Source organism: Pantherophis guttatus, chromosome 3, assembly GCF_059756535.1.
Source record: "Pantherophis guttatus breed Tessera chromosome 3, ASM5975653v1, whole genome shotgun sequence".
NCBI classification, from domain to species: domain Eukaryota; kingdom Metazoa; phylum Chordata; class Lepidosauria; order Squamata; family Colubridae; genus Pantherophis; species Pantherophis guttatus.
The window spans coordinates 168,602,896-168,747,074 of NC_142065.1; the positions used below are offsets into that span (position 1 = coordinate 168,602,896).

The 144,179-nt window shown below is 38.3% G+C and overlaps 1 protein-coding gene across 9 annotated transcripts; it reads right to left on the reverse strand.

The window, feature by feature from the left end:
* Positions 1-4,029: 4,029 nt before the first annotated feature.
* KCTD1 (potassium channel tetramerization domain containing 1) lies at positions 4,030-101,713 on the reverse strand. Of its 9 annotated transcripts, none has more exons than XM_087890508.1 (6): positions 101,056-101,210; positions 33,188-33,286; positions 32,534-32,712; positions 12,419-12,563; positions 8,580-8,885; positions 4,030-7,242 (listed from the first exon to the last, which is right to left on the reverse strand). In XM_087890508.1, exons 2-6 carry the CDS (start codon positions 33,200-33,202, stop codon positions 7,084-7,086), a joined length of 804 nt encoding a protein of 267 aa, XP_087746634.1. In that variant the 5' UTR covers positions 33,203-33,286; positions 101,056-101,210; the 3' UTR covers positions 4,030-7,083. The 9 variants fall into 9 exon arrangements, with proteins under 9 accessions (XP_087746634.1, XP_087746631.1, XP_087746632.1 ...); XM_087890505.1 differs by having other exon boundaries at positions 33,188-33,311; XM_087890506.1 differs by lacking the exon at positions 101,056-101,210 and adding an exon at positions 64,077-66,767.
* Positions 101,714-144,179: the final 42,466 nt, after the last annotated feature.

Genomic DNA, 144,179 nt, shown 5'->3' on the forward strand with positions numbered 1-144,179 from the left:
AAAATACTGAGAATCCACTATTCATGCATAGCTTCAGGCAAATACATGGCAGGAAAAATAGATGCTGAAGTCTTGAATCACAAGTACCCTCAACACCCATACTTTCCCAGTTGAAAGTATGTCAGCAATACAATCTGAATTATATGTTCACTTTCAACCCTCCCCTCTCATACTTACCTTAGGACAAAATTATACTCTTCCAATTACAGGGGCAGTTCAAATCGATACAAAGGTGGGAGAAAACAGATCATTTTTCTTATGGAACTGTTTTCATTAATTTTTCATTAGACCTGCTTCGGTTTTACTATCCATCACTAGCGGAGCTGCTGTGCAGTAGATTACATTTCAGTTATCTTCCATGCTTCCAGGATTTAGTAGATATTGCTTGATAATGCTGCAAGCATTGTGGCTTTAACTTTTAATGATCAATAATGTACCAGGAAAAGTTACAGTACTATTTTTCTAGTAGTACCAGTTGGAATTGTCTCACCTCTCTAAGTCGAAACGGTTTGTCATTTGAGTAGTTCTGGAATAGCCTTTGAACATGGATGATATACTGCATGAAAATTAACTGAGAACTACTGTTAGTTAAGCTTGTTGCTGTATAAACCAATGAGAGAAGTAGGTTTCTTAAGTCAACAAAGCAAGAATGATTGTTTTAAAAAAGGATTAAGATAGTTATTAAACCATATGGATTCTATTACCACAACAAAAGCATTATGCTTTGAACATCTGTAGTACACATAACATTAAGCCAGATAGTTACTACATTGTAACTATGGGGCTTAATAGTTAAATTAGCCAAATTTAACAAGAAAGTTTAATGCAATTGTACATCACATAATTCCATTTAATAAAAAATAATTTCAACCATAACTAAGAATATGTGTATGAAATATATAGGATAAAAGAATTACTTGCTTCGTTTTTATCGATAATATCCAATGAAAATGCAAAATATTTATTGCAACTAATCTTTGCAAACTACTACCAGATGTCCATTCTCATCAAATAAACTAACTAGCCTCACAAACAAATCTTCCTAAAAGATATGGCTCACTCCTGAAGGTACCAATAAGTAGAATAGCTATATCAATAAACAAGGTGGGAAAAACTACCAGGTCAAGTTAGTTTAATGCTAATGCTAAAATACTAAACATATGTGAAGTGTGTTACAGAATTAAATTAACGAAGTGTATAGCTATAAATTGTAGGCTACTGGAACCAAAAACTAGGCCAAGCCAGGGATCTCATAATGAACATTTTCCCCTGGAAAGGCAACGCTGACAATATAAAACCTCATTATGTTTGCATTATGAAGGGATTCATTTGCTGTCATCAACTGCAGCTCAAACTAGAGACAGCAGTACCCTGACTCCCATTCCACTCTCCACCCATGATAAAATCTTAATTGTAGTTATTGATTGGTTGATATTTCCAGCCAATATGGTAATTGGCATTAATACAATGTCAAGATTAATTTTTTATTATTCTATGATTCCCTCACTGGAAACAAATATTATCTCGGTAATTTAATAATAACTCAGAGATCCTAAGCCCACTGAGATTCTTTCGGGATCTGTATGTTGATACAGTTTGTAATCAGACATTGATTTATGATTTTCCCTTTTGAGGGATGCGGTGATGGTCAAATGTCATACAGGATAAATAACTGTATGGAAACCTCAGGAAAACATATAGTAGAATGCAAATTAAAATTATAATCTATATAGTTTTAGTTACTTGTTTCACATTTCTGAACTACCCATGTCTCTCAAGAGAGGGACTCTGTTGCTCTTACCCTTTGTACTTATTTATAACAAAAATTACTGCAGATATAATAATTTTTATATTGAATGTCCATTGTTAAATTGGAAAGTATGATATAAAAGAAAGGGATCAACAGATTTTTAGGGGGGGGAATTCAATTTTTTTCTTGAAGAAATAAATTGGTAAATAAAACAAAAATATCCAACTTTGCAATATAGTTTTGAATTAAAAATACAAGATTGCAAGTCTTGAAGGGAGCAATAGCCTCAGATGGAGAATATGTGATCTAACATGTCATTTTTTTCTTAGGTGTAGGTAATCAAATCAGTGAGGAAATAGCCAAAGATGACAAGAAACTTTAATGTAAAGTATTGATCTTACTCTTGGTGATCTCTTACTCTCACAAGAAATAATAAAGCACTCACATTGAAGTCTGAAATATTTAAGTGGCCCGAGGGGCTTGGAGCTTTCTTGGTTTCATTTCCACTGTAAATAAACCTCAGGCTGCAGGAATGTCTGTATTCAAATGCCACTTGTCCAATGGAAGTAATTCCTAATAGAGAATTTTGAAGGACAGGAATGACAGAATAATTGGTTTTTAGTTTCTAAAGAAATAATAAAAAAGAACAATGGTAAATATTATTGCAGAGTTTTAAAAAATCTATTTCCCTCCCAAATATCAGTTTAGTTTACCCTCTTTGGCAAGCTGGTGATCAAAGTAAGACAAACACGTTGATAAAAAAAAATACAGAATTTAGGTAAGCATGCTCCTTAATATTTAGTCTCCTTGCAAAGTTCAAAATCAGATTCCATAACTTAAAGAAGAGCTGTAATTAGAATCCCTTGAATAGACAGCCACATTTGATACTTCAATCATGCTCAACAGGAAGTTGCAGTATGTATAAAGCAAATACACTTACTCCTAATTGCCATTTGTCCTATCCACTGCACAAAGATCAGGAGGTCTAGCTTACTTCTAGAGCTTTAAAATTAATATTAAAAATTACATCCTTCTCATCTGTCTACTTTCAACTTGAATTCTTTTCTGTTTCTGCATCAAGCACTTGGAGCATTTCTGTGACTCGTCTATGCTATAATACCGTGATGGTGAACCTATGGCACATGTGCCAGAGATGGCACACAGAGGCCTCTCTGCTGGTATGTGCACTGTCGCCCCAGGTCAGATCTCAGTGGTGTTCCTTTCATGAGCTTCTGTTTCCCTGCAAACGACAAAACAGAAGCTCAAGAAAGAAAAAGATTTTACCTCTTGCCATGTTGCCATGCCCCGCCTCCTGCCAGCCAGTCTTCAGGTCTGTGCTGCGTACGTCCGCGCATGTGCACACATCTTTCAGTTTGGGCATGCACGCACGCAGTTTGGCCACTCGGTGTCAAAAAGGTTCGCCATCACTACTATAAGAGCCCTGGTGGCGCAGCAGACTAAAGCACTGTTATTAACATCAGCTGCCTGCAATTACTGCAAGTTCAAATCTCACCAGGCTCAAGGTTGACTCAGCCTTCCATCCTTTCTAAGGTAGGTAAAATGAGGACCCAGATTGTGGGGGCAATAAGCTGACTTTGTATAAAGTATACAAAAGTATGAAGGCTATTGCTTAACACATTGAAGGCCGCCCTGAGTCTTCGGAGAAGGGCGCATATAAATCAAATTAAAAAAAAAAAAAAGCTGTTCTCCCTGGAGGCTGCAGCTATTTTGTATCTCTGATATTATGTGTTCTCTTGCTTTGTACACCAGTTTTAGAAACAGTCTGTTCACCACTGCAGTTATCAAATAAGAAGCAAATCTCTACAAATTTTATTGATTGGACTCATTTTTGAGACATGTCAAAATGTCTATATTAGACAATGAGTGGTCTAAGTATGTTTTAAAGAAATAAGCAGATTAAACATCAGAGAACTAGAAAGATGCATTTGCACTGGTTAAAATGCATTCAAAACCAATATAAACAACAACTATCAATTTGCCTTCAGAAATTTGTTTCATTCGCAACTCCAGCCACGTTATTCTGAGAAAGTCATATTGTTTGCTCTTTCCACATGTGTACCCAGTACCCCTTTGGTACCACTTAAATCATGTTGAAAGAATACATAATCTTGGCAGCTGATGTTCCATTTTTATGAGTTACAGCAATATATAGCATCCATTGGTGAAATAAAATGTAGGTTTTTTTTTTTTTCAAAAAAGCTGAATTATAATCACCATGTGTTTCAGAAATTATTACCTGGTAAAAAGAGAGCTGCTCATTTTTTTTATTTAATATATTTATTGCTCGTATCTACCAATCTGATTTAACAAATGACATTTAACAGACTGTTCAAGATTCTGCTCCCTTTGTATATAGCTAATCAGACTTACCAAGAAGTCTACATTTTGTTACCCCTGCATCATGTTTATTCAGCTCATAACCTCGGATTCTGTGACTGACCTAGAGTACAATGTCATTGACATTCCAGTCCTCCACAATCTGTAATTCAATTCATAACATTCAGTGAAGAAATGTTTATCTGATAAAAGAATTAGAAAGGAACGTGATACAATGTCTATTTCAGACAACTGAACAAGAACAAATTGCCAACGTAGATTCCATATCCCATTGAACACAAAAATCACAGTAATTTGAGTTGCAGCATTTGTAAGTGGGAAGAACAACTTTCAACAACACATATGTGCTGTCTTTTTCTATCAAAATATCCTACCTAGAGTTTTAACCAGATAAAGCCTATTGGTTCTTATGAACAACAGTGTGCTACATATAGAACAAAATAACATTTCCCCATCATCTCATTCTTAAAATTCAGTGTCTAGACCATCTACTTTAAAAATGAAGGGAATGTGTATATTAAATGTACGGTAAGTACAGATAGTGTTGTTTTATTTTTCTATACATTTGTAGATTTTTCTGATTAAAAAGGAATATTTTTCCAACTTTTCTGTTCCTTCTGTTTTACCATAGTGCAAAATAAGATAAAAATGCACATCCATTAAAACTAATTCCCATTAAAAAGTAAGTATATAACAATAATCCAAATACAGCAATGCAGTATTACTGCTATTGTCCAAATTCACAGATTTGGGAACACAAATTCAGTATACCTTCTCAATGAAACTGTGTTAATATTATTGTCATCCGTCATTTTTACCTTAACTGCTAAGGATACATATGACATTGGATAAATGAGATTATATTAATTTTACAAACTTTCACTTCTGGAATATCACAAGATTACTTTTGTCCATCAACATATTTTAGGGATTTATTCTTTCAATTGTGGTATGTAATTAGGTTATTTCACATTAAAAAAAAAACCTCACTGGTAATGCTTTTAGCTTTTATTGATTAGAGCTATCTTGAATGGATGTTAGATTGTATATAGAAAGATTTTTTGTGGGAAAGGACAATGTAATAGCGGGGAGTAGGCAAGGAAAGCATCATTTTCTGAACAGTTTGGGGCTTCTGTAGTATAATTTGCAATCTTTTCCAAACCTACTTAGTTAATATTACTTGGACAAAAAAGGGGGAACTATGTTGGTCCTTGAGAAGAGGATCTTTAAAACATATAACATAAAAGTCTTATTAAGACCAACTTAAGCAATGCACTATTCTTTTATTTTTACAGATTTACTCATGCTCCTTTTTCATTTTTTTTTAAAAAAGACATTCAATTCTTTTTCCAAACTTCACATTAAAAAAATAGGTAAAGAAAAAAAGATAATAAAATGAGAAACCCCAACTGCAATATATTCCATTATAATGCAGTACATATTTGGCCTACTAATAAAAGTTTTCTCAGTAATTTTTCAATTCATATTGGGAAAAAAGAACCAACAGCCAATAATTATTCTTATGGGTCCTGACAATTTGGCATTTCTTATTTTAATAAGTGTAGATTAAACATGGATGACTTCAGATATCGAAGTAACAAAGTAATGCATTTTTCTTTTGAGTTAACTCCCAGTAACTTCATGAATGTGTCCACATAATTTTCTTGGCAATAGTATGGAAGTGGTTTATTAATGGCTTCCTTTATTACTGAATTAGTACCAAATGAATGAAGTCCCAGTAACCTTGGGATCCCTGATGGTGGTGGTGATAGGAACTATCTTTCCTGTTTTGAGAAAGGCAAAACAATGCAGAATGGAAGCATACTTTGTAAAAAAATTGATTATAAGATTTAAGAAGACAAATCTAATAACACTGATGAAGCTATCCCAAGCAGAGGTGTTAGGTGTAATTGAAGTAATTCTGTAAATCTCCAATTAATTGCTGTACCAAGTCTTTAAAAAAATCTATAAAATTCTAGGACTAGGATTTTACCATACAGCCACCTTTTCAAACAATGCTTAAATCAATGAAGAAGAGAAAGTAGCACTATAAAGTGTAACCGATTTTCTTTTGCTACAATGGATTAGAGGATACCACTTTTTTTTTACTGACTTATTCATGCCTTCATATTTTTTCCAAATAGAATTCATCGTTGTTTACAGTGCAATTCTATACATATCTCCTGAGACCAGTAAGACTGATTCTCAGATAAGTGTGTATGGCATTGCAGCCTGTAAATGCATAAAATGCATAACAGTTAATTAAAAGCTATGTTTTAAAAAATTATCTTGTTGTTTAATGCTGATTTTAATAGTTCCTTTTAAATGAATTTATTGTACTTCATATATTATCAAGTTTAAAAAAAACACTTTTGAAATCATTAGATTTAAACCAGGGCCACTCTACTATATAATAATAAATTGTAGATCCTTTTTAGAAAGAAAGAAAAATGTTCACATCTGTCAAGTGGGCAGAAGTGTATGACTTCTGTACAAGCTACATGTTAAATCCTTGTTTATGACCTTTTCGTTTGCAATGGATGAAGAAAACTCTTCTGGAATTCTGTTCAGTCACTTCCAAAGCAGGCATCTGTAAACTTGATTCAAGGTGTATACACTGAAAAGCAGACTGCCATTTAATAATGGAAAACAGGAAAGAGATGTTAGCTTCCAGTAATGGCAATGGCTTCTTCACAGTCAATCAGGCCTTACTAAGGCCTAAGAGACTTAATGGCCATCACAGCACCAACCTCACTTACCCATTTTTATTTTCTTTTGCAAACGTAATGTTTCACATATACATATTTTACACCTTGAAGTTATTATTACTATTCCAAATGCTCTCATCTGAATACAGGCATGGTCTCTATATTTGATATAAACGTATCTTTATTCAACTTTTCATTCTAAAGCTGTTTGATGTCCCAACTGCACCTGAAAAAGGTTCCCCTTGTGTTGCATAAGAAAAAGTGTCCTTAGTCCAGAGGTTCTTGTTTTATTCGAATGACTGAAGATGAACGAGATGTCCTTCTGAGTTCTCGCTTAAGTACGTATTCACTGAATTGGGAAGAGTCCACTCCTCCCCCACATGAGCCAACAATTTCAAATCCTCTTTGTTGCAATCTCTCAAGTACCTACAAAACATAAAAAGTACAAGCAGCTGCCTAAGTGCAAAAATGTCATTCAGAAATCATAAATTAATCCATTCCATTATTATTAAAATGTATCTCTGAAATGCTTCTCTGCAGCTGGTATTCAAAGCATGATACAATAATTATTCATGACTATGATAATTCTGAACGACTCTTCTGAATTTTAACAGAAAATAAGAAACATAAAAGTGATTATGCCGTAGCCTTATTTTTAATCAAAGTATCCACACACATCCCTTTTAATTTTTTTTAAACTAAAAAATAGTTTTTTAGTTTTAAAAAGTAACAGAAAATAAAAACAGAATAAAATTCTGTTTTAGAGATAAATGAAATATACTTTAGAAGAAAGGCTACTCAAATGTACAATATTGAGAATACACGGGCTTGGTAATGTTTCTGTAAAAACATTTTGTTTGGTCAGGCACTACCTTGTACAGTGCTCATTTCTGGGCAACTCACTTTAAGAAAATTCATGACTAAACCAAGTTAAGAGAAAGATGGTAAGGAAATTAGAAAGAAAGGCCTATGGAGAAAGGTTGAAGGTACAGGGTACTTATAGCCTTAAAAAAGGCAAGTGGATATGAATACTTGAAAGAATGCCACACAGCAATCCAGGACTTGTTTTCTCTTGTTCCCGAACGCAAGACATGAAATAATGTATTTAAGTTACATGATTCTGATTTATAGCTAAAAAAACAAGAAAGGCCCTTTAACATGAAATTACTCAGATGATAAGCTCTCCTTCATTGTATATGTTTGAGAGGAACATATATCTATCTATCTATCTTTATATATATCTATCTGTTTGCAGTTTTTCTATTCTAACTCCTGCATTGAGCAGGAGGTTGCATTTCATGGTATAAATGGCCCTTCACAACTTCATTAGACTGTTTCACCCATTTATTTTTAAACTAATGCATTTTAATTATACTGCATAAGATTAATGAGTGCAAAAGAATAAAAAATAAATAAAAATACAAAAGGCAAGATGAAAGTCAAAACTATATGAAGGGAAATTTTAGTAATACATCTGTACTTTTGATTATCTTTGTCTATCACTACCTATATATTTATGCTATATTTTTAATATTTAATGTTAAACATAGAATATTTTGGCTTCTCTCTGTTCAAGTCTTTTCATCTACTGTCTTAAAGTTTCAACTCTTTTCATACAAATGGTATTCCAAATGTCTAAATTTGCCTTACTCTGTAGCATGTGATATAGAAGGGAACTATTCCTGCTTCAATCTAGTTAAACATTATTATAAATATAGATTAAAAGGGAAAAAAGCAAAAAAGCAAATACACTGATTACATACCTGAACTGAATTGAGGTGACAATATCCATTTAATGGAAATCTTATGACATGCGTTGAGTCATGATTCCAACCTGCATTGACTGAATTGCACATCACATCACCAATTTCTGGGAAAACCTCTTCTATTAAAGATTTATCTCCACTCAAAGTAATTCTTTCTCCAAGATCCGGAGCAACACGTACAACCAAGCACTCACAAGATTTCGAAAACCGGCCTGTCTCTCGGTCCTGTTTCCATCTTTCCATTTCTCCTAGCATGGGCTGAAGCTGAAAATACTTTGCTTCTTCATATAACAAACTGTAATCCTGAAAGATACATGATGTTTAGAACCACAGTAAAAAAAAATCTCATTATACAGTATCTGAATAGTTATTACTTCAGTATAGTACGTTAAAGGCTAACAGAAACTTATGGAGAACTCTACATTAACGGAAATCACCCTTTTTTTCAACTAAGAGCTTACGGATATTTTCACATTAAAAGGGACAGGTAGGCTGCTGTACTGTTTTGCATTTTTATTCTCTTCTGTGTGTAAGACACTTACTATTTATTTATTTTTTATTTATTTTTTTAAATTTATTTTTATATGCCGCCCTTCTCCAGAGACTCAGGGCGGCTTACAATGCGTTACAATAGCCTTCATACTTTTGTATATTTTATACAAAGTCAGCTTATTGCCCCCACAAACTGGGTCCTCATTTTACCACCTTAGAAAGGATGGAAGGCTGAGTCGACTTTGAGCCTGGTGAGAATTGAACTCGCAGTAATTACTCGCAGTAATTGCAGGCAGCTGGATGTTAAATGCTGCCTTAGTAGGAGGCATTAGCCTCCTACGCCACTCAGGCTCTGAGTTAATAACTATGTTATTACTCACAATATTGTGTTACATTATACACACATACACATATATACATATACATATTTTATTGTGATTTATCACATGGAGATATATTTTAGCTTTACATTTTATGATATGAAGAGAAAGAAAATATTGGCAATATTAAGAGTGAAGGGTCCAACAGTAGGATGATGCCATTAATTACTATTGGGTTATTTTTACATGACTTCCATACAGTTCTGTTCATAATGCATATATGCAAAAGAGAATCAAGTGTGAGAAAATACATATAATAAATACTATTAAAAATATTAATAAATGTTGACATACAATTATTCTCCAGTTTATATCATTAAGAAATATGTGAAACCTTAGAAATAGATTGTGGACAGCAAGATTGTGAGACTTATTTTGAAAGTATTAAAATGAAGTATATTAATTACTAATAGCTGCCATAAATTGTTTAAAAGTAAGACTATGGTTGGAGAAAATTCCCTTGATGGGTTTTTTTTTTTTTGGGGGGTGGTGGTGTCTTGGTAAATATTTTTCTGTACCTGGTACATAATGTGATGTGAAATTCTAAGCAAGCTAATCACTAACGAACTTATTCAGGCCTACCTGGAAATAAAGTTCAGTGAGTTCAATGAAACCCACAAATAAAAATAAATAGGACTGCATTATCAAATAATTGCAAAATATTTTCACACATTTAATGTATCTTTAAAAAAAGGCTCCCAATACCAATCATTCAACTTGTTTAATGTTTATGGAGGTTCTCAGTCATCCAGGTCTTGGTTGTCCCAAAGGTATTTTTTCAAAAGGCAACTAGACTTTGTTTTTCCTTGAAGACGTTTTGCTTCTTATCCAAGCTGAACACATTCAACTTGCTCTATTTCTACTATTAAAAATTTATTATAATAAATCTTTATTTTTGTAATAAATAAAAATTTACACATTTGTGGTTTCAAATTTTAAGTTTTAATTTTAAGTTTTAGTTTGGCAATAGTCCTGTATTGGTGTGCATATAAATACGCACATTAAACTTTATACATTTAATATGATGAGCTTTTGTATGTCACATCTGGAAAACTAAAAACTTAAGTACAATAGGAAGTGCTCTTCTGAGGCAGATTCAAAGTATGATCTGAGCAATAAAGATTATTGCTCAAGAAAGGTATGCATTGTCTCTATTTAACCAATATACTATCTATTATCTCTTTTTAACAACATATCTCTACATTTCTGATTTCTAAGAATCTGTCAGTATTATTCATAGTAGGTACTTAAATTCACAAAAAGACTAAGAATTGACAAATTTCACTAAGCCATATTTTGTAAATTCAAAATCATCTTTTTCACCACAGTCCAAGAATCTAAAATTCTACACACAAAGATTCTAGATACTTGGATAAAGTATCTAAAATTTAACTGAAATCATTTCTTAGAAATGAATTAAAATTATTCCCACTTAAATATCATGTGTTTTTAAATAATATAAATTAGGATTCAATAAAGTAATTTTTATTTTACTTATCAAAAATTGAGATATTTAAAAGTCCTAACTAGAAATAAAGCTGTTATTTTTTAAAAAAAAAATATGATAAATGGAGATTAACAGTAAATTACTAATTGAGTAGAACCAGTTTGGTGTAGCAGTTAAGGCACCAGGCTAGAAAATAGGAGAATTTGAGTTGTAGTCCCATCCTAGACCCAAAGCCACCTGGGTGATCTTCAGCCAATCATGCTCTCTGAATCCTAGGAAGGGAATTATCCACTTCTGAAAATCTTGCCAAGAAAACTGCAGGGACTAGTCCAGGCTAAAGCCAGGAGTCATTTTTTTCCATCTCTGTGTTTAAGAAGATGCTGGATAGTTCAATTTAATTTAAATTAATTAAATGAAATATTGAGTTTAGGATTGGATTTGATAGCCTAAACAGTCCCTTTTACCACTAGTATTTTTTAAGTCTAAATTTGTGATTTGGACAGTAACAATTTTTTTCTATCTTTGGAAGGACTTGAATTTAGTATGCACTCCGTCATGTAGTTCCTTCAGATTACATTCAAAATCAAAAGAGCCTTCAGATCAGATCATAAGATTGTTGTGACAACAAACTATGGAAGGGAAATGAATCTCATATGCCAATTTCATTATCTGAAGAAAAGTTGGGTAAAAATACATACATTTATGATTTCCTGAATATATTATAATATTAATTCAAATACAGTAAGTCACATTAATAAACAAGCCACATATATGGTTTAAATAAAGCATATCTATTAAAATTGGATTACATGAAATATAAATTGCATAAAAGGTCCACTGGTTCATATCAAGGATTCGTTTTACGCATTTTGTTTCCAATAATAACCCCAAGAAGACTGCAAGGTGATAAATATAAAAAACAGCAGGGTTTTTTCCATTATTGTCCACCAGAAGTTGGTTTTCAGAAGCAAGCTGGTGATAAAATGGTGACTAAGCTTCCAAAGCAAACATGGTTTAGCAAAAGATAATCCAGGCTGCATCTTCTTCAGCCTTTCCTCCTCCGCTGTCAATGTTTCAGTGCTGCAGCACCCCTGCCCCTCAATGCTGTTAGCACCTTGCCTTCCTTTGCTTTTCCTTTCCTCCCCTTAGGTGCCAATATCCTGGATTTTTCTCTACCACCTTCAAGTCAATTTGCCCCAAAAGAACCAATCCCATCTTGTTCTACGTATAAAGAAAAACAGCCCTGTTTCATTAAGGACAGACCAAGATGTCTGAAACAGTGTGGGTTGAGACACAGCTACCCAAAGGCATTATACATTTGGCACAACTATACTTTTAAAATTAGAAGTTGAATATTGCTTTGCTAATTTCAAATATCCATTTTAATTAACTATATTTTGCCAAAACCAATCAAAGCAATTATTCCCCAAGTGTTTTACAATTGTTAACTAGTGTTACTCAAACAATTGTTTCATAATCCTTCTGTTATTATGAAGACGACAATAAATACAATTCACCTTGAAATCATCCGGTATGAGTAGTTTTGAAGTTCGTAGAAAATTCAAAATATATCTGAACATTTGGCCATCTCTGTCAATGAAATAGTGCTGCTTCAGGCTATCCAAAACAATGGGCTCTGTGCCATCAAATAGCCTCCCAATTCTGAAAATAAAAGAGAAATCAAGACCAGCATAAATTTGCCATCAGCTCACATAGCCATTAGTAAGAAATAGTAAATCCTAACGGCTTGATTTCATAGTGTTTCAATGTCTAATCAGCTAGTTACAATGAAAACAGAGCAACAAGGGTATTTATCTCTCTTTCTATGGTTTCTTAAAGCTGATCTGGGAATAAACCAATTCAGCTAAGTGAAGGTTTTGTTTGGGGAAATATACATAGGATTGTACAATAAAACATTTGCTATTACTCGAGGAAGACCTATCAATTTTAAGGACCTTTAATCATTTCCTTTAGTTAAAATATCTTACAACATAAATATCCAGGACAGAGATTACAATAGTCTTCTCTGCATCTAAATAATCCAAGAATTTAACACCTGATTTTTGTTATACTCAAAATATTTACTTGTTCATTCATAAAATTTGACAGAAAACTGCACAAAGGCTCTTAAGTAAACATAAGATGCCATATGGCATAAGTTGCCATAACATAAGAAGATGGTTCCTTTTATGGGTCGCTAACCTCTAACAAAGAACAGGAATAAATAAGGAGAAAATCTACCTATAAGGTTGCTAGGAGCAGCCATGAGCTGTGGTGGTGCAGTGGTCAGAATGCAATACTACAGGCTAACTCTGCTCACATTGCTAGGAATTTGATTCCTTCGATTCTGATCAGCCCAAGGTTGATTCAGCCTTCCATCCTTCCGAGGTGGGTAAAATGAGGACCCACATTGTTGGGGACAAGAGGCTGACTCTGTAAACCGCTTAAGAGAGGGCTGTAAAGCACTGTGAAGCGGTATATAAGTTAAGTGCTATTGCTACGAAGCGTGGCATATAATCAAGCAATCAAATCTCAGTGGAAAGGAATAAAAAGTTGAGTCCCCCAATTTATAACAAATTTAACTTGTTATAAATGTCCTTGACTTGGGGATTAGTCAATTTGGTCAACTTTGTGTGATCTGACACTAATATTCGAGATGCTAAAATACAAAAGCAATTATGAAGGACACCGATATACTGGTGAACGATTTAGCAAATGATAAATATAGTTCAATTTAAGTAAATATAAAGTGATATATCCTGAGGCGAAAGAACTTAATTTCACATATAAACTGCCAAGCTCTGATGTAACTGTAATTAACAAATAGATATTTTGGCTTAGTTTATGATAGCTGGGAAAAAGGCAAAATATCATAATTAGGAAAATTAAATATTTTAATATTTTAAATATAATAAATTAAATATTAAATTATTTTTTTTTAAAAAAATCAGCATTAGGAAAGGGTTTAAAATTTAAATGTCCTCATAGATAGCTATGGCACGTCTGCAATCTTAATACTGTGTACCCTTCTGATTGCCAGATTTGAGAAAGGATGTAACAGAACTGGTAAAAGTAAAGGCTTTCTGGGTTCCATTTTCTATTATGTCTAGCTAATCAGGTATAAAAACATAACTAGTAACTTATAAAGGGGACACATTTTCCTGCACTAAAGGGTTTTTATCCTCCCATGCCCAGAACCACCAATGACATCTGCTTCATAAGAAAATATTTAAAAATACACTAGAACAATTTAGTCTAATATATAATTTTAAGTTTCATTTAAACTTAAATGAAACTTTTTAGTCAGCAAATTTGCTATTTTAAAAGAATGTGGTATTATTCAAAGAAACTGGTTGCCATGAATTATTGCTTATTTACAAAATTAATCAAATACCCAAACTGTTGATGTATGAACACAAACAATCCTCCGTCATTTTTCCCCTCCAATAATGGCTAGGGTGCCTATGTGAAACCTAGGAGAATTCTTGGAAATAAAGATGATTCTCAATCTGGTTTTTTGCAACATGTCATTGTCACATTTAATTTTTTTAATTAAATATTTGAAAAAAGAGTGAAATGTGAAAATGTACAGGCATCTCAAAAAGTATCAGTTCAGTAGCATCCTTTTTTGAAGTCAGAATATAACATTTTGGAAAAAGTAAAATGTATGACTCTATTTGTTTTCCATAAATATAGAACAGTTTTTTGGTTTTTTTAAAAAAAGGATCATAAACCATGTCTCTGTTGCTGCTGCTTCTCTTATTAACCACTGCCCCACCTTCAGAATATAACATGATCCAATGTTCTGACCCGTGTATGTGCTTCTTCAGGCAATTTCTATGTATACTTCTCATTTAGGTCATTTTCAGTAGTAATCAACTAAAGTAAGGAGAAGTAGCGGAAAATGTAAAGTGAGTGACTGTATTTTCAAACCATCTGTCTTTACTTTGTGGAATCACTGACCTTCTATTGAACTTCCTCGACATCTATTTTGATTTTCATGCTAGAAAGGGTGCAACCAGAAAGTACTAAATGGTAAGTAGAATGGATTTTATTTAAAAGGTTCAATTTAATTATTTAAAATACAATATAAAAATTTAGGAACATTTTAATAACCACCGTACTACTAATCTTAGTAAAAGTGCTTTTTTGGTTTGATTATCAAAAATCAATTTTATTTCATTTTGTTTCATTTTAGAAGGCAGTTTACTATACACATAAGAACTCTATGACCATGATAAAGTAATTTTTTATATAATATAAGAAAATGTATTATAGTTTTTAAAATGAATTTGAAGTCAACATTTGATTGAGATTGCTGCGTCATCTGCAAAAGATAAAAGAGAGATGTGTCTTTCAGCAAGTTTTGGAGGATAAAAGTTTGTGTTGAGGAAAAACCAACTGTACTCACTTCTGGATTGGGAGGCCCTAATCGCAGTCAATTTTCTGGCTTACCTCTGCTTCAATTTTAACAATGTACTCAATGTGGACTGTCCTTGAAGAAATTCAACAACTGCAGTTGGTCCACAAAGCGTCAGGATGAGTAGCTACATATGGATATACCTTGTTAAGCCCTTGAAACACTACTGCATAAACTACAGAGGCTTCTAATAATTTTCGAGGTAGAATTCAAAGTTTTGGTTGTCTCCTCTAAACTTGTCTTTCATATTACAAAATTAGTAGTAACAACCTTGGGGTTGTTGGGGCTGCCCTTGAGGACCACTCGGTGGCTTCAGCTGGTACAAAATGCAGCCGCGCGGGTTGTGATGGGAGAATCCCAATACTCCCATGTAACACCTCTCCTGCGTGACTTGCATTGGTTGCCGGTTGCCCTCCGGGTGAGATTCAAGGTGCTGGTGATGATCTATAAAGCCCTACATGGCTTAGGCCCAGGATATTTGGCGGACCACATGCAGCCAGCAACAACTTCCCATCACCCGGTTCACGTCCATAGGGAGGGCCTGCTCAGGGTGCCATCGGCTAGACAATGTCGGCTGGCGGCCCCCAGGGGTAGAGCCTTCTCTGTGGGCGCACCCACCCTCTGGAATCAACTCCCCTTGGGGCTCCAGCTGGCCCCTGACCTTCGCACTTTCCGCTGCGAATTAAAAACTTGGTTATTCAAGTCCCCCAGCCTGGACTGATGGGGTTTTATATGGGTTTTTAACTTTTATCTGGTTTAATTAGGTATTTTAACTTTGTACTGTGGTTATTTTGGGTTTTATTGTTGTGAGCCGCCCTGAGTCCATTGGAGATAGGGCGGCATATAAATTAAATAAAATAAATAAAAAAATAAAACCTTACAATTTTTAAAATAATGCAATTTCATTGGAAATAAAACACCAAATTCCAATGTTGTTTAAATTCATATTTTAAAAGGGGAGATATGAATTTGCTCAATTTTATATGGGTTTCAGCTTGAAAATAGCCATTACCATTAGAGCTCATCTTCTTATTTCTTTCCACTTTGGTGACTGTAATCAATTCAACCCCAAATTCTTAAAATGTTTTTTTTTTTTTCAAATCCTTCTTCCTAGCCATTTTACAATTCCCATTACAGAATGTCAGATGAAAATAGAGCTGCGCCTTTAGACTTCCTTTAGATTGTCTTATGCAAATGTAGTGTAAAAAAAATAAAAAGAACATACAGGTTTCATACAATGCTCTGGAACCATCATGCTGGTATGTATCTAGCATACTTTTATTTACTTTTATTAGTAAGCCTGCTCAAAAATCCTGCTTTAATTCAACAGGATCCCGGGACTATCCCAGAGTCTCTCCCACCACTGAGGAACCTATGATCCTTATGTGGATCGCTTAACATCCCATGCAATTGCTTAATGACCACAATCAGGTGTGCCAGGATTGTGATAATTGAATGAAGATATAGTGATGTTAAGCCCTGATCAATTTTCTTATATATTTTCAGTGCAAGAAGAGGCAGTCCAAATCTATTGTTTTGATAACGTCTGCTTGACTTCTTACCAAGTGATTCTCACATTAATATTCTTTTATTTTTGTAATGAATTATTAAGCATTTCCCAATAAAGCAACACTCTGCCCTCTTTCTATAGAGCACAACTTTTGATGTAAGGGTCTTACATTTGGATTTTCATCTACCATTCACAGAATTCAGTTTAAAGTCCTCATGATCAAGCTTACCATGCTTTAGCCAAATCCATTTTTCTTAGTCCTGAAGAAGTACAACCAACCTGATGCTGGTAATTGATCACTTAGATAATTCACACCATAATTTCAAAAACTAATCTCCCACTGACACCATTTGCACAATCAGCAATTCATTTGTGCCCCCCCCTCACTTTGGAGTATTGAAGAATAGTTTTCACTAGCCATCAGCTTCTTAAGACTCGTTCCTAAACATTGGGAGTCTAAGATGATTTGTCCTCATATATACAGTATTAGCAGGAAGAAATAATTCTTAGTGGGCTTGCTAAATATGGGAGGTTTTGTCACATCCACAATACCTGCTCTGGCAGAGAACATAGTACTGACAGAAGAGAACATTTGTCACTCAGGGTTGAACTTGGTTGTGCTTTCCGAGCTTGGTTGTTTTGTTGCAGACATTTCATTACCGGTCAAGGTAATATCATCAGAACTACTAAGGAGTGGGATTTGCTGTCCTTTTATATAGTGGTGGTTTGCCCTGTCAGTGTTGGTGGGAATGGTCTTGGGGGTTCTTTGACTGGGCTATTGTTTCAGTCTCAGTCACGTTCTATGGTCTGCTGGTATGACAGGCTTTTTACAACTTTCCCAAGATTTCAAATGAACGGAACATGAATTTTAAATTCTATTCCTCAGGTCTGTAAGAAAGTTCTTTACTTACCTCTCTCCCTCCACCAACTTTTTCTTTGTTCCCCTTATGCTAATGCCTGTTCCCTATTCAGATCGATTCTATTTCTCATCAGTAACCGTTAGAGGAGATCCTCAACTTACAACCACAATTGGGACCAGAATTTCCACTGCTAAGCAAGGTAGTGGTTAAGTGAGCCGGGTCTAATTTTATGACCTTTTTTTGGTCACAATTAAGCAAATCGCTACAGTTGCAAATCTGGTTTCCCCAATTGGCTTTGCTTATTGAGTGTTGGCCGGAAAGGTTGTTAATGCAATCATGTGGCCCCAAGAGACTGCAATTGTTGTAAATATATGCCAGTTGGCAAGCAAACAAATTTTGATCATGACTTCCGGTTGGCGTCGCTGGGACACAGACGGGGAAATGGCGAGCTCCGCTGAGCCCTGCCAAATCCTGTCTGCTAAGCTGCCGCCGATAGGTCTGCGGACCTCCCCTGTCTTGTAGGGACAGGGGGACAAGAAGGAACGCCTTGGGCGGCCGAGAGGAACGGGCGGGTTCCTCGGGGCCGGAGGCTTCTCCTTCACGCCGGCGGCAGCGGGACAGCAGCCATGGTGGCTGCCCTGAAACTGCGGCAACCAGGAACAAGGATTGTGCTGGAGGAAGAAGATGAAGAAAGAGCAAAAATCAAGAAGCCGGGTGAGTGACACCAACCCAGGCAATAACGTACCTATTCGGAATTATTGGAAAATAAGACCCCAAAATTAAAAGCGGCTGTTGGACTGCGGGGCTTAAAGATTGAAAAGGAAAAAAAAATGGGTAAAAGACCCAAATTAAATTTTGTTGCAGTAAACTTAAACTGGATGATTTGGTATTAATAAATTTCTGAAATTTGACTGTGCCTTTAACTGGAGTGGAGAGGAGAAATGGATATTCCTGAGAATTAATGCCTCTAAAAGAAAATGAAGCTAATGAAGATAGAGAAATAGCCATGGAGTCTGCAATGATTAAACAGAGAAGTGGATTAAAGAGATTTCCCTTTCTGGGTGGAAAAGAAACATGTTAATTGGCTTAAAAAAATGGTAAAAATGGATTACTTGAAATTAATATTGGATATAAGGATTTTGGAGATTCCTACTCTGTCCCAGATGATTTTAAGAAAGAAGAAAGAAGAAAGAAAGAACATTTTGGATTTTAACAATGGAGACTGACAAAACTAGGTGTGGCATAGTTAACAAAGACAGGAAGCTGATGCACTACACTTGGATCAGACATTTTAAAAGTTTTAAAGGGACATACAGAAATTCTTTACTTTGAACTGATGAACCTTGAAATAGAGAACTTTGGACAGAGAGGAAAAGGAAGAAAAGGAAGAATTAAAGTGGATAAATTTAAATGTGACTAACTGAAATGTAAAGTTTAAAAGCTTACGTATATATGATAAAGTTTAAAAGCCTAGGTATATATGATTTTTGGATAAAAACAGGAAGGGTTGTGAAATAATAAAAATAGAAAATAAGAGGTGGCTATTAAAATAGTGGATGATATCAAGGGAATAAAAATAATAAAGAATATATTTTGAGACAGGAAAATTTTAAGAAAATGTACTGTTTGATGTAATACGTTTTAATTTTAACTTGCAAACAAATGTTAAACTGATGAATAAGGATTGATTGAACAAAATACAAGATACACAGATGCTAGTGATTGAATTAAGGTAATACAAGTGACTATTATGACATATACTGAGATTTAAATTGAAAGAGCAGGATGGAAAAATGATATAAAACAGATAATTATATTACAGTTAAAATGTGTGGGATGGATACCAACTAGATAAGAGTTTGAGACTCGGTGGAAATACGTTGGAAATTAATTCAAAATGCTGGAAACAGCCAAACAAATAGGAGGAGAGTTGGAGGAGACTATGCTGGTAATCAGCTAAACAATGGAGGGAGTCAAGGAGGAGACTATGCTGGAAATCAGCCCATAAAATGCTGAAAACAGCCAAACAAATAGGAGGAGAGTTGGAGGAGACTATGCTGGAAATCAGCTAAACAATGGAGGGAGTTTAAGGAGGAGACTATGCTGGAAATCAGCCCACAAAATGCTGGAAAAGTCAAACAAATAGGAGGAGAGTTGGAGGAGATTGAGGAACTATTCTAAAATCAACTAAATAGTTGGTGTTTTGGAGGGGATCAAGCTGAGAATTAATCAAATAGAACAAGCTGGAAGATAGTTAAATATTAGAGGGAGATATAGTGGAAAATATATTAGAAAATGGATTAAATAAAATATGCCTTTGAGAGAAATCTGTGTAATATGTAAACTGGGAGGAAAAAAAAACCTAAGGTAAACTGATTTGAGGATAAGGGTCAAAGGATTAAAATTAGATAAAATGTTGTTTTATAAAATATAATAAAAATGGAGTGGTATTGAATTGAAACTAAGAATAAATGGTGATAAAATTGTAAGGTAAACACTTAATAAGAGGTTAGAATATTGTAAAAATTATTTTGATATGATTTGTATAAGATATAAGGTAAAGAAGAATAAAGATATGTTTAGAATTGTTATGCAGATGTAAAAATGAGTGAAAGTGAATTTGAAACTAATTTTGGATAGATATAATGGATTTATATAGATGAAAATGTGAAATTTGAGGTAAAATTGTTTTTTTTCTTAAGTTTTGAATTTTCTTTTTTATCTTCTTTTTTTTCTTTTTTTGTTTATTTATAAAAGATGTAATGGAAATTGTGAATTGAGCTTGTGAAAGGAATTTAAGCGTGGTAACCATCTATGACCGGATCGAGATTTTTGCTCTTGAAAGTTATGTTTTTATGTTTAAATTTGAAAAAATAAATAAAAAATATTTACAAAAAAAAAAAATTGATCATGTTACCTTGGGGATGCTGCGATAGCCATTATGTGAAAGGACTATTTGTAAGTCACTTTTTTCAGTGCCACAATAACTTTGAATGGTTACTGAACAAATGGTTGTAAGGCAAGGATTACCTGAATTCACCACAATAAGATAAAGGCTCAACTATGAGCTCACACATCTAGCAAAACGAACTTCTAAGAGCAGACTCTCATTATTCACAGGGTGTCCATTCCATCCAAACTGCATCAGGAAACAGGACTGTGAAAAACATACTGCCATTCTATTTTAACACAACCCCCACACACACAACTTTAGCATGTGGAAACATGCAACATTTTACCGCACATTATAATGTCCAGCCTGCATTATTTATCCAAGTCTATGCTAAACAGTAGAGAATAAAACTATCTGTACTAACGATAGCATTTGTTAATAACAAAGATATTTTATTCAATATTTTCACATATAGAAAACTGTTATCATTATTCAATTATGTTGTCCAACTTTTTTCTACATTCCAGGACAAAGTGAAAGTAGTTCTTTCATTATAAAGTCTCTTCATACTTAAATTATGCTTTAATGCTTCTTCCCCTCTTTGTACCTCATCCTCTTTTCTCAAAAGGTCACTTTCTCACACATGCCTGCATTTGTTTAACATTTGTTTCTGAACTTCTAAGCAGATGCATGATGAAATTGATAATTTCTGTCAGCTTCACTGTGGCTCAAGGCAGAAAATAGCTATACAGTTATAGGAAAATAAACTATTCATAAAATTTACAAGATTGAAGATTAGAAAAGTTGTTTTTATAGCAAGCACATAAACAAATAATGAATTTAAAAATGAAATAAATGAATTGGTCCCCTTGACATTCTTTTGCATCCTAGATATTTCAAAATAAGGACACATTTTGTCCCAAATAATGATTTATATCAAACATGACTGAAAATATGAGTAATAATAGAAAAAATGTTCAATTCCATTATGAATTTCACTCTGAGCACACTAAATGACTGTTTCTACTGAAACTATTCTTACAACTATCAACAAGTCATGGAGAAAGGTTATTAGATCAGCCTAATAGGACCCAGGAATAGGAACTAAAGAGATTATCATGCCTCTTAACCCAGTCTTTTAAAGAAAGGCCTAGGGATAGAACATTTGAGCACTTTCTTCTACTTTTTTAGTATCCTATATCAATATAATGGTTTTCTCTATTATTCTTTTGGTCTACTGCAGTCATTCCAAAAACTTGAAACACACCTTGGAATCATATTTTAATCAATCAATTTTGTTACACTGAATGAAAAACACTCCATACTTCACTATTAAATAATCTGCAAATCTCAGTAGGTCTAACATTCAGAATAATGCAGATCAGACAAGCATATTTCAGTTTTGTATTTAAACATAGTTTTCTGAGTATTATTATTATTATTATTATTATTATTATTATTATTATTATTCTAAAAGTATAATGAAAAATTGGTTCTGTCATTCATTAAGAAGTCTAGTGACAGTTCAAAATCACAATGTAGTGAAAGGAATAACAGCAGCATGATTATCTGAAGATTTTGTGACTGCTGTGCATTAAGATTAAGATTTTCAATGAAAAAGCAGGTGAATGTTTGAAAAAGAAGTTTGAGAGAGATAACGAATATGAGAGAACAACAACAAAACTACAGGGAAAGCACCTGTTGGATTACTGTTATCAGGCCTGCAGAAACAATGTTCTCCCACCATTCTATGCTGCCTGGTCCAATTACCCAAGTAGAGAAAAGGGTTGGTTTTAAGAATTTAAGAACTTAGGTTCTTAAGATTCTTAAGAACTTAAAGATTCTTAAGAACTTAAGAATCCTGATGTCTGTGTTTCATTTTATAAAGCAAATGGACATGAAAATAGAATGCTCATGATTAATGAAAGACTATATCACTAAAACTAAAAAAGCCAATATGATGTAGTGGTTATAACTCTGGATTAAATCTGGAGATACTAGACCTACTATAAATCATGAAACCTGGAAACACAATTCTTGTGAAGTTATAATAAGCCATTATATACATTTCCCTGAACTTTGAAAGAAAGATGGCATGTGTCATAAACGAACTAAATAAATAGCAAAGAAAAATAGTTAATACTAATATAATCATGTTAAAATTAAAACCAAAAAATACTATTTTTTTTTCAAATGTCGTCCTTGGAATATCAAGACATTCCTAATAAAAGGCAAACAATTTAGGAACAGAAAGCATGCCTGCAATTACATATTCCTTCACTTCCTTTTCAGAAAACATCTGCTATATAGCCTTCTTTAACAAAAACCTACTCCTGAAAGAAATAGTTGAAGTTTTCCTTCAAATAACATTTTTGTAAAATGTTTTATATTTTACTCATGAACACTTTATAAAGTTGCAACATAAAACCTTGTTTCTTTCTATTTTAAAATATGATCAATGCTATCACAGTGAGGGCAACAATGAATGCAATCCCAAACATTTTAGTTTAGCACATACTCTGAGCACTCACGTACTCTGGCTAATACTAGTTTACTCCAATGTTTCTAATTTTTTCTTATAAAGCTAAGAATTAGGTGGGAAGTTATCCAATTTTCACCTTGTTTCTTTCTTCTGAAATGAATCATTAAGATAGTGATACTTTTGATGAATTATCTCCCACCAGGGCCTGAAAAAAATAGATTCAATAGATATACTTAAAGGATCATTTGTCAATTTAGTATTGACTATTTGGGGTGCTCTAAGACAGGAAGAGAATTCATTTTTTTAATATAAGTTGTGAAGCCTGAAGCATCATCTTAAGCTATTTAAAAAGAAATCAATTTTCAGATGGGTAAAAAAGCCTAGAAGTCTTGACGAACCTGAGTAAATCTGGATCTCATTCTAACAATATGGCCAGGCATGTTTAGAATCTACTTCTCAAGAGACTTTGTAGGCGGGAAATGTTTGTTGCTACTGTTTAGAATTTGTGGTTATAGCTCCTTAACTGAAGCCATGAATTACTGTCACCCAAAACATAATGTCTACTTGCACAAGAATATAAATTAATTACTACCTCTAACAAGAATAAAAAGAAAAGCAGTAGTGCAAGCTAGCTTGTTATGTTTATGTATGAGGGAGGAAAATATTATATCTTGTGACCATGTATATATTGCCTATATTCGGATAACTTCACAAAACAGCCATAACATTGTTCAGGCTTTTTTCTTTTCAAATAATATTAGAGCTTCTTTTAAATTATACCAGATGTGTACTTTGTGGAAAGGGAAATTTTCCACTGACAGGAAAATCTGCCCAATATAAATGTTTTGAGGAAAACTGTAGCAGAGGAACACAAATAGCTTAATTGCACTCATGGCTCAACTCATATGGTGGATATAAAAGAAGTTGAGGACTTCTGCATCTGGGTTCCTAAATATATTTAAAAGAAGCAACGCTTGGGCCACTTCTGAAGAAATCAAATCTGAACCCACATCATTAGTTATGTTAATTTGCTATTGTTGAGTTTGTTCTTTTACCCTGGGTGTTGTCTTTGTTTTTTTATGTGACTTTTCAAAGTCACATTTGTTAGCCACTTTGAATCATGAATGTGAGACAATAGCCGGATAAATTGAATGAATAAACTAAATAAATAAGCAAACATTCCCTTCTTTGGCAAGGTGCTTCAGTGGGTAGTGGTCATTCAAGTCCATTCTCTGTTGATAAAACTGTTTTTTTTTTTTTTTAAGATACATCTCGGCACAATTTCAGGTTGGCTGTGGAACAGGAACTGCCTTGGTCACGCTGTGAAATGACCAAACATGACCCTGTTTGTCTATCTGGATTTCTTAATGGCTTTCAATATGATCAATCACAGTTTTCATCCTGGACAGGCTGTCAGGAGGGGCACTGTATTACAGAGGTTCATTTCTATTTAGAAGAATAGCCGTTTCCAAAAACTGGTGCTAAGGTTTAAATTCTTCCTTAGGACAGTTAGGTTATGGACTGGTTCAGGGCTCTGTTTATCCTCCATTCTTATATAAAATTACTGGGAGAAGTTATCCAGCAATATAGACTGAGGTGCCATTAATATGCAGATTACACTCAGCTTTACCCTTTTGTTCATCTAACACAATTGAGGCATTTGGTGTTCTGAACTAGTGCCTGGACAGGGAATGGACTAGATCAGGGATGGCTAACCTTTTTGCCATCGCGTGCCAGGAGACGGGGGGCCGGGGGAGGGTCGCGCGTGCACGTGCCCACGCGCATGTGTGCGCAACCCCCTCCCCCCTCCCGCTCCTGGCACATGATGGCCTGGTAGGCCCGTTTTTCTTTCTTACCTGGTTCCAGATCCTCTCTGTGTATCTGGGAACGGCGAAAACAGCCTTTCCCACTCCCTTGGAGGCCCTAAGGAGGCTGAAAAGGCCCATTTCCCAATTCCCGGTGGGACAGGAAGTGACATTTTTTGCTGTCCCCAGCCTCCAGAACCTCTCTAGGAGTCTCTAGGAGCCTCTCTAGGAGTTTCTGGAGGCTGGGGACAGGAAAAAACGTCACTTCCTGTCCCACCAGGAGTGGGGAAATGGGCCCTTTGAGCCTCCGTAGGGCCTCCAAGGGAGTGGGAAAGGCTGTTTTTGCCGTTCCCAGATACACAGAGAGGATCTGGAGCCAGGTAAGAAAGAAAAATGGGCCTTCCCCACCCCCCCAAGCCCTCCAGAGGCAGGAAACAGCCTGTTTCTCTACTTCTGGTAGGCCCAGAAGGCCCGAAAATCAGCTGGCCGGCGCCTGCATGCGCCCCAGAGCTGAGCTGGCGTGCCCACTAATATGGCTCCATGTGCCACCTGTGGCACGCGTGCCATAGGTTCGCCATCACAGGACTAGATGATGGCCAATAAACTGAGACACAATCCAGGCAAGATGAAGTTACTATTTATGAGTGATGCATCTGTACACTTGAGTCAATCCTGAAGTGGTCCACTTTCATCCTAAAGAAGCAGGTTTGCAGTTTGGCAATGTTCCTAGATCTATCACTTGTAACTAGAGATCCAGGTGGCCATAGTGGCATGTACATCCTTTACTAACTATGGTCAACTTACCAACTGCAAGAAAACAGTTTATAGCATAAGCTATTTCTTCACTATTTATAGTGGTTGCTCAAGCCATTCCAGTTTACTATTAATAAACTACAGCCCATACTGGACAACGATGCTGCACATTCTCAGGGACTGGGTGCCAGGTCTTGCATATAGGCAACCACTCAACCTGAAGCAAATTTTAACAAGTAAAAAAAGAATGATATGCTAATATAGGAACCAGACCCTGCCACAAACCCAAATTCCACATCTAATTCAACAACATAATCACATAATCAACAGTACATACAGTACAAATGCTTTTTCTCAAATATGATACATACAATTATCAACAAGCAATGTCCTTCTAGATTCTACATAGGACAAAGGGAGCAAACTTTGCCCACAATGGAGAATAAAAGGACACCATTTCAAACTTCCAGAATACTCTATTACAAATCTCAAAGTGTCAATTTTTTAAAAAAATGAGATTTCAACAGCACCATTAAGCAAAGCATTGCTACAGTTACAAACATCAAAAGGTTTGGGACTATTTCAAAATGTCTCAAGAAGCACAATGTTTTCTTAAGATGTTACAATTATTATAGATATTTATAATCTTTCTCACATGTAATCTGCATATGATCTTTCCTTACCTTTCCCCCCCCAAGTCATCCCAATTTAAATTCTATGTCTATTATGCCACTCTATGCACCTGATGAAGTAAACGGCAATTCATCAAAGCTTATTCTTTCCAATAAAATTACCTTACACCATAGAGTGGTGACCATGACTTAAAATTTATTGCCTGCTTCTCAATTGACTTTGCTTGTCAGAAGCCAGCTGTGAACCTCACAAATACCAATTTTAACAGATTAACAGAGTTGGAAGGGACTTTATAGGTCATCTAGTCCAACCCTCCGCTCAAGCAGGAGACCCTATACCATTTCTAATAAATGGCAGTCCAATCTTTTCTTGAAAGTCTCAAGTGATGAAGCTCCCACAACTTCCAAAGGCAAACTCTTCCATTGATTGATTGTTCTCATTGTCAGAAAGTTCCTCCTCATTTCTAGGTTGAATTTCTCCTTGGTCAGTTTCCATCCGTTGTTCCTTGTCTGGCCTTCAGGTACTTTGGAAAACAGCTTGACCCCCTCCTCACTGTGGCAGCCGGTCAAATATTGGAACACTGCTATCTTGTCTCCCCTGGTCCTCCTTTTCACTAGACTAGCCATGCCCAGTAAATGTAACTGTTCTTCATATGTTTTAATCTCCAGTCCCCTAATCATCCTAGTTGCTCTCTGCACTTTTTCTACAGTCTCAACATCTTTTTTATAGTGTGAGTACAATCTTGTGAGGGCAAGGTTGCTACAATCATAAGTTTGATAACTACTTTTTGAGAGCCATTATAAGTTTGAATGGTTACTAAAATAGGCAGTCAATAAGCAAGAACTAGCTACAATGCCTCCTCAGAAACTAATGGCTGGCTAATGATTCAAATAGCAAGTTCTGCTTGCTGATGGAAATTGCAGTGACTGAGTATTTTCAGATATTAATGAGATGTAAAAGTTCGGAATTGTAACAGGCATATGCTCTTGTTTCTGAATATAGGCATACTGAGATCTGTCCTGGCTACATATTGCATTAGCTTTTATATTCCTAAACCTAGTATCTTGTGTTATCATGTTTCTATCCTGTTCCTGTTCCAAATATGATTTTACTTTATTTTTGCAATGAATTATTTATTCATTCATTATATTTCTTTTGTCTTTTATCTAGAAAAGCTCAGACCAATTTATATAATAATTTTATCTCCAGTTTTGTCCCTACAATTCTTCTACCTCAGATGCTAGTAGAGCTTTTTTAAAACTGAAGAAAAGGCAACTCTCGCTTCTTCATGACTTTTCATTCATTATTCTGCTCCACCCCTTCCTTTGCCATTGATTGTGAGGAAGTCAGCACATATGCCTTTTACTGTATCTCAGACTTTCAATCCCAATATTTTAGAAGATATATCGCATTTTCCGGCATATAAGACGACTGGGCGTATAAGATGACTCCCGACTTTTCCTGTTAAAATATAGGGTTTGGGCTATACTCACCGTATAAGACTACTCCTCTTCCAATGCACACCAAATAAAAATTAAAAAACATCAGACTTGATTTCAATATGGTAATTTTAATTCAAATGCTTATGACATGCAGGTACTTAGTAGGAAAACTGTCACTTATAAACATAAGGCTGTTTGTCATCAAACATGTAAACATAAAACAGTGCAATTGGATTAAACTTTTCCTAATTCACTCTAAAGCTGAAAGGAAGGATAAAACAATAAACCCATGTGAGCTGCCATGCTGTTTGTTTTCTAAGCTGTCAACCAAACTGGAACTGATGATGATAGGAGGAAGATAACAAACAATAGAGAGAGAGCAAGTGCCGGGCAAGTCCCTGGCACTTTACACACAACACAACACAACTGGCTCACCCACAATGTAAAAGCAGCTATGCTAGACCCAAAATGGCCCCTGCAACAAGCAGGAACCTCACACAGCCACAAAAAGCCCCAAAACCCAACTTTCACACTTTACACACACAAAATTCCACATACAGCTTTGTGAAATTTTGTGTGTTTGTGTAGTTAGAGTGAAACACTACAGAAACACACTAAATTTCAGAAAGCTGCACAAATATTATTTTAATTTAATGTATTTTTATTTTTATATGAAAGCAGCTAAATTTAAAACTTCCTAAACTTTAAATGGCTAGGTCTAAAAAAAGAACAACTAGAAAAACCCCAATTAACTATTTTTTTAAAGCTCCCAAAGGGGGAAAAAACTTACCCAATAGAACAGGGGTCTCCAACCTTGGCGACTTTAAGACTTGTAGATTTCTACTCCCAGAATTCCTCAGCCAGCTTTGCTTTGCTGGCTGAGGAATTCTGGGAGTTGAAGTCCACAACTCCCTGCCTGCTTGATTGCAGGCAGGGAGTTGCTTGCTGATGGAATGGATTCAGGCAAGCGAAGCAAGGCAAACGTTGCAACTAGCAGCTAAGGTAAGCAAGCTGGAGGTGGGGGGATTTTAAATGGCTTTTTTAAAAAAATGATTTTTAAATGGCTCTGACGATCCAAGCTGAGTTGCCTGATTAGCAGCCAACTCAGCTGGGATGGTCAGAGCTTGGCTCGTCAGAGCCATTTAAGGCTTGTCAGAGCCTTTTGGGCTGAACTGCCTGGTTACAGGAGAACGACACCCGGCGTATAAGACGACCCCCGACTTTTGAGAAGATTTTCATGTGTTAAAAAGTCATTTTATATGCCGGAAAATATGGTAAGTAAAAGAATTTAAATGTCTGTGGAGATTCTGTGTCATCCAGGTCATTCAGCTTTCTTTGAAGACGTCTCGCTTCTTCAGAAGCTTCTTGGATGAGAAGTGAAACATCTTCAAAGAAAAACCAGAAAGTCCAGTTGCCTCTTGAAAACGCACCTTTGGGACAAGTAAAAGAATTGTGATACTTTTTCTCTTTTCCTGCTTCTTTTAAAATGTAGTTTCTATAAAATATATGACCTCTATAGATACATTGAGTAGCAGATATTTATAGGGCTACTGTCAATAAGCAGGATATCTTCTACTTACAGATTTTGGCCATAATTCTTTAGTATTTTGAAGGATAATAATTAAATATTTGATTCTGAGAAATATTTCTAAACTGCATCGAGTACATTTCCAAATGAAAAATCTTATGCACAGGTATTTCCTAAATTGCTATATAGATGCTAAGTAATTTAATGTACAATGTATATATAATTGCAGTACTAAACAGACTTGGTAGCTTTGCAGCCAACACCCATGGCCACCCACAGGGCATGTTTGAAGCTTGAGGATATAGCTGCCAAGTTCCAGAATGTTTCTGGCTGGCTCTAGTCCACCTTTTTGTTGGCTTTGTGTTTGGAAAGGTTTATCCTTTGGGAGATTTGTTTACAAGTGCTTAGTTAAAGTGGATTGTGAAAAGATGAAGATCTTTTGGGTTGGATGCCATTTTCTTCAAACAGATATTTTAACAATCAAAACTTTATTTAATCATATGTAGCGCTGATTATTACATATCAGTCACCTCATCTTTTTAGTTTTTTAAAAATTGTTATTGCTACTGTTTACTGGCCTACATGGTTTTTATATGCTTGCTGCTGCAGGCTCATATATGTCAGGGGTGGGTTCTACTTACCTTTACTACCGGTTTGCAAAATGTTAAATTTCTCTGAAAAGGGCAGAGTCCAATTTGTGGAAACAGTGTAATACTTTTATTCCCAATTATAATAGTGATATTAAATTTAACAAGACAAAAATAGATATTTCAAAGATCAAACAAGAAATTTAAAACAAAATCACATTATATAGTTTTTTATAAAGTGAAAGCATGTTAAATTGAATAATGCAACTAATGCTAGAAATTAAAATGTATGCTAACTGCCAGAAGACATATTTGATGTACCCAGCTGGACTGTGAAGGTAAGGCTAAATGTAAACAGCTTATATTGTGAAAAACCCTTCCAAGATTTGGATTGTAATAGAGTAGAAAACTAACATAGCAAAATAGCTAATAGAGTTCTCTTAGTGAGTCAAATCATCACACTTACCTTAACATTTATGCATATTTATTAGTTAGAAAAGAGTCAAGTCACTTTACTTACATGTATTATTACATAAGCATTATATATTATGTTATGTAATTATATAATATAATATATATTATGAATTTTTGGTCATATTGGATCACCCAAGAGGAACAAAATAATTCAGCTTGGTAAAATTTGTGTTTTTTTAAATAGAGTATTCCAGTCTGCTGTTACTTTATTATGTCAAATATTTCAGGGACTTTTACTATTTTTTGTTTCTCAATTATATTATGCTCTCCCTAAAAATCCTACAATTTTAACATTTTATAAAAGAAGTGGAAATAGTAAATTCCAATTCCAAATCCTAGAAATCTACAATCCTTCTCCAATGTATCATCAACAGATTTTAGTAATGTTTTCTGAAAATAAAAAATGCAATATTTCTGCAGAAAAGAAAACTGATGCAAGGGAATATATTAATGTATTTGGTTACTTTACAATTTGCTTTTATCTATCAAAGCTAAATAAACACTTCATAAATTAACTACTATCCAAATTAAATCAGCAAAAATATGTAATAAGAAGAACCAGTCATTTCTATACAACAGGCACAGTTGATTGTGATTTGAGCAGAAGTAACATTACGAGCAATCCTTTAAAGATTGCCTCATTTAGTGACTACTTACAGTTATGAAAGTGATGAACATTACAACCAATCCTTGGATTTATGACCTTTGCAGGTCTGTAAAACAAAGGACAGCTGAAGTAAGTTTGTAAGCAGTCATGGTTTCATTTAGCTATCAATTTGTGAACTATTTGAGAATCTGATGAAATAAGCACTATTTAATTAATAATCTCTTTTGAATTATTATCTTTTGATTATCGGAGACTATGAAAGTTTGTGCTGTTACTCTAGAATAAGAGAACTGTTCCTCTTTCTTTTTGCTTTTTTTTCTTTTGCTGCTTGGTTGAATAGTTTAAACACTGTGTGCTGCTGGTATTACAAACTTGCTGCTTCCCAGATGCTTTTGTTTATTAGTTTTATGGAGCCACACAGATAAGTCTAGCAACTATCATAATTATTTTGAGGCAGCTTAGTCTAAGGAGCTTCTGGAATAAAATATAGTAACTTCAAGAAAGTAGCAGCATCTCTTTCTTGTTATAACTAACTCAGTTATAACTTGGTGGGCGTGGCATGGCATGGCTTGGTGGGCGTGGTTTGGTGGGCATGGCAAGGGAAGGATACTGTAAAATCTCCATTCCCACCCCACTCTGGGAGGAGGATACTGCAAAATCCCCATTTCTTCCTAATCAGCTGGGACTTGGGAGGCGGAGAATAGATGGGGGCGGGGCCAGTCAGAATTTTTACTACTGGTTCTCCGAACTACTCAAAATTTCCGCTACCAATTCTCCAGAACTGGTCAGAACCTGCTGAAACCCACCTCTGAACTGACTGGATACTTTGATTTAGACAGCAAGAGGATGTATTAGGGCAGACCTTTTTTAATAAATCTGTTGTCTGAAAAATCCAGACATCCATATGAAAAAAAAAACAATGCAAAAGCCACTTTATTGTAAAGTAGAATAATACAATTATGGCATTGGAAATGACCAGAGGTCATTTAGTCCAACCCATTGTTCAATTAAGGATCCACTAGCGTATCTATAACAGATGATCATCAGCCTTTGTCTGAAAACCTACTGTAAAAGAGAATTCACTATATCTTGTGGCAGTCTGTTCCACTGGCTGATAGCTTGTACAGTTACAAAGTTCCTCCCAATGCCTAGTTGAGCTTATGTCCTTATAATTTTAATCCACTGGTTCTGGCACTGTCCTTTGAGCAATGGAAAGTATGTTCACTCCCTCTTCTGTCACAATCCTTAAGATATCTCAGCTTTTTTCAATACCCTAAAATACCATTTTGTTTTTTTAACAGTTGCATCATTAGTTATGATAAATATTAAGTAGTTCCTGAAGAAAACATAAAGGTGTAGAAATAACACAAGTTGTCAGGAGAAATGTAATATATCAACATGGAGTGATATAATTTAGGCAGATGATTCAAATTAAGTGGCTCTTGAGCAAAAAAAATATTGATTGATTTCCTTTAGTAAAATGTTTTCCAACAACCAGTTTAAGGCGCCCAGAAACTTGGGGCACACTTTTACGTGAAAAGATTTAATACCAGATAAAGATTTAGCATAAAAATTGAAAGAAAAAAAAAGCAATTTAACAAAACTTCTGGAAAAATGCAACATAGTCCTCAGAATTACCTTGATTCAGGATATTTAGTTAGTGTGGCCAAGCTGCTGGTATACATGTGCCCACCCACGTCAATATGAACCGGTGCATTGGATTTTGTGAGTTGTGCTGGTGTGGGGATGCCTTGATTGTTCAAAGGAGATGCAGGGGACCTAGTGATCAGAGGTCTTGACATATTGGGCCGACTGTCCTGTAAAAAGACACAAAGCATGTTAGGGATCTGAGCTATTTTAGGAAACCTAACAGTAAAATAACAGTAATAATAATAACAGCAGCAGCAATGAATAAAAAATAACAGTAATAAAACACTAAACACTCACATTTAGGAGTGAATAAAACAAAAAGATACTATCAATTTTTATATTTAAATATAATTTTAAGAATCATTTAGTTTTAAAAGTTGAAATTTCGGTGCACTACAATTGTAACGTCCAATAGATATTTGTGGCATTTAAACCTACATGATGGTAAGGCAGTATTTTCAGGCTTTTGGCTAAAAACAGAAACCGATCAATGCTTTATTGCAGAGGCTGGTTAAATCATTAAAGTCTACTGATTTAACACCCCAGTTCAAAAATATAATTTCCAGGAAGGGGGAGAGGAAGCTGTTTGTTCTGCCCCAAACCCTTCTATCTCCTAAGCAGTTAGAATAGGTAAATACAAACCCTCAGCTCTTCCATTCTGCCAACTCTTCTCTTGAATTTCCAAGTCACATATCACGCAAAGAGTAGAGGAAACACCTGGACTAGCCAACTGTTCATGTACTGTAAAACATGGGGCACCGAAAGCCTTTGAGAAAGACATTTTCCATGTAAATATTAAACAAGTTGTGACAGATGCCCCTCTCTGCCCAAGTAAGCCACTATTCCCAGCAGCTTCCCCAAGAAATCTCCAAAAAGGAGCACCACAAGCAAAATGCAGATGAAACAAACACCTCAGTCAAACTGGAAATGCAATGTCAGTAAAAAGCAAGCAGTAGACCTGTGCAGTTAGGGTGGGGCAGAGCAAAAGGAAGCATTCTGCTGAAGCCAGCAAGGCAGACCAGTTTCAAAATTATGGAATGTAAACAGATCTAAATCTGGTCACATTTGTAAGACAGTCTTATTAACTCTTAACATCTATACTCAGTGATGAACTTGGGATATACTGACTGAGGATATCAGCTATACCCTAGAATTTTCAGGAAGGAAAAAGCACCATTTTACAGAAGGCATGCTGAAGTACAATATATTTTGTTCATGTTCCGATCCATTCAGTTGTACAAGCACGTTAATAATTTAGTAACATGAGGATTATTCCTGAAAACAACTGAACATTTGTGTTCATTCAGAGATCGGGATTGAAGACTATCTCAAAAAATTTACAGGGATTACAGAATAAGAATTATGAAGCAGGACTTCTAGTTCTGAAAAGTGGAATGCTTAAAATAATTCAAAATCCTAAGATTTTTTTAAAAAAAATTATTTCTCCCTCACAGCTGCAAATATCTTTTTGCTAGAATTATGATGTATTATTTAAGTGTATGATGTAGACCTGCATATCAGCTGAATCATTTGGATCATTTCTGATTAAAATAGGCAAATTCTTCTATTGAACAAGCCATTTATTATAACTGATCACACTATTAAGATATTGCAAATAAGTAAATGCATAAATAGAAAAAATACTTAATTATAACATTTTATATCAAGTTCTTTCAAAACAAAGAAAGAATAACAATTTTATTCCATAATTGAAGGTATGTTTAAGGATCCCAGATAAACAGCAATGTAACACTAGATCCAAGTAATGAATTCCAAAGAGAACAAACAAGCAAATCTGTGTAAACAAAAATATATTCTGTTATTTCTACTTATCTCTATTGGCAGACTACTATGAACATAGGATCTGGAAATGCTGGAAAGACCTATCTGGAAATAAACCAGTTTATTTATCAAGCAATCATTAGTGTGTGGGAAGACTGTTACCAGCATGTAACATATGATTATATGCTTAGTATTAAGTATAGGCGATGACACTGATAAAGTGTAAAGTTTGACAATGTCACAAAGTAAAATTAAATTTATCTGGAGATGAGAGATGACTTCATACAAATGATCACGAGGAAAGAAAAAATTGCCCTATAGAATAAAAACATGATTTCCTTTATAAAACTCCTTTTCTTCTAATAAACAGATCACAATTAAGCTTTGGATAACTACCCTGTTTCCCCCAAAATAAGACCTCCCCAGATAATAAGCCCAGTCGGGCTTTTGAGGGCATGCGCTAAAATAAGCCCTCCCCAAAAATAAGCCTTCACCCAAAATATTTAATTGCATGCGCAGCCGGTTCCCGCCATTTCCTCTGGTTAGGGAGACAGAGCTAGAAATCTCTGCAAGAGGAGTCCCGTCTTGCTCCACACGTCCCAAAATAATAAGACCTCCCACAAAATAAGGCCAAGCGCTTATTTTGGGGTTTTAAAAAAATATTAGACAGGGTCTTATTTTCAGGGAAACACGGTACATCACAAAGTCTTCACTGTCATATTCCGCCATAACATATTTTAAATTTATCAGTAGTATATAAACCATGATATGAATATCAGAGTTAAACTTATTCAGTTAGACAAAACTACCTAATTGTAGTACATTTATGACTTTTAAATAGTCATAAAATATATCATTTTTTATAAACCTTTATAAGAACTGAAAGCAAATTATCACATGACCTGACCAGAGTTTATGACAATTTTAGCAGTCTTTAAGATAATCATGTGGTTAAGTGAATCTTTATTGACAAAGTTGTTAAGCAAATCACTGTTAAGCAAATCATGTGATCATTAAGTAAATCTGGCTTTCCCCATTGATTTTGCCTGCCAAAGGTTTTCTGAGGTTACAAATGGTGATCACATGACCTCAGGATGGCGTGACTATTATAAATACATGCCAGTTGCCAAGTGCTTGAATTCTGATCATGTGGGGATGCTTCCATAGCCTTTGAACTGTCACTAAATGAATGGTTTAAGTCAAGGACTACCTGAACTCCAGTTCTAAATTTCTTAAGACATTGCTCAGGTTTATTTCTGTGATATTTTTAAAGAAATGGTGAAATAAACTGTTTAGTCTTGGTATAAGACTTTGCCAATACATTCAAAACCTCTGGAATTTCAGAGGCCTCAAGAACATTGGTGCCAAGCAACAACATAACAAATGTTTAGTGGCATTTGTTCAGCCATTTAGGTAAACTGAATTGAAAATTTACAGAAGTGGACCAACTCCTAAATATTTTGGAGATTTTTCAATGGATGTGACTGGTGTTCCTGCTGAAGCCTTAATTTTACTGTGCAATACAGGTAGTCTTTGAGATACTTTCAATGACTATTCAAACTTGTGACAGTGCTAGAACAAATGAACTCAGTGCCTGATATTATGGCCCTTCAGTGCCCCCGTGGTCAGGTGATCAAAACTTGGGGGGCATACTTAAAATCTCAGGGGCACTTCCCCCCACCTATCTTCCCCCCACGTCTTCCCTTTTGGATGCCCTGCAGTCCATGACATATCCCTGCTACCCCTTGCTACCCTTCACCATCTTTTTCCTTCTGCTGCTGGTCCAGGATTCAGGCCCTAGGTGAAAAGTGCAGTGCTGGGATTCATGCGGTGAGCATCATAGGGCAGCAGCCCTGTTTATCGCCAGGTGATGCAACCCCAGCAGCAGTGACTACTAAGATGAAGGTGAAGGCTGTGTGGGAGTTGCTGTTTGGGGAGAGGCTTTGCAGGAGATGCTTTCAGTGGTGAAGCTTTGCAAGAGAAAGCATTCCAGGACTGCACCTTTACCAAGCACCTGATGACCTCCAGCCCAGCAGTAGAAGGAAGATGGTGGCAAAAGTCAACTGCAGTTGCAAAGTTGTGGAATTACAGTGTATCAGGGACCTCTAAGTGCAGGGTGGCAAGGGCAACTGTGCCTGGGTTTGGGCTGGGGTTTCCTGGTGTATAGCAGCTTTACAGAAATCCCTTGTTAGGCTGTGCTGGGCTAAGCTTTGCACTGTAGCTCAGAGACTTCTTGAATTTCCAGAACCACAGTGGGCCAGGAAACATGTGAGCCGCAACATATTCTTTTCCTGGCTTTGCTAGTTTGCGCTGCACTGCAGCATCTCCCTTCCCCAAGTCATATGTGACATGCGGTGGCCTCCCAGGACTCCCTCGCCTTCCCATAGCATCCCTTGGACTCCTGCCTTATCTAAACAACTCACCTGTCTTTGGTTACAAAGACAATGGGGAACGGACATTGTCTTACCTGAACATCCATTTTCTGGGCACGGTGGCTGCACTCCATAGCTGGGTTCTTCCTTCAGAGTTTGTCAACAACTGAGTGGAAATTTATGCAGGGAACTCCCTCTCTCCATGCTCCAGACACGCCCATCTGTCCCACAATCCTCAGTCCTGAACGAAGATGCAACAACAACTGTAAGTCGGAGCCCCAAACCACGGCAGACAACCCAAACAAGGAGAAAAAACCAAGGGAGGGAATGGAGTGCAGCCGCCGCGCCCAGAAAATGGACGTTCAGGTAAGACAACGTCCGTTTTCCAGTGCACAGCGGCTGCACTCCATAGCTGGGACACACCCAAGCTTAAACCCCCGGGGTGGGAGGCTGACTGCCCCCCAATGCTGGCTCCGACAGGACACTTTGCAAAACTCGTCACCCAAAGGAGGCTTCTGCTGAGTTGAAAGCATCTATCCGATAATGTGTAATAAAGGGGGGACAAAGATGTCCAGGTGGCAGCTCGACAGATGTCCGACACCGATGCCTGTGTCGCCCAGGCCACGGATGTCTCTGCACTGCAGGTTGAGTGCGGTAGAATCCTTCCTGGAAGTGGCCTAGCGTGTTGTTCATATGCCGAAGCAATACAGGCTTTGATCCATCGGCCCACTGTGGTAGACGACATCTTTTGTCCCATGGACGCCGGATGAAACGAGACCAAAAGGGCCTCCATCTTCCTAAATGATGAGGTACGCCGTATATAATGGTGCAGGGCACAGCGAACACACAGGGTGTGCCAAAGAACTTCGCGGTCATGGTGAGGCGATGGGCAGAAGTCCGGTAGGACAATTTCTTGAGCCCGATGAAAGGCCGAGTTCACCTTTGGAATGAACGCCGGGTCCAGCCTGAGCACCACTGTATGAGCCTGAAAGAGGCACAAATCTTTCCGCACCGATAAAGCTGAGAGTTCCGAAACCCTCCTTGCCGACGTAATGGCTAGGAGGAAAGTCAGTTTGAAAGAGAGAAATTTGAGAGAAACGGATCCTAAGGGCTCAAAGGGCGGCTTGGTAAGTGATTGAAGTACCAGGGGGAGATCCCAAGAGGGATACCAATGGACCGTGGGAGGTCGTAGATTGGTCGCTCTGTGTAGAAGCCCCCACACCCAGGGATGATGAGACAATGACTGGTACGGAGGACAGGAGACCACTGTAGAGAGCGCCACAACCTGCCGTTTCAAGGTAGCAGGGGCCAGGCCCCTGTCAAAGCCCACCTGAAGAAAGTCAAGAATATCTTGAACGACCGCGGAAGTGGGATCCACATGGTGGGCCGCACACTAAACGCAGAACGCCCTCCAGGTAGCCTCATAGATTCGCGTCATCGAAGGCCGTCTCGACACCTGGATGAGCCCAATGACCTTGTCCGACAGCCAACTCCTCTTCAAGATGACCCGCTCAAATGCCAGACGGCCAACTGGAGCCACTGGGGCTCGGGATGACAGATGGCCCCCTGGCACAGAGCAATTCGATGAGGAGGGATCACCCAAGGGCTCTCAACGGAGAACTCGATGAGATTGGTGAACCACTGACGTCTCGGCCAGTTTGGGGCAACAGTAACAGGTCCGCCTGGACAGCGATCATCTTGTGAATCACCTGCTGTATGAGTGGGATCGGTGGAAACGCGTACAACAGGCTGGGCGGCCAGCGATATCTCAACGTGTCCGTGCCTTCCGCGAGGGGACTCAGATACCGGGTGACGTACCGGGGAAGCTGAGCGTTTGCAGGACTTGCGAAAAGATCGATGACCGGGGTCCCAAATCTGGTCGATATCTCTCAAAACAGCTGGGGATGAAGTTGCCACTCGGCCGGGTCGATCATCTTGCGGCTGAGCCAGTCCGCCCGGACGTTGGCCTTCCCAGAGATATGGTCGGCACGTATCAAAAGAAGATGACGCTCCGCCCAGCTGAACAGCCTCTCCGATTCCAGCATCAGTGAGCGGGATCTCGTGCCCCCTTCACGATTCACATGCGCCTTGGCCATCGTGTTGTCCGTAGGGACCAGAACGTGGCTCCCCTGAACCGAGTGATGGAAGTGGAGAAGATCTAGTTGAATTGCCCGAAGCTCCAGGAAGTTGATACTCTTGAGCTTCTCGGACAACGACCACCGGCCCTGAGCCACCTGGTCTGCCAAGTGAGCCCCCCATCCAGGAAGATTTGCATCAGTGGTCAAGATCAGATGGTTAACCTCCAGAAACTGGCAACCCTTCATAACTGCCTCGGAGTGCCACCACCGAAGGGAGAGACGAACCTGCGGGGGTATCATGACCTTCTTTGTCGAGCTGGCGGAGCCCCGCCACTGAAAGGGAAGGAGGAGCCACTGCAATGGCCGTGAGTGCCTCCGTGCCCAAGGAACGACTCCATAACAAGAAACAAGCTTCCCGAGGAGCTGAGATAGAGTCAGGAGGGAAGACGATCTCCAACTCAGAACCTGGTCTACGCAGTCCCTGATGCTTTGGATCCTGTCCGGGGACAAGAAGACCTGACGGAATCTATCACTGTCCCCAAATGCAGTATGGACGTGGAAGGAACGAGGTGACTCTTGTCCCAATTTATCGAGAAGCCGTGGTGTTGGAAGGCCGAGACCACCTGTTCCATGTCCCGCAGGGCCAGATCCTGGGACGATGACAGCACCAGGATATCGTCCAGGTAGCACAACACCCTCACTGGTGCCGACCTGAGGGTGGCTGCAACCACTGCCACCAATTTCGTGAAGGTTCGGGGAGCTGAAGAAAGCCCGAAGGGCATCGCACAGTACTGGTAATGCTTCCCATCATACTCGAACCTCAGGAAACAGCGATGAGAGGGCTGCACCGGCACGTGGAGGTACGCTTCCCATAAATCCACCGACTGCATGAGGTCCCTCCGCTGAACAGCAGCAAGGATCGATCTCAGCGAGTGCATTTTGAACCGGTGGTAGCGGACCGTCCGATTCAAATTTTTTAAGTTGGGGATTCCTCTGTAGCCCCCCGAGCTCTTGGGCACCAAAAACAGCACCGAGTAAAACCCCAATCCCAGTTGGTCCTTGGGAACAGGCTCTATCACGTTGATGCTCAGCAGATGGGCAATCTCGGCCGACATCAGACGACGTAGTTCCGAAGAGAGGGGCACTGGGCACCGGACGAAGCGGCTCGGGGGGGGGCCTGTAAACTCTATGGATAGCCCCTGGGAGACCATGCGGCGCACCCATGCGTCTGTTGTCAACACCTCCCAGTGGTTGTGAAACGCCTGCAGCCTCCCGCCGATCGGCCCCGACGCCGGTAAGTCATTTGCCCCAGCAAAACGGCTTGGATCCGGTGCCACGGAAGGGGCGCTTCGCAGAGTGTTGAGGTCTCCCTCCGTCACGGAATTGCTGTCTCTCTGAATAGCGACTGGTAAGAGTGGCAGTAAGTAGAGGGCCCCCCCGGGCCCGGAATATGCCCGAAAGGGCTGCCGCTGAGTATAAGGTGTAAACTGTCTATCCTGTTTACGGTAAGTAGAAGGAACTTCCATTTGGTCTTGACGTCTGCATTCCAGTGTTTAAGCCAGAAGAGACGCCGGAACGTAATCGACGAGGCGAGAGCCCGGGACGCAAATTTGACCGAATTTAAGGATGCATCAGCGGAATATTTGGTGGCAGCGATAATTTTATTAACGTCCTGATGCAACCTTGTCTCCTCCGGGGGAAGCCTCTCTTGCAGCTGCCGGAGCCAAATCAGCGACGCCCGGTTGAAAAACGACATGGCTGACGCCGTGCGAATCGCCCAGGCCACAGCTTGATGTGATTTGTGGAATGCCAGTTCGACCCGTCTGTCCTCAGATTTCAGACAGTCCAAAGGATCAGGCGAAAGGACCGACGAAGAAGCTAGAGACGCCACAGGCTGGTCCACGGTCGGCAAGTCAAGGAGAGCCTCCAATTCGGGGGCCGAGCAGTAGAGCTTCCTGTCCAGATTGCTGGGGGAGGTTAATGACCTGGGCTGCCCCCATGGTGACTGCAGAACGTCCGCAAACAACTGCGGACACGGAATGAAGTCTTTCTCTTGCTTAGTCTGCTTAAATAAAGCATCGCGTGGTCCGACCTCAGTCTGTTCAACGGAGGTCTGAGCTCCAACCATCCCCAGATTTGTAGTCAAGCATGCTTTATGAAGAAGCGATTTAAACAAGGCTGGGCAAAACAGCCCCGTAAACGCCGGAGAATCAGGAGCCAATCCCTCGTCCTCCAAAAACTCGAGGTCCTCGGGACCCTCTTCCGCAGGTTCAGATTCCGCCGAGGAGTCAGACTCCTGTCGACGCGGAGAACGAGGCGCCTGGGAGCGGAGTCCATGAACCACACCGTGAGCCAGCACTGGCTGAGGAGCCAAAGATGCTTGTTGAAAGCCAGCCGCCAGGAGGGATGACAGGGCTGAAGACAAGACGGACTGAAAATCCAACAGTGTATAGGCGGCTGGTGGGGCCACTGCCCAGAGCCCCGCAGCAGTGGGGGTGAATGTGGCCTCTGGTGGTCGCTGCCTTGGGGGTGGGGCCAGGCTCAGACCCGCAGCCGAGACGTCTGGCATGGATTGCGAGACTCCCTTGACCAACTGCAATGGGACCGGAGAGGAACCCCGTGAAGAGGACGGGCCCGCCTCAGAAGTAGCCGGATGGCGCGGGGCAGATCCCAAGTTCGAACCCCCAGAAGCCGCTTGTCTGGCCTTGTCAAAATGTTTCTCAAGAGCCTTGTGGTGCCGCAAGGCATCCTTGTCAGCAGCCGTAGAGGACTTGGTCTGATGCGAAGTGCGGCTGCTATGCCCAGACCGCTTACTGTCCCCCTTTTTATGTGCCTTGACCCTCGGAGGGCTGGTCTCCTGTTCGAGGTCAGATGAGAGAGGAGAGTCTGCCATGATGGTGCAAACCAATGAATGGCTTTTTTTTAAACAAGTAATTTAAATAGCCAAGGCTCAACAATAGGTGCAACAGTCCAACGGCCAGCCACCCTCACGACAAAGGAAACGAAGTGGGGGGTGTGAGAGCCGGGATACAGACGAGGCACCTCACACATGCAGTTATCATACAGCCACGGGCCCTGTAATAGCCTGCACCAGCAGAGAGTCCACAAAATGGCAGTGTTCAAACAGGCGACCCAAAATGGCGGCCGCAACTGATGAGAAAGGGTCGCCTCACGTCGCCCAGCATGTAGGCAGGCCCGTGGAATGAGGGCCATGGCGCCGACTGTACGACAGTTGGTATTCAAATGGCGCCGCCCGCAGCAACGCTGACGGGACAGCCCCCGCACGCCAGAACCACTTGGGAGTAATTTCCAGGAGCGCGCACAGCAATAGCGCTAATGCTCTGCTGAGCCGCCAACCTACCACAGAGAGATTTAGAAGTGGTGGAGGGGGCAGAAGGCAGAGAACCGCTTCGCCCACACTCTCACCAGCGGCAAATCTCCAAGCCGGATCTGCCCGAGGGTCGGAATCCGGCGGCTGCTTCAGCGCAAAGCGCAGCAGCACGGGACGGCCCGAAATGCCCGGACACGTCGCCGCACCTCACAGCTGACTGGCAGTAGCAGATAAGGACGAGATCTACAGTTCTCCACCGCGGAAGGAAAAATATACTCAAAAATAAATAAAAACGCCTAACGCAGCCTTAAAATTAGTCAATTACTCAGAGCATTTAGAAAAAACCACCTCAGTCTGACAGCAACTGAGTGAAAGACAGAGGATTGTGGGACAGATGGGCGTGTCTGGAGCATGGAGAGAGGGAGTTCCCTGCATAAATTTCCACTCAGTTGTTGACAGACTCTGAAGGAAGAACCCAGCTATGGAGTGCAGCCACTGCGCACTGGAAAATGCAGGAATTGCGGTCATTAAGTAACTTAGTAACTAAGATTGCTTTATGACTGCATCCATTTAGTGATGGAAATTCCAGTCTTAATTATGGTTGTAAGTCAAGGACTACCTGTAAGAAGGCTCAAATGAACTACAGACTACCCCTTCATAATCCCAAAGGTGCTTTTTTCAAGAGGCAATTGGTCTTTCTAGGTTTTTTTTCCTTTTTACTTAAATTTTTAAAAAAGGGGGGAGGAGAAAAAACAAAAGAAAAAGAAAGAAAGAAAGAAAGAAAGAAAGAAAGAAAGAAAGAAAGAAAGAAAGAAAAAGGAAGGAAGGAAGGAAGGAAGGAAGGAAGGAAGGAAGGAAGGAAGGAAGGAAGGAAGGAAGGAAGATGGTAGGTATGGGTTTTGGGGATATTTTGGATGACAAATTATCACTTAAGACACTTGTAACCTCAGTGACCAGAAGCAGTTCTATACTTCTACTTAGTATAGGTCAGTAGTGTATAAAGTAAGGTCACTTATCAAAGGATTACTATATTTATATTGTCAAGACAAATTTAATAGAATTTAATTGTTATAAGCATTTTTCTAATGGTTAGTTATGCCTAAAAATGTTGCCTAATAGCATGACAAATTTCTTTACCTGCATTAAGAAAAAAACCTCTGAATTACTGCAAATTGGTGTAAAAAAAATCAGTAGTAAGAAATCTATGGGAAAGAAGGAAAATTTTGCAATAATCCTTTTTTATTTTGCAAGTTGATTTTTCTTTATAGTCATGCAGGTGAAAAATGACTTAGCAAGTTTATCATTGTCCAGATCATGTAATCAGCTTCCAATCAACAAGTTCATACCATTCACACCAGTATTGGTTTCTAAAGATTAACATCACTGAGGTTTAAAAGTTGATTTAATAAGTCTTCCATTGAGAAAGAATGAAAAACCTATTCTAAGGTCACCTAAAATTGATAAAAAGAGGTTATCATATAACAGGTTTGTGCAGCAATTTGGATTTGATGACAAAGATGCTTCTGAGAGCACATTGGTTCCTCTTTTCTCTGAGAAGCAATCCTGAGAAAGAAGAGTTTAGTTCAAAAGTTGCAGACAGGTAATGTGTAACAGTAATTTTATTAGTAGAAAAGTCACAATTTGACACTTTGACTTAAGTTTATCCTTGGCTTAGTTCCAGATTTACTGAACTAATTTATATTTTATTTGATAATTTACCTTAAAAATATATGAATCATGTTTTTATCTAAAGATATTAAGAAAAATTCTTTTCGAGTAATATAAAACCTATGCCTCTGTAATATTGTCACTTTTTTACACCTTTTTCCTCCCCAGTATTATATTTTAGCATGATTAATAATTTGAAAAGAAAATAAATTGACTTTTTCATTATTTAATTCAACCAATCAATGGCCAATTGTAATGTTTTAGTTAGCCAAAATCTAAAATCAAATTATGTCACTGACAATGAGGTTTATATTTTTCTTTTTTATATATAAAAGCAAATCCAACAGGCATCAAGACAGGTTAATATCAAATTTTACTGACATAAACTGATTTCACTGCCACAATGCAGGAAAGAGCCCAGGTACTTGTATACTGTCTTGAATTGCATTTCCAAAATATTTTAGAGAAGATAAAAAATAGTCATGAAAATTAATTCCAGAATATGGCACAGCTCTCTAAGAAGGTAGAAAAAGAGAGTGTTTTGGTTATTATCCTAGATCAAATAGTTAATCCTGAGAGAGAATCTGGGTGATCAAGCTAAAAGACTTTAACCCAAATACACTTTTCCGGGGCAAGTAAGCTCAGTCATAAAACATTTAGAAGGCTAAGGAATGCTGATAAGCTGAAAAAAAAAATAAGGCGGCTACCTCCCTAGAAATAAAGTATTATGTTCATGAAATATTGCCTCTTTGTTCTTTCAAAAATCTCATTATCTTTGCAGTGTTGCTCCATTACCTCACAATTATATCTTAATTGCCTCTTTGACCTCACTAGACAATCTATTGTATCCAAATACTTGTCTATATCCAAATACTTTGCTGCTGTATAAAATTGCATGCATATTCTAATTTATGTACTTCTATAAAGGGATTGTAGCTCCTCCTCTTCAGGCTTTGTTATCAATAAAACCAATTTGTATTTCAATGTGATGTATCCTTTCAGTTTCCAGATACATTGCCATATATTGTGCTTTAAAATTAAAGGTAAAATTTAATATCACATTTCACAATGTCTTCAAAGATTTATAAATGATGTGTTCTAGTCACTTGCTCTGTGTATATATTAGAAAGTACTGTAAAAGCTAAAAAAATGGGCTAGGTTACTAAATTTGGGGGATTTTATACTTTAGCAATTAGCTTTCCATTTTTCTGTTTTGAGTAATATTAAGCAGAAAATAATCTGTGACTGTATAGAAATAATGAATGATGTTGGCCAGGCAAAGGAGGTTTGTGTAAATGAAAAAATATTGTAACTACCAGAATGAAAAGTTGGTCAAGTGAACTCTATGGTACCTAACAGCAATCAGCAGCTCTGTTCTTTAGCTTGGATTGTAACAGCAGTGGATCTGCTACTGCAAACAAGTGAACACTATAAGAAACACATCTGAAAAAAGATTTTTATTACAGAAGAAAACTTCATTTGGAAACTTCATCATGCTGTTTATCATAAACTATTATGGTTAAAAAATAGTGAAATACTATTCTTAGCACTGAAGTAATATTGCTTCATTCTCAAGGCCATTACAAAGAGCATAAAATTATTGCTGCTTTGTATTTTGCGTCCTGGAAACCATTAGGTTTATACAAGACAGCACAAAATCTGCTATCACTGAGGCTAGGTTTACAACATTTAATTAAATCCAGAATAAACACATTATATTTTAAACAAGTATGTTGCCTAATCTGAGCTATGGTCATTTATAAATTCTGTTTTACAGTTTAGTACCTCTGAACTCTGCCTTATATTAATCATTTTACCAACCATGGTTAAATAAACCATGGATATGTAATATATATTTCTGGGTTTACCTAGCCTCACTGCCAAATACACAATTTGTAATATTACATTGCCTGCTGTATACATTTAAATTTGCCTGAGGAGAAAGAAATTGCTGATGAACCTTACTGTTTTGGAAGGCGAAGTAGTCTGTCTTAGGTAGACTATAGGAATCCTTCCCTCAAGCCAAAACCAACTATCAATGCACCTTTTAACCCAAAAGCAATAGTCTTGGATTGTACCTAATCTATTAAACACAATTAAAAAATAATTCTAAACTACCCCAACCCACCAATCTCCCACCACTTATACCATTTTGGCCTCCTGCATTCTTCCATCTATATCACCCTTACTGACCTTTGACATTTTTGTGCTCCTTCTACTGACCAAGAATGCTTGGCTTGCCCCTTTGTGAAGCGGCTGCTGACCACACAAGGCTTTCTTTGCAAGGCTGTACATGGGAGTTTTCTTCATGAAGAAAATGAAGGGCCAGGGCAGAGCAGGGCAGGCACATCTCACCAGCAGTGGGACCAAGAAGATAGTGAAGGTCAGATAGCATTTGCAGCACAGGCTAGCATGGACTGTGGAGTGCACGATGGAGAGAGTAACTGTGGCTGGGACTGAACTGGGGTGCCTGGAGCTTCCTGGGCATTACTGAGATAGTTGGGTCTTCCTGGGGTGCACAAAAACAACCTGAGCCACAAGCTGCCAACAACTATTGACTGCATTCAGCTCTTAGCTGTCTCTCTCTCCTTCTTAACCTGATCTGATCTGTCAGCAGACTAGCTGATTCCAAACTCTAAACCAATCACTGGGCTCCTCAGACCTTTCTAGTGTTATGGAAAAGCAATAGGATTGCTCATTACAACACATCAAGTATTTAAAATAAGTATATACGTTTATGTTCACTAAATAGTTGAAGATGATTGTGTAAAATAAAGTTATATCTCAAGACCATTTATGTTTCCTGGGAAACTTTCCTGAGTCAGGCAGCCAACATATACATGAACTTCTATTTTGTAACACACCAAACTGAAACTATCTAGTAGCCTTTGAATTATGGCCTATCAAGTACCTGACAACTTCTCTATTTTTTCCAGTCCTACACAAGTAGCAAGAGCATATGATTGCTCCATAATGGCATCCTACATAGCTCATACATTATGCTCATAGATTATGCTCAGTTAAGCAAATAATTTGTGTGGGCCTGAATTTATTGGAATATGTATCAGTAATTGGGTGTCTACAAGTCTATTCAAGGTATTTGGGGAATTACTGCAGTCCTGGAAGACAGTTAAGATAGATACAAAGGCATACCCACACTATATATTGAACCAATTTACAGAGTCTTGAAATTTTCAAAAAAGGTTTCTCTTGCTTCAGTTAACTGTGAATGTAGTTTATCAACAACAACAAAAGTTACTCAGAAGCTATTATTTTTCTCTAAACAACTCAACCAGCTTAATTCATCTTGCCAGATCAACACAATTCTATAAATTATACTGACTACAGGTGAAAGTAGGTGAAACTTCCCTGAAAGCTATTTCTGTGCACTGTCTGTATCTGGAGTTACATTTTTCCCACTCCTGAATATTACCCAAAGATTCTTACACAGTATATATCTATATTGTCATTCATTCATTAGTAGAATTAAGGCAACAAGCTTAATGTAATTTAAGTGGATGTCACCGACTGTGAAATAACTTGGTTAATTTGGTATCTCTTGGGAGAGATAAGTGGTTTGTAAATTCAGGGCCAACAATAACAACCATTGACTTTTCCCAGATTATGGACCTGAACCACAAAGGAGGTACTGTACATATTCGATCTAGGTTTTGCCTTAGATAAGTTGAAACACAGCAAGTGTGTGTGTATGTGGAGGGGGGGATGGGACACTGTTATCTTTGATTATGGTCAGATCACTCTGACCATATCAGATTGAGTAGGAAACGTGGAGGAAATCCTGACCTGATGCCTAGAGACCGTTAGAATGTGGACATGGAAAAACTCATTGAGACTTAATCCCAGAAAATGGAGTGGCAATGTATTTAAAAGGTAACTGATTCCAACTTGCATTTCCTGTTTCCCAGAAGAGATTTTGCAAACTACATGTTGTGCAAACTACAATTGGTACATGTTGTGTTCCAATTGCAGCAATTTCTAAAATAGGATACTTTGCCCATATCACCTTGCATGTGCATTACTGCATTGCGTTTTACGTGGCTTTGAAGGCTACCTGGAAGCTTTTGCTGGTGGAGCATGCAATGACCTGAATAGTTATGGTGTGCCTAGATTTGCTTATGTAAATAACACTACAGAAAGAACTGTACCAGCTGCCAATTAACTGCAATTCAACTTATTGTTTTACACTTTTAAAACCTAACATGACCCAGTGCCTAGATATCTCTGGGATTACTTCTCTGGGTTGATTCTGCCAGTTGAATGGTATCAGGTAGAGAAGACTTACTCAGACATGTGAGATTGAGCCTTCTGATACCTTCCCTCCCATGGACTATCTGGAGCACTCCCTTTTTATCGTTTTCAGAACAGCTGTAAAAATACAGCTGTTCAAGAGGGCTTTGGAGAATAAATGAAGACTTTCCTACCCTTAAAGTGTGATGTACTGTATTGGAGATGTTATGTAACTGATTTTAACTGTAATTTGCTGACTCTTTATATTGTGTACATTTGTTGTTACCAATCAGAGCCATTATTATTGGGGATCAGATAAACCAGAGCACGCAAGAAAAAGAGCAAAGGAATGTATATATGTATGTTACACAATGGCATAAATGTCCAATAATCAATAAGGTATCACTTCATTTGGACCAAATGTTTCAATGAAGTTGGCATCAAATACAAATACTTTGTTAGATAAAATATGCAGAACTAGCTGGATACTCGTGCTCCACTACGAAACTATGTGATCGGGCTTGATAAATCGACACAGCTTGAAAATTAATGAGTAGTTATGATCCCCTTCTCTCCCTCAGGCTTGCCCCACAGAAGGCCCTCCTCTCCCAGTGGTGAAATCCAATTTTTTTTACTACTGGTTCTGTGGTTGTGGCTTGGTGGGCATGGTGTGGCTTGGTGGCATGGCAGGAGAAGGATACTGCAAAATCTCCATTCCCATCCCACTCCAGGGGAAGGATATTGCAAAATCTCCATTCCTACCCCACTCCTGGGGAAAGGATATTGCAAAATCTCCATTCCCACCCCACTCGGGGGCCAGCCAGAGGTGGTATTTGCCGGTTCTCCGAACTACTCAAAATTTCCGCTATCGGTTCTCCAGAACCTGTCAGAATCTGCTGGATTTCAACCCTATCCTCTCCCCTTCTCTCCCTCAGGCTTACCCCACAGAAGCCTCTCCTCTCCTATCCCCCTTCTCTCCCTCAGACTGGCCCCACAGAGGTTTCTCCTATCTTATCCCCTTCTCTCCCTCAAGCTGGCCCCATTGATCATCTCCTATCCCCTTCTCTTCCTCAGGCTTACCCCACAGAAGCTTCTCCTATCTTATCCCGTTCTCTTCCTCAGGCTGCCCCACAGAGGCCGCTCCTATCTTATCTCTTCTCTCCCTTTCAGGTGGGGAGGGGGAGTAGAATGTCTAACTCGTTAGCAACTCCCAGCCCGCAGGCCGGATGAGTCATGTGCTGCCTAGGCCCAAGTGGCAGTTGGAACAGAGTTCTTTTCAGGTGGGAAGGGGGAGTAGAACATCTAACTCTTTAGCATCAGAGCATGTTAATAATAATATAAGAAATACTAATGATCTGATGGTCATTTCAAAAAATCCTTTCTTAGTGAGCACATAGAAGCCAAGAGGAACATACGTGCCAAATTTCAAGTTTGTAGGCTTTACAGTTCTGGAGATTTTGTGATGTTGTGTGAGTGGTATTTCGCTTTTAGATAGATAGATAGATAGATAGATAGATAGATAGATAGATAGATAGATAGATAGATTATATGCAGTGGCAAGAAACCATTGTATGAGTAATAACAATTACATGTTAATTTTTAATAATTAAATCTATAACTTAACCTTTATTTTTTCATATCAATAACTGCAATATTAGCAATGAGAGATGTAACACTGCAATGCCAACTCTTTAATGTTTATACACACACAAGATACACATGCACATACAAATGTATGCAAATGTCATCAATTAAATAATAGATGACATATTTCCTCTACCCAATAACTTCCGTTTGTTTAGAAACTAATAATCAGATGCCAACTTTTTTCACACACATATGCACAAGGACAATGCAAGCATTATCCTGTACAAAGGAAATAAGTTTGGAGCAGTCTAATCACACCTTTAAACATTTTTTGCCACATTAGTATTTGCCAACTGTCCATGAAATCATTATTTTATTTATCATAAAGAACTTTAATATCCAAGCATGCATGAAATCAAGAATGAATTACATAAAATGTGCATCTATTGTACATTTCTACAATATTTGTGCAAATATTGTACAAAATGTACATTTATAAAATGTACATATATTTAAACATTTAACACATTTTAATAATATTACATATGTTTTACTGCATGTGTACATAGCTATCCAAGACACTGGAAAAACTACGGTAATTATGGAAGAGTAGAGACATTCAAGCAATTTCACCTTGCCATATGCACTAGAACAAAGTTCTAGTTATGCCCAGATATTACTGTATACATTACATGGATTCAAAGTTTAGGCTAAGATTTTATTAACTATGATTTGTGGAACAGGTCACAATTACATATACTGGCATTATGCTAAATCCAAACCAGGCAAATTGCATTGTGACACATTGCAATATGAACATTTATTTATAAAATTTCCATAGTGCTTCATTACAGTGGACTCTAATTTAGTTAAGATGTGATCGTCATTCCTCAAAGTCAAAAGAAGTAAACATCATTTTGTGCACATTTTTACATAATATGCCACAAAAACAAAAGCTAAGTATAATGTAGTTAAATCTATATCCATTTTTGTAATAGTTTTGAGTCACTGGTCTTCTTCCATTAGCAGAAACGGAATAAGCAGGATTTTTTTTTTTACTACTAACAATTTAATTTTTCTCTGAATTAAAAAAACTGTTGGGACTGACAAAACAATACATACCATTCACACTTGGCTACTAATATATGCTACGTAATTTATTGCAAACAGTAAATAAAAACATTTCAATTACACTTGCATAATGAAACATAATATGATATAATGAATCACCACAATCTCTCTCTGCTAGCTACTATGATTTGTAATGGAATTTTTAATCGATTAAAGGCTAAAAGCCAGGGGCTTCTCAGAACAGACAAATACATAGAAGCTTGGAGATAAGTAAAAACGTGGCAATTAATTGCCAATTAATACAAAAAAGCTAATTAAATTTTTAATACTTATTTTATATTTATATTTTTTAAATGATTTCTTCTAAATCTCGAGTCACTACTTCTTCATTATATCCAATTTGGGAGAAATTTCAACATGAATGAGTGATAAGATTAGCAAGAAGAACCAAAGGCCTAGGTATAGACTGGGTTAATGTAATATGCTTATTCATGGTTAATTATCTCTACTGAATGTTTTGGGTTCACCCACAGGGAACCATAGATAAAACATTAAGGCCAGTACATTAAGCACATTTTACTGTCATAATATCATCTCTTTTAATTTAGAGCTGATCCTGTTAGAGAACTAGAGCGTAAGATCTCAGCCCTAATATTTGATATTGCTATAAAGTGCAACAAATGCTAATTCTAGAAAATTCCAGTATCCAGGTAATAGGATTCAATCAAAAGTAGAATCACAATCTCATCAATGTTAAAAAAAATTAATCTAAAAACTACTTACATATATCATTAAGTGTTACTTTCTCTTACTTTCCTTCACTACAAAATCTATCTCCCAAGGTATGATCAGTGAAGATGTGCAGGAGCTGTACACGTGTGTTTTGGATGCCAAGTTCTTTTACTGCAGGGGTGGGCCATTTCCCAAGGGGCCACATGAGAAAGTGGGATTGCTGTGGAGGGCTGTTGCTGCCCCTGCCCAGATCTGTTTTACTGGTAAAAGCATCCATGAGCAGAAAATAATGTTGTCAGTGACAAAAAGAAGACAATTTTAGTTGACAGCCTCTGCCCATCTTTGTTGAAAGGCTTGGAGTATTCTTCCAGTTAGGGAATCTGCATGACGAACAGGCAAAAACTGTCTACATCCTTTTCTCAGTTCTAGATCTTCTATTTTACAAAACCAGTATTCAAACATCAGAACTTCCTTCAAGTATACACTTTTTAAGTTCCTTCAAATGACACTGAATCCAAATTGAATTGACATCACATCCACAGAATTAACAACATATGGTCCATTAAACATTAACTGGTATACTAATATTTCAGAGGCATGTTCACTGCCCTCTTCCCTTTTGAAAAAGAATAGAATACACATATTTCTGATATTACAAAAGGCAAGAAAAAAGAATAAAAATGATGGAAAAAACAGGTCTTCCAAAGTGATTGAAAACTGCATAACTAATTACGTACCAACTTCTAACACAATACTTGCTATTCTAAGGGTTTGTTATCAAGTTTATAGCTCAAGGCAAGCAGACAATAACCCTACATTCAATTTAATTACAGCTCATGGCTTTTGCAGCAGTAGGCACATTTCAAAGAGTTTAGCCACTCATTTATTTCTAGACCATACATAAAATAAGGCATCTTACTGTCATAGAAATTCACCAATTAAAACTGAACATTTTCTGACCTCTTGGCCCCTGCGAAAAGAACTGAGCAAAAAAGAATCTTTTTCTACAGCAAAAGCAGAGAATCCTCATTTAATAGGCAAATGCTTTCAGGCACCTAGCATGCTAGTCTGTGAAGTTTTGATATTTGTACACTGGGGTAGTAAATTATTTAACTATTTGAAAAAGTCACTGCATGAGATGTCACTGCAGCACACCTGATAGGTTCCACAGATTGTCTCAATTTAAAACAATACAAAATTAAAAGTTTTATCCATTTTTAAAGAGAAATGTTGATGAATATTGACTGAAGTTGCAAAGAAATTATTTTAAGAGAAATACAATTACGAGTGAAAAGATTCAATAACACACTAGAATGATTCACATGCCCCCATACTCCTGAACTTCATCATCTCAAATACTCTTAAAAGGGAATATAAAAGTGTCACCTCTGCCCCCTTAGATAATATTTTTTTTTTAAATCCACATATATCTAGATTAATTTGGGTTAATTAATTTGGTGGGTTGTATGGGTTCAGGGATTAACCCGCGAGGGACGGGATCTAGTCCATCTGAAGAGCACGGAGGAGGAGATGCAGAATCCGGGGCCAAGGAGAGGGTTAGAGCTTGTGTTGTTGATAGACATTACATCAGTACTGTAGGAGGGAGGGGCAGATATGGCGGGAGTAGGGGGCCACATCAAGTTGCGGGAGTGCGCACTCGCTGTCTTCAAGCGGTGGCACGCTCCGGCCCCCAATGCTCTTCTCGTTCCCCAGGTGGCACAGACCCTCAGGCCCTGGGCCTTCGGCTGATGCTATGCAATGCCAGGTCCGTGGTAAATAAAGCCCCCCTCATTTGTGATCTTGTTCAGGAGGGGGGAGCGGACCTGGTGGGTATTAAGGAGACCTGGTTGGGCCAGGAGGGGGGAGTCCCTCTCGTAGAGATGTGCCCACCCGGTTTCCGGGCATTTCATCAGCCAAGGTCACAGGGAAGGGGTGGGGGGGTGGCAGTTATCATTAAAGAGGGTCTTGGTCTGAGGGAGGCCACTGTTCCTCAGACGGCCGGATGTGAGTCCCTCCTTGTGAAGTGGGGTCATGGGGTGCAGATGGGCCTGCTGGTTACGTACCTGGCTCCCTGCCACGTGGCAGCAGCCTTGCCTGAACTACTCAACGTTATAGCCGCGGTGGCAATTGATACCCCTAGGCTTATGGTCATGGGGGACTTCAACCTGCCATCCGTCGATGAGGCGTCTGGGGTGACTCAGGAGTTCATGGCTTCCATGACGGCCATGGACCTGACCCAATTAGTTCATGGCCATACTCACACGGGGGGAAACACGCTGGACCTGGTTTTTGTCTCTGGTTAGTGGCTGAGTGGTCTCGAGATAGGAGATATAGCGATCGAGCCCTTGTCATGGTCAGATCACTCCCTCCTTCGTTTTGACCTTTGAACCACCACACCCCGCCGCAGGGAGGCGGAACCGATAAGGTGGTTCCGTCCCAGGCGCCTGATGGACCCGGATAGGTTCCAGACGGAGCTTGGGCCATTTCCTGAGGCTCTGGCAAACAGCTTGACTGAAGACCTAGTGGCTGCCTGGGATAGAGCGGCTGCTGGAGCTTTGGACAGGGTCGTGCCTTTGCGGCCTCTAACCCGGCGTCGATCTCACCTGGCTCCCTGGTTCACCGAGGAGCTGAGGGAGATGAAACGCCGGAAAAGACGCCTGGAGAGCAGTTGGAGGGCCAGCCGTTCTGAATCTGACCGAACACTGGTAAGGTCTCATATTAAGACCTACCTGGTGGCAAAAAAAACGGCAAAGTGTAACTATTTTTCCGCTCTTATTGCATCATCAGATAATCGCCTGGCCGCCCTGTTTAGGGTGACCCGCTCCCTGCTCCACCAGGAAGCGCGGGAGGACCCCTTGGAGGGTAGAGCCGAGGACTTTGTACAGTATCTGTATGACAAAATTGCTCAGATTCGGGAAAATTTGGACTCTGACTGGGTAGATTCGGGAGGGAGGATGGAGGCAAGTCTTGAGAATATTACCTGGGAAGAGTTTGATTCTGTGACTCCGGAAAACGTGGACAAGATACTGGGCAGATTGAGCGCAGCCACATGTTTATTGGACCCGTGTCCCTCCTGGCTGGTGCTGGCCTCTCGGGAGGTTACACGAGGCTGGCTCCAGGGGATTATAAATGCTTCCTTGAGAGAGGGTGCCTTCCCCGCTGCCTTGAAAGAGGCGGTGGTGAAGCCTCTCCTCAAGAAGCCTTCCCTGGACCCAGCAGTGTTGGCTAATTACCGTCCAGTCTCCAACCTTCGCTTCGTTGCGAAGGTTGTTGAGAGTGTGGTAGCGCGACAGCTTCCTCAGTACTTGGATGAATCGGCTTATCTAGATCCGTTCCAGTCGGGCTTCAGGCCTGGATACAGCACGGAAACGGCATTGGTCACATTGGTAGATGATCTCTGGAGGGCCCGGGACAGGGGTTGCTCCTCTGTCCTGGTCCTATTAGACCTCTCAGCAGCTTTTGATACCATCGACCATGGTATCATGCTGCACCGGTTGGAAGAGTTAGGGGTGGGGGGCACCGTGTTGCGGTGGTTCTCCTCCTTTCTCTCTGATCGGTCGCAGTCTGTGTTGACAGGGGGGCAGAGGTCGACCCCGAGGCCCCTTGTATGTGGGGTGCCACAGGGGTCGGTTCTCTCACCCCTTCTGTTCAACATTTATGTGAAGCCGCTGGGTGAGATCATCCGTGGTTTTGGGGTGAAGTATCATCAGTATGCTGATGATACTCAGCTATACATCTCCACCCCGGACCACCCCAATGATGCCCTTAAAGTGATGTCCCGGTGCCTGGAGGCTGTATGGATCTGGATGGGGAGGAACAGACTCAGGCTCAACCCATCCAAGACCGAGTGGCTGTGGTTTCCAACGTCCCGATATAGTTAGTTGGTGCCATCACTGACTATTGGGGATGAGTCATTGCCCCCCACGGAGAGGGTTCGCAACTTAGGCGTCCTCTTGGACTCACGGCTGTCTTTAGAAGAACACTTGACGGCTGTGGCCGGGAGGTCTTTTTATCAGGTTCGCCTGATTCGCCAGTTGCGTCCCTTTCTGGATCGGGACTCATTAAATACGGTCACTCATGCCGTCACTTCACGCCTGGACTACTGTAATGCTCTCTACATGGGGCTCCCCTTGAGGAGCACCCGGAGGCTCCAGCTGGTCCAGAATGCGGCTGTGCGGGTAGTTATGGGAGCAGCATGGCGCTCCCATGTGGCTCCCCTCCTGCGCGAGCTGCACTGGCTCCCTGTGGTCTTCCGGGTGCGCTTCAAGGTCTTAGTTACCACCTTTAGAGCGCTCCATGGCTTAGGACAGGGGTACTTACGAGACCGCCTTCTAACACCAATAGCCTCTCACCGCCCAGTACACTCCCATAGAGAGGGGCTTCTCAGGGTGCCGTCAGCCAAACAGTGTCGACTGGCGGCCCCCAGGGGGAGAGTCTTTTCTGTGAGGGCACCCACCATCTGGAACGAGCTCCCCCCAGAGATACAGAAGATTCCGGATCTGCGCACTTTCCGCTGTGCCCTCAAAACATTCCTGTTTCAGCAGGCCAGCCTGGCCTAACTTTCCCTTTATATTGCTTTTGATAATTATTTTAAACTGGGATGTCTTGAATTATCTAGGACCAGAGTGTTTAGTATATTTTAATTGGCTTTTTTAACGTTTGTATTACATGTATTTTTATCGTTCGCTGTTTACCGCTCTGAGTCCCTCAGGAATAGGGCGGTATATAAATTTAATAAATAAATAAATAAATTTACTATAACATATTAAGTGTGTGGTTGCCTTTCATGATCACCTGTAAGTTTCAATTAGTCAAAATACATTTACAGTACTGAAACTTCAGTTATTCATAGATCAAAATACATTAACTCTTAACACTTACTTTACTAGTTCACTACTTCTTTCTAAGATCCATAGAGGTGCTAGCTATAGCCTCGATTCATTAAAAGATTTAGAACAAGTATATCTTTCAGGTAAGAGAATGTTTTCTTGTCCGTCAGGGTTGGTGACCTCCAAATTCCTCCGATTGTGCAATGCGATCTATTGGGACTCTAGAAGTGTACATTCTCTGTCAGTATTTGCTTCTGGTGGAGGTTCTTCCCGAGATATGAATGGCCCTGCCCTGATGGTATTTTGAAGGGGCCTGAAAATCTGAAGAAGGGGCCCAAAGATTAGGACTTTGTGGGGATGACTGAAGCCTATTTTTAATTTAGGTTGTTTTCTTTTGTTTCTACCCTGCCATGTCCACCCTTTTTTTGCTTCTTGCTGCTTTGTCATGTTTTTCATGTTTTAAATTATTTGTAAACCACCAGTGTCACTGGAAGTTGAGCAGCCTATAAATTTAATAACAGTGTCAATTGCAAAAGACAGTTTTACTTGGAAAAGCTTATATTTTGCGACAATATCTTTAATACCATCAAACTACAAAATCTGCCTATCCCAGGTGGGAAGGACTTGATAGGTTGATGGAAGTTCCACATCTTGTCTAAACATCTGGCTGACTGTGTAACAAACAATGACTGTGACAAAAGAAAGTAAATCCTGCAATGATACCTTTAACACCATCAAACATCCACATCTGCCTATCCCAGGTCCTTGTGAAGTACCAGGGAAATAGATAAAAATGTCAAATCTACTCTAAACATCTGTCTGTCTGTGTGATGAACCATAATAATCAGTAAATAAGCAAGAAGACTAGGACCTTTTATATAATGGTACCATGACCCTGGAATAGACCTCCAAATGAAGTTTTTCAAGCTCACATTTAGCATTTCTTTTCACAGAAACTTAAGACAGTTTTTGGCCTTCTAAATAATTATAAAACTATTATAGTGTTATATATGTTACTTAAAATTATTAAAATCTTCTTTTAATACTGATTTTGTCTTCAGCATCCTTCAGGTACATAAAGCTGGACAAATATTGTTAAATGGTTAATCTAAAATATTTATGACCTGGGGCAAACTTGCTTTTCTTAATATGCAGATCCCAATAATGATAAAGCATTATTGAAATACTCTAGCAAAACAACAATTGTCTGCTACTTCCTCAACAGCAAGAAAAACATTTGTGACAAATAAGATGAAATAACATGCTCTCTGATTTCTTTTGCATCCAAATACTGGAGCAATCATTTACAACAATTATAAGAGCACATGGAAAGTATATTATCACTCAGGTAGATTTCTATACCTAGCAATGCTTTTAAGTGGAAGATATTCTTCAGTTTATGATTTCTAATAATTAAAATGTTAGAAAGTTTTTGTGCTTGTTAGCTAAAATTACATAAATATGCCTTTTCAACATTCAACTGCTGCCACGTGGTTTCTATTTCACCCTTCATGTATGAAAGAATAAGGGAAAATGCTCTATTAAGGTCAGAACACATGACTTCTGAACTTTCAGTACTTTCATATTGAGAAGTTTGTAATTATGTTCTGTAATAAAATTACCATTTTAAAAACTATGGTATAACCATCCTTTATGCTAGAGTTACATTCTCTAGAAACTTTGCACAAAGCAGATTTCATAAAGCAAGGAAATGAACCAGAAGGGGGAAAAAAGATTGTGGGGTATGAGATCAATTTTGTAATCCAAATGCATTAATAAATAAGCTAACAAATATGCTTTAAAAAGGCTTATTCTTGAGTATTATGTTACTCAAATATATTTTCTTGTCTACTTACTTATATACAGTGAAAAACATTCTCTCCATCTTTCTACAGTTGATTTTTAATGTGAATGTTTATAATGGCAGATATAGAATGGATCATGGCACTACAACTATTAGCATTATTTGTTATTATATATGGTAAATTCATGGATTAATATTTTGTCTGAATGCTTAAAATTGATACTGCTTATTACATTCAACTTTTAATGTTGTAAGCCACCCAGAGTTGCTTTCAGGCGAGATGGGCAGCAAACAAATTTAATAACAAATAATAATTTTGTTTCTGGTGTTAGAAAGAACCTTTCTTTCTGGGGCATGGGGGTTGGACAAAATGTTCATGGTCACTTTGACTGCATAGCAATAGTACAATAGTGGCTATTACAGGTATAAAAATAAGTCAGAAACAGGACACAATTAGAACAACTCAAACAAAATGGTAGATGTGTGGCTATGGGCACAAAGGGATGTGGAGCCTGGTATTGGAAATTAGTCAAATGTTTTTGGCAGGAAGAAGTCTTGGCACATTTCTAGACCTTTGATACAAATTAACTATGCTGGTGTAAATTGCATAACAATATTTTTTTTTCTGAAATAAAGTGAATGCTTGGGCAAAAATGATCTACTACTACATAATAGCAAATTTGCATAAAGCCAAAAAATCTTGTACATAAATTTTGACCATGCTTCCCTGTGCAGGTATAAATTACACAGTGATTCCTAAATCTAATTGCAAATGGTGACTATTTCACAAATCTACATTACATATGTAGAAAACCCTGTAATGCATGAAACCACTGCATTTCCCCCAGAAACTATACAATTATCTTTACTTAGTGGTAATATCAAAGAATCTAGTAAGCCCACCCACATGCCTTTTCTTCTTCGCTCTGAAATGCCCAGTACAGTTAAATCAGAGAAACTAATGATGGTTTGATTTCCATTCACAAATCAGAGTCATTAATTCTATGTCAAAACTATTGGTATAATGATCAGTGCATAAACATAGTATAAAGTCATCAAATTCAATGTAATGTATTTGATTGTATATATCAGAGCATAGGCACATTAGGATTAAATACCAATATTATAATAAATTAGATAATTATTAAATTCCTTAAGTACTTCTGGATGAAGTTTACCTTTACTGGTTTCAGATGAATTTAATCTTTTAATTCTGTTTTTGATTAAACCTAGGGAGGTTGATTTACCTATAAGTAGCAGTAAGTATATCTTTATCGTATTGTCAGTCAATAAAGCTTTCATTCTATGACCTTCAATATCTCAAAAGCTATCATGAAAGCAGCAATATGTGTCTATCATGGAATTCAGCAGCATGATACTTGATGAAGTCAGTTCAGTTATGACCTGAAACATCTATGTTTACAATTAAGGATAACAATTATGGGCCAGGTCATTTCTTTCAATTAATGACCTGTTGCTGGCCTTTGGCAATGCTTCAAGGCTATTAACCCAAACAGTCATTTATTTCTTTTAATGCTCAATGAAAATACCATTGTCTTGTTTATATTAAAAGGGAGAACATGTATCTATTATTATTGTTTCTATTTTGACATTTGTACTTAAATTAGTAAGGCTATCTATAAATGTGATAGATTTTGCAGTTATTTAGGCAAAATTAATTGTGGATAATTAGCATTTTAAATTAAATCTCATTGCCATGCCCTAAATTAAGTATTTTTTTAATCTTCCCAACAGTTTTCTATAGAAATGGGCAAATAAGCAAATCAGGTTCGTCCAAACGATGATTATTAAGCTATCTATAAATCTCATTAAATGTTCAATTGTTGCAGGTTGGGGCAGGGGACAGGTACTAACAGTACAACGTATGTTTTTATTCTATTTGAAATTACTAATTTAAACTGTCGGCATTAATATTGACTAAACTTCACTTTAAATGTAACTCACTTTAGACAAGTTAGCTATATAGTTATTGAATATAATTATAAATTATTAGATTAAAACCTATATAAATTATCTGGCAAAAATTATTCTAAGTTTAAAGAACCACTTGCTAACATCAGTGGTTTACACTAATGAGCTAATTTTATTCCAGTATACTTGTTCAAAACAGTTTTCCTTTGCATTATTAGCAGATATGCAACACAAGAACAAAAATCTGAGAAAAAATATTTTCAATTGTTCACAACTTCATTAATTGAAATACTTTTATGCAGAAAAACAGAATATTTCATACACCAACTTTACTTACACATCAGTGGATTTCTAATCATTTATGTTGTACAATACTCTACTTAAGTGGCCCCAAACTCTAAACAGAGAGGTCACATGTATTTCACGGAAGACAGATGCTGATGCAGCCATTCACAAAAAGGTTCTTTCTTCAGTCAGCCTTCAGGCTAGCTGATTAGCTGGCAAACTCCTCTGAAAGGGTCAGTTTGTACAAAACTGGTATTTCTACTCTGGAAATTGTTCTAACATGTTATATACCTGTATCCACAGAGCACAGCTCTTTTAAAGCTCAGTTGAATTTGATTAACAGTGAAGCCCAGATCATTGATAATTGGAAGAATCAACGGCAATGATTCTGATTTTTCAAATTTTCTTTATGGATCTACAAAGAACTGTGCAATTTGATGCTACAAAAACCAATTTGAATAAAATCAAATTACTTAATATAATTCTTCAAAGTAATTTGTATGCTCCATTTAAAAAAAACTAAGAATGACTTTTGACAAATCAACTGCTGAGATTTTCAAACTTTTAAATTATATTACCAGCCACTGCAAGCTGAAAACTAACCAGGTTGGCCCAATTTCAGATACATAGTTTGTTAACATGTTGACAAGACTCTGTACAGATCCAGTAAGTCCCTCAAATTTTCTGAAATATTTTCCTTTTCTGAAATTTATTTTAAAATGTCAATTTTCTAATAGCTACCAGTCCCATAACTTTCTCATAATGTACACAAAGTTGTATGACTCTGGGCAAAGATGCCAGACGTCCCAAGTCTCTTCTTCATCATCTGATGGGACATATATAATAAAAAAACCCTCATGAATTAGGTTTCATGATACCTAATGCTAAACGCAGTGAATCAGTACTGCCATCACAAGAGTGAAGGAAACTAGTAAAGTTCCCAAAGTTCCTTTAGCAGATACTCCAAAAAGCCTGCTTGAAATCAAGGGCAAACTCAAGAGCCATCTACTTTGGGGGAGATTTTTTTCGTTAAACCAATTGGTGAACCTAAGAAAAGGAGAAAAAAGAGGTGTGTATGTGGGGAGAGGGGAGGAGGAAGAGGCATTTTCTTTTTGGTTACCTGTGTGGGGGAAACCATTGCAGGTGAAATGACTGTGGGAGAGTTGGTGCTTCTCGGCCCGTTGGCTTCAGGTATGAGGAGAGACAAGGGGTCGTGTTTCACCGAGACCACCACCACGGCGGCGGCGGTGTCGAGGGGCTCCGCAGGCCTGAGACAAAGTCTTTTGGGAGACGAGGAAGGGCCGCAGGCATCTCCCACTACCGCGGCCCCGCCCCCGGCAGCGTACATGGCCTCATGGGAGCGCTTAGTCGGCACCAGAACAGCAGCCGCTTCGGCCTTCACGCTGGGGTGGTTGTCGCCGTCTTTGGGGAGAATGTAAGTGTTGTTGGCGGGAACGGGCGGGAGGCGGGCTCTGCCGTTGAGGCCATAGAGACCTCCTCCACCGGCGGCCCCTGAAGTCAGCTTGGTGCCGATGCCGGCGATACTATTGAGGGTGGCTATGGAGACTGCGCCGATGCAGTGGTTAGTATAAGTCTTGGAAAGCTTGGCCGCCTTGGAGAGCATCTGCATGCGGGTGCCCAACAGATTCTTGCCGATGGCCTTGTTCTCGTACCAGGTGACGTCGCCCTCGCTGCAGTGGTCCCGCGGGCGCTGAAAAAAGGCCTTGCAGAGAGGATTGCGCTTCGCCAAGTATTTCACAAAACTGGCGTAAGGGCAGAACTCCGTGCCGGTTTCGTACATGCGCGGCAAATTCTCCTCGTCGCTGCTCTCGGCGCGCTTTTTGCTCCAAGACGACGAGCGCGACTTATGATACGGCCCCAGGGCCTTAAAGTAGACAAACTTGCGCCCGTCCTCGTCCATGGCCAATCCGAAGGAGTCCTCCTCCAGCTCGCGCTGGTTCTCGCGGCCCCGCGTGCAGAAGTACATGCACGTCTCGAACCAGACCTTGTTGAGGAGCCCGAAGGGGCTCTGCGTGCTGAACACGTTGCAGGTGTAGAGCTTCCGAAGGTCAGCGCGCGTAATGGCTTGCTTTTGTACAACCGGCCCGGCGCCCTGCTCCTCCAGCTTCCGGATGACGGCGGCCAGAGTCAGGTTAGCGGCGCGCAGCTCCGGGTCCTTGGTGAGGTCGAGGGTGCGGCAATAAGGAGGTTCGTTGAGGTAGCGGTTGAGCGAGCTGCGGATGCTGATGAGCGACGACTTGGAGTAGAGCTGCCCGCTCTTGGAGCGCGCCTCGGCGTAGAAGGAGCGTAACACGCGGCACAGCGCCCCCTTGTCCATGGTCTCGAAGTCGGGGCTTTGGGCTTTCTCGCTCAGGTACTCGCGGAAGATGCGCACCGCGTACCGGGTGGCCAAGCGCGTGTTCTCGCTCAGCCGAGCCCGCTCGGGGCGCTGCAGGAGCAACTCCGCCTCCGGGTCTGAGTCCTCGGCGGCAAGTGGTGTCACCGCTTTGCTAACGATCGAAGTGGCCATACCGCGGGCGCTCACCGGCACCGAGGGGGCGCCACCTGCAGCGGCCCCGATGGCCCCTGTGCCCCCTCGCCTGACCCCTCCGAGGCGGCCCCTGACGGTACAAACAGCAGCCGCAGCTTTATCCAGCAGCGCCCTGGAGCCTTGGTCCATACGAATCATATGGCCCGGCTCCTCCTCAGGGTCCCACGCAAGTCCCATCATCACATCGTCCTCCTCTTCCTCGTCGTCGTCCAGCAGCAGGATTCCCCCATCGGCGCCCTCCTCGTCCCCCGTTATCTGCACCTCCTGTATCTCATCCTCGTCCTCCCCGTCCTCGTCCTCTCCCGCGCTGCAATAGTGGAGAGGCCGATGGGGGCCACCTCGGCTGGGCTGCCGGTCCCCCGCATTGTGCTCACCACCTGCACCGCCACCGCCCCCGGTGCTCCAGTCTCCGCCGGCGCCGCCGCTGCCAGGCATTCTCGCCATATTGCCGTCTCCCTGCCAGTCCTCGGGCAGGGCGCATGCGCTATATTGGACCGCAGCGCTGGAGAGCTTTTGTGTTTAATGACCTTCAGCTACCGGGAGGCAAAGCTGGGCTCTTAAAGGGGCCGCGCGCTCCCAGTGGCGGTGGCTGCTGTGCGATGAATGGGGTGGGGAAACAGGAGAGAGCCAGAACTGGGAAGGAAGCGTGGAGTGGTGGTGGGGAGAGAGCTCACCCAAATAGACACAGTTGCTTCATCGAGTGGAAAGCTAGTGTAGTGCATAAGGTTACTTTATATTGGCCCGTGCAAGCACCCGCTTAAAAAAGACTGACATTCACTTACCCAAAGCTCGGTACGGGGCCAGCTGCCGTCCGTTAAGTGATGCCCGAAGAGCAGCACGGCAACCCCGGCACGTTCATTGCTTAGGGAGGCAGGGAAGAAGGGCTCCCCACTCCACTCCCACCGGCGACTGAAGGAAAGGGATGGGTTAGGGAGAGAGGAGCTGTAGTAAAGGCGGCGGCGGCGGCGGCGGCAGCAGCAGGTGAGACCCACCAGGAGAGCGGGAGAAGAAAGGGGGCAGGCAGCTGTACCGAACAAGGCAGCTCCTCCCTTTTGAATTCTGGCAGCCGGGCGCGGAAACACGGCAGATTTCGCAGCCCCCGAATCAGCAATTGGGGGCAGCGGTTCGGAGTTGTCGCCAGCAAAGGAGAAACTTCTCGGATCATCATCATCACTTCGAAACGACTCCCCTACCGCCCCCTCCCTCGGACCATCCCACCAACCCTCCGCCCCAAAAAAAGAGGATTACTCCGACTGCATACCAGGCGCGCCGATCTCGCTCCTCCTCGAGTTCACGGCGAAGGCATCGAGCGGTCTTCGACGAGCAGCCAGACGCGACAGGCTGCAACCGGAGTCGAAGGCGGCAGATCACGCAAGACGGCGGCTGGTTCGTCCGAAAAGAGAAGCCAAAGGGGAAAGTCGAGCAGATCCCCGGAGGTTTGTCCGTCGCTCCCCGAGCGGCCGCCGTTGCTGCAGATCGGGAGGCAACCGAAGCCTGCGAGTAAACCAGGCTCGCTACAAAAGAAGCAAATCTGCTCGTTTCCTGGCTGGCGCTGGTAAGCCGAAGGAAGCCAGCAACGACTAACATAGGAAGCCGTCAGGGCTAGCAAAGCCCACACAGTCCGCAGCCAAAAGGCAAATCTACAGCTATTCCCCAGCCTGCGGGGACAGGCAGCTGCAACACGCGCGCACACACATAGGCTGTCTCTCTCTCTCTCACTCACACACACACACAAACGCGCGCGCACATACACACACACACGTGGCACAGCCTAGCCCTGCAGAACATAGCTATCTACATGTCTCGTTCTCACAGACGCTCATATTTGCCTCTTCTGCCGGTTCCCGCCTCACTTTCCACAGTCCTCAAAACCATTTTTAGCATCTCCCCTCGGGCCAGGCGGGACTCGGCAAGCCCTCGCATTGCCGGCAGCCGCCCTCAAGTTAGTACCTGCTTGAAGCCCTATTACCGAACCCCCTCCCCCCTCCCCCCCGTCAATTCCCCGCCAGCCCCAAGTTCTCTTCGGCGTGCATTTCCAGATGATGCCACCAATCCTTCCTAACCAACTTTCAGCAAGAGGGGCGTGCCGGCCGGCTGGCCTGCTCTCCTTCCATTTGGCTCCTTTCGGTGCTTTACGACAACGGAGGATGGTGCCCTTGGGCGGTGGGCTTCTCGACAAAAGCAACAAAGCAAGCCTGTGTGTACGGGCGTCCTCGATGTTTCCCTACTGCGGGAGCGGGGGAAGCTAGTCTGAATTTGGCCGCTCGCTCTCTTTTCCATACACACAGAAGAGTAGACATTACAGTATTTCCCACCACTCTTAACATAAACACGCACCGCTCACAAACTTGGCGGTATCAAATTGACGCCACACTGTCGTTGCGCTTCCTTGGATGGAGCAAAATCCCTTTCCACACACACACTGACACCCGCCTCCGGACGGTGTGCTTCAGTGAACAAAATTGTGGGGAAATCTTGCTTAGCAGCAGACAAGTCACAACAAGCCAGCACAACACCCCAGATATGATTCACAGATAAGGACCGATATGACAGTTTATTGCTATTCTGAGCCTTAAAATAGGCTGGAGATAATTTTAACAATACTTGAGTACAATTTCCATGTGGGTGTGTGCGTGTGAACGAGCGCGCGTGCGCGCGTGTTTGAAAAAGTGAAATGGAGATGAGTATTTTGGGAAAAGGTAGATGACAACAGTTCCAAGAAGTAATTCAAAACACAAATGCTTGAGTTGATTTTCAAAGTTCAAGCAAAAATGATATTACTTGTATCTATAAGAAATACTCATTTTCTTCCACAAGAAAGAATCCCATTTTTGCAGTAGTTAAATGCTGTGTGAATAAACAGAACTACAAAAGGCAACAGCATTTCCAGCAAAGTGAGAATAGCGTTGGAAGGCTTCTGGTAGGGTGACAAAAGCTGTTTTCAAATTTGGAACAACCGTTTCAAGCTTAGGATAACACATGTTGAGCTCAAAATGTTTTCTACTGGGAATGTTTTTCATATGATTCAATATTTATGTATTTTAACTTGATCACTTTTTTCTCAGCAGAGATTTGAACATGTAGTAGAACATGAGCCTAATTATATTTGGTAACTGCAATGAGCTTAATCAGCCAGCAAACTTCTAATGAAGATATTCCTATCTTAAAAAGATAAAAATAATATAAAATATTTATAGGGAAAGACTTTGTATTACAATGGGATTTTGCTAGTTATAATTATTTTGGTTAAAAAATTCATATAAGAATATTGTATCAATCATTACATATATTTCTTACAATTTATAGCAATATTGTAATGCCAGCAAATTATTTATATAGAGTAGAATGAAGTATATGTATTCATACAGTGATCTTGTTTTATTATGGGTTATTAAACCTGTATTAATATAGGCATAACTACACATGCCATTTATATGTAAACCTGCAATAAAGAACCAAAAGAAGATTGGTTGAGAAATATGTGATATGTGATGCATGAAACTTGGTGGCATGTATAGTTTGCTTTCATGAATATTGGCTAATGGCAATGGAAAGTTCCTGTCAGAAGGAAATCTGTGTCTGAATTACATTTTTACTCCATGGAGTCAAACTGATACTTAAATACAGTAAACAGGATCTTAAGCTTCAGAAAATCACCTTAATAAACCTGCAAGTTTCCAGGATCTGCTAAAATCTTGTATTAAAACAACTGAAAAGACCAAGGGAGAATAGCAGCATTGTGTCAGCATGTTCTTGTCTTTGCTCTCCAAGCAAAGGCAAAATTGATAGAATAAGAGACAGGTTTATTTTCCTACCACTTTTTCTGACAGATTATATTAAGCTTTTTTAAAAAGGCATTAAAAACCTGATGTTTCGAACAGGCCATGTCCTGAAGTATTTTGTAACCCTGCCATGTCATGACTGAAACTGGTTATTTAAAAAAAAAATACTTCCCCAAAGCATCACTTCATTTGCATATCTTGCATTCTGATCATTTTTATTAAGTTTTTAATGTAAACTGGTTTGAGTCATCACCAGCATCATCATCACCCAGCATCACCCCAGAAGGAGCCCTTGGTTGGGTTTCCCTTACTGCTAAGGTCATAAAGGAACAGGGACTGTAAGTACAATTGACAGAATGAGAGCAGGTGAGGCACTGAAGGCATGAAGGAAGCCAATTCACTTAAAAGGAACTCTCTAAACTCAAATCTGGAGGAACTCAAAAGGCAAATACAGATGTTTTGACAGCTTTTGTATTGTTGTCAAACTCCCCCCCCCTTACTCCCCATATAGACGGCTGAAAACATATAGACAACTTTGGGTGCCAGATGATTATCTCTCCATGTCAAAAGATAGAAGTTACTGGGATGAAAAAACTGAACCTTTATAAATAGGTTTGGAAGCAATAGTCCAGATCACAAAAAAGTCTGGTCATTGATACTGTCTATACTAAAATAAGAATTTCTTTGCAGTTGAAGCATGGAATATGAGAAGCACAAACCAAGGGAATTTGAAATTCTTAAAAGTGGAAAAGACGTATATACCTGTAAAACATGGTGCTTTGGGGATGTGAGAGTAAATGTACGGGGTGGGGGAGGCACTTTAAGTATATATTGCAAAAACTAGAATATAAAACTTAAGAATGGAGTGGCAATGATATTTAAAAATGACATCACTAAATATGTGCCTTGCTTATATATCCCAGTAAACAACAGGATAATAGTTATTAGAATTAGTGGATATATAGAGAGAACAATAATCTTTTTGCTAAGCATTTTGAAGTACAATCATCATATTTACTCAATTGGCCAGGCCTGAAGGCCGAAGAGATAATGAGGTGGTGTCTTTAATGTTTTCTGGGATTCATGTGAGTCTATGGATCTTGATGAAGTGAATAGGATCTCTGTGAGGCAAGTTCTCTCCCCTCAGGCTAAATCCTGGTACAGTCCACCAAGGAAGAGATGAGGAGCTGGGTTTTTTGAATGCATCTTTGAATGAGAAGTGAACGTCACCAGGCTTAAAGATGCAATGGCACACCTCTTTCTCATGGATGCTCCTTCATATTAGACACTTATCATTCTACAGAAGTACCACTATTTAAATTATGAATTTGGGGGGGGAGGAATTGTTAAATGGTAGGGCTGCAACCACAGGAGTTCTTGGATGAAGACCCTTTTCAGTCTGGATTGAGGCTTGGGCATGAGATGAAAACTATATTGGTTATTCCTGTTGGTCGCAGTGGGACTTAGATTTCACTTGGTCTTGTTGGACTTTTTTCATTGTCTGTGATATATAGATGCTATGTTGTACTATCTACAAGGATTGAGAATGGGACACCATTTTTCACTGGCTGGTCACTCTTGAGCAAGTGTTGCCAGAATTAGGAGGAAAGAAAAGTTGAGCCCTTGGTGATTCCTTTATTGAATGCCCCATTGCTCTGCCCTTTCTGTCATACCTATACTTCACATCTACCTGAAGCTGCTGGAAGAAGTCGTCCACTAGTATGGGATGAGGTATCAGGATGCTGCTGAAACTCAGTAGTACGGTGAAGGAAGACTGGACCTAATATCTGAAAACAGCAAGCGTTTGGAAGAGAAGAAACAAATTCAGGTCTAATAGTAACAAAATGAAGTGGCTGTTGATTCAGAAGCTTAGAATAATTCCTGATTTGATTTTGGATAGGGTTGCATTCCTCCTGAAAGAATAGGTTTATTCTTTATTCCCTTGGTATGGGAGGGTTAATATTTATTCATGCTTTTCATATTTATTTTGCTTCTAAGGAGCCTTCATAATGAACTAGAAGTTAGTGGAAGCAGAGTGGTTAAGAATAGGAAAGGGTAAGATAAAACTGCATATTATCACATTATCTAATTAATTTAGAAAGTAAATATAAGAATAAGAATATAAGACTGTATCAAGCTTAGACAAATTGTGCAGTATAAGGATATTTCTGACAACCAAAGATCAAAATAGTTAAAGCACTGGGTTTTCCAGTTGTAAAGTATTGTGAAAGTTGAACATTAAGAAAGAAAAAGAAAGCTTGCCTCTTCAAATTACCATATTTTTCAGAGTATGACATACTTTTTCTCTCCTAAAAGAGGCTGAAAATTTGGGTGCGTCTTATACTCCAAATGTAACCCCGCACGGTGCCCAAAATGGCTACCTGGAACAGCTGCTGCCTTCTCTTACCCCTTCCGTGCTTTGCCTGCTTTAGTCACTGGAGTTCCCTCCAAGGATCAGCTGTGCTTTTGAAGCTGTTTTTCAGCCCCAAACGTGTTTTGCCTGTTTTTCTAATTGCTGCTCCCTCCGACAATCAGCCCCAATGAGCCCCAACCTCAAAACCAGCGAGCGAACTAATATGCTGGGACTAGCCAGATGGAATACCTGGTAGGCAGAAATTTTTTCCCCCTATTTTCCCCAAAAACTAAGGTGCGTCTTATACTCTGAAAAATATGGTATCTGGAATATGGAAATCTTTACTAAGACTCTCATAGATTGCAAAAAGAACTATGCTTCCCAGACACAACAGTCTGGTAAGTAGAAACTTTGTATGTACAATGTGGGTTTATGATGGACTAGAAAAAATGAATGCTTGGCAAGATTGACAATAATAGAAGAAAGGAAAGATAATTGCCAAGGTAGATAAGCCAGATGGATGGATCAGAAATGTCCTTGGAACAGAATTATTGTAATTGTTACAGGTAGTCACTGGACAAATTGAAATATTGGGCAATTGTCCATATAGTTGCCAGAGTTTGGTAACTGACCTCATTGCACCTAAATTACAAACTTCCTAAAAAAAATCAAATACACTGGAACTTAGTAATAAGAAAAATAACACTGAAGCCTCAGTAGGGGGTTACTATCATTGATATCAAGAAGTTTTCCTAGATGATTTCCTTGATAATTTTTACAGGAGTCAGTGTGGGGAGGAGGTAAGCCAAAGCTCTCTACAATAAATATTAAAGTTTTAAAATAGAGAACATGGTTTGTGGCCAAAAAAATGAACTCATGTTCTTTACAGTATAGAGTTTCATTCCAAGTTTCTAAGATGAAACATAAAATAAATTATTTCTTCAGGTCTAAAAACTGACTCAATTAATAAATGAAACAGAATGGAATATGAACGCTGTAAATTTTATCTGCCAAAGCAGTGGTGAATAATATTGCAACACATTTTTGTGGGTGAATGGGTGATAATTGGTTGTTTGCTTAACAGTATGCCTGGAACTCATATGAGCTGAAGATTTACAATTGGGCAATTCATTTCACCTTCCGATCTAGAGCAACAAAGCTTATGTTTATTTATATTTGTATTTTGTAAGCAATAAACTAAACTTTATTTTTGTTATTGTTTGCTATTTATTTTATATTCCACACAATCACATTAAAATAATCATACATTCATAATTGCCATAATGTGCAGTTTATAGAACTGAAACAGGAAAAGTACACTTGATCTATCTCAGATCTGAAGCACTATTTTCACTTCAGGTTTGAATCTGAAGGAGAGGATAAAAAGCAAATATATGAAGCCATGATGTGAACTTTAGAACTGAATGTGAAGTGCATATCTTGACTTTGTATGTTAAATATTTGATTTTTCTCTCCTCATACTTCACAATCTATAATTACCGTATTTTTCTCTCTATGATGCACCGGACCATAGGACACACCTTAGCTTTAGAGGAGGAAAACAAGAAAAAAATAATCTGCCTCCCAGTATCCATCTGGCATTAATCTGCAAGCGTCCTTGCAGCAAACAGCAAACAGCCTGGTCAGCTTCAGCACATTATTGCAGGCCTAGCACGTGCTTTGTCAGGGCTTCGCTCCATTGCACCCACCACTGGTCAACTTAGTTGAGCTGCTGGTGCTGCTGCTGGGGAACGCTGGAGCCTTCGCTGCCGAGCAGCTGATTGGTGCTTGGATTGGTCTCCCGGAATACCACCAATCAGCTGTTCTAGGCGGTGGGGATCGCCGTTCACTGCTGCCATTTGGTGGCAAGTTGTGACAATCCATGCCATCTAGAACAGCTAATAGGCATTCGCTACTGCCACAGCAACCTCCCTCCCCTCTGCCACAATATTCACTCTATAAGACACACAGACATTTCCACCCACTTTGGGGAAGGGGGAGGAGTGTGTCTTATAGTGCGAAAAATACAGTAATTCTAAGCTTTTCCCCAGTTTTATTTTTCATTTTGCTCAATGGAAAGGATTCAAGAGATTGAACGTTTGTTTGTTCATTTGTTTGTTCATTTATTCAATATCACCTTTTTATTAATAACTCAAGACAGTGAACATACTTAATTCTCTTTGGTTCTCCTATTTTCTTCACAAAAACAAACCTACGAGATAGATTGGGCTGAGAGAGAGTGATCGGTCTAAAATCAACCAGTTGGATTTAGATTAATCACTAGACCAGCGGCCCACAACCTTTTGGGCACCAGGGACCAGTTCCATGGAGAGAGGTTTCTCCATGGACTGGAGGGGTGTGGTTTTGTGTGCTGCCTGCATCCCACGGATGGGCTTCGCTTATTTGCGTGGCCCAGTTTCTGGCATCCACAGATTGATGGCGGTCTATGAACCGGGGGGATGGGTGGGGACTCCTGCATTAAACCAAACTGGCTTTCTTTTCTTTTCTCTCTTTCTTTCTTTTTTGCTTTTTTTAAATGTTGTCTTTATATTAGCCTAATAAAAGTATTCCTGTCCAATAGTTAAAATTTTAGGGAAGTTACTGTTGAAATTATAAAGAACATAAGGAGGTCTGATAGATTAGGTTAGATCAGATATATTTAGCCCAACACTATATGCCCCATGGTGGTTAACTGGATGCATACTTTCTCAGCAGTATTAGTATTTAAAGTATATTGTCTGTGATGCATTGACAGCCTAAATTTCCATGAATTTAACCAATCTTCTTTATAATTGTATTAATTGATGGCTAGCACCTTATTTGATGCCAGTGAATTCCACATGTTATTATAAATTAGATTTAAAAAGACAAAAGTAATTTATTTGATGTTGGATAGAGAATGAACGTTATGTCAGTTATTATTTTTGTATTTTATGATGTTATATACCTGCTTTGTGAATTGTGTACAGTATCAATAACAGTTAAATATTTTATTCTTTTTGATGATCTGATCTTATAACATTGAACAGTAAGAAGCTGATCTGTTTCATCGCTGTGAGTTGACGACTATGTAGACTGAAATAGTTATTTCATTAGAATAGTTTCATTCTAAGTTCTGAGTTCATAGGAGCTGCTTGTTACAAACAATAATTATTATTCTCAAAGAAAAACACAATGTTGCAATTAAAATTTGCAGCTGTATATTGTATCCAATAACACATCTTGGGAGAAGATGCATTAAATTATGTCAAATTATTTATTTCAGTCTATTGCAGCATTTAAGACATTGTATATTGGGTTATTTCTAAAATTCAGCCAATCATAGAGGAAGTTACCTAATATCAAACCAGACCTCTAGCTTATCTTTATTATTATTAAATATCCAATAACATATATAAGGGCTGTTATTTTAATGTATTTTTATAACATGATCCTTGTTGTTTCTAACTATAACATGTTCTTACTTGCTTCCTATAAAACTCTTAAGGCCTTAAAAGTATTATTTCTCCTTAAAAGTTATTTTCCCATACACTCTTTGGATGTTGGTGCAAGAAGCAAAGGTTAACAGGACTTGCATACCATTTAATAAATGTATAAAAAGGGAATCAGTTTTTTAACTACTGCATGACAAGTAACAAAAAACAAAACTATTCTATTCACAACTATTTAGGTTGCAGAGTTCCACCAATTTACACTGGCAATATTCACAGAATTTCAGTATTTGTCATATTGCTGCACCTAGCATTTTTTCAGTTTAGAACTACTTATTTTAACAGGTCACAATATTAAGAATATGTGATGAATGATGTAGTTTGAAAATAAAACACTGCACAACATAAGAAATAAGCATATTTGTCACAATATTATCATGCTATGATAGATAAAACCTATTCAGCCCATCCTAAAACTTGCCACTATAATGCATTCTTATTAAAGAATGTGTCAAATAGCCAGATGTTTTTCTTTTTAGGGATCACTGTAAATAATGCATCAACACTTGCTGTCATATAGAAAATTTTGCTTAACAAACCAATACTGTATACAAACTGAGTCTTTGAAGATACTGTAGACTCACTCCAAACAAAATAGTGATGTGAAAAACATTTCAAATTAAAAATACTTAAAATTCAGAACAAGAAATAATCAAAACATCTGTTTCAAACTTGGGACAGAGCATTTCAGACTTAAAACATTTAAATTTCAATCGCTTTCTATTGAGAAATAGAAAGCTTTTTAAAGTCTGTTTTTTTAAAAAAAGTTTAAGACAGTTGTTGCAACTATTTAAATGATGTTCCAAGGTTAATGTAACCATGTTTTGAGCTCCGTATAATCAAAACATTTCCAGAATCCTTAAAATGTAGGGCTTTGAACTTGAAACATTTTGAATTTGAAACATTTTGCATACTTCTAAGAAAGGTTTTTTCTTGATCCACGTATCTACAAAGCACAGTTATGTAGTTGATAGTTTATAAAAATATCACAAAGTCCTGGAAAAGTAAATGCAATTGGATTCGTTCCTTGTGGAAAATCCTGAAAAGGAACTAGATTAGTTCATCCACAAACTTCTGACCTTCTTCCTATGTATGGCATTCTAGGCATACATAGTATTCATCAAACCAGATACTGAAAGCCTATAGAAATTATTTAATCTTAAATCCTTTTTTAGTGTGCTATGAAATATATGAACCATTACAAATGTCTTGTAACGTCTGCAGCACGAATTCTCATGGGGAAATAGAATGCACAAAGCACTATTTGGGTAGTCACACCAAGCAGTGGTTTTTTTTACAAGCAGTAAAAAAAAAACTGTTGTAAAAGAAGATGTTAAGCCATTGAAATCAATTATCTAAGACATGCATTTTTCTCTTAAGACCTAAGAGAGCAGGGAGGAGGAGATGACGGGATTTTGTCTTTCAAACTGCTATTGACCTACAAACTGCTTAGGGGAATAGAGGTGAATAACATTTCGGGGCAAGACATTTATGTGGGGGAAGATCTAAATATTTTTATGTCTGAAATAAACGATTCAAATGGATAATCTGAACTGGTCTTTCATCAAATCAACATTGAAAATATATAATTCTTCCATTTGATGATGTACTATGCATAATATTACTTATTTTAATGCTGTGATAAATAAGAGAGATGCTGTTAATTGCTGTTTCACTTCCAGAACTATTGTTTTATTCTAGATTTGGAATTCTATATCCTCTGATATGTTTGGAATAATTCAGATCCATGGTTTAATAACAAAAATTATAAGACCCAAACATTCATAATTGGTGATACTGAGATCTACCAAACACATAATTCACTGCAGCTTCATTGCAATAGTTCCTAAATCTCACATTTCACTTCTGGCTCAAACTGACTATGTGCAAGATCTCCAATAAAAAGGAAATAAACTTACAACATGAAATATATAAGACCCTGTCCTATATTTTTTGAACCCTGAAATAAGCGCTTGGCCATATTTTTGGGGAGCTCTTATTGTTTTGGGGTGCGTGGAGCAAGACGGGGCTCCTCTTGCCATCTTATCTGATTTCCAGCTCTGTCTCCCTAACCCTAACCAGAGGAAATGGCGGGGACAGGCTGCGTATGCATTTAAATATTTTCGGAGAGGGCTTATTTTAGCGCATGCACTCAAAAGCCCGATTGGGCTTATTATCCAGGGAGGTCTTATTTTCAGGGAAACATGGTGTGTATGTATATATATACCGTATTTTTCGGAGTATAAGACACACCGGAGTATAAGACCCACCTAACTTTTTTGGTGTTTTTTTTTTAAGTTTTTTTTAATTTTTTAGACAAACACACATACAAACATACAATGTATTTTCTTTGAACAGAGTATTTGGCTGGTTCACAAATTTAAACAGTGTTTAGTCATTTCAATTAAATTTACAATTTCTATATTTCCTTTTTCTCATATTTATTCCTCATCTATTTTTGTAAAAAACCAATATTACCCTTCATCCTCATCTCTAATCTTAATCAAATTCAATTTTTCCCTTCTATTCTATATTATACCTTCCCATTGTCATCTATTTTTATATCCATCCTCACATTGGTTAATTATGTAATATTACAATTGTTTAATACAAATTCAACATTTTAATATAAATCAATTAGTTCCATAACTATCTTTTTTTGTATATTAATCAATATGAACATGAATATTCCAATTATTTCCATGCAATCCAATTTCTTACAGATCAATTAATTATATTTACCAATAATAATAAACCAAATAATTTCCCCCTCTTATGTTACTCATTTTCACATCTTAAACTCTCCCAATAACCCACATAGTTTTGCCCATATAATCCTCCACAACTTAATCATTTCTACTTTCATCACAATATATAATTTAAAATATTTCAATCATTACAATTTCCCTAATTAAATTTTAAAATGTTCTAGCTGTTATCCAAGCCATAATTTAATGCTTTTTTCTTTCACCACCATATACCATTAAAGGTATTTCAATTGTTACAGTTTATACTTATTCATATTTCTAAAAAAATAAAAACTTATCAGTCTAGATTTCAAAAATACAAAGACAAATATTCCAATTATTCATTTCATTTTTACAATCATGATTTCCCATTTATTTCTTACTACTATTCATATTTCAATTCTAAATATGTATAACATTTTTCTCTTTCATTTCTTTTTCTTTATCTCCTTCCCATTTTTTTTGCCTTTTTCTTTCTTTTTTTCTTTTGTGTTTAAAATCTTGAACTCTCCTCTTTTGCCCTAAATTTCCCATTGTTTGCACCTACCTTTTTTGGTGAGGAAAAAGAAGAAAAAGTAATCTGCCTCTGCCTAATTTTGCCTCCTTGCACCAAACAGCAAACAGCCTGCTTTACTTTCAGTTTCGTTTTCAGCATAACTTGATTAGCACAAGGGGGGGGGGATCTACTCCAGCAATTTTCTTCCTTGAAGCAAGCAAGAGGCCTGCGCAAAACAGCTGAGAGCAAATCAGCTGAGAGTCGGGAGGCCGATCTAATCAACTTGTGCTAATTAGTCTATGTTGAAGCTGAAAGGAACTGTTTTTTCTTGCTGTTTGCTTGCAAGGAGGTAACTGCTGCGAGGCACAGGCCAAAGGGTGGGGGCAGTGGGTGGGGAGGGCTACATTTGGTGTATAAGACGCACCTAAATTTTCATCCCCTTTTAGGGGGGAAAAAGATGTGTCTTATACTCCGAAAAATACGGTATATACAGTCTCCCTTTATTTCTCTATCAGCGAAATATAAATTTGATACACACACACACACATACATTCATATTTAAAAATAAGCACGTATTTCCATAGAGGCAGTCCTCAACTTACAACCATAATCAGAACCAGAACTTCTGTCCCTAAGTAATGGGGTCATTAATGAGTCATCACATGACCTTATATTTGCTGCAAGAAGTATTTTCCTTGACATGTAAAGAGACTGAGATTCTGGATTCATATATCATGCTCAGCTTGGATTGTTTAAATATTCTGTTGACACTGAGCCTGGGTTCAGTGGGTTCTGATATACTCACCTGAAATTTGAAAACAGCCTTTCAAAATAGCTTCTCAAGGTCCTTGTCCATTCATAAAATAGCTCTCATGAGAGATTATAACCAGTTTAGAGCACTATTTTGCCAGAATGCTACCTATTACTCTCACCATATCATATGTGCATTCTTTGTTTTGTCTTTTTTCTACACAACTGAGCACAGTTACAAACAATGTATTGAGCCAAGTTTATGGGGATCATTTTTCAGAAGCATTCCAGGATTAAAACATTTCTAATTTTAAAAAAATTAAAAATCGTGCATTCCAAGAAATTTGAGAGCATCAAGACAGATTGTAGGAGCACCTTCTTACCAGCATGCTGATAAGTGTTAATCCAAAAACAATAGTTTACCAAACCTAGCAACAGGGTTCACACAATACAGAAAACTCCAATTCAAGCAAACCACATTTAGTTTAGCAGTATGCATGAACCCAACCAGAGTATTACTTTACTGCTGCCCCCCTATTTATGTAATCTAGACAGCCACACTGTGGGAAAATGAAGTTGGGGTTGCTGTTTATTTCTGGGAAAAGTAGCTGCCATCGCACAGAAATACTTCCCACTCCCACTTACCCAGATATAGCTCATCTTATCCTTTCTTTATTGCCCAAAGGACGGTAAATGTTTTCAGATCCAGAAACCTGCAAAGAGGTAGCCTCATTCATTTATTCCCCCATTCACAGTTTGCTCACAAGCATTCCTATTAGTATTCCAGGTATCTGGCTAATTGAGCATTTCATGATATCCATAAGTAGCTTCAGCATCCCAGGCCCTTAGCATACAAAAATGCAATGTGTAGCAGAAAAAGAACAAGCAGATAAGGAAGCAGGAAGCGATGTCTCGAATGTATGACTTATTCCAGGCAAACAAGAGACCTCTCATTCAACTACCAGATCCACAGGCTATTTGGTAAGCAGCCAATTGTACGGATATGGAATGTGGTATGATTCCTGCCTGGAACTTAGCTCAGAGCTTGGCCTGGAGCTTTGTAGCAACCAGAAGAGGGACAACCACACTGAAGCTGCACCCAATCCCAACAAGTGCAGAACTTTTGGAAGAAGACAACAGATGCCACTTTACATATTTTAAGACTTGTACTTATATATAAGGACTAACTATCAAATATTTATGTAGCTACAGCAAACTGCAACCAGGGGAGTGGAGTTATCCCAGGGCAATATGTGTGATACAAAAAAGTACTTCAAACAGTAATTTTCTGTCCTATTATGTGACTAGTCCTTGAAAAACAGAAAACACACACACACACACGTTTCAAAGTAAGACATCTTTTACAAACACTGAGCAGCTAAGTTGTAAATGTGTAGACATGCAAAATAAAGGTAATCTTGTAGGCGCCTGACAAATCTGGTAGATTAGACAAAGAGATAGAAGCAAGTATTAAAATAATAAGAAGGCAAAGGAGGGAATAAAAAGCAAACCTTACAGTGACTCCTTCATTTTCCCTTCCTACCTTCCAGTTTCAGAGAGAAAGATCATCTGAACAATTATATGTGGACAAGGAGTCAAATGATTGCATTGTTTCCACCAAGAGAAAATTAGGTTATCTTGGAGCTTGAGGGCAAGAAAACTGAGAGTTTTAAGTATAGCTCACAGACCTGGCATCAGCGCTTCTATTGCCATCTCTTGTCAGAGATCAGAAGACAAACAACACAGGTACTACTTGATCTAAACAGGTCACAAACCATATGTGAAGAAATCAGTAGAATTTCAGCTACAAAGAATAAAAGTCAAATATATGCTCTACATATGTTTTTCCCATAAAAACACAAGAGCTTCTTTTGTAAATGTTGTTAGAACACACATAGAAAAATCAGAGTCTTTATGCCTGGTTCAAAGTGTGTCCACTAAACCAACATACCGGTAAGTTGTAAATTTAATGTAGGAAACAAACCATGAAGCAACAGTATGTGGTCTAAGAGAATTAGAAGGCCATTAAAAAAAAAACCTGCCTTCAATATAAACTGGAGCAGTCATCAATTCCTAATTTTGTTTGCTGCAAGGTCACTTACATATACTTCAGATCAGATTAAGACACCTCTTTTATTTCAACCTACCCTCTACAGATAATCCTCAATTTATGATTGGTTGTTTAACTACCATTCAAAATTACAACACACTTTTAAAAAAGCAGCTTTGATCATCCTTTAAGTTACAACTGCCTTTCCCCCTGCAGTCATGCAATCACATTTGGGGAACTTGGCAACTGGATTTTTTTAAAAACCTGTTCTAATTATATATTTTAAATAAAAAGACTTATCCTTCACTAACACTATTAATACAATTTTGGATTTTGCATTGGATTTCCATTTTTTAATCTAGGATATAAAACAATAAAAAAAAACTCTACCGATATACCTATGGACATGTAGCAGTATAAGTAAATATAGTGTTTTGATATGGCCTATAGGCTATTAATAAATTAAGTAAATAAAGAGATAAGGTGATCAGAAAAAATGGCAGTACCTACATGTTTCTGAATATCCATTGTGTATTCAATGTCTTAGATCAATCACATAATCAACAGCCAAGGAAGCTCCACCTTCTATTTCCTGGATATTACAAGTGGAGCATGATTTTATCTATTATCCAGAAGAATAAGCTGATTAGCTGTCCAAATTACAAATAAACATAGATAAAAACTGGACATGCAACTCTATTTCTCTGATGGATTTCTCTTGGCTGGTGCATTCAAAAGAACCTGTGAATAAATGAACTAGTATTCACCCACTCATATCAATTGTTGTGGTCTCTATGTACATTTCTGCTTATGAGCCACAAAGTACTGCTATATAGTTTGGCAGACAGAATGATCAGAATTAGCCTGCCTGACTTGTTTCAACCTGCCCCAAGTTAAAAATAGCACAATGACTATGTTTCCTTAATACTTGATATTCAGCAATAAGTTTAGTATAAAATCTAAGAGTTGAATGAATATCTGGCTGGTTGATTGGTTATTCATTTATTTGTATTTATGTATTTTCTTTATCATAACTTTCCCCCTTCTCAAGACTGTTGTTAGGTAGTCTGAGGTGAGATAAAGTGATTGTCTCAAAGCTACTCAATGAATGATTGACATGTTCTAAAATAGCTGAACATGTCCTGAAATAACTTTACAAGAATCATGAATGTTCTGGTAATTCCAGTTTCATTGTTACAATGAGTTCTCTATTGTCTTTGAAAACAATCAAAAATGGCAAATGATCCAAGAGAATGTGGTTACATCCAATTTATCTCAAAGTTTTGGCAGTGGTTTTCTTCCTGTTATCACTACAAATTATTTCTGCTATGGTATTCACATCCAGCTTTCTGTTAAGAACATGAGCATGCAAATAAGTTATTATGTATGCAACCAAACCACAGGATTCTTGCCAATGCTTTTATTGTAATGAAATAAACTTTCAGTTAAGATGTTGTTAATATTAACATCATTATAACCCAATCATCTTGGGTAGCTTGGAAAAAATAATTTTCTTCTTTAATATTTAAAAAAATTATTTCAGTGACTTTTAGGCCACTTCAGTCTGACTGCTGTTTGCTACAGCTATTGCAGAAGGCGCCAGGAGCTCTACTGCTTGTTTTTCTTCAGGTTGCTCAACTGTTTCAAAAACCTTATGAAAACCACACTAGCGAAGTCCTGAGTACTCAGATTATATGGCTGACATGTCAGCAGATATTTTAATGCCACTGTATTATTTATCTTTACTATTTAATTTACACCTCAGCTTTCTACTTATCTGACAATCAAGGAAGATTGCAGAAATAAATACAAAAGCCACACATGGTAAAGCCCTATTTTAAACATTCATATGCTTTTTATAACATTCCTAAAATTAAAGAAAAGTTTTTGATTTCAGAAGTACTGTTTCATTAATATGTAAAATGTAAAACATAAGCTATATTAAAATATACAAATGCATGCAGTTTAATCTACTAAATGCTTGAAAAATAAAATATGTTTATTCGTAGTTCCACCTGGATATTTTTAACTATTTTTTAAAGTTTCTGATTTCACTAAGTAGTCTGATCATTTCATGTAAGGAGAAATATGTGCATAAAAGATTTCCATCTTTCTCATAACTAAAATTCAAAACATGCAACATAGTTCAATAAATCATAATTTAATGCTTACTCCCATATAAATGAATATAAAATAAGACCACATATATTTTTCAGTAAATGTCCAATCCAACTGATAGATCACAAAACAAAGCCACAGAATTATAAAACCTCACAACTTGGTATTCTTCAAGGGACTATTTGCATTATTTTCAGAACTGAACTACATTGCTAGAACATTCCTACATTCAGTTCTGATTACTTAACCATTCCCCACAGATGTCCATTACCAACCATAAGGACAGAATACAAAACATTTGTTGCCATATTGCCATAGGCATTGACGGAGTGGGACAAATTATGAAATACCCATTGTGACATCAGAATACAAACTCCAATTCTTTTGTTTTTATATTGCAATGTTGCACACAAGTACTGCAAGTAAATGCCGAATAGGATATTGTACAATCGCATCTTACCATCATCTTAAATTAATCATTTCAGAGGTTTTAGATGATAAAGAGCAGGAGATAAACAAAGTCTTGACTAACTTTAAAGCAACTACCAGAGACAGAAAAATAGGCTCCCATATTACCTTCCTGAATCAGTCATCCCAGAGATACAACCAAGACTTAGTATTGGTGATGTCAACAAACTCCTGAGACAACAAGCAAACCAAACGAGTTGTAATCCCATATCCCTCTTTCAATATATGTCATCCAAGGACTTTGTTTCAAATTGAGGTTCGATTCCAGATTAAAACAGATTCAGAAAATAAATTTTATTCAAGTGAGCCTGCAGTTATTAGTGACTATTTACTTAAGCAGCTTGCCAGGAAGCTGAAGATAGTAATCAATTATAACCGCTTTCCTGATATGGTACAGATTAGGTTGTAAATCTGATCAAGGTTTCTAATCTGACCACTACCTTGTTCAAAGACGTTGACACTGCTTCTTTTTCAAAGGTACACAACTGCCAGGAGATTCAAGGTCAAGACTGCAAATGATTAATCCAATTTAACTAAGTATCTTATCATTATCTGCAGTGTCAGAACTCAGAAACAGAAAGCCAACACATCTGAACAAAATCTTGTAGACTATATACAATCTATAAAATATATACTGATTTAATTATACTAACTATAGGTTTAATGTATGAGAGAAAGAAATAACTATTTCTGGGGCAGACTTCAACAGATCATCATTAACAGAAAACTTTTGCTGGCTAGCAATGTGGAGATACGATGGATTTTCCTCCCCAATATAAATACAGAGAATAGAGGCTCTTATTTGTTTATTTACAAATTCGGCATGAGTTTTCCTTTTCTTGCATCCTACTTGCTTCATCACATTAAAGGAATATGAAGGAGTGACATGAAATTAGAAAACAGAATGATTAGGTACTGTCATATCAACTGCCTGGGATGTTAGGTTTCAGAATGACTTATTTCAAATAGATGAGGGATCCTCAACTCCTGGTCCATGGACCAGCACCAATCTGCGGCATGCCCATTTTGTTCCCCATTACTGTGAGCTTGGTCAAATTTGAACTAATAGTAGGAGTCAAAGTACACTGTTTTATGTACATTATTAAATCAATCCTTGGTTTGACAAAATCTTTAAAATTCCTTTTTCAAGTGTCCGTCTTTGAATATCCTTGTTTCTTGTGTTCTTTAAACTAAATTTATTAAATTGATTTTTCATTCCCAGAAAGATTTTTATTCATTTTTAATTAATCTAGTTACTATGATTTATTAATCATGGCTTACGGAATACCCAATTAATTTTGACTTCAAGAAGTCATGCTTAAACAAAACTTGATTAACGAAAACATTATAAAGCATGGGGAGAAGGCAACATACAAATGTAATAAAACATACATACATACATACATACTTACATACATACATACATGTAGCTTATCTATTGTTAACATTTTGATTACAAAATCTGCCATTTTCTCAAAGCTTACATTGAAGCTGTGTTCATTTTATGTCAGAAACCCTATTATTTTGTACTGACATGTATGTTTTACTTTTATGGATAATGTTGTATAATTTGGGATTACTGGCACAAACAACAAAGAATTTTCATTTACCCTTTGAATAAATTTGATTTTGTGTTTGGGAAGCTATTAAATAGGAATCCCAGTTCAATTTGTCTATGTAATCTTTGTTGCATAAAACTTTGGAGTAAGTTCTGAATATGTTTCACTGAACATTAATTTCAAAAGCCATTGGACTAGCTATCTCTAGTTTTATCTCTAGAAAGTTTTTTTCAGCAAAAGTATTGAAATAGGGATAGTACAGTGGAATCAAAATAAATTAGTATAATAGAAGACTTTGAAGTTTATTATTTTTGCTGGAGTGCTGCTGTTGGCAGTATGTAGTGGTAGTTGTTTTGAAATGTTGTATGGAGTACTAGAGAGTAATTGAGTTACTCTGCTACAGTTAAAAAACTACTACCATCACCAAAACAACAGATAGATATCATAAGCTTCCATGGACTAACCTGAGATAAGTACCCAGCTGTACTCTGTAATTCTGCTACTAAAATTCAGAGGTAAAATGGCCGTACTTTGAGGTTCTTCTCAAAATTAAAGGTGTGAATGTAATCAGCAGACCTCTAACTCTCATAGTCTGAAATCACCAAAGGTTTTGAGAGTGCAAGGCTGTTTTGGCAGTGAATTACCTCCACATTGAAGAAATTAACAAAAACAAACTGGAAAAAAGTAGGTCCATATCACCTATAACTCTGAATAATCTTAATACACTTGGAAGACTGGAAGTCACAACCCCCAATCCCTCTGTTGGGTATGCTGTAGTTATAGATTCCTTCCTTTGGGCAGTTGGATAGGCTAAATGATCTCCAAGATCCTTCACATTTTATTATTCTATTATATGCTTTTCATCCCTGAAAAAAAACAAAGAAGCATAAATGCTTTCCACAGGTTGCTAAATTGAATCTCTTAGCTCGAGCTGCTTGCAATTTAGCAACATCTGGATAATTTTATGTTGTGCACTAATAAACTAGAATATGATAATACCACTCTATAATGCTTTGGTAAGACCACACTTGGAATACTGCATCCAGTTTTGTTCACCACAATGTAAAAAAAAGTTGAGACTCTAGAAAGAGTACAGAAAAGAGAAACAAAGATAATTAGGGGACTGGAGGTTAAAACATATAAAGAACGGTTGCTGGAATTGGGTATGTCTAATTTAATAAAAATAAGGACGAGAGGTGACATTATAGCAGTGTTTCAATATCTAAGGATGTTCTGCCCCAGCTACGGACCCCAAAGAACACAGCACACACAAAGTCTGTACAAACCTTAGTTTACTAAAATAAAATCGGGGGGGGGGATTACAAACAAAGGCTGTTAATTAACTTTCTTAACAGCCTGCAAGAATCCAAAGAATAATCTTACTATGGTTGGCAGAAAGCCCAGAAGCAATTTGCAGAGAACTAAGATCAAAGCACAAAGGAGAGTGAACGGTTATTCCCTGCAAATTGCTTCAGTCGGTGTACCTCCTTAAATAGGCTAAGGGAGTGGCCAATTAGCTCCAAACCTTACTCTTGAGGAGACCTCCTCCTAAAGAGCCACTCCTGCCTTTTGGCAGCTCTGTGCGCCCGTGCATCGAGAAGAGGCTCCTCCTCTTCGTCCTCTTCACTTAAGGGAGCTTCTGGAGGCTCTGAAGGCCCTGGCTGAATCCCTGCCTCTGGCACCACATCTTCTCCAGCCTCATTGCTGACTCGAGTGACAGCTGCACAGGCTGCTGGCACAGCACCACACCAGCCTCCTCGCTGTCTGAATCAGCCACCAGCCACACAGGCCACGTACGGGCCACAACAAAGGGGTCACCACAAATGGGTCAACCAATTCTCCAAAGCACCTGAAGGCAGGAGAAGCAATGGATGGAAACTTACCAAAGAAAGAAGCAATCTAGAACTAAGGAGAAACTTTCTGACAGTTAGAACAATTAATCAGTGGAACGCCTTGCCTCCAGAAGTTGTGGATGCTCCAACACTGTTTGTTGTTGTTTGTTGTTTATTAGATTTGTATACCGCCCTACTCCCGAAGGACTCAGGGCGGTGAACAGCCATGAAATAAAACATATAAATACAAAATTTAAAATAGAAATAAAACAAGTTAGATAAATTTGGCTGGAAGTTTTAAAGAGGAGACTGGACAACCATTTGTCTGAAATGGTATAGGATTTCCTGCCTGAGCAGGCGGTTGGACTACAAGCGCTCCAAGATCCCTTCCAACGCTGATACTCTGTTATTAAAGCACACTAATCATGGGGTGAGCTTAACTACAGTCTTTGCAATTCTACCCTGGCTCTACCTTCTCATATATTTTATGGCCATTGAAATACAGTAAGTTAATCTTTATTGAGGTACATTAAGGAAGACCTATGGTCCTTCCAAATTCAGTTTAAAAGGTTAAAGAGAAGGGTACTGTGTACAAAGAACCTGCTCCTCTGCAAAAGGAGACAAACATTCATTTGCCTGTTTTTTTCTAGTTATGTATATATTGAAACCAGGGATAGGATTCAAAAATTTTAGCAACCAGTTCTCTGCCCAGTTGCTGGGTGGACGTGGCCATGGTAGGCATGGTCTACTCGGCCTTCTGCACCATGGGGGAAGGGGTGTTTTCACCCTCCCCAGGCTCCGGAGGGTTTTCTTGAGCCTCTGGGAGGTCGAAAATGGCTGGACTTTCAGAACTTCCGGGAAGCTTGTCTTTTGCCCTCCCAGAGCCTCCACGCAGGCCCTGCACTTATCTGGCATTCAAAACAGGCCATGTGGAGACTCCTGGGAGGGGTGGGGTGGGCATGGCCAGCCAGTCCTTGCAACTACCTGTTCGGCAAATCAGATATAAAATTAGCATCTAGTTCACCTGAACTGGTCCGAACCGACTGAATCCCACCTGATTGAAACCTTACAGAATACACTCTATCCAAATGCATAAAAACTACCATCACTTCATAGAACTTGTACAGGTAGCTGCTGAGGGGGAAAAGTATAAATAATCAAGTAAAATGGCAACTGAATGTAAAGAGATGTTTTAAAAAATCTGGACCAGTTACATAAATTTGTGAATGGTCATTTAATGGAATTGTAAAGATTATATTCTTTGGATTCCCTTGACTGTATTGTTTACATTTTCTCTTTCTCTACACCCATATGAATTCATGCTTGACAATCCAGGATAATACACATTTGATGGAGTAGATGCCAGTCTGTATAATGTTATTCTATAATGAATGTTTTCATTTTTAGAATGTTACACAATTCTTTGTTGTTTCCATAATTCAGCAATCCATGGAACAACTTTGAAATTTTAAGTATAGGATCATATATTATATTCAATTTAAAGATTGTTTTCTTCAAAAGAGGCAATGCAGCCAGCTATGAGAGGCAATGTTTGCCCAATGCACATAATCAGGGAGAAAAAAATGGGCCTATAGGATTCTATATAATTTATCTAAGACATTTTCTACTCTAGTAGGACAAGGAGATAAATGCCTCTAATAAATCACATCCTAATTTATTTTTCAGTGACTACATACATAAATCAAGTGTTTATAACATGATTTCTTTTTTCGTTATCATGTAATGGAAAAAGATACTTAAATATGCAGGATTTCTAAAAAAAAAATAGCAAAATTATTAACTTAATAATGGAATTAAAAACTGCCAAGTCAGAATCTCTTTATGCATTAACATTCATTCATTCATCCTTTTACACTCAGGGCCCTGCTATCTCATAAGACCATCTGGTACTCTTAACTTTTACTGTCTAGAAATAGCTCTACTATCTCACTGACTCCTTCTAGCCGCAAAGATTGAAGTTTGAACTACTGAGAATATGTGCTGCCCATGAGACAATGCATTACACAGAAAAGCAGCCAAAAAAAGGGTGATTTTCTTTTTGCTTCTCAGGATTGTTTTCCGACCTGCTATATGATACCCTAAAAGTATCTGGATTTCTTTATACACATACATATTTCCTCCCAGATTAAAAAGAAAACATAACAAAAGAAAATTGGATAAAAGTACATACTATTGGTGTGGTTCAATTCACTTGTCCATAGGCAAAACCATTCACCTGAAATTGTTTCAACCAAAAAAAAAGTTTGAATACTGTTCAAGTATAGTTAGTGTATTTCTTTCAAATCTTTAATAAGCAGGTTTCCAAATTTGATTAATAACATTTGGAACTCATTCTGAGTGAGAGGCAATGAGATTTCCAATATGCAAGTGGTGCTCTATAGACACATAGTACAGTGTAGTCTTAATTTTAGGAAATGCACATAATTAAAAAAATTAGGAAAGCACATAACTTGTAGAAGAAATAAGGTTGCCAGCAAGGCCATGTATTTTTGGTAATGCTATTGGTTGCTGCAAAGTGCACTTATTTTTAATAAAATAATCTATTTATGAATGTGTATTAGTCTTCCCGTTTTTCACTTTTCATGTGTTTTTCATACAGCTTTAAAAAATTGCTCCTTTCTGAATCAGCAATTCTTTGAACTGAGACCAGGCTTTCCTTCCCATCTTTCTCTCATCTTAGCTGGTTGCCCAATTTCTAAAAGATTTCAGAAATTTATCTTAATAAAACTCTTTTTAATGTTTAAATTCTTTCTGATCAGCTTCAAAATACTTATAGATATGGCCCATTCACTCTCTGAAGTTGACACCCATATCTTAATTCAAGGATGGATCAAACTCAGACACCCCTCAGCATAAACTGCAGCACCAGAGCATTGTGGTAATGCAACACCAAAAACTTGGGAAGGAAAAATGGATTGACTTGAAGTAGCATTTTTCAAGTTTTATATTTTTTTAAGGGGAAGGAATCAAGAGGGAAAAATAGTTTGATTCTAAATTTCCTACTATGGTTCTTTTTCTTACTCCCTTCCCTCACAAAGCCTGAGAAAATCACACAAACGTTTTGTCTGGACTTTTCCATCTTCTCCTTCTGACACTGGGAGAAATCCTTGCAAGTCACCTCAGGAAAAGGATGCTATTGGCAAAACATTAAAGGACTGGAAGGCTAAACTGTTTAGGCCTATTGGGCAAATGGGTATATCGAGATTCCCTGGGAAGCTGCTATGGTTCTTGAAACTGCTTTGCTTCTGAGCAGAAGGTGCTGTGTTGTGTGTATGCACTTTATACTTGCTCTCGCTTATGATATACTGCAATCTCATATATGAACTGTTCTGTAAAATGCATTGCTTTTCTTCCAACAGGATGTGGTTTGCAGCTTAGTTCCCAAAACAGTACAAAATAGAAACAACATCAAGTAAGAAATTTTCCCATTCGTGTTTATCTTTACTTCATTTATATTTCCTCTTTTAAGGGAGATGCACCCATGATTGGAGTAGAGGAGAGATAATTATCTTTAACAAACAGTTAGATCCATTTTTCCAGATTCATGCTTCTGAAATGAAATGGAGATGGCGAGCAAGAATAATCTCCTGCTGTCTGTAAGGTAGATCAGGCTATTTGCAAATTCTACATCAAATAATTTTATATCCAGATATGCAATTTATGATAAAGAGTATACAGAACAGAACTGCACTTAAACACAGGAAAAAACACCATACTTTTATGAAAATACAATTCAGAATAAACTATGTTTGACTATTTTGAAAGAGTCCTAGTGACCAGATTTACCAAATTGCCAGGACAAATCCAATAAAGAAACTGAAACACATGCGCATAGACACACAAAAAGACAGACACACACACACACACTGATTCAGTTCAAAAAATCAGTCAAATTGTGCTTTCCTAGAGCAACTTCATACTACACATCCTAGATCAGTCATGACACACATGACAAAAGTGATGCACTAAGGGTAATACACAAGTGTTCACCAACACTCAACGACTGTTCTTGAAAGTACACTTTCTTCTTGCATGATTCTTGGAGGCAGCAGAGGCTGTATAAGAATGGAGTGTACTCTTGCATAGCCTCTGGAATCTCCAGAAGTTGCTTCAGAGGACCCTGCTCTCGTATGGCCTCTGAAATTGTGTGAGAACATGTTGTGTTTCCATGCAGTTTTTAGAGGTTGCAGAGCCTGCAGAAAAACATTCTCTGAAACTGCTTCAAGAGCAGTTTCTGCAACTTGGAGCAGCCTCTGGTAGCCACAGGGGTCTGTCAAAAGAAAGAAAACATTGCCCGAAGGTAAGGGACATGCAGAAGATCCTGAGGACCCTGGTCTGCAGAAGATCAGAAGATCCTGATCTGCAGAGGCAATTGCACCATTCCTCAAGGTTTTATTGCCTGAGGGAGTGATTCAAGGTGGCCTTTTTTATTTATTTATTTTATTTATTTGAATTTGTATACCGCCCTACTCCCGAAGGACTCATAAAATAAAACATATAAATACAAAATTTGAAATAGATTAAAACGAATTAAATAATTTGGCTGAACAAATTTAAAACCCCCAATAATTTAAAACCAAATTTTAAATTTCCATTAAAAAGGGGAAAGACTTAGGTCAGGCCGGCTTGATGAAATAGGAAAGTCTTGAGCACGCGACGGAAGGTACGCAGATCCGTGATCCTCCGTATCTCCGGGGGGAGCTCGTTCCAGATAGTAGGTGCCCCCACAGAGAAGGCTCTCCCCCTGGGGGCCGCCAGTCGACATTGTTTGGCCGACGGCACCCGGAGGAGCCCCTCTCTATGGGAGCGTACTGGTCGGTGGGAGGCTATTGGTGGTAGCAGGCGGTCCCGTAAATAACCAGGTCCTAAGCCATGGAGCGCTCTAAAGGTGATAACCAAAACCTTGAAGCGCACTCGGAAGACCACCGGGACCCAGTGCAGCTCGCGCAGGAGAGGTGTTACATGGGAGCGCCACATCGCTCCCATCACTACCTGTGCGGTCGCACTCTGCGCCAGTTGGAGCCTCCGAGTGCTCCTCAAGGGGAGCCCCATGTAGAGAGCGTTACAATAGTCCAGACGGGACTTCCGGTTTGCTGTTTGTTGCTGCCAGACGTTCCTTTGGGATCGTCAGCTTCCATCGCCTGTCAGAGCCGCCTTCACAACGGAATGGTGGCTCGAAAAAACTCCGTTTCCATGAGGAAACGGAGATAGAGCCGGCAGGGGTGGGTAGAACTCTCTGCGGAGTCCCAAAAGTTTTTCCTTTACTTTTGGGACGGAGCGGATGAGATGCCCCGTATCCCCAGCCGCTGCTCCGGGCTTTGGGAGACCTCTGCTGATGCAGAGCCAGGTGTCAAAAGCAAGCCTGCAAATTTAACAGACTACTCAAAGAAAATGTGAGCTGGACCTGTAATACTGAACCGCAAGTATTTTACTGATTTTTTAAAAAATTACTTAAGAGAGAGGAGGAAAAGAAAGAGGAAAAAAAGCCTTTTAAAATGACGTCGGCTGGAGGAGAGGCTGAAAGGGAAAGTCCTTTCGTTTTCTATTACTACAATGTAGCGGAATAAATACCACTGGCTACATTTGTAGACAAAACTTCGCTCCTGTGTCTTTTTCTCTTTTTTTTCCCTTGGAGACCTGATATTGTTGTTGATTGGAAAGAAGTCTTTTTTTTTTCTCTTTCTTGCTTTTTTTTAACAAAGCCTGCCTGGGCGGAAACATGGCACTGAGACTCATAAAGTCAGATAAACAAGAAGGGGGGGGATTCCCCCACCAACAACTTAAAGGAACAAGTCTTAACTCTTCAGTCTCAGAAACCTGATTTTAATATAATAGAATTTTTTATAGAGGAGATTGAAAGAAGGGAGGAGATCAGCAACTTGAAAAATTTAAGCAGGAAATTAAAGAATTGGTGAAATCTAAGTTTGATTTTTTGGAGAAAAAACTCTCAAAAGTGGCTAATGGTTTTACAGAATTTATGATACAGTTGGACACAAATACTAATGTACTAGAGTCTAAAATGGAAGAAATTCAAGATAAATTGGACAATAGAATTCAAAAAATTGAAAATGATTTGACAAACACTCAGGATAATAGCTTAGAAGAAAAACCTAAAATGGATGCTGATCAAAAGTATGGTAATGCAGAAAATCTGCAACAGAAGATTGAAAAAGAGATTTTAATGGTACAATATAATTTCACAGAATATGCGATAAGATTAAGAGGTTTGCAGGAAAATAATAGAGATGATTTAAGGAAAATATCTTCTGAATTTCTAGCTGGGATTCTAAAGGTTCAACCTGACGAAGTGTTTTGTAGGATTGACAGAGTTTATCGAATCAACTCCTGGATTGCCAAGCAAAGGCAATTGCCTAGAGATGTGGTGATTTATTTTACAGATAAAGAAATTAGGAATAATATCGTGCAAAATTCCTTCAATTCTAATTTGCAATTGTATGGAAGAAAGATTTGGATTTACAAGGAACTCCCACCTAAGATATTGATGGAAAGGAAGAAATTTGGTTTTCTGGTGAATGAGTTAAAAAAGAGAAATATCCCATTCAGGTGGGACGCCCCAGTTGGTATTATATTTAGATACCAAGGAGAAAGATATCAGCTAAATACTGTTGAAAGAGCGGAAGAATTTTATCAAAATAGGTTGAAAATGAACTTAACATCTTCAGGTATAATACAGGATAAGCAGAAGGAGCTGGAAATAAAGGTAAAATATCAAATTACAAAGACTGTACCAGATGAATTGCCTTTGGATTTATTGGATACCCCAGCTGGACTATCTACAAATTTGAGAGAAGTGGCATCTAACCTTAATGTGATCACTTATCAAGGCAAGGATAAGTATGGAAACCAATTAGGGGATATACAAGGGATAAAAAAGAAACATGAGATACAAAAACAAAACCAACAAGACCAATCTACAAAGCAGAATAAAAACCGACCAGATGATACACAATTTGTAGAAAGGAAACCAGGATGGAAACCAAACCCACAAAAAGAAAAAAAAAGAAATAGGTGGCATAAAAATAGAAATTTCTAAATCAGGCAACAGTGAAGCCAGTGATTTTAAAATATGAATGATTATGTGTAAACACAGAAGAGGTGACGTATTGGTTAATATCATCCTGAGGATTGTGGCAGATCTCTGCATGGCCGTAATTTGGGGACGTGAAACGAGCCTTAAACTGATGGATTTGAATTATCCATTTTGGAATTTCTTTTTGTGTTGATAAACATATTATATTATCTTGAATCACAAGGCAAGAGAATTATGCTGGGGCATGCAGAAGATCGGGTTGTTACCCACTACGATGATGGGAATTATTAATATTATTAATAATAATTAATAATAATAATTATTACTATATGGAATATAATTATAATGTCACTCGGGTGGTTGTTTTTACTTTTATACATATAAGAAGATATTTACTACTGATGGGGGCAGATATGATTGAAGATCCTGAATAAACTGTTGCACCAGCAAGCTATGTTACCCGATTATGGATGTTGGTTCTACCAATCCAGTGGAAAGACCTCAAAGAAGATACTATATGGATTATAAATTTAAAGTCATTTTCTTTTCTTTTTTTTTTATTTAGATATAATGGAAAATATAGACATATATTTTTAAGTAGTGTGGGCAGTGAATCAAAGATATTAAGAAATGTTGTGTATGGTAATTTTGCATGATAGTGGGTGAATAAGCTAGTTAGTAGATTGATTAGTCTAAGAAAAGGGATTTTTAAGTGACATATTTAGGGGAGTGGAGGAAATGGATAGAGTGGAATAAATGTTAAACTAGATTTTATGGGGAAGGCCGCTTTGAAATGTTATAGTAATATATATAGAAGATTAAATGTTAAAGTAGGACTTATTGTATAGTTTTAAAGTGGAGAAGTTATTCTATAATATCATAGTATAATGTCTTTTTTTTCCCCTTTCTTTTCTCTTTTCTGAAATGTATGGATAAAGGGGGATGTTATAATATTAATAATATTTTTAGTAAGTAAAGGTCAATATCTAGAGGAGGGAGTAAGTAATCTGTTATGAATTAGGTTTTTTTTTTTTGTTATGAAGAAGTCACAGGGGGGATGGGTGGGGAGGGGGGGTTAGGGAGGGGGAGGGAGAGGGGAAAAAAAGGGGGGGAAATTTGTATTTGAAAACTTTTTCAATAATAAAAAAAAAACAATAGTCCAGACGGGAGGTGACGAGGGCATGAGTGACCGTGAGTAAGGAGTCCCGATCTAGAAAGGGATGCAACTGGCGAATCAGGTGAACCTGATGAAAAATCCTCCCGGTCACGGCCGTCAAGTGCTCTTCTAAAGACAGCCGTGAATCCAGGAGGACACCCAAATTGTGAGCCCTTTCCGTGGGGACCAATGATTCGCCCCCAATAGTCAGTGATGGCACCAGCTGACTATATCGGGACGTCGGAAACCACAGCCACTCGGTCTTCTCCCCATCCAGATCCATACGGCCTCCAGGCACCGGGACATTACTTCAAGGGCATCGTTGGGGTGGTCTGGGGTGGAGATGTACAGCTGGGTGTCGTCAGCGTACTGATGGTACTCCACCCCGAAACCACGGATGATCTGCTGCCACTTTTGAGGGCTGCCACTTTTGAGTGGCAGCAGTGGTGTTAAGGCTGAAGTCGAGGAACAGGACTCAATTTCAGGTCCAGTCTTGGCATTGCTGCTCAGTATTACTGTTCAAGTGGGCTAGATAGAGCATTGTTTCTTTTTGTTCAAGGGTGGCAGTGACATGCCAGTAGAATCAAGAAAAAAGCAGGGAGCAAAGGTCATGACTCCCAGTGCATTGCAAGTAAAGGGAAGGCGAAAAAGTAGTTAAAATTACACTAAAATTTGCATTTTAAATGATTTTGTTTGAAGAGAAAAAAATAGATTAGAACGTAGAAAAAGTAGGACAAGGAAATAAAGGATAAGAGAGTAGGACAGAATAATTCTTATGTATTAGCAGCTGTTTACACTAAGGCTGACTGAAGCTCCAAGAAAAAGTAAGATACTATCCAACCTTACATATAAAATTATAATGAAAGCAAGTACTTAAATAACTCTGCTCCTGGGTGCAAAAATAAGGAGTTTCCCCTTCGTCTGGAAAATCCAATGTGCCACTATGTAGCAATGAATGAATGAATGAATGAATGAATGAATGAATGAATTGAAATAGGGATCGGAGAGAGAATTTTTTTCTTGACAGATTTTCTTCCCCTTCAAATGCAGAGCAAACAGTTGAACTACATGAACAGCATTGCTGGCGAAATGTGTGACAATCTGTGTTTCTGATCATATTTGAGATCATGAAGGACAATCTACAAACTTTCAAAAGGGTCCCTCGTTGTTGTCTTTTGCTGAACAGCATGAGTCTGCCAAAGGGTGTAATGGCTAGATTTCACTCTCACCCAACTATAACTCTCAGCATTTTTACTATATGCCATAACAGCTGGAACTTTTTTTAAACGGCATATTTAAGTAAGGTGATAAATCCCTAACCTACTTTATAAATGATTATACCTTCATGAGCATAATTGTTGAAAAAACATTGTTCATCCAATGATACTGGCAGGGGTTTCAGTGCACAAAAGTTTTCATTGCATAAATTCATTTAAGGAGGAAATATGCCATAGTAGTGGTGAAAGTTCAGGAAAAATACAGGACCAACATGCTAGAATTATGAGTTAGCTAGAAGATCATATGGTCCATCATTACAGGATGGTGCACTAGATGGATTTATGGCATTAGCCATCTTTTGCCTTTTCTTTATGCATGCTTTGTAACAGCAGGATAAAAATGCAAATAACCCTGGATAAAAGTATCTGAACATGTGCAAAACACAAATATCTATTGTTGCTATTGATCGGGGGCAGGACAGTATGCTTGCGCCGGTACCTTTAACTAAACTTGGTCTGCAAAAATCAACTATAATTTCCCATGGCATGGATTAGTTATTTTTCATAACACTATTCACAATATACTAAATGTAAGGCCCACGGTTCACTTTACCTTCCCATCACTATTGCACATATAACAGAAAATCAGTGGTGGTGAAGCAGTCTCTAAATATATGCACTGAGTAGCTCTCAGTACCAACAGAAACATAAATTATGCAAGATTCCCACTGATGTAGAGCACCAAAGTATATACAGCAGTACATAAATAGTCATATTGTGGCATCATGAATGTGGAACTGGTAGGTACTATTCTATTTATTCTGCTAAAATATCTGTTAGTAAATGCAAGAAGCACAAGAACTACAATTAAACATTAATATCAGTTGTGATGATATAATTTTGTAACTATGTAATCATTGAATTCAAATCCATTGGTTCTTGAGAAATGGCTGTTTGCATCTTAAAGATGTATTGTCATGGATTTACTTTAATTAACAATTTACCTGCATCTTTTAAATCATCTGCATATATTACTAAGTAACACTAAACATTATTAATAAAGACTAAAACAATCATCCAACCACATGTAAACAGTAAATAATTAAATCTCCCTCTTAGTTTTCTTGAACTTTATTGCAAACAAAATAAATTTTATTTTACAAAAGTATAAATGCTTGTTAGGTAGATTGGATGGAACCTGTTAAGCTTATTTCCATATATTCATGATACAGAACATCCATTTACTAGATTCCCCTAGCATTTTTTAAAATCAAGGCTAATATCTTCATTTTAAAGGTGCAGAATTTCCCAACTACTTTCATGGATATACACTGAATGTATATTTCAGTGAATGTGTATAAACCTTCATGCTATGCAGCACTATGTAAAAAGTATTGAAATAAATTTGTGTTTTAAGATTACAGCTCTAGTTGATATTATTCAAACTCAGATTAGAAATAACTGTAAACAAGACACATCTTAGCTATAAGAGAGACCTCTAGTGTGTGCTAGAACATCTTGTGTCATGCTTCAGGCATAATTAATACACCAATCTCACTGCAGTCATTTTGCATACATGATATTAAATTTCAATAAGTGTCTCTCAGAGTGAATTAGTTTTAAATGTCCTCCTAAGTGTGCAGCTTAACTTAAATGGCATCAGACTAAAACTGAATAAAAACTCAACCCTTCCTTCTGCACTATGTCTGATCAGTTTCAGTGATTGGATTTTTATAGCTGAATGATCAAAAGGTCACCAGCAGTATTCAGTCCTTTGTATCCAGGACCACAAATACTTTGCCTAACAGCGTCTTTATATTCCTACCAGACCAAAATGCAAAAATAAAGCAATTTATAAATCTAGTGTTTATCCCATTGAATGCTATAGGGTGGATTTAAAATAACTGGTCTCTGATTTATTTAATGACCAGTAATAAGTATGCATGTATAAAACTAAAGAAAATAGGATTTGAAATTAATGCCTGCTTTAAATCTGATGTACTTTGGGGGGGGGGGTTTAAATTCAGGAAGTCTTTTAATGTGGAAGCAAAATTGCAGTATCCCAGTGTAATTAGATTTCTACATAATTGGAATAATATCATAAATGTAAATTTGCAAATGATAGGGAACATAATTAAACAGAAAATTTCCAACAAACAAGTTATTAGGTCATAAAAATACTGAAAGAGATTGAGCCTACAGAGGAATGTGGGTCTAAAATAAGGATAGCAATCCTGTAACATATAGGTCATAGCTTATAATCACATCTCTATTTCGTCCACTCTGAAATCTCTGATCATCAGTTTGGCTACTATCAAAGGCACAAAGAGTGGAGATGGTAAAAAGAAAACAAAGACGTTAAAGTGGCCAATCAGAGTTAAGGAAATATGGACAAATATTTAGGAGGCCTGATGGTTCAGTGTTTAGAATGCAGTATTGCAGGCTAACAAACCCTAGTCTGTAGTTCGATCCTGACCGGTTCAGCTTTCTATCTTTCCAAGGCCAGTAAAATGAAAACCCAGATTGTTGTGGAAAATAGGTTGACATTGTAAACCACCCAGAGAATGCTGTAAAGCATTGTGGAGCAATATATAAATCCAAGTGCTGTTGTTATTGCTTGTAGACAAATGAAATCATAAGCTTGGAGAAAGTGTGCAGGAGTCATTAAGGGAAAATAAGAGACACTACATGCTGCAGACCCTACCAGTCAAGGAATTTCAGATGCCAGGGTCTAGAACAGGGGTATCAAACTCGCGTCATCACGTGATGTATCGTGACTTTCCCCCCCTTCGCTAAACTGGGCATGGCCAGCGTGTGACGCATCCAGCCTGAGGACCTTAAATTTGACAGCCCTGGTCTAAAGGAATATGTTCTACCATACCTCCCACCCTCTGGAATCTCTTCCCCCCCCCCACACACACAGGTTGGATCTTTGCACCTTTTGCGCCTTCCAAAAGGCCTTGAAGACATGGCTGTGTTAACTATACTTAACGCATTGTAAGCCACCCTGAGTCTCCGGAAAAGGGCAGCATATAAATCGAACAAATAAATAAATAAACAAACTAGTCTGGGATTCCAATGGGATTGTGACACTTTGGAGGTGCCTAATGGAGTAGATAAAACGCCACCTTCTCACTATGCACAATTTGCTCGCTCCCTCTCCGTCCTGCTTAGTTTTATTTTGATTGAATTTAAATTTAAGATTATTTGTTGTTTTAATGTTTTCTCGTACATTTTATTCAATGTCTATGAGCTGCCTACATTTGGCGAGATTGGCAGCATACAAGTTTGATTAATAAACCTAGTCCTGTAAAATGAAAAGGTGTGAGAAAAAAACTCAAAGAGGTCTGCCTTGATTCTGATTAGTATAAGAGGGGATAAGGAGGCGCTTTGACAAACTTTCAGAATTCTATTATTATATCCTATAACAATAAAGCATTCTTGGAATCTTCATGAATTCTGTTTCCTGACCTGGCCTACCTCAAAAGACTCACTGGAAGCTTATGAGAAGCAGAGAGAAATTTGAATAAGCAGCTCATGGGAAGCTGCCAAAAGGAAACACAGAGCATAGAAGAGAAATAGTCTTTGGCCAAAAGAACATTAGAAGTTGTAAAAGCCTGTGCTCAGTATGCAAAATGGCTGCCATGTGAGGTACCGGTATATGTAATTAGGAAGTGGGTGCTATAACAGCATCTCCAGCCATAAAATATCCACTTACCTAAAGGCAAACTCACTCCCATCCTATGGAAACATTATGGTATTCAAATATTCTTATAAAGAAATAGGATCCCAGAGGCTTTGTAGCAAACCAATGTCCTACTTATTATCTATTCATTCACCCATTGTTCTTTTTCTCTCATTATTTCACTTTATTCATTCAGACTCCCTTTAAGAAATGTGAAAAATAGAGTTAGTGGGTACCAAGGGAAGTCCTGTGGACTCACTCTACATATGACATGGAGTGTCAGTCTCTGAACTCTCTTCTGGAGGACAGAGATGTATTAACATGGAACTGGTTTTTGTGTGTGTCTTGTTCCTGCCATAATTAAACTGGGAAATTACATTAATAGAAAAGAAGGATGGCAAATTAACTATTTCAAGCTGAGGTGTTTTAGTTAATCCCCATTTCCTATATGTACCCCACTTGAACTGTCTAATTTATACTTGAGTGCTGTAATGCTAGTTCTAGTGCCGACTTTTCTTCTTCTTGTGGTTTAATTGCTCTTCACTGAGAAAACAAAAACAAGACACCCTCATCCTTATTCAAAGAAAAGTACAGAATGTCCTGGGGGGGTGGAGATTATGGTAGGAAGCAACAGGAGTTTGCTTTTTTGGTAAAGCCACTCTGATGGCTATTTTGTGAGTGAATCCACAATACACGCTCAAAATTCCAGATGTGTATATTAGTCCATAAAAGGTTTAATTAAATTTTATGATATGTCTTATGGATGCATATACACACCCAACAGACTAGACTTACCATAGTTGTGTGTTATGTAACTCTGCAACAGCTTGTATCTCTGGATGTTTACTCGTCCCGCTAAATTCAAACGGCCTTACTTCAAAGTAAGATGTACAACTACACTCTTTCATTAACTGTGCATTTGAAATACTGATATAAACAAATCTGCCAAATAAATTATTTTAGGTATATTAGGAAATCCCCTTCTTTCCTAATTTTTTTTGTTTGTTTTTCCACTTTCAAAGTAGAAGGACTCTTTAGGAGTCTAACTGCTGAGAAGGTAAAAGCCATTTTCCTTATTTTTAATTTGCTCAAACAATCCAAGCATGCTTGGTGCCCAGAGGGTATGCTCAAATAAACTTGTATGTGTCTGCCAGTTTTGTTGATTGAAACCAGAAGGCGAACATTTCTGAGAGAATTGTGATGTTATAACTGTTTCCTTTATTTCAAGAAAAGAAGGAATTAGAGAGAAGGGGGAAAAAACAAGCAAAGACTTATTTGAAGATAACTGTTTGCATGCCTTCCACAGAACATTAAGGCATTTCATTTGAACTAATTGTGTTTTATCCATTGAGCTGATGCCACCGAGACTGAAGAAAGCTTAAGCCACAGCGATACTGGATGGTATATCCACTTATAGTTACCTTCAAGCAGCAAATTTCATTGCTCCATCCAATCTTAAATATGTAGCTCCTCACTTTGGGCCTGATCTGAAAGGCACTCCCTAAAGTCCTAAAGTTTAAAATATTAAACTTGCCTTCAAATGTATGTTGTTAGAAGTAGTCTTTCCAAGTTGATTAATACTGAACCTCAATTTTTCAACTTTCTTCATCAATACTCAAATCAAGAAACCAACCCACTACCATTTTTGCCTGCTATGCGTGGTTAATTTACAGATCAATATTCTGTGACGGGAATAAAATCACGGTTAACTAAATTATGAATATCCTGCAAACGCAGCCACTAGTACTGAGCAATTAATCTCTTTTGATCATTGTTTTTCATCTGCTTTTAACCCTGTATGCTTCCCGAACTCGTTTTGAATTGGGCAGCCGGACAAATTTAATAAACCAATCAGTCAAATCATCCTCCCACAATTGTTGGGGGGGGTGTTTGGAATTAGCCGAGAAATAGGTTGGGAAACACAAGCCTACGACCAGGAACGCTATGACTGACTTCGCTAGCTCGGCCAGTAGGGTAGCTACGACACGTGTTTGAGCATGTTTACACCATAGGAAATCCCCCACAAGTTATTTCCTTATTCACGTCCATTAAAAACCACTAATTTCTATCTCCAGTGACGCATCGCGAAAGCGTTGCACCCCCGACAGATTACCACCCACCACTTTCAGCGGCTACTTTTTGAATGGGCTTTCTTCCCTCCCATCACAGTACGCAGCGTGCTATGCAACCGAATAAAGCCTTCGCCGGTTCCTTCATCGTTCCTTCCTGAGAGTTTTAAGCAGCCTCTGGTCTTCTCGTACAAGCATAGTTTGCCTCAAGGCAAAGCTCTGGCCCTTTAAGATGCCCGGTATTACAGCTCGGCAGGCAGGAAGACAGGCAGCGATAACCTCGCCGAGGTTCCGCGACTCGCCGAGCCGTTGCAGGAGGCAACGCGCCCGTTCTCCGAGGAAGAACCCGCCAGAAGGGGGCAGCCGCGAGCAGCGCGCTAAAAGGGAGACGAAAGGACGCCGCAGGAGGAGCGGGCTCTCCCAAGAAAGCTCGGGTCGCCTTCGGCCTGCAGAAGGCGAGCCTTACCAACCTGAACAAGAGGGCAAGAGGAAGAATCGTCCGAAGCTGGGGGAAAAGGGGCGGGGTTGGCGGGGGCTACCTTTTTTAGCTGGCTCGCGGGGAAGAGCGCGCCCCCGCCAGCCCGCCTACTGGGGAAGGTGCCTCCTGTTAACACAGAAAGCGAAGGCCCCCCCCCCCCCCGGGGGCAAGAGCTGAACACACGCACGCGCTTTTCGCCCATAATGGCGTCTCTCGTGCAAGCCAGCTGGGGCGCTTGGGGGCGGAGAGAGCCGCCGAACAATACTAGTCTAAGGCTCCGCTTGCGGCCCGTCCTCCCCCCCCCCTCTCCCGCTTGTTACTCCGACGCTCTTCGGAAAGAGAGGCGGCGGTTTGCGTGCGCGGAGAGGAGAAGGGAGAGCGAGCAAAAAGCAAACCCTCCTGAAGCCCCGCCGGGAAAAGCAGTCGAGATAGGCTGGGGCGCGGGCGCGCGCGCGCGCGGTGTAGCCCGGCTAATTGCAAAAAGCAGCCGCTTATGGCGGCGCCACGCAACGGGATGGATTGGCTGCACCCTTTTTGGAAAAGAGGGCGGCGAGGGGGAGACGAGGGTCAGGAGAATCGGGGGGGGGGGAGAGAGAGAGAGAAAGTGATCACTTCCAAATCGGTAGCCGCTCGGACCAGGCGAGCTCGGCAGGCGGAAAAGACTGCGCGAGAAGCCGCTGGGAGAGATGCCAGAAGGAGCGTTCCAGTCGCAGCCCAGCCCGCCCTCGTAAACTCGCAGCGCCCCAGTTCCAGTGAACCGGGAGGCTGGAGATTTGCCAGTCCGGTGTCTCTCCTCGTCTATTTCTAGGAATGTGCGGCGCTCACCCATTGCCTGGCACATGCGTAAAAGCGAGTTGCGCCCAGAGTCCCAAGCAGACCCTTCTTAGCAAATAATAACAAACCCATCCAGATCTTACCTGAAACATTGAAGCCGCGAAGTGTGTATGTCTCTTTTTCCAAGTCCTTTTTTTCCCCCCTCTCTTTTTTCCTTCCTTCCTCCCGATATTTCTCTCTCCCGGCAGCGATCTGCTCTCTTCGCTATACCAGAGAGAAATGCAATAGCTTGGCTAAGGTAGACAGAACAAAATACAAAGAATAGTTGCTCCAGGGGTTTTGAAACCCCTCAAGGCAAGGATCAGGATACAATTAGCTCATGTCTCTACCTCCAGTCTAAATCAATCTCCAAAATAAAAGTTAAATTAAATTAACTGATCACACGGGCATTGAATTGATCTCTTTCAAAATGCACACGCACATGTATGTATTTTTTCCAGATATTTGTTTTTTTTTTTGTTGTTTTTGGTTTGGAAAAAGCAGGCTCATTCCAGCCTCCAACTTGCTTTTTACTTTCCTCTTGCACAGAAAAGCTGATTTTAATCGTTGTGATTAGTTTTGATGTAACGTTTCCGCGGGCGATTTCTGCAAATGGATGGCGTGTTTCTTTGCCAGAAGAGGGAAAAGCAGCAGATGATGATAATTATAAGGATTGTTGGTTGTTTCTTTTTCTTTTTCTAAAAGGGCATTTAGATCGGTCCCTACGCTTTTCCCGGTTGACCTAATGTTACCACTGCATTGAGGTCGCCTAACTTGTTGATTAAGATGCCCTTCTAATTTGAATAAAGGATAGGGGATGATTTGGCAAGGGAGCCAGGCATTTTCTGATCCTTTGGCTGTATGACTTCCCAGATGACGTATATAAAAAAATAAAATAAGCACATGGAGTCTGCTTTGCCCCAATCAAGTCTGAATCAGTGCCTGGGGGTGATACACAAACTCATTTTGAATGTTCAACCATGCAGAATTGCAAAAAGATTGAAGGAGTTCCACTGAATTTTTATTCCAAAACAGCAGAATTAAAACAAAATCCCTTCTCAGGAATTCACCATGAAAGGATCACATGAGCCTGTCATCAATTGTGGCCAACTTTCCCCAATTATCTAATTAAACTGGAAGAGTTTTCCAACTTTTCTGGGCTGGTAACTACTTCCTGAAGAACCTGCGGTTAACTACTTGAGTAGTTTTATTGATTTTAATAAGACTACCCCAATACTGATCGTTTAACTTTTAAAGTTTTTTTCGCCATAGTGAAAGTTAAATTTGTCTAAAATCTACAGTAACTGGAATATTTAATTTTAAAATGACTGAGTTCTACCTGAGTTTATAATATGAAGAGCACAGAGATATGACAAAAATTGCAGGGTAAATGTGACCATGGCCTTGGTCCTGTTTTATAGTCACTACAGGGTGAAATAAATCAAAGAATTTATTTCCCCACACCTTATTGACCAGAATATATATTGCAGTATTCAAAATGTATACAGTGTATAGCATGTATTATGGAAAATTTAGAAGCACTACTTGGTTGCAACACTTAAATGCGCAGTTCCAGCATATTTGCACAATCAGGTAACATGATTAAAAACAAATGCGATGGGATTTTTCCTATTAATTCAATGTCACCTCTCACCTCCTGTATTCTTCAGCAGTGTTATTGTACCTGATTGGTGCAAAGAGTTTTGAGTTTCTTGAAGTAAGACAACTTTTCAAGCTAAAGGTACCTAATAAATAGTCTTGGATAGGATTAGATGATCCAATCTCATGTAAAAATAATTGATGTTAAATTCTGTTGTAATCAAAAGCTCGTAGAAGTGGACATCTAAAGCCACTGTAAGTAATACTTAATATTAGACCCTATTTCCCCCAAAATTTAAATAACATTTTAAATTATGAAAAGGAATAAAAGGGAGTGAAATCAATGGTTTTAAAGTACACTTCAACATGTAAGTCAATGTTATTTACAAGAACAGATTTAATAAATCAGATTATTTTCCATGTAGGTAAGTGAAAATTTAAACACATGCTTTACAGTAGCAGGTTTATCTACAGTATATTAACTTAAATGTAATAAAAGAAAAATTAAAGTATTAAAATGCTGCTTTTATTTTTGTGGCTAGTCAAATAGTTGATACAAAAATCAATTTAAATAATAGTTTATTAATTTCTTCTAGCCATTAAAACACAAATATAATTTAGTTCATATTTTCTAAAGAAACTGTTGAAAAGAATCAAAGTTTGGGAGGATAAAACAAAAGAGTTTGTCTTTCTGATGCAATGTTTTGCATCCAATAATAACAGCATACTTCTAATACAGGGATGTTAAACTCGCAACGACATGTCACATGATATATCACAACTTTTTTCCCCTTTGCTAAACTGGGGGTGGTTGTGGCGCATCTGCCCCACAAGTTTGAGACCCCTGTTCTAATACATCATGTATCTTTTCTGTCCTGAACAAGTGAATCAAACATCAGTAAAACTCCATTAACTGGAATCTTACCAAAGATCTTACATCTGGGGACAATTACATACCTCCCAATTTTGTCCCTGACAACTCATCATTTTTGCCTGGAATTCATCATACACACTATACCAGACCTGGTGTCACCAATCAATACCTTGTACAAAGATATCTGGTCCTTGCTGAGAAATATCTTCTCCAATAAATTTATTTTGTCCTTTCCTTTCTGCAGGTATTTCTTCAGCAGGCATTGTTGGGTATTTTCTGCACTATTTAAAGTAGGGTATCCCACTTTGACATATGTGCTATCCTATATATACATTCCCTCTTGCAGGTTCACTATTAGCTTTCCATATTTCCCGGCATTCACATACATTTCTTTAAGACAGATTTAAAAGAAATTTGCCCTGCATGCCATTTTCTTTGGGATTCTAGTCTGGTGCCTGAGAGATCATCGTATTGCTCCTACTATTTCCATCACAACCTGCCTTTCTTCCAAGGAACCAAAACCTCTATGAGACTATCTCCGTTTACAAAGTTATTTATACAGCAATCAATGTGTATTAATTTAAGAAAAATTAGCACTGGAGCTCAGTGTATACATTTGCATACAGAATATCCACTTATCACTCCTTGGTATCTCTAAAAATGAACCTGAAAGCTAAAAGAGTCATTGCCAATCAATTTCAATAATATTGGGTGAGGGGACCAGTGATCCAATTCTAATTTCTATATGTATTTTGACAGATGTCTCTTTGGTTGAATCCAAACAACCAGAAGCATGTAGCTAACCATTGGTATTCTTCAAAAAGAAATAGGATTGGACTTTGTTAGTACTCATATGGAAAATAGCCTGCAAATCCCAAGGTTTGGGCTAAAGTAGGAGGTTGGATAAACATACTGGGAAAAGGTGATGACAAACAGCTTCTACATGCTGTTAGCAAAATATCCTATCTGGCTGTATTCATATAGTGCTGAGGATCAAGCTTGAGTTAAAGGAGTTCTTATCTCTTTATTCAAGAGTAATGTACTTCTGATTCTGACAGGCTTGCTTTTCTGGAGATTGAAGCATATAGTAGCCTGATGTATCAGAGAAAGCATGGGGATGTTTTTACAGATATGTGAAATTAATAAGATGGCTAGAATGCATTTTGAATAGGCAGAAGTTGTTGAAGAAAAATATTCATTACTAAGGCCAGCATAATTATTCTAGAAGTAATTTGCTCTATTATTCAAGAGTTAATTTATTCTTGACAGCAACTGCCATACCTCTGTGTTTCTATTTTTAGATACTGTTTAGTTATTGAATATTATTTTACTGAAAAACTATGTTCAATTTTATTTTATCTGGCATTAACTTTGAAGGGAAATTCCTCCTGTAAATTTTACATAAATCTGGAACATGTTTGTGAAACAATCTGTGAACTCAAACTGAGAGAGGTATTTGGGTTTTGAGTTTTTACTAAAAAGTCTCATCTGGTTATAATTAGTTCATGGAAAACTAATATCCTCCATCCCTCATGTCATCATCAATATTAACCCTGAACAAAATGGAAACTTTTTCAAAGAGAAAATTTTCTTAGCCGCGTACTAGAACTTAAAACATTCAAATATTAGAAGGTTTGACTAATTCTGGAAGTCATTGCCCTAATGCATTAGGAGGATAAGGATAAGACTGTTGTAAAGGATACATACAATGTGAACCCATGCATTTTTATTTGGCCCTTCTTGTAAAAAACAAATATCAAAACTAACTCTATGAGTATGTCAGTATGGTTTTTATATTACCATGTCAACCTGACTCTAATCTCAGAAATATATGACACTTAAGCAGAAAACATACAAACAAATAAATGCAAACACCTCTATCTAACAATCTATGTCCAAAGTGTACTTTAAAGTTTAAGAGCTGCTTATAAAATAGTTATGTTTCTTTTCAATTTTCTTTCCAAATTTGGCTTCAAATTTTCTTCTTTCTCTTCTCCCAGCTAGCATGAGGTAGTAGATCCTTTTTTACTCTTACCATTTGTTTACCAGTTGCCATTATTCACTTCTAGCCTCTCATGTGTACTCAAGAAGATAAAGTATGAGATCAGACCTTACAGTTGCATGACTTCTCACTATTACACAGAGGCAACTTGAATAATGTCACTTATTTTGGGGAGAAAGAATATCCATATTGAATTGTTCACATTAATACAACATCAGGAGTCAGTACTGACCACCTCCAAGCAGAAAGAAGTATAATACATTGATGGAATAGAAAGTGGCAGACTGTTCACAAATGTGGGATTTAACAGCCTCATTTATTATTAACCTTAACATATAATAGGGAGCTTCTCATGTCATGTTATTATAAAAGCAAAGGAACTGTAACAGACTGTAACCAAACCAATATTTTCCTAGAACTTTTCAATTTTATATAACTTTTCTGGCCATTTCGACCAAGGGCCAAGCAATTGTTATCTTAATGATAACATTCTTAATGATATAATTCTGTTTGAATGTAACTTTTGCCCTCTCCCACACAACTCCATTGTGTGTCTCTTTCTATCATCATATCATACAGGGATGAAATCCAGCAGGTTCTGACAGGTTCTGGAGAACCGGTAGCAAAAATTTTGAGCAGTTCGGAGAACCGGTAGCAGAAATTTTGAGTAGTTCAGAGAACCGGCAAATACCACCTCTGGCTGGCCCCAGAGTAGGGTGGGAATGGAGAGTTTGTAGTATCCTTCCCCTAGAGTGAGGTGGGAATGGAGATTTTGCAGTATCCTTCCCCTGGAGTGGGGTGGGAATGGAGAATTTGTAGTATTCTTCCCCTGGAGTGGGGTGGGAATGAAGATTTTGCATTACCTTCCCTGGAGTGGTGAGGGAATGGAAAATTTGCAGTATCCTTCGCCTGGAGTGGTGAGGGAATGGAGATTTTGCAGTACGCTTCCCCTGGAGTGAGATGGGAATGGAGAGTTGTAAATCTCCACCCCGGATCACCCCAATGATGCCCTTGAAGTGATGTCCCAGTGCCTGGAGGCTGTACGGATCTGGATGGGGTGAAACAGACTCAGGCTCAACCTATCCAAGACCGAGTGGCTGTGGTTTCCGACATCCCGATATAGTCAGTTGGTGCCATCACTGACTATTGGGGGCAAGTCGGCCCCCACGGAGAGGGCTCGCAACTTGGGTGTCCTCCTGGATTCACGGCTGTGGCTGGGAGGACTTTTTATCAGGTTCGCCTGATCCACCACTTTCTGGATTGGGACTCATTACGCACGGTCACTCATGCCCTCATCACTTCCCGCCTGGACTACTGTAATGCTCTCTACATGTGACTCCCCTTGAGGAGCACCCGGAGGCTCCAACTGGTCCAGAATGCGGCCGCGCGGGTGGTTACGGGAGCAACGTGGCGCTCCCATGTGACTCCTCTCTTGCGCGAGCTGCACTGGCTCCCGGTGGTCTTCTGGGTGCGCTTCAAGGTTTTGGTTACCACCTTTAGAGCTCTCCATGGCTTAGGACTGGGATACCTATGAGACCGCCTTCTGCCACCAATAGCCTCTTACCGACCAGTACGCTCCCATAGAGAGGGTCTTCTCAGAGTGCCGTCGGTCAAACAATGTCGACTGGCGGCCCCCAGGGGGAGAGCCTTCTCTGTGGGGGCACCTGCCATCTGGAACGAACTCCCCCCGGAAATACGGAGGATCCCAGATCTGCGCACTTTCCGCCGCGCCCTCAAAACATTCCAGCAGGCTGGTCTGGCCTAACCTCCCTTTTAATTGTTTTTAAATTGGTTTTATAATTGGGGTGTTTTAAATCTGGCCAAAGTATTTAATGTATTTTAAATGGTTTTTAACGTTTGTATTATGTATATTTTACTTTCTGGCTGTTCATCACCCTGAGTCCTTCGGGAGTAGGGTGGTATATAAATTTAATTATATATAAAATAAAAAATAAATAAGAGTTTGCAGTATCCTTCCCCTGCCACGCCCACCAAGCCATGCCCACCAAGCCACAACCACAGAACCAGTAGTAAAAAAATTTGGATTTCACCACTGATATCATATCATATCTCATATCATATTGTATCATGTCTTTATATATGACAAAGAACTATTTTTTCAACTGGTCCTTAATTAAACTGTAATCTCCAAATGTGCAAGAGTTTAGTGTGTGTCTCAGGTTTGGTTCAAACACTTGTACATAGCTTGGATTTATGTGACAGATGGTTCTAATTAGAGACTGCAATCAGGACTGGCCCTCACTAAGTTGGCACTATAGACAACATAAATTTTCCTGCTACCCTCAGGCTTCTCAGGGACCAATATAGAAACTCTATGGCTTTTCCTGGCACTCTGATCTCCAGTATTCAGTGTCTTTACTTAACAAGTTACTTCCCCCAAATAACCATCAACAGATACTGTTCTTGTTTGTTTTTTTTAAAATACTGTACAATGGACAAATCAGAAGAGGAGAATATTCTAATGTAAACTAAGATTTATTTTATGAAGAAAAGTGGGAATTCTGATGGGAGTGTTGAATCATGGGGGTGGGATGGAAATGAGAGTCATCTTAGTCTAAAAAATATGCAATCATGGAAATTACAATGTGTAAAGTAACTACCCTCTTTCCATTCTTAGAACCAGCTATATCTACAGTGATTCACGACTTGGGGGTAGTGTAAATGATATATTTTATCTAGCACTTTAAAGATACTATGGAGTATCTGAAGGCAGTTCTGTTTGTAGCACAATCTGTCTTGTTTGCAGTTCATCTGGTATAGAACCACTTAGCTTTGCTTCATTGTCCTATTGCCTGAACCAGAACTGTTCCTGAGATACCTAATAATGCAACAGAGTTGCCTTGAAGGCACTATATAAATTTATGTAAGTGTATCTCTTTGTGTATCCTTTGGGTGTTAGAAATTCTCAGTTTAGCTAACCATGAAAATAACTGTCATGTAATTCCAATATAGGTGCAAAATTATATTATATATATATATATATACATACACATACACACATATATATACATACTATATATGTAATATATAGCACACACATATATATACTGTATAATATACATACTATATATGTAATATATATATATATACACACACAAACACAAATATATATACTTATACCGTAATACACAAACATACTAAATATCCGTGATGGCGAACCTATGGCACACCTGCCACAGGTGGCATGCTGAGCCATATCAGTGGGCACGTGAGCATTGCCCTAGCTCAGGTATGCCGGCCAGCTGATTTTCAGGCCTTCCCACTGGAAGTCGGGAAACGGGTCGTTTCCTGCCTCCAGAGGGCCTTGGGGAGGTGGGGAAGGCTGTTTTTGCCCTCCCCAGGCTCCAAGAAAGCCTCTGAAGGCTGGGAAGGGCAAAAAACGGGCCTACTGGCCCACCGGTGCCATCACGTGCCAAAAGTGGGGGAGCGCAGGGGGGATCACATGTGCATGCGCAGGGGTGCAGGGTGCATTGAATTATGGGTGTGGGCACACACATGCATGACCCCCCCGCTCCCCCCACTTTTGGCCCGTGACGGCAAAAAGGTTAGCCATCACTGCTATATATATATACTATATAATATAAACTATATACATACATACTGTAATCTATCTATCTATCTATCTATCTATCTATCTATCTATCTATCTATCTATCTATCTATCTCTCTCTCTCTCTATCTATCTATCTATCTATCTATCTATCTATCTATCTATCTATCACCTACCCACTATATATACATTTAACAAGATTAAATATATTAACCCAATTTTCTATGCAGTATTTTGTACTCTTAATTGTACGAAACATCGTAACAGGTAACAGAACAGCAAACATGAAAGTTCTCCTTTATTTTTCAGCTAACATAAAAACATCAGAACAATTAGGGAGTAGAATTACAATACTCAATCCTTTTATTACTGAGATAACAGGTACAGTAGAATAATAAAGAATGAATAAACTTCAAATGTATAAATACTTCAAAAGCCAGACTCTTCCAAAATCAAGTTGATGTTTTTTCTACAGGCATCATACAATGGATGGTGTTTGATACCTTGCATTAAGGAGGAAGCAGTTTGGAAAATATTATTATATATTATCACGTAATAATAGAAGCACATCTTTATTATGGAACAGAAAAGCAGAAGGTACATCATAGTAATGGTCTAATATACTACATGAATGAAAGCTTCTGAAAGAGTCAGCAGAGTAAAGAAGTTATTTAAGACAACACATTTGGAAGTCTCTTTAAAATTGCTGTTTATTTAATGTATTGGTGTGTAATTCTGAAAGAACAAATCTACATGGGAACAAACCCTATTTAACATATCAAAGCAAACAACAATTGTATTTGATAAATAAAATGGACTTTTTTTTCTCTGCCACAAGGGACTGAAAGGGGGGAAATATAACAAATAAAAAGACCAAACAAAAATTTAATCCAATTAACAAGTAAATTATTTCAGAACCACCTTTCCTGTTTTGAATGTTTCACATGTATACTCACCATGCAAACCCTCTAATGTCCTTCAAAGAATTTTTTTTTTTTTTGCATGAAACTGTAATGTGTGCCTTCCAATAAAGCTGAAGGATAGGACATTCACAAAAATGAAAGGAAATACTTTGTCATTCAGTATGTAGTTAAATTGTCAGATTTGGTTCTATAACATAGTGAAATGATTGCCAGTTTGAACAACTTTAGAAAAGAATTTCATCAGTTTATAGAAGATAAGTTTATCAATACCGGTAGCTGCTGGCTATGGTAATTAATTCCTGTATCAGAGCAATTATGCCTTTCAATACTAGCAGCCAAGAAACCTAAGTTGTGCCCTTGTGGACTTCCTATAACAAGTCATTTTCCACTGTATGCAGGATTAGAGAACTTGTCACTATCCAAATATTGCTGAATCATAAATTCCAGCAGCCCTACTGACATGTTGAGTAATGAAAAATGCTGAGAGGTCTAGTTCAGCAACACCATAACTGAAAAACCATGGTATCTCCACCTCTGCACTATAGGAATAGAATACTGCATTATATAGCTCCAGAGTCTAATCCAGTATTTTTTTTGTCAAGGACCATAGTATACAGTATTCATACTGAGTGGGTACATAGTAGATTTGCCCCGTATTGTGCACTTGTGATGCAATAATGCTGGACCCTTTCTTCTCAGTGGTTTCCTCTTATGTATATGTATATATCCCTCCATATATATATATATAACCTCACAGGATTATTGTTGGGGAGAAAATAGGAGGAGGAAGATGTGTTGGATATGTTGGCCAGCATAAGTTATTTGCAAAAATAATAAAAGCAGGATACAAATAAATGAATAAAATAAAATAGAAATAAATTATGATTTTTCTGAATACAAGTCATCCTGACATTTCCTAGTCTACTGTTCAAAATCCTTTAACTGGAGGTGCTACACATCAATCCTTTAAAATAGTGTGTACAAGACATGTTTTCAGTGGTGGGTTTCAAAAATTTTTACTACCGGTTCTGTGGGTGTGGCTTGGTGGGCGTGGCATGGCTTGGTGGGCATGGCAGGGGAAGGATACTGTAAAATCTCCATTCCCACCCTACTCCAGGGGAAAGATAGTGTAAAATCTCCATTTCCTCCCCAATCCAGGGGAAGGTTACTGCAAAATCCACATTTCCTCCCAATCAGCTGGGACTTGGGAGGCAGAGAATAGGTGGCGGTGGGGCCAGTCAGAATTTTTACTACCAGTTCTCCGAACTACTCAAAATTTCCGCTACCAGTTCTCCAGAACTGGTCAGAACCTCTGAAAACCACCTCTGCATGTTTTATCTGCTCTTTTTTGCTAGTGAGTTCCAATCTTTCTTGAATGTTTTTTGTTTAAGACTAAACATTTTCAAAGCCCACTAACCTTATTTTTCATAAGTATGTTTTTCTTGCTTAACAGTCTGGGATTCTTTTTTAGTTATACTTCTGCATAAAATAAAATAAAATATATCAACCATCTGTTTCTTTAATACGGTATTCTAAAACAGCTCAGGGCAGAATTTGTAGATTTAATTCCTTTTAAAAAACGTTGCCCTTGAGATTGTTAATTTCTTTCTATTGCTTGATGTTACTTGATGCATTTGCACAACATGTTTATTTTGGGCAAGTTCAATATCTAGTATACTGTGAGAATTCAAAAAGTGGTCAATTCAGAATTAAAAGAAGAATACTTTTAGGGTATTCTGGGTGACCTTTTAGTCAAAGCTTTTTCTTTGATTATATTTATTGTAAAATAAAAATTTAGTATTTTCTTCAAGAAAATTCAGAAAATGAAATGGAAGTGTGGAAAAACTGAAAACACAACATACTCCATAAAAATTGCTATCATATATACTTTGACTTGTTTAGTTTCTGAACCATATTTTAGCAGCAACTTATATATAAACTCTGAGTGCAAAATTTAAACAGAATTATTGATGTGAAACAATGGAAATAGAAACTATGGAGGAGGAATATCACATTTACAGTGAGTATTACACTAATGTTGTAGTTCATGGTTGAGTTCATGATATGTTTCCTTGGTTGGTATTACTCCAGTCTTAATTGCCAAAATATCTAATATAAAGAAAATTGCTGGAAATGTAATAATAAAGTTGGATCATTCTTTAATATCTGATGGCACTGTCACAAAGCACAGCAATTCTGGAAGACAATTATAGATTGATACAAACTTTAAATACAGAAATTCAATTCTTGTCAGGAGCATTTCTATTCACCAATAATTACAGGATATTACCACAAAGTATGCAAATTGGTATTTCAACAGCTGGTACATCTGCTCCTTAAAAGCTACATTCAATTTTGTCATTGGTGTATTAAAAATTTGCAGTATGTATCAATGTCAAAAATGGGTCTATTTAAAAAAAATAAGCATATGCCTTTTAATAAAATTTGTTAGTCAAACAAGGTGCTGCCAGACTCCTGGTGTTGTCTCCTGATATGAGGTAGTTAGCTATGCATGAGGCTTTATCAGTTCCTATAATGTACTTCTTGTAAATATTTATTTAGAAAAATGTAGAACATTTATTTATTTAGAAAATTTATATGGCCACCCATTTATCATACGAACTCAGGGAGTCCAACAACAATGAACAAAAAAAAATATAATAAAAGCTCTACCCGCCAAGCAGAAAACAAGATTAAAATAACCAATAAAGTAAAACAAGTCCAATAACCAATATCATGAACTCAACCATACAATCATACCTATATTGCCCATTACCTCTTACTCCAACCTGATCTATGAGGGAAAAGCCAGGTCTTCACGGCCTTTCAAGAGGGCTCAAGCCTTCTGGGATTCAGGACCAACACTGTAACACAGAACACACAGCTCCTTGGCACCACAAATTGGCATTGTTAGTAAAGGGGACCTGGAGCATACTCACCTGGTCAGAGCTGCAGACAAGTAATTCTATAAATTACCTAGTCCTGTGCTATACAGGGTTTTAAAGATGACAACAGCCAGGAACTTTTTACAGAGATGCACGAGCCTGAACCTGAACTACGTGAACTTTATTCTTTTTCAAATCATTCTTGCCAGGTCAAAGGAAAAGGAACTGTTTATGTTGAAGAGCTCGATGCATTCATTCCTGATGTTTATTACATACCAACAGCAACCAGTAATTTGCTTAGTCAGTGTCACTTGTCTAGAATGTTAAAATTCCAAGTTCACCACCTTGAAAAAGCAAGTTACATAGTTAAAGATGGAGATATTGTTGCTGAAACCATATTAATTGGTGGTGTTTATTACTTAAAGCCAAAGCCTAAAACACAAACACAGGCAAATATGCAAACTCCAAAAAGGGAATGCACAGGCCCAGAGAGAGATGCTCCAGTGAGAGATCCTGTTGCTACCCCCAAGGCTCCTAAAGCCAACAAAGATAGAATTGGTAAACAGGTTGCTCAGAGCAAGCCTGAGGTTCCGCATAAAAATGTTAATGTTGAGAATTCACTAACTGGTAAACCTTTGCATTCCAGGTGTATCCACAAATGGCATAGAAGATTGGGGCATGCCAGTTTCCATGTTCTTAGGAAGATGCCGGAGTTCACAAAAGGTTTGGATCTAAAGGGGTGTAAGGTGTTTTTGGATTGTGCTGTATGCAAGAAGGCCAAATCCAAAGCAGCAGCCATTCCCAAACGCGCTACACGCCTGTCAACACGCATTTTTGATTTGGTTCACATTGACATAGTTGGTCCATTCCCGCCATCATTTGGTGGTAGAAAATATTTTCTAACAATTGTTGATAATTACTCTAGATATGGATATGTATATCCTATGAAAGAAAAATCAGAGACCTTTCAGATCTTTAAAGACTTTGCAACCCTTGTTTCTACCCAACACCAAGTTCGCATCGCCAGAATCCAGAGTGATCGTGGTGCCGAATTCATGTCTCAGCGTTTCCAGGACTGGATGCGTAAAAATGGAATTATTCATCAGACTTCAGCCCCTGACACATCGGCTCACAACGGAGAGGTACTGCAAACCATGATGCGTTGTCTCCTAGAAGACGCCAACCTTGATATGATATACTGGGGTGAAGCTATCAAGTACGCAAATTACATTGTTAACCGTACTTGGAGCAGTGTAACAAATCAGACTCCTTTCTTCATGTTGTATGGCTACAAGCCCGATCTTAAAAACATCCATATTTTTGGTTCATATGCTATGGTGAACATTCCCTTAGCTCAAAGAAGAAAAGGAGGTCCAACAGCAAAGAGACTGAGATTTATGGGTATTGATGATAACTCAAAGTGGAGCAAATTTATTGACTCTAAACATGTAATTGTGATTTCCCAATCTGCTAATTTTGAAGAAGATATTGACTGGTCCAGGATTCATTCCAATGATCCTGGAGTTTATTTTCCCAGAGATGATACTGCTGATGCTACGCAGATTGATGATCAAGATTCCACTGATTCTTCTCAACCCGATGTTCCGTCTTCGCAAGCCGCGGATGCTGACGCTAGCGACGAAAGTGAGGACGAGGACGAAGCAGAAGAAGACTGGACAGTTGTCCCGAGACGTTCCAAGAGGGCCACAAAAGGAATCCCTCCACAACGATATTCTTGGCAACTGACAAAAGCACCCTTGCCTTTGATTTGCAATTTCACACTTCCACCTGATAATTTCACACAAATCAAGCAGCTCCCTGATTCAGAGCAAGACAAATGGTATGAAGCAATGCAGGTTGAAATGGACAGTCTAAAGAAACTTAAAGTATTTACACCTGCAAAACCTCCAGCAAATAAAAAGGTCATTGGCACTCGATGGGTCTACAGAATCAAAAAGAAACCAAATGGTGAGTCACTGTACAAGGCCAGACTTGTAGCTCAGGGTTTCGCTCAACGTTATCCTGAGGACTACACAAATACTTACTCACCGACAGTCAGAACTGAGAGTGTAAAAATTGCTTTAGCAACTGCAACTATCCTTGGTTTAGAAGTTTTCCAGTTTGATGTTGACACGGCTTATCTACATGCAGACCTAGACGAAGAGATCTACGTGAGAAGTCCTCCAGGATTCCGACAGCAAGAAGGGGATACCTGGTTCCTAAACAAAAGTCTCTATGGTCTGAAACAATCTGGTTTAATGTGGTATTTATGTCTTACTGACAAACTAAATTCAATGGGCTTTATTAAGTCCGAAACTGATGAGTGCGTGTTCACAAAAAGATCTAACAATGCATATGAGATAGTTCTTGTTTATGTTGATGATATTGTTTATATTGGTCCAAATAAGCAAATGAGTGAAATTTTTGCCAAAGCTTTGCAGAGATACTTCACATTGAAATCATTAGGTCATATTAGCACTTATTTAGGTGTTCAGATTGAAAAGACACAGAAGGGGTTTAGTCTTTCACAAGAGGATAAAATTGAACAAGTTTTGCATCATTGCAACATGAAAGATGCTAACACAACAAAGACACCCATGCAAACAGATTTTCACAACTTGACACAAGAAGAAAGTCCTGAGTTCGAGGATCAAACACTTTATCGTTCAGTCATTGGGTCACTGTTGTACATTAGTAGTTGGACCAGACCCGACATTGCACTTAGTGTTAACCTCTTATCTCGACACGTAGGTAAGGCAAAACAGTTTCATTGGACATGTATTAAGAAATTATTGAGATACCTAAAATACACCAAACACATGAAGTTATTGTTAGAACCAACACATACTGATTATGCAGAATTATGTTGTTATGCAGATTCTGATTGGGCAAGTGATAAGAAATCACGTAAAAGTACTTCAGGTTATATGATGTTCTTAAATGGATGTTCTGTTTATTGGCAAGTACGTAAACAGAATTTTGTTTCTTGTTCATCTACCGAAGCTGAATATGCTTGTGTTTCAGATGCATGTAATTCTCTAATTTGGTTTGATGCTTTAGTCACAGATATCTGGACACACCCGATCCGACCGATCACAGTGATGGAAGACAATGAATCGGTGGTTTATATTTCTGAATCTCATTTTACAGGTTCTAGGTCCAGACACATTGACATTCGTTACCAAAACATAAAACATTTAGTTAAAAAAGGTTTTGTCAAAATGCAATATGTATCTACACATGATCAAATTGCTGATATGCTCAACAAACCACTTCCAGCAGCTCAACACGAGTATCTGCGTGAGAAGATGTGCCTTATTTGATGATGAACTGATATTCGCTCAACTGGCAAAGAAGGGGAATGTCACTGCGTTATTTTATTTACCAGCTGAGCTCATTATTTCTGGACTGTCAGACTCTCCGTAGCTTTGCCAACTTCTTATCAGTAAGCTACGTGTTTCCGTATCCACCCACATTTCTTCACACACTTTTTCCTTTGTTCTTTTTCCAGCAAGGCCGGCTGAAAGATAGCCGGCCCGAATTACTTTCAAAAATGTAACAATTAACTTTTCTTAGTTAGTGAGGTGTTTTATTTTCTTTATAACAAATAAATGAGTTTTATTAGAAACCTTTTCTCGCGTTTCTTTTTGGAATATTGCAAACAAGGATAAGCCTCGATTCATCTACTCTAAACCAGGGTAATTAGTCCCAGAGCCAAACATGGGATTAATAAATGCCCTGACAGAGTGCCTGCTTTTTTCTACTTTTAAAATCTTGCTCAGTTTTGATTTTTGCTTTCAGAAATGCTGAAATGGATGTACAGAATAATAATAATAACTTTATTGTCATTGTACGAGTATACACAGTATACCCATACAGCAAAATTCACTTAACACCCAAAGACCAGGTCCAACACACATAACAATCCCCAAACACACTCCCACCCAGCACAATTCCCCACCCCTAAACCACCCAAACATCCACACAACAGACCAAGTAATGCTGTCCAACAGCTCACTGATGGTGGCCCTTTAGTTCATTGTTGAGTGCAATTATAGCTCTGGGATAAAAACTATTCAGAAAATGTGCAGTCCGAGTTTTAATTGTTCTGTATCTTCTGCCAGAAGGCAACAGTCCAAAAAGATTATAAGCAGGATGGGATGAATCTCAGAACGTTATGCAACTTTCTCAAATAGCGAGATTCAAAGATGTCGTCCAGGGTTGGTAGCTGGAGTCCGATGATATTCTGGGCAGTTTTAATGATTCTCTGTAGAGCTTTTTTGTCCACTACAGAGCTGCTCCCATACCATGCAAGAATGCCATATGTCAGGACACTCTCAATGGTGCTGCGATAGTAGGACAGAAGTAGATAGATTTATCTTTCTGAGCATTGTATTGTATTGGAAGGTTTCACTCTTCCAATACATTAAGCATCTATGCTGAAAACTTTACATGGGCATATCTGGTTCCTTATCTGTCAAAGGTATAGCTGTCATCTGAAAGGCAGGGAACATCCTGACTTTGTATCATTGGTTGGCTGCTTTCTCTTCTATGTGTCTTTTTCAAATTTCCCATTGACTAGGCAGTCACCTAATAGTCACGCTGGAGATCCCCTTTTCAGTGCAGCTAATACTCCCTTATCCAATATAGAGACTCAGCTGGAGTCTCTAATAGTTATATCTTTTACTGCTATTTACACTGACTGTAATCTTCTAAGGAAGGTTTGCCCAGTGGTACCATTAGGAATACTGTATTTGGGGTTCATCGTTCTTTGCTTGGTGGGTGATTACTTTCATCAGAGGAGGCAGGATTACCATGTTTCCCTGAAAATAAGACCCTGTCTTATATTTTTTTGAACCCTGAAATAAGCTCTTGGCCTTATTACCATGCGTTCAAAAGCCCGATTGGGCTTATTATCAGGGGATGTCTTATTTTGGGGAAAACAGGGTAGTAAACTGCACCTTATTTGTGTCCTCTACATATGCGACACTCTGATGAGTAAGAATACTTCTAGGAGACATTTTATTCATTACTTTGTGGGGGGTGTTACATTTCATTGGAATAACTCCTGTACTTTTTCCATCTTTTTTCCTTTCATCCTTTTTTTTTTTAACCATAGAAAAGCAGTTAAGGAAAAGGCAAAAAAACCCCAAAACTATACAATCTATTTTGGCAAAGCTAAAAGCTCTCAGCCTGGAAGAACTCCAAAGGAGCTTTATTTACCCAATAAAGTGTTTAAATGTATCTCCTTGGTGTATTTAAATTATCTCCTTGATGTTCTACTTTTCCTTAGATTTTGTTAATCATAGGCATTTAAACTCATACAGTATTTTATTTTTGGCTTTTGATAATTGCTGTGTGCAACCTATGTGTGAAAAGGCAGCCTTTCCATACAGCTACCTTTGCTGATAGTATATTGAGAAGCCTCCCTATAAAAGTCATTTACTGTTGAAAATATTTCAGCATATCTGGGGGTTTATTCTTTGGTTACTAATAGAGTTGCCATGTTCTATCCCAATGTTTTCCCACTTGGAAACTTTAAGATGTGTGGACTTGAGCTCCCAGAATTCCATAAGCCAAATAGACTAGAGAATAGTAATAGAATCGTACGAAAAGCAGAAAATTAATAATAGAAAAGGATGAAAATATATTTAAAAATACAAATACAGTTCCGCTTTGGGAAGTATTAGCTTCCAACTTGAACCTCTTTTAATACAGTTACATGAGAAGTATATAAAGAGCAATTGATAGCTTCAGAAGAGAAAGGTTTATGTTTTCTACCCTTCCTGTCTTGATCTCCTGCATGACTTGCTCTCTAGAAAACACACATACACACACCCTCCAGATCTCTTATGCTTGCCTCCCAGGCTGTCACTGCCATCTCTAATGCTGCTGTCTCTCTTGGCCACACACACGCCTCTCCATGCATTTTTCAACCGGAGGCTGCTTGTCGTCACTCCCCACACTCTTGCAGACCTAGACTGCTCACTTATTTGCTCTCCTCACTCTCCTCCTCCTCCTCCCACCTCTTGCTCACACGCCTATCCTCCTGGCTAGCCACTTTCCTCTGACACCCCCTACCCTTTTTTTCTTGTGCAAAGTACTGTACTGCACTTATGAAAGATAAACACGAGGGCTATGTGAAAAGGGCCAAATTCATGCCCCACCCAAAGGTCCAGGTCATGTGTTTGATTTTGAAAAAATAAAATAAAATTTAATTTAATTCATTTATTTAAATGTTTTGTTTCTAAGCTGCCCCTGTCCCTCAGAGAGGGATCCTTTCTATAGCTTTTCTATTTGCAGGTTGATATCTGTGGTGTGTCCGTGACTTGGTCTTGCCAGGGAATTTACTGTCTTCCTCTGCCGTCTTTCTGGTGTTTGTGTCATATCTTGCCATAAGGGAGGTTTGTATCTTCTCTGCTTTTGGTGGAATTCTGTTGTGATTCAGTTTCTGCATGTGCTTCTTATTCAGGTTTAGTGGCTGGGTTAAGTTTATAATGAATTTCTCTTTATTGTCTCAATTGTTTTCCTATGGATTTGGCAATAATGCCCTTCATTTTTCTCCTCTCTCTAAAGTGATGTTTCTCAGCCTTGGCAACTGTGTTCTTCAACTCTAGAATTGCCCAACCAGCCATGCAGCCAGTCAGCCAGCCTCCCAATTCTGGGACTTGACATCTATGCATCTTAACGTTGCCAAAATTGAGAAGCACTGCTCTAAAGCATCATTAGAAGCAAATCTAAATTGTTCCTCACATTTGGAAGGTGTGTGTTGGGGGGTGGGGAGGAAGCAGAAGTGGTACTTTTTGGTGTGGCCCCGCCCTCCGAGCCTATCTCATCGGAGGAAGAAGGCTCCGAACATGAAGAAGAGGAGTCGGCCAGGCCTCCCTCTCCAGGCCCCTCCCCTCTGGCACTGCCTCAAGTGCCGGCCGAGGAAGATGAGATTAGCCAGGAGCCAGGTGTCTCCGATGAGAGTGAGGGAGGTGATCTGTCATTCCTGGATCCACGCCAATGAAGGCGTGATAAACGGTTGCAGCAGTTAAGGAGGCGTGCCAGGGATTATAACTGAGTCACTGGACCACACCCCAGAGACTATATAAGCGAGTGTGGTGGCCATTTAAGACTCTGTGACAAACAAAAACTAACTCTGGCTAGTCACTTGAACAACGCTTAAAGCTGCCAAAAGGTTTCTTGTTTGGAACTGGACTATTTATAAAATGTGTGTATTTCTGTTTATCTGGTGAAGGGATATTCCGTTTATTGAAGTAAAAGCACTTGGCAGTCGGTGCTCGTATTGCTGCCAAGTTTCTGATAACAACCTGTGTGTGTGCCAAGTGCTTTCTTAACCCTCGGCTGGCTGTGTTTGTGTGTGTGTGGAGACGGGGACAGAACACTTTTACCAAGAATTGATTATGTAAGTAAATGAAAAGGATAGTGGCAACCTGATAATGTTTGCAGAATATTTTTTGTAGGACTAACATTCCTCTAATGATGAGTAACAGGAAGAATCGATTCTGCCCATTAAATGCTATAAATCATCATTTTCTGAAATTGAAGTGTTGAGCAAGAAACAAAATATTTTGGAATTCAGGTCTGTGCAGAGTTTGGATATGAAGGGCAAAATGGTATTTTGGATCATGCATCTGCTGGTGAGGGCAGCTGGCTGCTTGAATGTGTTCCCAACAGGTGCAACATGCCTGCCTAGATACACTGTGAATCACATTTTGCAATCTGATCTCTGCATAGATATTTTGCAAACCATATGATGATCAGAATATCCTTAGTATGATTTAAAACATTTAAAAGTGTAAATATGTATATAAATAACTTCCTACGGGCAGGTAAATCTGTAGAGGGAAATTTAAAATGAAAGGGATAATCCAAATATATAGTATATAGATTAATAAGGGGGGAATTCTTAGGGGAAGAGAAGAATGGGGAGGGGGAAATGGAAAAAGGAAACTATTAGGTTAAGACTAAAGGGAATAAGTACAACTGTACTAATTGAAGGACCAATACGAAACAAATGCTTCAAAAGATTAATTTATTTATATGTTGTTTGTTGTGTAAATGTTTTTACATGTTTTTATATGTTTTTTATATGTGTTTTAATAAAGTTTACAATTTAAAAAAAAACATTTAAATGGAAGCCATGACCATATAATAGAACCCCCCCTTTTTACATATAATGTACACATGGCACCCAAAAAGGGTGAGATTTCAGTTTCAGGATCACTTGTGTGATCAAGACCTCTATCCTGATACCTCTTCACAGTACTTTATAACCCTCTTTAAGTGGGTTACAGAATAAGCATATTGCCCCCAACAATCTGAGTCCTCAGTTTATCAACCTAGGAAGGATGGAAGTCTGAGTCAACCTTGAGTTGGTCAGGATCGAACTGCTGACAGTCAGCAGAGTTAGCCTGCAATACTGCATTCTAACCACTGTGCCACCACTTCTCTCTAGGCTTAGTAAACCTATGATTCTTTTATACAATAGATGTAAGAAAACTAAGTTGCAAAGTTTTAGAATCTCTTGTGCTGTAATATAATCTTCTAGTACAGGGTTTCCAACCTTAGGACTTGTGAACTTCAACTCCCAGAATTCCTGAGCCAGCAAAGCTGGTAGGTAAGTTGGTAGGTAAGTAGGGGAGGGGGGGAGTGTCACCTATGATGTTTATCTTAAGCTGCAAAAAGTCTTGGTCCAGAGGTGCCATTTACATTTTCAACTTCTTTTTCAGATGGATTTGATAGAAAATCTTAGAAGAAAACTAGAAGTAAAAGGTCTCTTATAAAGAAATATTTTCCCAGGTTAAACGCAAAAGGATGATTGTTTCTGAAATGTTAGACTGATTTACACTTGATTCTAAAGAACACCTTTTCTATCATTAACATGAAATTAAAGGATGATATTAGTTCAGACAGCACTAAGTTCACACTAAGTTCACATGTCTATAGCAGGAGAAGTGAATATGGCCTGTAGGCATTTTCTTCCTAAAACTATTATAGAGAATTTTCACATTGGGGATAGAAGCAATAGAAATAGAAGAAAACAACCCTTAAATCTTTAAAGAACAATATAAACTGCACATTTATTTGGGGTGAGGAACATAGTTTATGTTAAATTGTTCCTCTAAATCAGGGGTGGGGAACTATGGCTCGCTTATGACGTGTGGACTTCAACATGCCTGGCACAGGAATTTAGGAAGTTGAAGTCCGCACGTCATAAAGGGGCCATAATTCTCCACCCCTGCTCTGTATGTTCTTAATTTCTTCCCCAAATAATTTGCTTGCTGAAATATGGAAAGAGCCCCAATGATCATCTGAACTCCAATAAGAGAGCAGAAGAATGTCATTATAACAAGAAGCCCATCTGTTGAGTGCCCTGGCTAGAAATCCTGGGACCTGGCAGTTCTAACATTTTAAAAAGGTACCTAGCTGGAGAAGGTTGCTTTAATAAATGAATGTACTCCTGAGGTACTCAATGCAAGGTGATCCCCCTCCCGTATTCCATTTACATTTTTAAAACTGTCCTTTTTTAAAAATGAGCCAAAGGATCTCTTATTTACTGATGACCCCAAAGAGTCTGTGTGAATACTCTTTTCTTTAATCTCAAGATGAATTTACTATGGTAGTTCTATAGAGTTCTACAGCAAAATCTGCAAATGTGATCAAAATTCATTCTTGTTTTGCCCAAGCTATAGGGTAAGAAGATTGCTCGCAGTAATAACTTCTTTTGTTTGGTACATCAGAGCCCAGATTGCCATGGCGGCAGTTCATGTTTTTGTTCAAGTCTATACATATGTATGTATTTCTACTTTCCACTATTTTCATTTCTTTGAGCACTGAGGCTTATGTGTTTGCTTGTTTGAAATTTTGGCAGCAAGGGACCTGAGGTGTTTTTTCTTTTTTTAATCCCTCGCCCTTTCTCCTTCTCCTTCTCCTTCTCCTCCTTCCCCTTCTTCAGTTTTTTATCCTTAGCTCTTTGGGGGTGGGGAGAGGGCAACTTAACAAGTCAAATATAAACCACATGGCACAAGGGGGAGAGAATAAACCCATTAAACAGACATTGTACGTGATATTCCATCACTGATTCAATATACTGCATCGAAATAACACACAGGCTGGGACTAAGGTGAAAAAATGCAGTTGCCTGAAGCTCTGAGCTTTCAAATTAGGCTAAGAGGCTCCCTTGATAACCAGCAGCACTGAAGCTTTCAATATTATTTAACTACTCTCATATCAGTGACACTTGACTGTAAGGCAAGGACCTGGAGGAGACCCACATCACACCAGTAAGGTAATCCACCTGCCCCTTCCATTCTTCATAAGCCAAACACCAATACTTTCAGTTTACCCAAATGGCAATTGAGAGCAAATGCCTTTTTCTCATCTTGAACACTATCTCTCTCACTCCATGCAGCCTATTTTGCATCAAAAGATACATTTGAAAGTAGAGATCCCTTTGAGCTAAATAATTCTAAACTGGCAGAAGAATTTCTAGTGGCACACCAGCCTGGAGCCATATTTTTATGAGGACATCACTTTATATTTCGAAGCTTCAGTAGGCACTCATGTTTCCTCATTGCTAGAAGCCATGCCACATCAAGTTGTCTCTCACTCCCCCTCCCTCTGCTTTTATGTTTTTTTAATGGAGTCCAGTTTTCTACCTAAGTTATGGCTAGCTTTTTGATAAATCCTCAGACACCTATGTAACTATAACAAAAGGCTTCTTTTCTGAATATGCTACAGGAAGAAAAAAAAAAGGAAAAGGAGCTTGCTGTCATTTATGTACTACTAAACAAAGACCCCTTCCTCCTTCCGTTGATAATTTCTCATTAAATCAAATATTTACCTATCTTAATTTGTCAAAAGCTTAATTATCTACCTACCTACCTACCTACCTACCTACCTACCTACCTACCTACCTATCTATCTATCTATCTATCTATCTATCTATCTATCTATCTTTCTATCTATCTATCTATCTATCTATCTATCTATCTATCTATCTATCTATCTATCTATCATCTATCTATCATCTCTTTCTCTCTTTCTATCTATCTATCTATCTATCTATCTATCTATCTATCTATCTATCATCTATCTATCATCTCTTTCTTTCTCTTTCTATCATCTATCTATCTATCTATCTCTTTCTCTCTATCTATCTATCTCTATCATCTATCTATCTATTTTCTATCATCTCTTTCTCTCTCTCTCTCTTTCATCTATCTATCTCTTTCTCTATCTCTCCATCTCTATCATCTATCTATCTATTTTCTATCATCTCTTTCTCTCTCTCTCTCTCTCTCTCATCTATCTATCTATCGTATCTATTATCTCTTTCTCTCTCTCATCTACTATCTGTATCTCTCTGACACAGTTCATTCCTAATAGGAAAACTGCAAAGCAAAGTCATGATAATTAATTTTAAAAAGTACTTGTGCCTAATGTTCCAGTTTCTTCACAGATACACTGATAAGTTTTATCACTGCCCGATAGACCCTTGTGACCACCTGCACTACATCAGGATGAGTGGCAGAACTGAACGAAGCATAATTTTCCTAAGGCTACTTAGGCAGCTCACAGCAGAAATGAAATCCAAACCAAGAACTTTCTTGCAGCTTTTGCTGCCAGACAATATGCTACCACACATCTTTGGAACAGAAAATATAGCTCCAGTGATTAATGCCACATATTGGCAACCATTGCTTGCATTTCTAGTTCAAAGCTGCTGACCACCAAAGAGAACGAAGAAGGAAATGCTATGTGTGGGTTTGGTCACAGCTCCACTATCAAAGAAGCCAATTAGTGCAGCCTTGGGAACTTGTTGCAGTTCCTCTATTCATGCCCCCATGTCTTCTTTGCTTTTTTGCATTTCGTAAATTACTAGCAAAGGAATTTGATGGAACAAAGCAGTGTTATTTATGTGTAGTGCAAGGATGGGAAATATGGAAAGGATTTATTAAATGCAAAAAAGTTGATGATAAGATCATGATATAAGTATGTACAATCAGCAAACATGCACTTTGATAGTTAGTAGATTGTTGTTTTTGGAAATAGTAATGAAAATAATCCCTCCAGGTAAATGAAGGGACACTATAGTATAAGAAAATAAACAAGTCACTTTAGTGCTGAAACCAACATCCAGCACTAAAGTAGAGCCAGGTGCAATGAGCTTGGAAACAATACTAAGTCTCGATTAATCTTGAGTTAAAATCTATAAATACATTGGCGCTCTATGCATGGAAGCAAACAAGTTAGAGAATTGATATCTTGAGCTCTAAAGCAATTATAGTCTTCCAAGCAAAGAATACACAATCTCTCTAAGTCTATGTTCAAAACTGAGCAGGAGAAAGGGTGAATAGTCTTATTGAGATATAAAAGAAAAAAATTGTCTATGAAACTGAGTCAGATCTGTTTGGGGAAAAAATATTCAACTAAAGCAAGTGAGCATCAGTTTGTAGAAATAAAGCTACTAAAATAATATCTTTCTTGCTATTGTTAAATGTAAGGGCCAGACTAACTAATTTTCTGGTACCCTTGTTAAACAATAACTGATGGTGAGCTGGACATAATATGGAATTTATCCTCATCAGCAGTTCTTTAAGAAATACTTTTCTTTAATCCAGTCAATGGAGGAAAGAAGCATAGCTTTCTGCAAATGAATCAAAATAGGAAGTTCAGAATCATTCTGCCACTCTTAACAATGTACTCTTATTCCTAGCTGTCACCAAAGTGACTGGCTTTGCAGTTGTTTCCAAAAAGAATTGGATTTTTGACGAAAAGGAAAAAAAAAACAAAAAACCATGCCACGTAGCCAGGCAGGCAACACATCTGAATTCTTGTGCAACAAAATCTGTAGTTTCAAAGCTCTTTTTTCTCTCTTTTTATTCAAGTCATTCTCAGTCCATATTTTATTCCTCCCATATTCTGGGAGGTTATATATTTCAATAATTTAAATAATAGAAGAAATAAAATTAGATGCTTGTCTGTGGTAACATCTGCATATAATTTTGTGCTGGGATGGTGCCTGTCAACATTTAATAGTGGGTCATCTTTCTTTTGCTTTTTAAATAATGAATCATAATGATTCTTAACTGCAACATTCCTCAGATCAAAGCTTATCTTTAAAATGAAAACACTTTGTGATTTTTCACCCTGCTAAAATTCTCTGAAGTACTGGAATCAAATAATATAGTGGTATTTCTTTTTCTGTATTGAATTTTAGAGATCCTTAAAATATGAGAAATATTGAAGTAACCATTGTGGCAAGCCAGCAAGTTCATTGCCTTTATCTTTGTAGCCTGCAAGACATCTGCAGAATATTCAACAATTAAATATGCCCCCAGCTGAACAATAATAATGTTGCTAGGCCTGCATATGAATGAGATGAAGTTAAAGGTGGGTTTCTAAGCTAGCCTTGGCTATTGTCTCTCTTTGCTTGTGCATTAATGTACTCCAGTACCTACTGAAACTCTCAATCACCTAAATGGCCTTTGTGTTGCATGAAGCAGATTCTGATCACTAAGCTTTTTGTTATTATATTACGCGGGTTAGAATCATCTTCAAATTTTGAGAAAATATATGCATTTTAGGAAATAAAAAAATCCAGGCTGAGAAATATCAAAGCTGATGTAGCATAATAGGTAACACTATGCTCCAGTTGTTTGGTGCAATCCATATTATTTAGGAAAAAGAATGACTACCCTTGCTAAGGTAACCAGCATCTAGCTGACCTTTGCTGACATTGAGAAGTATTTGTATTGGAGTTTACAAGGTAGTAGTAGTAGTAGTAGTAGTAGTAGTAGTAGTAGTAGCAGCAGCAGCAGCAGCAGTAGTAGTAGTATAAACAAGACTGAAAGCAAACCCAAACCCAGAAGAGGGTAGTTGTATTTCACTTCAGTATGGTTGGCAAAAAAAACAACAAAATGAATTTGTCCATGAAACCCACTATTAATCAGATATTATTTGAAAGAGATTTTACCTTCAGTCATAATCAGCATTGGTTCACCCAATTATCCCTTAGTAATTAACTATGTGCCTTTATTTAACTATATGCTTTTTCCCCCCTCTCACCCTTAACAATTAATATCTTTTTTGTCTATATAAACCTAATGTGGAAATAAAAGTATTTAATGTGCCATAGGTTTTTGACAACAACAAAAGTTGCTGCAGATGATGTAATAATAGCACGTGGCACCATGAATTACAAGGTACCTACATGATAATTTCCTTATCATGGAACACTTTTAATTTATACAAATTGGTTTTGTATATTGTATGGTTCAAACGTCAATTCAAGTAACCAAATTAAAAATGACACTTAAGAAATAGACTACCCCAAATTTATATTACTTTATATCAAGGGTGAAATCTACTTACCTTTCCTACTGGTTCGGAAGTGCACGGGCAGACCCTCTGTGGATTCTGCACATGTGCAGAGGGTAAAAAAAACAGGTTACTTCCTGGTTAAAACTGGTAGCATTTCACCCCTGCTTTATATTGTATCTTATATTTTAAAAATAGATATAGCAACTAATCTAAGTAAATCCATATATCCATTTTTTTAAAAAAATATTATTTGAAAGCATTGTCTATAACAGTACAGTATAGCAATGTGATGTTTTTGTTCTGGAAATTCCCTTGGAAAAGTTAGATGGATATTTCTATACATATTTCTTGTATAGTAAACAAAAGTATAAAGTATTTTCCAGGGAAATAAATTTATTTTCTTTCTTAGATTCCCTTTTGGATACATACTTTAGTGTGATAAATCTAAAAATACACACACACACAGACACACACACACACACACACAGACACACACACAAAGAGCAAAGTAAAGAAACAAAGCAGGGATATTTGTTGATTGAAAGCCCGCCAAAGTTCAATATAAGATGGGCGGCTATATAAATGTTTTAAATAAATAAATATCAACAGGATTACAAGCTTTAAAATGGTCAAAGACTAGCAAGTACATTCAAAGTTGTCAGTAAAAACAAGGAATCTAATTCAGTATACTAATGCTTCAATCCAAAAATCCTCATAGGAGTTATCGCAATCTTGGAGATAGAAGATTTCTTCTCATAGCAATGGTAAAGCATACAACAATCAGATATTCTTACCAAAAGAATCTTTCACCACTGCAACATGGTGTTATGTATCCTTTTCTTTGGAAAGCTGCTTATTTGTTTGGAGTTGTGGTCAATTCTTAGTCTTAGTTGCTGTGGCATTAGCATTTTTCAACATGTGTGTTTGAACTGAATAGAGTAACACAGCATTCTCTTTGAGATAGCTGCACAGGTGATGATAAAACCAACTTAACCATACCTTGGTTTCAGTAAAGAAACTAAATTATATACATGCTTGGTCATTACAATGATATTAAAAACACAAATTGATTTGGAACATTTAAGATCAAATTACATCTACAGTATATGCTTGTAGTGTTTCCAATATGCTTGTTTGTCAAGATAAATAATGGAAGCTACTACCCTCATAGAGCTATTTTGGCTTATGTATCCTGTAGCTATGTAGTACATTTGTTGGTTTAGTGTTGATAACCCTGAATACAATTCAGTTATTGTTTCATAATCTTTGTAGCCTAGATATATGGGGGAGACAGCATAAACTTATGGTAAACATTTATGTAGGTAGATGCTGATAATAGTTACCAAACAAAATATGAGGAAACCCACCATATTCTAACAAGTGCAGAAAATATAATCGAGTAATATCATTTCTTACTTTTCTTATGGTAAATGTATATTAGCTGACATTGTGAATGAAATGCAATATTAGTAGAACATTTTGTTGCTTTGAGTAATAGGATATATCTATTTTTTTGTATCAAATGCTGTGATAAAAATGTGAACCTGTCTCCTGCATTTGATTAGGAACAACGAAAGCCTGAAAATTAATAATCACAGTTGGTTAATCTTCTGCTTTCTTTTCTTTTTACTTTGAGAGACTGTTAAGAAAAATAGGTCTGTCATGCCAAACTATGTTTTTTAAAAATTATGCACAAACCTTCAAAGAACTGCAGTATAAGCTTTAGATACACTTGTAATATTATATTACTATCTGTGAATGTTATATTTATTTTTCAGGAAATTCCTCTAGGTTTCTATATTACATCAAGAAGAGGACCCCAAAGTTGGAAATATAAATTGGGTTGAAAGAACCATTTGTTATTGTATGTCTTGTTGGCATATCTTGTGTACAGAAAGAGCTTTCTATTATGTCATCATTATGCTGCCATTCTACAATATAGATAGATACAATAACTCAGGTGACTATTGAAGTAAATATAACAAATGTATTATGTACAGTATAGTGAAAGTTGGATTTACTTCACGAGGACATTAAATCTTGTCACCTAGAAGCATCTACTATGGAATTTTGATAAATAGCTAGCAATATGTAAAGGCATTTTTATTTTACAGTTTTTGTGACAATTCGACGACACTCTTGCAATTACTATCCTCCAAATTGAAAACATTTCCTTTTTATCTTCAAAGCTCTTCCGGGAGAATAATTGGTAACAAATGAATGAGAGCATTAATTGTATGGTGAATCACATGGAAAAGCCATAATCAATTGCTCCAGTGTCACAAATGTTACAGTCTGTGGATTTGATGTCATAATCTAGTGATAGATTATGACTTAAAATGCTTCCGTTAGGAACCGGAGGAGGAGGAGGAGGAAAAGAAGGAAGAGAAAGGAAGATGCTATAAAATTGTGACTTGACTCATTCAACTCAGAAACAAAGGAAAAAAACAAGGGAAGCATAATGTATGTTTTTTTTTCATAAAGTTATTTACTTATTAGATTTTTATGCCACCTTTATTTATAAGTAACTCAAGGCAACAAACATTCATAATACTCTTTTCTCTTCCTATTTTCCCCACAATAATAACAACCCTGGGGGTGGATTGGGATAAGAGAAAGTGACTGACCCAAGGTCACCCAGCTGGCTTTGTGCCTAAGGCAGGAGTAGAAGTCACAGTAACCACTACACCACCACTACACCAAACCAGTAGTGGGTTGCTCTCGGTTCAGTCCGGTTCTATAGAACCGGTAGTAAAACCGGTGGGAGGCTCCGCCCACCTGCCACGACGTCATCATGGGTGATCTGCGCATGCACAGAAGTGTTGCACATGTGCAAGTGAAGCAAGCGCTCCCATTGTGAACCGGTAGTAAGGGTAAGTGGAACCCACCCGTGCACCAAACTGGAGAATTTCAAAGGCTCTTCCAGTATAGGATCGATGAGTGAAGAAAAAACTAAGCCCCGATCCTGCGCATAGACTTCCCTCTATATGTCTCACTTTATGTTTGTTTGTTTTTCGTTTTTGTTTTTTTACTATTCTGTCATGCTCCAAAGCAGAAATTGGCTTAGCCAAAGAAAAACAATGATAGGGAAGTATTTGCAGGACCCAATCTACATTCATAGAAAGAGCTGCAAACTCAAACTCTACCCTGTCAAAGGCTCCTCTGTCGAGGTCTAATTTTTCATCAAGATACCCCCTTTCCCTCTTATAAGACAGCCTTGGATCGGATTGTCCTTCATAAAGTAGGTGCCTACAAATAAAGAACAGTCCTTTGATGGCTCCTCAAATACAGCCCTGTGCTCTGTAAAATCAGATATATTTTAAGAATAAATATGTTATAAATGCACAGCTAGAGGTGGTTGGTTGATGGATATATTGGGACAGTTGCCTGACATGAATGTAGCATAAAATGGTCATTTCCTGAAACTTTTCTACCATTGCTATTCCATTTCTTCTAAGATTTCTTTTAACTGAATGAAGTCATTTGAGTCAAGTTTTGCTCTTGGACCCCGTTTGTCTTCTGCACTGGTAAAATCCAATTTTTTTTACTACTGGTTCTTTGAGTGTGGCTTAGTGAGCATGGTGTGGCTTGGTCGGCGCGGCAGGGGAAGGATACTGCAAAATCTCCATTCCCAACCCACTCTAGGGGAAGGATACTGTAAAATCTCCATTCCCATCCCACTCCAGGGGAAGGATATTGCAAAATCTGCATTCCCACCCCACTCTGGGGCCAGCCAGAGGTGGTATTTGCCAGTTCTCCAAACTACTCAAAATTTCTGCCACAGGTTCTCCGAACTGCTCAAAATTTCCGCTACCAGTTCTCCAGAACCTGTCAGAGCTGCTGGAATTCACCCCTGGTCTTCTGTGATACTTGTTGCTCAAGTCTCACTCTTTGGGTGGGATAATGGCCAGTCTTCTGGATTTCCAAATAAACAACTCCTCCTCCTCCCCTCCTCCCCCTCCCCCTCCCCCTCCTCCTCCTCCTCCTCCTCCTCCTCCTCCTCCTCCTCCTCCTCCTCCTCCTCCTCCTCCTCCTCCTTCTTCTTCTTCTTCTTCTTCTTCTTCTTCTTCTTCTTCTTCTTCTTCTTCTTCCTCCTTTTCTTCTTCTTCTTCCTTCTCCTCTTCCTCCTCCTCCTCCCCCCTCCTCCTCCCTTTCAACATTTCATGTTTAGTTTTCACTCCCACTCTGACCCTTAGGCCTCATGCAATACAATAGAAATGCTGTGGCTTCAGAGAAGCTAAGCAAAAGCTTCTCATGAGAATAGAAAGCTCTTGCCAAAATGCCTGGAAACTGCAGGGGAAAATTGCAACAGAATAATACCTGAAACCCAATACATCATGGTAGCAAAGCATAACCCCTTTCATTTCAGGCTCTTTCAAGTCTGAAAGCAGAGTGAAAGAATATGAGTCCAGTAAACATTTCAGCCAGTAGTCCACTGGACCTTTAATGTATCCAAGGGAGTGAGCAAAATCCATCTTATTTTGGGACTGTAATAAAAGTAGGGTTTAAAAGCCTCTGAGATTAAACCCCTTCCCTAAATCCTATGGATTTACTTTACTGATAAAAACTAGATGATGATGATGATGATGATGATGATGATGATGATGATGATGATGATAACGATTCCAGAATAGGAAATCAAAATTCAGATTGATTTAGGAATAAATCCCCACATCTGTTATATAATGTGAATTGTTCAGAATCATTTAAAATTGGAGACACTATATATATATGTGTGTGTGTGTGTGTGTGTGTATAGTTAATATTTCGGGTTTCTTCCCGTGTAATTGTGAACATATCCCTAAAAGGGTATAAGCGACATTTCGACAGAATCTCATCTGCCATCCTTACTGCAAAAGACCCCTCACATAAGCCTGATGATGGCAGATGAGATTCTGTCGAAACATCGCTTATACCCTTTTAGGGATATGTTCACAATTACACGGGAAGAAACCCGAAATATTAACTATACACACATATATACCCATGAAAACTTACATAGACAAATATATATATATATATATATATATATATATATATATATGTATGTATGTATGTATGTATGTATGTATATTTACTTTCACCTTTCCAGCTGTTGAAAGAAAGTAAAAAAAATAAAATAAACCAGAGTTTTAAAGGAAATGTATGGAGGGAATAAAAAGAAATGAACAAGAATAAATATTATCTAGTGAGTTTCATGGGGAGGAGATGGGCAAGAAGTCAGAATTAAAAATGGCACAGGATTTTCTGGTCTTTTTATTTGCAACAAATCTAAAAAGGTTACATTCTCTTCCTTCTCTGCCTACTTCTGATATCAATGAACATCAGCTAAAGGTGGCTGAAGAACCAATTTCATGCATCTACTGTGGAAGGAAATGAACTGAGCCATGGGCAAAAATAAAATTATCCAAATGTTATTATAGAATAGCCTGCTTCTGTCCTAGTTTAATTCAAATTTCACTGCTGCAAGCTTGGCTGTTGGCAATAGCCTTGCTGAATAAATCAACATTTGCTTACATCTAAATTATTAGAGAACATATGACTTCGTTTATTGTATAAATTATATACAAGCATTAACTGTTCATTTGGCTTTATGTAACAACAATGTCTGTATCCCTTTAGCTTCCCAAAAAGAAAAGAAAAAGCCTCCAAGACAAACCACATCGGACAGTAACTGTAGGCCTTGCCTGGTTATATTATTTCTTTTAATGGATCTACCCCAAGGCAGAATTGGTGAATGTTATTTCAGTTTGCCTTGGGGATAGTTATTTACTTCTGTACAAAAGGAAGTAAATTTTGTTGACTTTGTATCCTTCATATATCCACAGAATAGAATTACAAATAAATAAACCCATACCTATCTGAGTTCAACTGAAAGACTTTGTTTATTGTATGCTTGTCAAAGATCCATCTGCAGGATAAGCTGTATTTATTTATTCTTCCATAAAGATGATGGATGCTGTGGTCCTTTGTCTATAGGTCAAGGGTCTGACTTCAATGGGTTGAGAACTATTGTCCAGCAACTGAATACCTAATCTATTGTGATAATATAATGGCCTGGCTTGAGATATCCCCCAGCTCCTTGCAGTACATTGGGGTTAGCTACTGAGTTTTTATAGACCAGCTTTAGGGCTATGCATCTGTGCTAAAATGGCCTAAGGGAAGCTTTAGAATTTGAGCTATAGAAAATCAACCTTATAGCCCAAAGGCAATGGATTTTTTTTCTTCTACTTCAGTAGGCACAGTAGTTCAGCATTTGGAAAACCTTGCAATGAACAGCCTTGGCAGCACAGTTCCAACAGACAATCTGGTTTCCATGATCCATTGGTTTGGAGTGCAGCCAAATTTTAAAATGTGGGAAGAAATGACATGGCAGACATTTGGTGCTCTTTTCGACATTTGGCATAATACTGAGTTGTAGCGAAGCACTCTGAATTGAATTGTGTATTTATTTAATACATGAATGAATGAATGTCCCTTTTTGTTTTTTAAGTGCCCGAACCAATATAGTAACTCAAAGATCATCAAGTCATGCTAGGGAAAAAAATATAAAGGGGGAGAAAATGAAGGCATGACATGAAACATACCCAATTCAGTAAGAGGGCTTGTATGAAAATCCTCACACTGCTGCAATCTGGCATACGGGAGAGGGTCTTTTCCTGTGTCACTTTTCATATTAGAACATCCACTTTTCAAGGAGGCAAATTTGATACCCATTCTCTCAGTATTTATGAAAATGATAAAAACTTGTTCTTTCACCAAGCTTTTCCTTGCTGTTTGGGGTGATTTTGATTTTAATGTTTTTAATTTTAATTTTGCCATGACATTTTATAATTTGTATTTGTAATTGCTGTAAATCACTTGCATGTTTTATACCAAAAGGTGATATACAGATGGTGATGATGATGATAATCATAGTAGAAGATAATAGTAACAATTCTGGAGTGACTTCCTACACCTTTGAAAGTTTAACAATAGCAGCAACAATAACAAAAACACTTCTGCCTTTCCTATTTTTTTTTTTTGAAGCACCGTACACTTAAGTGAGTAAGGACATCTAAGTCCAGATTCAGGTAGGCCACTGTAAAGGTCCTGTTCTAAATCCTTATAGCTTCTGTAGGTGGAGGAACAGATAAGCATGGAGTAAATTTATATGCCACTCATCTACCTGATAAGGCAACTCTGGATGGCTTATACAGGTCTGATACTGAGAACACTTTGTACTAGTCTCTCCACATGTGACTATTGTTAATATATGATTGCTACTGAAGAGAACTATTTGTATATTGTATATATAAAGTTATCGTATGCCTTGAATTTTCATTGAAGGCATACAAAATGCAAATATGCGAAGATTGTGAAGGAGAATTAATTGTAAACAAAAAAGAGTTCTACAAGCCCTAAAGAAAACTTTTATTGCTAGCTTGCTCTGTTTTGAAAAAAAACCCTTTATTATGGATTTGAAGAGTTTTGTAAGTTAGTTATAAGTGCTTGTGCTAAGTTAAAGAAAAGTAAAAATGAACAGTTATGCTTGTTAAAGAAAACTTTTCCTATGCACAATAGAATCTTAGCCCTTTTTTTAAATTACTGAAACTTCCTTCCGAATATGTCTCTTAAAATTGACGGGCACATATGATTCTTTTGCAGAACATTTTTTTTCATAAATAACTGATAAATTAAAGTTATATATAAAGTCACAGACAACAGTTACAATATATACTGTATGCAGTGGTGGGATTCAGCCAGTTCGCACCACTTCAGGGGAACCGGTTGTTAACTTTCTGACCAGTTTGGCAAACTGGTTGTTGGAAGAAATAATTAGGGCAGAGAACCGGTTATTAAATTACTTGAATCCCACCACTGACTGTATGTCATACATATTCCTTTTGGGCAGGGGTGAAATCCACGTTTTTTTACTACAGGTTCTGTGGGTGTGGCTTGGTGGGCATAGCAGGGGAAGGATACTGCAAAATCCCCATTCCTTCCCCATTCTTGGTGGAAGGATATTACAAAATCTCCATTTCCACCACACTTTGGGGCCAGCCAGAGGTGGTATTTGCCAGTTCTCCAAACTACTCAAAATTTCCGCTACCGGTTCTCCGAATTGCTCAAAATTTCCGCTACCAGCTCTCCAGAACCTGTCAGAACCTGCTGGATTTCACCCCTGCATTTGGAGACACGGTAGTTGTGAAAAAGAAAAAGTGTGCCTTTTTATGGCTGATCTTTTTGTGATGTTTATATTTGCTTATTAAAAATATTTTTAGTGTTTTGCTACTGTTGCTGTTTCCATCATGCTTTGCTCTTTAATTTTTTTTATTTCTTGCTAGAAAACTACAGTGTACATTAATAAAATCTACTTAATCTACAGTAATGCAGTAATGCAGTATATGCAAAATGGCCTTGATTATATTTATGTTGCACAGAAGAATAAAGCAAGATAATAGATAAAAACAACAAAATACTGAGAGATCTACTTAATAGTTCTCTTACTACAAATCACTTTTGTTAGACTGCTGAACATATTAATGGTTATAGCGTATTTTATTTTCTAAAGATATTGCCTAGAAGTTACCCATTATCCCAGTTGAAGCCCTCAGAAACACAGCCAGCTTGATTTGTAAATTTCAATCCAGCAGTTACAATTTGTTACCAGAGACACAGACATATCCTCCCACCATTTTGGCAAAATTATGTACATTTAATTCAATCCATGCTTGGTCTACAGACTTCAGTGGAACATAGTATTATACTATATCCTTGTCTAATTTTAATTCCTCCATTTTCTTATGCAGAGAACAACTTTGCACTGCTGCTTGTAAATTCCTAATTGCAGAGAGTCTTAAGGCAGTCTTCTTTTTGTAATTGCCTACCTTTTCTTGGTTCTGGTTAGGCACTGCAGACAAGAAGATGCTACTTAAATGAACCAGCGGCCTGACACACTCATGGTAGCTCTGAAGTGTTCAACAACCCAAGGGATAGCCTGACGATAGGTGTACAGCCTAACAAATAATGGGATTCATATATCAAGTTCTCAGGTATGCCTTTGAAAAATGGGTTGCCTCCGAGAGCCTCTCACACATTTTTTCTTCACTGTATACAATGCTATGGTATTGTGGGAAAGTCTACATCATTATGAAACAGGAGGGATATCTACAATAAAGCCTATGGATTTGTATCACTCTGGTGCATGAGAAGATTGCTGCAGATCAGCAAGGTTCTTGATGCATTTGATGCATTTTTGATGTGGCCTGAATTGCAAGGATAGAGATCCTCAAAGGTCAACTCCATGAGATGTTTCATTAACACAGTTATTGTCATAATTATGCATGCAGTTTTCAGTTAAAATAGAAACTCTCTTATTCACTAATGTAAGATCAAATCCTATCATGATGCTTTCCTCTGATTTTTTTTTCACAATGGCTAAGATGCTGAGCTTGTCGATCGAAAGGTTGGCAGTTCAGCAATTCAAATCCCTAGTGTCACGTAATGGGGTGAGCTCCCGTTACTTGTCCCAGCTTCTGCCAAGCTAGCAGCTTGAAAGCACGTAAAAAATGCAAGTAGAAAAATAGGGACCACTTTTGGTGGAAAGGTAACAGTGTTCCGTGTGCCTTTGGCGTTTAGTCATGCCAGCCACATGACCACAGAGACATCTTCAGACAGCGCTGGCTCTTCAGCTTTGAAACGGAGATGAGCACCGCCCCCTAGAGTTGAGAATGACTAGCACATATGTGTGAGGGGAACCTTTACTTTTACCTTTAACCATAGGAGACTGACATACCAAGGCCTTCAAGCTCTATATCATCTACTCTGACACGCTTCCAGACTCGCAGGCAAAGCAGTCCATGCAAACTACTGTGAATTTTGAAGACAGCAGTGTGGTTCCATATTGCTCATTGAAACGCTGAACAATGAGTTGAAGTCAACTGCCTTCTGGGAAGAAATGAAAACTTTCTAGTTTTATCCCAACTTTCCCACAACCAACAGCATCAAGGACAGAAATATTGAGAAGTATATTTGTAAGTATATAAAAGTTATGCATATGGGGGGATTGGAGATATGCAAACGGATACCTACTAATTCCAGATATAGATTTAAATTTTGGCTTTATTCCATGCCAAGTGCCATTCAAATAAACTGATTTGTTTATTATTTGGATTTTAACTTCTTCTGTAGCAGCCTTTCCCTATGCGTGTGCCATTTGAAAATACTGGGAGTTGTAATCCCAATGTATTCAGAGGGCACCAAGTTAAGGAAGGCTAAATCAATAGCTGAGAAACATGGATGAACGATTCAAAATATTAGCGAAATACCATGATTCTGAAGCAGATTAAAGATCTTTAGCCTTTCTCCATGGAAAAACCTTGTATTTGCTTAGCTGAATTTACACCAGACTTCTTGAAAAGTCAGTTGACTATAGAGCCAGAGCAGAATTTTAAAATGTAATACAGGCCAAAGCAATTCAATGGTCGATTTAAATAGAAACTCAAATGAAATTCACATCCCCAGCTTCAAAATGTATATTAAGCCTGTGAAAGGCGTAAGTATGAATGTCAGTGTAGGAAAAGTAATTAATATTGAGGCATTTATAACGGCAACATATGGCTGCCTTTAGCAGCTTTATTCTGTTTCATGCCTGTCTTGGGATCATGCAGCTCAAATGAAAAGAAAGCATCCAGAAAGAGCTGCTTCAATTTCTCTGCATGGATGTAACTGAGGGATTGAGCATTTCTTCATAAACTCTGAGTGGGTCCCCGAGGGCAGCAAAGGATAGTATTGGAAGTATATAGCATTAATGAAATAAGAAGCCCACAGTCCATTCTGGGCCAAATTCATATTTTGTATAATGATGCACCACTGTTGGCATTCTCTCTCAGTCAAAGAATTTGATTGACAAAAAGAGGCACGGCATGGAAAATCTACAAAGATTTTTTTTAAAAAAACTGTGGGAGGTGAATAGAGAAATCACTTCAGATGTCCTTGGTAGGACATTCTCATTAAAGGAAACTGTATTTCCTAACTGACCTCCAACAAGCTGTGCTTTTTTAAGGTAAGGAAAATGCCCCTAGAATAATATAAACTGAAACGGCTAAATAAAATAGTTAAGTAAAAGATGCAGATGTCCAAAATACATGGCGCTGGTGATGGTGATAACAATGATGATGATGATGATGATACTGCAAACAATTCCCTCTGGATCTCTGAAGGGAAATGGATATTCACTAGTAGCCTAAAGAAATGCTAACTGAGAGATGAACCATGCATTTTTAACTCCCAAACCATGTTCAAAAGGAAGCAGTAAAATCAAGTCAGTTTTACTAATACTAAAGTAACAATAGTTTTGAAAGAGACCTTTGCTAAACAAGACTTACTTGTCTATAGAAAAGGGCAATGCTGCATAATACAGCATGTTATTCATGGCTGCATGAAAATATTTTAAGTCTTTTTCCAACTCATTACAGAAAACCAATACTTCAGCACCACTAAAAGGTTATGATAGGGTTGTTTCTGTTTTAATGATTATGAAAGAACCTGGCCATAATTCATTGGCTGCTTGGCACTAGTTGCCAAATTTTGAGATTAATTCCAAGTGCTGGATATTGGTAATGTATTGAGCAACTGCATATTTATAATAATTTAATTGTAAACTGCATGATTATTATTGAATTTATCTTTTGATTAACTCAGCAGCGAAGTGTACTTTAAAAAGATTTTTCAATTTAAAAAATTGACTTTTAAATAATGGTAACAAAAAAGCCAACCACCAAAACCACTATTTTGCTTACATTTTGCAGTGATCTGCTTCTCGCAGGTTAGCTTTCAATGTACCTACAACATCTTTAATAAAATGTAAAGGAAATTTGAAAGGAACAAGTTTCAGTATTGTAAATCTCCCCTGGGTACAAAAAAAAGAGCTGAATTTGCAGATGGCAGAAAGGAACTAAACTGGAAGGCTACCTACAAGTTGCCGACTGCTCTCTAACAGGCTTTAGACAGAGTATTATGAAAGTGCTACTCCACTGGCAGACAGGATCTGTGTAACAGGTAAGCCATCAGAGGAGCATTACCCATCTACAGATATCTGCACAAATGCATCTGTGTTATTAAAGTAGTTCCAGTTGACATTACAACACAAAACAGAACGTTTAATGGACATGTTAAGGGCAATCTTGGATCTTGACATCCCAACATATCACCCCAACAGGGTGGAAGTGTGTTAGTCTGAACTTAACATTGCTAATTTATCTGAAATTAGTAGGAAGTTTTAATGTTGGTTCAAGAAATGCAGAATACATTTCTCCATACTTCCAGCCATTATGATGCTGACTCAAAGGAACGTAGCATTATCTCCAACCCAGATATTTCCATACCTGTCGCTTCTGTAACATGACTTCAGTCATTGCCAGGAAAGCTGCTAATATGAAACCCTTGTTTTTTCATTCATAAATAAACCCCTCCAACTGTTCCTGGTTTCAGTCATATTATAGGTATGATATTACAGCTACAAAATCCTAAAGCAATAATGACTAACATATAACAAAAGGAGCTACACTCGTTTGAACTAGTTACCACGTGACTATAGCTAAAAAGTCTACTAAAAGAGGCCCGTTGTGGAAAATAATAAAAACTCTGCAAACTTCGGTCTCCCTTGAGGGAAAAAAAAATCCTTAGCAGGGATTCATGAGAGGTTTAAGTGCTAGAATGAATATTGCTCCTGAAAAATTGCCAGATAAATAATAGAGATACGGCATTAACTATGACATTTTTTGTACGTCCTAATTTATGTAAGCAATAAATAGTTTATTGAACCATGACTGGCTTGGCAGCAGCCTCCAAAAACAAGCAAAATAAAAGACCAACCCCAAAGAAGAGACTTTCTACCTGATAATCTTATAGAAAAGTCAATCAGACTCAGAAACAAACTGAAAGAAATAAAACTAATACCTTCTGAAAATCCCCCTGGCCATCTCAGCTGGATAAAGTAGTCTTCAGTTCCTCTCCAACAGCTCTGCTATGTAATAATATTAGCAGTTGCATTCCAGCCTACAGGCCAGTTCATTTCAGCAATGGGAGAAACGTTGATTTGGAGGAGACAGCATCATCTCAGCTTTCATTATTTTGTGCAAAACTATAGTGACAAACACATTTAAGAAACATTTTATGGCATACAATATTAAAATACCCAATATGATAATTGCAATATATATATATAAGACTAATTTAAATGTTCTCAGTGAGACAAAAGAAAGGTATATTGAAAAGCTTCAATGAGCCTGCAGTGTTGTCCAATTGCAAAAACTACTACTGTTACTATAAGACTCTATTTAGTATCCCATAAAAGAAAATAGCATATCAATCAGCTCAGCATGTTATATACAGGTAGTCCTCCACTTACAACAGTTCATTTAGTGACCGTTCAAAGTTACAAAGGCACTGAAAAAAGTGACTTATGGCCGTTTTTCACACTTATGACCATTGCAGCATCCCCATGGACACATGATCAAAATTCAGGTGCTTGGCAACTGACTCATATTTATGACGGTTACAGTGTCCTGGGGTCATATGATCACTTTTTGTAATCTTCTGACAAAGAAGTCAAATTCACTTTACAACCATGTTACTAACTTAACAACTGCAGTGATTCACTTAACAACTTGGCAAGCCTAAACTTTGTGCTCAATTATGGTCGTAAGTCAAGGACTACCATAACATATATTCCATTCACAAAGCCCATTCAATGTGAACTCCACCATGGATATTACCGAAATGTAAACTTAAAATTAAAATTAAACCCTAAGTTTATTTACATGATTTACAGATATAAAAGTGGAGCTAATTGTTTAGTGAGCCTATAATGATCACAAGTAATTGTTTCCTTTAAAGCAGTGTTGGACAGAAACAACTAAAGAATGTAGACAGATGAATAGGTATACCATTTGATATGATAAGACAATGTTGTGAGAAATTTGCTGATATGTGCAACTTCTTTTCTAAATGTTACCTTATTTATACTTGTGTTTGGATGATGAAAAAGATAGACACCATTATTAAATTTATTCAGCAAGAATAAAATAAGTCCAAACAGGAGTTAAACATGATACATATATTAGGAATTGTATGGAATTGTATCCCATGCCACTAAATGCATTACAGGGTTTGTATAAATAATCAGAGTAATAGATAGTTACAGTCCATGCTCTATTTGAAAGAAAGAAAGAAAGAAAGAAAGAAAGAAAGAAAGAAAGAAAGGGAGGGAGGGAGGGAGGGAGGGAGGGAGGGAAGGAAAGAAAGAAAGAAAGAAAGAAAGAAAGAAAGAAAGAAAGAAAGAAAGAAAGAAAGAACCTTCTCCCTATGTCAAAATTTTGTAGCTCTGAGAAAGAAAGAAACAACCATGCAATAGAAATACAATATAGAGGAATTTGGATCTTTGCCATTCCAGGAAAAAGAAAACCAGCAGTTTGAGACACTGATTTCTGCTTTTGGCACAAAACCCCCAACCTTGGGACTTTGTGGCTGCAGAACTGCTCATATTGGCTTCACATTGCTGCTGATGAATGCTAAGTCCATTTGTAACAAGACCAGTTCACCCAGGATTTAGTTGTGGAGGGAAGGGCAAACTTGGTGTGGATGATCAAAATCCAGGTGGACAAGAGCAGCAATGAGGCCCTTTCTTTTTTCTGCCCAGTGATAGCTGTGCACCTGTTTTTCAGGCCCTCTAGAGCTTCAATGCCAAGGCAAGAGAAGTACAGTGGCATTTATCTTCAGGAACATCTTCTTTACCAGACACCCTGTTGCCAAGCTGATGCCAAGCTGATACCTGAAATCAAATGCCTGCATATTAAAGGTGGGCCACAACAATCCTTCTAGTAAGCCAGTTGTCCTGCTCTGTCCAGTTAAAGAGTGCCCCAAGCTCATTGGCTTGGTCTCCAGTATAGCATTGGAGTTGCATCACCATTTGGTGCTGAGAGACGTCTGCCTTGATGCTCTGGACATAACTCTACACTGGCTGCTTTGAAGGACACCTACATACTGTAATTGATTCAAAGTGCCACAACTCACTTTTTGGCTGAAGCTCATTGTCACAAATAAATCACATTTACATTGTGCATTGATTGCCAATAAATTCTCCTATTCAATTCAGAATGTCTAATCCTATAAAGCTTTATGGTTTGGTGCCAAGGTAGATGTAGTATCACCTTCTCAAACCAGAGTCAACCTGTCTAAAATATATCTTCCAGGAGAAAAAAGACTTCATTTTTTAAACTATAAGAAGCTGAGTCTAAACAATGTTATTACTCAATGATTCCAATTCTTTGGGATTTAGATTAGCCACTTCCATGATTAATTTGAGGAAGCTGATTAAAATAGATTTTTCTGAAAGGCAGTTGAGAGTTGATGAGACATTGCTGTATAAGTTTATTTGCTTGGTTCTGCTTGCATTTTTTTCTGGGAACATTTTAATTTGTCCTGTAATACATGGTTATTATCTACCGGTATCAAGAAGATATGATGGTTTGAAAAGCATACAAATCCAATGAATGAATGAATCTTGCTCAATAACTGAGCAACAGTTTTATAGGCCACAGGATGTATGGTTTCTAAAACATCTGTAGAAACCTATTCCACAACAAAGGGTTAAAGTATCACAAGACTTTTGTAACTGTCCATAACAAACCAATGAATATTTTCTTCTGGAATTTGCCAGAACATAGGCAAGTTCTGGAGAGGATTAAAGGAAGTATTGCTCATTGCCACTCAGCATGAGATGTAAACTTTATTAGTAAAAGAGGAACTTTTTCAAAATGGAACACAGAGATTTTACTTTTTAATCAGATAAAGGAAGTACTGGCCTCACCTGGGAGTTGGAATCCAGAACTGCACACTGAAAGGACTGAAAGCATGTCCCCCCTTCCTTTTTTTTTTGCTTCTTTGTTTATTCAACTGTGTTTATGATTTGTGGAGCTGTGGTGGCGCAGTTGTTAGAATGCAGTATTGCAGGCTAATTCTGCTGAGTGCCAAGGGTTTGATCCTCAGCGGCTCAAGATTGACTCAGCCTTCCAACCCTTCTGAGGTCAGTAAAATGAAGACCCAGATTGTTGGGAGCAATATGCTGTCTCTGTAAACCGCTTAAAGTGGGCTGGAAAGGTACTGTGAAGTGGTATATAAGTCTAAATGCTATTGTTATGGCTATCTGTCAACAAGTAACAGAAGCTACAATGTCTTTGATTTATTTAAAGTCCTATAACAAGGTCTGGTTCTGAAGATCTGTAACAAATCCACTGGAAGTGTAAGCTTTCTTTCTAGGATAGACTCAATCCATTAATAAATTCCTGCGCATAGGCTCCCTGCAGATTACACCCAGGGCACTGTGCAATTTACCTGGAATAAAACTACTTTCAATGTATCTTTCACAATTGTGGTATTTGTTCCGGTACATTATACATTTTTCACTGAGTGGTACCGTTATGTCCTGAGGATTATCTAGCTTTAAGAAAGCCATGATTAACAGTCTATGATTAGTTGTTGTAACTATGAAAATGACAGGACCAGCTATTTTTCATAAGGATTCAGGCAGATCATATTAGCTGCTGCAGAGGACACCTCGTCTGAAGTTCTGTTTCTGTTCTGGTTGAATGTTTTTGTTTTCCACATAGAAATGAGTAGTTCATTAAAAAGGCAGTAACTTTGGCTATTGATGTGGATGGTAGGCATTCCCCAAATGTATTTCATAATCTTAGCCATTGTCCAGATGCTTTGTGCTTTCTTTTTTAATTGATCTTTTTTATGTTTATTGCTTTGTTTTTTTGTATACATTCATTGTTATTCTAAACCAACAGCCAGTGGGCTGCATGAAGTCTCCAGCAATGTCTCTTGAGTTTCCACATCATCCTCAAACAGCATCCATGAAAACTGGTAATTTTTGGCAGGGCAATAAGCAGAACAGCACTTCCAAACCAGGCTGAACTATTTGGCTCAGTCCATCCACTGACATCTGACATCACCTGTGACCTACAAGCTTCGAATCTCAGTAGAGTTGTTTTA

Bases quoted from the DNA above. Each gene is read 5' to 3' on its own strand.
- KCTD1 (XM_034429640.3), bottom strand. From the start codon at position 63,259: ATGGCGAGAATGCCTGGCAGCGGCGGCGCCGGCGGAGACTGGAGCACC. The intron at 32,713-61,384 runs GTAACCAAAAAG...GTCTTTTTACAG, and splicing joins CAATGGTTTCCCCCACACAG to GACAGTCGGCCCAATATGTC. The intron at 7,243-8,579 runs GTATGTAATCAG...TATGTTTTGTAG, and splicing joins GTCACCTCAATTCAGTTCAG to GTACTTGAGAGATTGCAACA.